Source organism: Aotus nancymaae, unplaced genomic scaffold (genome assembly GCF_030222135.1).
Source record: "Aotus nancymaae isolate 86718 unplaced genomic scaffold, 86718_ANA_hifiasm-v0.15.2.pri h1tg000002l, whole genome shotgun sequence".
NCBI classification, from domain to species: domain Eukaryota; kingdom Metazoa; phylum Chordata; class Mammalia; order Primates; family Aotidae; genus Aotus; species Aotus nancymaae.
The window spans coordinates 7700114-7838720 of record NW_026988413.1 but is presented as its reverse complement, the minus strand read 5'-3'; the positions used below and the strand labels follow the sequence as shown (position 1 = coordinate 7838720).

Genomic DNA, 138607 nt, shown 5'->3' with positions numbered 1-138607 from the left:
TGAACAGCCACAGTAAGGGCAGCTCTCATGAGGGACCCGACCCCATGACCCAAACTCCCTCCCACCAGGCCCCACCTCCAACACTGGGAATCACATTTCAACATGAGATTTGGAGGAGACACATATCCAAACCATATCAAAAATATTCTCATTTCAGCATGAAACCTATTAACATATAAATATCGATTAGTAAGATATTTTTGTGTTCTTCTGTTCATACCACGTCTTCACACTGCACTTGGTATTGACACCCAGGACCTCCGCTTGGGACGGGCTATGTTTGCAGTCTCCCTGGCCGCACCAGCCCAGTGGCTGTGGTGTTGAAGAATAGCTCTGTTTTATAGCCTGTAGGATAAAAATGGGGCCGAGCGCGGGGACTCACACCTGTAATCCCAGCACTTGGGGAGGTGAAGGCAGGCAGATCACTTGAGTTCAGGAGTTTGAGACCAGCCTGACCAAAATGACGAAACCCTGTTTCTACGAAAAGTATGTCAAGCAGCTGGGCGTGGTGGCGGCGCCTGCAGTCACAGCTACCCTGGAAGCTGAGGCAGGAGAATCACTTGAACCCAGAAGGCAGAGGTTGCAGTGAGCTGAGATTGCACCACTGTACTCCAGCCTGGGTGACAGAGGGAGACCCTGGCTCAAAAATAAAAAACAAGGCCGGGCGCGGTGGCTCAAGCCTGTAACCCCAGCACTTTGGGAGGCCAAGGCCGGTGGGTCACAAGGTCAAGAGATCGAGACCATCCTGGTCAACATGGTGAAACCCCGTCTCTACTAAAAATACAAAAAAAAAATTAGCTGGGCATAGTGGCCTGTAATCCTAGCTACTCGGGAGGCTGAGGCAGGAGAATTGCCTGAACCCAGGAGGCGGAGGTTGCGGTGAGCCGAGATCTCGCCATTGCACTCCAGCCTGGGTAACAAGAGTGAAACTCCGTCTCAAAAAGAAAAAAATAAAAAAATTAAAATGATAAAAAATAAAAAACAAAACAAAAAAGATAACACATGGGGCTGGGTGCCACTTTGGGAGGCCAAGGTAGGCAGATCACTTGAGACCAGCCTGGGTAATATAGTGAGACCCTGTCTCTACAAAAAAAATTTAAAATTAGCCAGGTGTGGTGGAGTGTGCCTCTAGTCCCAGCCACTCGGGAGGCTGAGGTGAGAGGACTGCTTGAGCCCAGAGGTCAAGGCTGCAATAACCGTGATCACAGCACTACACTCTAGCCTGGCGACAGAGCAAGACCAGTCTTTAAAATAATAATAATAATAACAAATGCCTGTTGGTTATAAAAATTGAATACTGAAGCATATCCTCTTTTATTCAACTTATCTTTTTTTTTTTTTTTTTTTTTGAGATGGATTCTCACTTTGTTGCCAAGGCTGGAGTGCAATAGCACGATCTCGGCTAACTGCAACCTCCACCTCCCTAGTTCAAGCAATTCCCCTGCCTCAGCCTCCCAAGTAGCTGGGATTACAGGTGCCCACCACTGTGTCCGGCCAATTTTTTTGTATTTGTAGTAGAGACGGGTTTCACCATGTTAGCCAGACTGGTCTCGAACTCCTGACCTCAGGCAGTCCGCCCACCTTGGCCTCCCAGAGTGCTGGGATTACAGGCATGAGCCTCTGTGCCGGCCTGGTTCGACTTTTCAAAAGCTTATATTAAAAATCCAGAGTAATGTGCCCTCTCAGTCATGTCACAAATACTTCTTTGTTGAGCACCCACCTAGGCTGTGGTGATTGACAGCAGGCAAATCCATTTAAAAGTCTTGTTGAATTCACAGTGGTTTGTTTGTCCCTGTGTGTTTTCTTAAAACCTAGAAGTACAACTATTGTTGTGTGTGGTGGGTGACAAAGTATGCTCATGTTAAGGGGTGCTCTGTTCCCGCCTTGAGTCCCACGCCAGGTGGAAGGTGGAGCCCAGGCCCTGCTCTGTGGGGATGAAGTGCATGTCGGCCGGGCCTGGGCTGCTGTCAGTCAGCATCTAGGCCACCTGCTCGGGGCCCCCATCAGGATCCTCGGTCAGAGACCTCCGTCAGCAAAGTCACGGTGTTTCCTCACCCCATCCTGGCATTTTAGGCAGGAGCCGTTTTTGTAAGTTTTTTTGTTTGTGTTTTGTTTGTGTTTGTCCCGTACTAAGTCTAATATATATGATAGCAGAAAGTCTGTAAACATGAACGTCCTCTTGGAAACTGTGTGGCACAGGAGGAAGTACCCTGTCTCCTGGCCACTTCCTGGCTGAGAAATAGGGAGACCCCCCACTTTGGAAATGAGGTGCTCATGGACTGTGCCGGAAGAGCGCACGGTGCCGGAGCAGTCAGTGACAGACCCCTTCCTGCCCGCCCTGGTGAACGTCGGGAGGACCCGGGGCTTTGCGGGAGCCCGAGGACAGGCTGCACGGGGCAGCCCCCGCCTGCAGTGCACCCTTGGTGGCATCTCAGATGGGGTGTTCCTAGCTCAACTCCAAGAGGATCTCGCGAGGATTTCATGCTCCTGCAGCGTCGTTGCTGTTTTGGAGGGTGGTGCCGTCCTCACCGTGTTACTCGATTCTCATCACATCCCGGGCTGGCTGTGGAGCATCGAGAACCCTCCTGGCTCCCATGCCTGGGAGACGCTTGATGTGAGGTGCCCCTTGAGCCTGCTCTGTGCCCTGCACTTCTCTGTGTGCAGGTCCTGAGCTGTACAGCAGCCCCCAAGGATGTGTTTCGCTCCCCTTCACATGGGAAGAGTGCTGTCTCTCCCAGCAACTACACCAGTGTCGGGTTTGCTTAGCAAGCTGGGGTGTAAACCTGACTCTTATTGAGTAATTGGCACCCTTATAAAAAAAAAAAAAAAAATTAAGGCCAGGCTGGGCACAGTGGCTCACGCCTGTAATCCCAAAATTTGGGGAGGCCAAGGCAGGTGGATCACCTGAAGTCAGGAGTTTGAGACCAGCGTGGCCAACATGGTGAAACCCCATCTCTACTAAAAACATAAAATTAGCTGGGCATAGTGGTGGGCACCTGTAGTCCCAGCTACTCAGGAGGCTGAGGCAGGAGAATACCTGAACTGGGGAGATAGAGCCGAGATCACACCTCGGCACTCCAGCATGGGCAGCAAAGCAAGACTCCATCTCAAAAAGAAAAAAAAATAATTAAGGCCGAGCACGGTGTCTCACGCCTGTAATCCCAGCACTTTGGGAGGCCAAGGCAGGAGGATCACTTGAGCCCAGGAGTTCAAGACCAGCCTAGGCAACACAGTGAGACCTCATCTCTACAAAAAATAAAAATAAATTCATAAATTAGCTGGGCATGGCGGTGCATACCTGTAGTCCTACCTACTTGGTTGGCTGAGGTGCGAGGATCGCCTGAGCCCAGGAGGTTGAGGCCTCAGTGAGCTGAGATTGCACCACTGCACTCCAGCCTGGATGACAGAGTGAGACACTGTCTCAAAGAAGAAGAAGAAAATAATAATAATAAATAGACCTGGCTCTGTCGAGACCCTTGCCCCACCACAGGACCCTGCCTGGATGACTCTGCTCTCCCTGCAGCCCTGGCTGGTGGGTGGGTGCCTGCCCCACCTGCAGCCCCCGTGGAGCTCGGCTTGTTCTAAGCACCGTCAGGTCCCCCGTGGCCTGGAGCAGCTGCTCCCTCCCCGGCTGGCATGTGTCAGTGCTGGTATCCGCATCACTCACTGGTTCCTTGATGGATGTTGAGCCCTGAGCCCACGTGAAACTTCCTGGCCACCCCCAGGTCCCTAGCCCAGCACCCGGCCTGGCCCCATGAGTGCTTGAGCCACCAGGGGGCCTCCTTGCCTCTGTAGTGATGGGACTGTAGTGAGTGATCACTCCTGGCCTGCTGGTGGGCTGGCTGTCAGGCAGGTGCTTGAGGAAGCAGCTTGCAGGGAAGTGCTCGCGTTCTCCTCATGGGCTGGAGGGGACAGGCCATTATGGTGGCCGGATGGTCTCCTTCTGAGGCGGGCATGTCCTCTGACTCATGCCCTCCCTGTTGGCATGGATATCAGGCTCAGATCTGTGTAGGAGCCTCTCACCTGGGTTCCTGAAGGTCTCAGGCTGCTGGCACTCACCACGGGTGCCCAGGTGGCTGGGAAGAGGCTGGCAGGGTATTGAGTGCCCTTGAGGGGTGGAAGCCAGGACTCAGGAGACTGTGGGAAACGCGGTGTCCTACCCCATAAGCAAAGTCTCAGAATGTGGGCACCCCCTCCCTGTGCCCACTGGAGCCAAGGGGCCCATAAGCCTGGCCAAGACACATGCCCTGGTAGGAGTGCAGAGGCTGGGAGGAAGTAAGCAGGGAACCTGGCCTTGGCCCCAGAGGAGGGGCCCAGGATAGACTGAGCCTCCCAGAGAGCCAGTTCAACAGGGTAGGAAGCCAGGGTCTCGGGAGGCCGGGAGAGAATCATTCCCCACACCCCACAGGCCTTGGGGTGAGAGAGAATCTGCCTCCCATCCCTTTGCTCCTGGAAGGCAAGGTGGGCCGGTGCACCTGGTGAGGGGAGCCATGCGGGGGTGAGGGCTGGCAGAGGTGAGCTCTGAACCTGGGGGCAGTGGTGCCGTGAGCCCTTCCTTCCTAGGTGACCCCAAAACTCGAGCAAGGGTGAAATAATCAGAGGTGCAGATGATAGCCCTCTTGGCTGGGCTGTGTGGGTGAGCCTCGAGGCACAGTCCCCTGTGGTCTGACTGGGAGTCGGGCCTGGCACCAAGGGAAAATCAGCTGACTCAAAAGCAGCGTGTCTTCGAGCATCTTCAGGGCATGTGCTGAGGGTGGTGAGCAGGTTTCTGTGCAGTGGCCTGGGGCACGAGGACCATGGCGCAGAGCTGCAGTGAGCCTGTGGCCCAGTAGGTACCGCTAGGCATGGCTTCACTGCAGTAGTGATTTTATGATTAAAATTGCTGGTGTTGTATGTTTTCAGACTACTCAAACGCACCACCCCACACTCCAGCACTTGGTGTTTGTACTGCAAATGTCACAAGATTGACAGCTCCTGCTGTGGGTGACAGGAGTTATAGGTTCTAAGCCAGGGGCGGTAGGACCAGATCTGCTATCTCAGAAACAATGGTAGTGCGGTGGCTCACACCTGTAATCTCAGCACTTTGGGAGGCCAAAGCAGGAGAATCACTTGAGCCCAGGAGTTCAAGACCAACCTAGGCAACATGGTAAGACCTCATCTCTACATAAAAAATTGTCTTGTTTTTTGAGACAGGGTCTTTCTGTGGCTTAGGCTGGAGTGCAGTGTTGTGGCTGGATCTCAGCTCACTGCAACCTCTGCATCCCGGGTTCAGGTGATCCTCCCACCTCAGCCTCCCAAGTAGCCGGGACTACAGACATACACCATCACACCCAGCTAATTTTTCTATTTTTGGTAGAGATGAGGTTTCTCCATGTTGCCCAGGCTGGTCCTGAACTCATGGGCTCAGGCAATTCCCCTCAGCCTCCCAAAGTGCTGGGATTATAGGCATGAACCACTGCACCCAGCCTCTACAAAAGCAATTTTTTAAATTAGCCAGGTGTGGTGGCATATAGCTGTAGTCCCAGCCACGTGGGAGGCTGCTGCAGTTAGATAACCTATGATTGTGCTACTGCGCTCCAGCCTGGGCTATAAAGCAAGACCCTGCCTCTGAAAAAACACACACAAGAAAGAATGCCTTTCTCTTAGTCCTCACACTGTGCCAGGCGCTGCCTGTGTGCTTACCTGCCTCCCTCGTATTCCTGCAAGTTTCGTAGCATCCCCACAGGGTACTATTAACCCCATTTTGCGGATGAGGAAACTGAGGCACAGAGATGTAAAGGAAATGGCCCTAGGCTGCTTACTCAAATGGTGGAGACAGGACCTGGACCCAGAAACTCTGGCTTTGGAAGCTGTGCTGCCACCTTATGCACAGGGAAAAAGATAAGACCTTTAAAAACAGAGCAGAAATGTAGAAGAATCTTGTATAATCTTGGGATGAGAGATCCTCTGAAGCGGACAGAAAATCCAGGATTTATAGAGGAACAGATTGACACATTTCCCCCCCACTCCCAGCTTTTTATTTTGAAAAATGACAGCATTTTAAAATGTGATCATTATTAACATTTTACCGCATTTGCTGGCTCTCTGTCAGTGTCTCACTCTCACATATGTTTTTTCAGCAGTTGTAGACACAGTGACACATCTTCCCGAGCTCTTTGGCAGGCATCTCCCAAGGATAGGCACATTCTTCTACACAACCATAACACCAGAATAGCACCAAGAAGGTCAGAATTCCCCAATATCACTTAATAGCTGATCCGTAATCACACTTCCCCAGCGACGCCCGAAATGTCTTGTGGAGCTTTTCTTGTTTCTAGAAAAGGACAGAACAGGGTCCAATGTGACCTTTTCCCTCATCATGTGGACTTACTGTAGGGCCAAGAGCTGTTTTCCTGTAGAAGGCTTGAGTCCTGGAACCGCGGGCTGGCTGGTGCTGGGTGTTTTCTTTCTTGTCTCTGACTCCCTCCTGGGGTCTGTGAACTGAACTGGGATCTGGAAGCTCAGCAGGACACCCCCATTCCTCCCCGGGACCATCCTCTTAGTGCCGTCGGGGGAGTGAGGACGGGGTCTCTCCAGTGTGAAGGTTCATTTCCGCCCTCTGTAATTAGGAAGTAGTCTGTAGGGGTGATCATTCCACACCCTGGAAATAAACCGCCCCCCACAACCTGATGGTTTTAGCGTCCATCAGTGATCCTCGCCTGAGTTGGTGATATCGGGGTTGTCCAAGGTGGCCGTGAACCCGACAATCTTTCTACAAGTATTAACCAGTGTTCTTCTGTTAAGAACAGCATCTCCCCACCTCTTATTTTTAGTGTCGCCCTGTGTCACGGATTGTGTTGTTCAAATGTTATAACCAGTGACCAAACGAGCAGATGTAATGACATTTCTGGGTCATAGAGCAGAAGCTGCTTGCAGTGCACAGGCACCGATACATGCTTTAACATGCCCGTTATACAAAGAGCTCCCGCAGATTAAGAAAAAGATTTTAAGGCCGGGCGCGGTGGCTCACGCCTATAATCCCAGCACTTTGGGAGGCCGAGACGGGTGGGTCACGAGGTCAAGAGAATGAGACCATCCTGGTCAACATGGTGAAACCCCGTCTCTACTAAAAATACAAAAAATTAGCTGGGCATGGTGGCGCACGCCTGTAGTCTCAGCTACTCAGGGGGCTGAGGCAGGAGAATTGCTTGAACCCAGGAGGCAGAGGTTGCGGTGAGCCGAGATCGCACCATTGCACTCCAGCCTGGGTAACAGGAGCGAAACTCCGTCTCAAAAAAAAAAAAAAAAAAAAAAAAGATTTTAAAACCCAAGAAAAAAACAGGCCAAAAAAAAAAAAAAGAAAGACAGGCAAAGAATAAGATCAAGACAAATGAGAGAGGAGGAAATGCTGCATGTTGATGAACATGAAAAGGTGCAGCCTCACTAGTAATCGGGGACGTGCCCATCAGAAGAGCCAGGGGCTGGTTCCCAGTTGGAAGAGCAGACCGCTGGCACGCAGGGGGCCCTGACATCCTCACGTGCTGCTGGTGGAGAGCAGGAGAAGAGATTGCTACGACCAACCTGGCAAAGTAACTGGGCGTTATCCGTTCACATGAAACATCCCCATGCCTCGGGAAGAAAGCACCATAGGTACACAGGTATTGATTACAGCCTTGCTTGTCGTAGTTAAAAAAGAAGGCGGTGGTATGAGTGCCCCTCCACAGGGGAAGGGTTGAGGAATGGATGGAAGATTCATACTGTCAGAGGCTACGAAGCCAAGCAATCAGAGCGAGCTGGAGCCAACCTAGTGACCTGGGGAGGGCCCCAGGTGCCCCTGACTGGGCAGTTTGGTGTGAGCTGGCTGCAGTGTGAGCAGGAGCTAGGGAGACAGTCACTCAGACGCATCTGTGTTAAGGAGAGGCAAGAGGGCATGCGGCCAGGACAGCGGTTTTCTGAGCGTGTTGCGAATGCTTTCATGCCCTAAAATAAAATGTAAAAAGACTGGCAAAGCGCATATTTATACTAGTCACAGCCTGTTTTCTTCCTTTGTATCCCCTCAGAGTCTGACTCAGAAAATCTCCTCTCCTCATTCCAAGGGGGAACAGTCTTCTGTTCCTTTTTACAAAGTAATGTATCGTCTATAAACATTTCAGAAAAATGGTGATGTACACTTATTGCAGAAAAACAGAAGCAAAAGCAGTCACCAGTAATCCTAACCAGACGCAGGCAGCCACTGTCATCATTTTGTCATTATTATGATATTTTCCCTTTTTTCTTGCATTTTTTTACACAGGTCCATACAATGTTGTTACATACAGATGTGTATCTGGCTTTAAAAAAATCAAGTATTATGCAGTCATCGTGGCTAACGCCTATAATCCCAGCACTTTGGGAGGCTGAGGTGGGAGGATCACTTGAGGCCAAGAGTTTGAGACCAGTCTGGGCAACACAGGGAGACCCTGTCTCTACAAAAAAAAAAAAAAATTAGCCAGCCATAGTTGACACACACCTGTGGTCCCAGCTACTTGTGGGGCTGAGGTGGGGGGATCTCTTGAACCTGGGAGGTGGGGGCTCCAGTGAGCTGTAATCTCCCTGTTGCACTCCAGCCCAGGCAACAGAGCCTACATTTCCCCCACACACCACACAACAGAGCCTACATTCCCCCACACGCCACACACCACACCCTACATTTCCCCCACACACCACACAACAGAGCCTACATTTCCCCCACACACCACACAACAGAGCCTACATTTCCCCCACACACCACACAACAGAGCCTACATTTCCTCACACACCACACACAGAGCCTACATTTCCCCACACGCCACACACCACACCCTACATTTCCCCGACACACCACACAACAGAGCCTACATTTCCCCCACACACCACACAACAGAGCCTACATTTCCCCCACACACCACACAACAGAGCCTACATTCCCCCACACGCCACACACCACACCCTACATTTCCCCGACACACCACACAACAGAGCCTACATTTCTCCCACACACCACACACCACACCCTACATTTCCCCGACACACCACACAACAGAGCCTACATTTCCCCCACACACCACACAACAGAGCCTACATTTCCCCCACACACCACACAACAGAGCCTACATTCCCCCACACGCCACACACCACACCCTACATTTCCCCACACACCACACAACAGAGCCTACATTTCCCCCACACACCACACAACAGAGCCTACATTTCCCCACACGCCACACAACAGAGCCTACATTTCCCTCACACGCCACACACCACACCCTACATTTCCCCGACACACCACACAACAGAGCCTACATTTCCCCACACGCCACACAACAGAGCCTACATTTCCCTCACACGCCACACACCACACCCTACATTTCCCCGACACACCACACAACAGAGCCTACATTTCCCCCACACACCACACAACAGAGCCTACATTTCCCCCACACACCACACCCTACATTTCCCCACACACCACACAACAGAGCCTACATTTCCCCCACACGCCACACACAGAGCCTACATTTCCCCACACGCCACACACCACACCCTACATTTCCCCACACACCACACAACAGAGCCTACATTTCCCCACACACCACACAACAGAGCCTACATTTCCCCACACGCCACACAACAGAGCCTACATTTCCCCACACACCACACAACAGAGCCTACATTTCCCCCACACGCCACACACACACAAAATCAAGCACTGCCACCCACCCATGCTAGGTAAGTCTTTTTTTTAAAAAACCAACTCATGTTTAATTGTGATATTTTTAAATTGTACAAGTATTTTGACATCTGCCCCCCACATTTAGTCTCTTGAAATGACAGGAAAACACCAACCAATCACAGGTTTAATGGGTTTCATGATTTACGTCTCAGTTCCTATTTGTAGCACCCAATATTCCTTTGAAATATGAAACGGACTTGTCAGTGGCCAGCAGTGAGTTTCTGCCCCGCCATCGGAGTGGACAAGTTCAGGTTCTCTGGGCATCGTGTTGCAGTGGCATGTGTCCAGGATTGGCACCTCCCCACAGTTGGGGGACTTTAAATGTACCAGTGAAAATAGCTTTTTCCCCTCTAAGGGGAAGAAAGAAAATCACTCTCGAAACATAGCAGATCTGGCTGGGAGGTCTTTCCCCTTGTCTCGTCTCTTCGGGTTGGTAAATGAGTCTTTGCAAAAATTTAAATTAAATGAAATTATTTATTTTTTTGAGACAGGGTCTCACTCTGTTGGCCAGGCTGGAGCACAGTGGCACCATCTCGGGTCACTGCAACCTCCACCTCCCAGGCTCAAGTAGTCCTCTCACCTCAGCCTCCTGAGTAGCTGGGACTACAGGCGTGCAATGCCAGCCTCAGGAGCTTTTTTTTTTTTTTTTTAGACGGAGTCTCATTCTGTCACCTAGGCTGGAGTAGAGTGGTACAGTCTTGACCCACTGCAGCCTCCTCTTCCGAGGTTCAAACAGTTCTCCTGCCTCAGCCTCCTGAGTAGCTGGGATGACAGGCACATGCCACCATGCCTGGCTAAGTTTTGTATTTTTAGTAGAGACAGAGTTTCACCACGTTGGTCAGGCTGATCTCGAACCCACCTCGGCCTCCCAAAGTGCTGAGGTTATAGGCATGAGCCACCACACCTGGCCTCTCAGGTGTTTTTAAACTTCTGTCCACTAGACTCTTGGCCTGTCTGAATCTTTTTTAAACTAGTTGCACTGTTACCTGCGGTTGCCTGCGCGCCCCTGGCACTGCAGCACGTTCACCCATCTGCACCTGCACTTCCAGCAGCTGCTTTCCACACCCTCCACATCCGTCCTGCAAAATCAGTGCAACCATTTGAACACGTTATTGCACTTTCTGTTTATAAAAATATTTTGTGGCCGGGCATGGTGTCTCATGCCTGTAGTCCCAGAACTTTGGGAGGCCAAGGGAGGCAGATCACCTGAGGTCAGGAGCTCGAGACGTCTGGCCAACGTGGTGAAACCCCATCTCTACTAAAAGTACAAAATTTAGCCAGGTGTGGTGGCAGGCATCTGTAATCTCAGCTACTTGGGAGGCTGAGGCAGGAGAATCGCTTGAGCCTGGGAGGTGGAAGTTGCAGTGAGCTGAGATGGTGCCACTGCACTCCAGCCTGAGTGGCAAGAGCAAAACTCCATCTTAAAAAAAATTTATTTTTTGTTTTGTGGACAGGTGTGATGGCTCATACCTATAATCCCAGTATTTTGGGAGGCTGAGGCAGGCAGATTGCTTGAGCTGAGGAGTTGGAGACCAGCCCGGGCAATATGGTGAAACCTGGTCTCTACAAAAAAAAAATACAAAGATCTAGCTGGGCGTGGTGGTGTACCTGTAGTCCCAGCTACTTAGGAGGCTGAGGTGAGAGGATCGATTGAGCCGACGAGGTCAAGGCTGCAGTGAGTCGTGATGGCGCCATTGCACTCCAGCCTGGGTGACAAAAGGAGACCTTGTCTCAAAAAAAAAATGTTTTTTTCCTTTACTTTTGTAAAAAATATAAAAGCAAATGGAAGTGCTGGTGCTGCTGACAGGGAATAAATCTCATATTTGGAATGCAATTTAGAGAGTCATCGGGCTGGAAGAGGCAGAGCTCTAGCTCGTGGGACTTCAGCTGGGCTGCCTGTTGAGTTGTAAAGAGAGAGAACAACATTTTTAAATGTCAGAAGTCTAAGAGATGGGTCAAAGTTGTGAGAAAAAGGGGCAGCGTGGTCAGGGGGGTGCGATGCTTCACATTCTGAGTCTAGAGCCCCCTCTGTCCCCCCTGTGGTGGTGGCCCAGCTCCTACCCCCACCCTTCAGGACATGGGAGAGCTGGAGATGCCAGGAACCCCTGGCACAGCACCGGCCGCCACAGGGGGCGCGTTCCTCTCCAGGGAGGAGCTGCTAGAACGCAGACCCAAGTCTACAGCTGCTGTTGCTGGTCAGAGCTGGAGTGACATCCAAGGAACACCCAGGGTCTTAGAACATGGCCAGATGGGACAAAGCCAGGAGGCTGGGTGGGGGACATGCTGAAGGACCGAGTCTTTGAGGGGAGGGCCTTTGTCCTGTCCGCCATTGCACCCAGCACAGAGCTCATGGACAGACAGGAAAACACACTATTCTCAAGTACCATCTGCAGCACTACAGTGCCGCCATGTCGCCAGCCTGGTGTCAAAAGGCCATTTCCGGCTGGAATGACAGCTACCCCCACCCCTACCCTGGGGTAGTCTCAGTTTCCCCGCTCCATGCACTGCCCTCGGTCCTGTGGCTCTCTGCCAACCACACCCCCACCGGCCCCTCTGCCACTTTCTCTCCCTCAGCTTTTCCCTAGGGAGGAGAGGACCAAAGCCACTGGGGAGCTCTCAGACTGACACCCTGACCTTGGGAGATGGGGCAGAGTCCCCCGGCCTCTGAGCAGCCCTCAGAGGGTTCCCGGGATATAGGCTGGGTCCTGTGCCTGTCCAGACTGCCAGCCATCTTACCTTGAGGCAGGGTGGAGCAGAGACTTCAGTCTGCTTGCCCTGAATGCACTGAGTAAGCACTCAAAAAATAATGTGAAATGATGACTTAGAGGCCTGAGCTCCAGCCTGGGATTCTGGAGTCCTGGGCCCTGCCCAGGCTTTGTCACTGCCAGGCTGTGTAACTGTGGGCAAGTCGCTTGCCCTCTCTGCGTATCAGTGCCCTCATCTCTAAAAGGAGAGAATGAACCAGATCATAAGTCTGGAACCCATGGCAGGGATTAAGGGAGCTCAGGCCTCCTCGGAAAAACCTGTGTGTTCTTCCCAGTATGCACTAGCTTTTCCAGAGAGCCCATAGCTTTTGTAGTTTCCTAGGGCTGTGGTAATAAAGCATTGTAAACAGGGTGGTTAAAAAAAAAAAAAGAAAAAATAGCTGGACATGGTGTTGCATGCCTAAAGTCCCAGCTACTTGGGAGGCCAAGGCAAGAGGACTGTTGAGCCTAGGAAGTCGAGGCTGCAGTGAGCTGTGATTGCCTGGGTAACAGAGGGAGACCCTGTCTCAAAAACCAAAAAGTATATTGTGTTACTTTAATTCTAGAGGCCAGATGTCTGAGATAAACGTGTGGGCAGGGCACGCCCCCTCTGAAGGCACTAGGGAGTGATCCGCCCCACGCCTATCTCCTTGGCTTGTTGATGGCCATCTTGTCCCTGCATCTCTTCACACTGACCTCCCTTTGTGTCCGTGTGCCCAAATTCCCTCCTTTTATAAGAACACGAGTCATATTGGATCCAGGGCCCACCCTCCTGCAGTATGAGCTCATCTGAATCTCATCTGCAACAACCCTATTTCCAAATACGGTCGCATTCTGAGGTCCTGGGGTGTAGGACTCAGGACTCTCCAGGGTCCTCCCCATCTCTGCGGTCTCTTAGAGGGGAGATGGAGGGACCAGCCCAGGAATCAAAGCTGAGCTGAGGGGGAGCTGCCAAGGTCATGGGCTGACTGCATCTGCCTGGATTTCCCATGTGAAGTCCCATGTGAAGAGAGCTAGTTTCATAACCCCAGCGTCCATTCCCGCTCTCCCTTGTGCAGTGGGAACAGCTCCTTCTGTTGCTCGCCCGCTGCACGCCAGGCACCACGCAGCCTTCCATGCTCACAGTGCTGGCCTGCACAGCACCTTTAGCTGGAAGCTGGATCATCCCTAATTTATAGACAGACCTGAGGTTAAGGAGACTGTGGCTGGTCACCCAGTAATCGGGGCCAGAGGCTGAACTTGAATCCAGCTTTCTCAACTCCAGGGCGCACCGTGCCTCTCAACTTGGGGCCTGTGCAGATAATTTTGCTTGTGACTTCTCTCAAAAGACTGGCCCAGCCAGGGCCCATCTCCCTTAGGCCTTTCCCCTCACTCCCTCACAAGGAGGACAAAAGTCCTGGGAGCACAGTTCATGCTCAGCAAAGGCCTTCACTCATTCATTCGGGGAATCGTGGCCACCTTCGTGTGCCCAGCAGAGTTCTTTTGGGGTGGGGGGCATTAAACACACAAGGAAACCCTCCAAGAATGGTGAGTGTTAGATGATGCTGAGAGTGGTCACTGAGCTGGTCAGCCTCCTGAGGAAGGGATACTTCAGCCACCGTCCAAATGACCTCAGGGACAAGCAGGGCAGAGGCCCGGGAGGCATCAAGGCTGGATGGGGATAGAAGTGGGTCCTCGGGAGGGTGGCAGGTGAGAGGGCAAGCAGGTAGTCAGGAGCACACAGGGCACTGGAACAGAATAAGAGGTTTGGGTGCCATTCTATGCCAAGTGAAGAGCCACTGCGGGGCTTTGCTGAGAGGCGACCAGGTTATGGTTTTGTTCTTTTTTTTTTTTTTTGAGACGAAGTCGGGCTCTGCCACCCAAGCTAGAGTGCAGTGGCGCAATCTCGGCTCACTGCAACCTCCACCTCCTGGGTTCAAATGATTTTCCTGCCTCAGCCTCCCAAGTAGCTGGGATTGCAGGCGCCTGCCATCGCACCCAGCTAATTTTTCTATTTTTAGTAGAGACGGGGTTTCACTGTGTTGGCCAGGCTGGTCTTGAACTCCTGACCTCATGATCCGCCCTCCCCGGCCCCCTAAAGTGCTGGGATTACAAGCGTGAGCCACCACACCTGGCCCAGGTTATGGTTTTAAGAGGTCCACCCCTGCTGTAAAGGAAATCAGTTGGCAGTGGTGGTAATGGAGGCCGGAGATGGGATGCCGTGACTTAGGCCTGGGAGGAGGGTGGCTTGCCTTCAAGTTGGAGAGAGGAGCTGGTGATGGATTTGGGCCACATTTAGGAGGGAGCACCACCAGGACTGACACGGATCGGACTGGGGGAGTGGTAAGGAAGGGAATGGAGGGTGAACCTAGCAGGTTTTTGGCTTGTGCCACTCCGGAGCTCGCAGTGCCGTTGAAGATGGGGGAATGCTGGAATGGAGCTATTGGGAGTGGAATTTGAGCCCATGGCTGCCACTGCAGCAGCTCGAGTTGTGTGGGGACAGCTGCTGGGACATGTAGGGAGGACTGCGGCCTCGCTGGGGAGGCATCCTGAGCGCTCTGCCCTCCCCTACATCTCCCCCCCAACCCCTGTCTTCTCCTCTGATTCCCTAAGCTCCGACCTGGAGAGCCTGCTGGACACCAACCAGTCCTAGGGGGCGGAGGGGGCTTGGTGTGGTACCCACTGCCTTCCCAGATCAGTGGCGGTGGTGAGGCCAGCCTTCCCCGCTGCAGCCCAAGCCCCAGCTGCAGGAAGATGTTTTGCTGCCACCTTGTGGGCAGAAAGGGCCTGACTGGGAGAGCCGCGATGGCTCTGGGACCACACCCGGCTGCTGGAGGAAGCCAGAGCCTTTCCCTGTGGAGCCAGCCACAAGCTCTGGCGTCCTGGAGAAGGCTCATCCTCCCTCATCTCCTCGAAGGACATCTGCCGTCTCCTCATGGCCACAGCAGACACAGCCAGGGCTCACCCATGGCTCAAGCCACACACCTGGTGACGACCAGGTGTAAGATCCCCTGGGACCCTGGGTGAGGCTGCCCTTTCCCACGTCCCCAGGACCAGCTTTCTCTTTCTGGCAGGGTCTCACACCTGCCCATCACGACTCCTGTGGCCCCTCGTCCGCCTGTGCATATGCGAGCAGGGCACCTGAGACCCAGACTAGCACAGGCATTGAGCAGAACCAGTGTCAGCTCTTCCTCCTGACGTCCAGATAGTCCATAGAAGGAGGTCTCAGTCCTGGCATCTGCGCTCTCTGGCTCCAGGGAAGGCTGTGTTCGTCGTGCCCCAGGATGCAGTGCAGGCATTCGTGAGCGATTTCCTCTCAGCCCCTAAGAGGCAAATTGTCTGGTGCTTCCGGTGGCCTTAAGAAACAGCGAGCTGACCAGAGGGCTTGTTCTGTGGATTGCAGTACTGTTTGTGTAGTCCCAGCCTGGAACTTTTTAGGGCTGTCCTAATTTCCCTCAGGCCTAGTAGGTAGTAGCTGTGTGTCTTTGGAGCAGAATCTTGTCAGACAGAACAGAGACCTTATCCCTGACCCTGGGCTGAGCCAATGAGGAAGAGAGGTGTGTGCCTGTTCTCCTTTGCGGAGTCTTTGACTGGCTTGATGTCCTGAGACGTTTATGTGGGAGCAGGTGCCCTTCCTGTCTAGTTTTCCCGGGTCAGGGAAGGTTTCTGGGGAAAAGGACTAGGAAGGAGGAGGCAGCCAGGCGAGGAGGAGGAAGCTGTTCCGGGTTTGGGAGCTGAGGTGGTGCTTTCTCCTTGGACTGATTCTGCAGGTACAGTGGGACTTAACGTGTCTTCTGAGGATGTAAGATGTTCTTTTGGGGACTGGGCATTGCTGCCTGTCTTCCCTGAGAGAGAGTGTGTGTGTGTGTGTGTGTGTGTGTGTGTGTGTGTGTCTGTGTCCAGCATGTGTGCAGCTGGGGCCTTAACCCCCTTCTTTCCCATCCTGCTGTTCTCCCACAAAAGAGCCAGCCAGGTTCAAAAGTGATCCATCCCCTGTTGGGTACCTTGCCCCCATCCCCTCTCAGTCCCCAGAGGTCGGCCCCCATAGCTGCTGTCCTATGCTTGCTTCTTCATATTTATTTATTTACTGATACAGGGTCTCACTCTGTGGCCAGGCTGGGATGCAGTGGCTCCCTCTTGGCTCACGGCAGCCTGAACCTTCTGGGCTCAAGCAATCCACCCACCTCAGCCTCTCAAGTAGCTGGGATCACAGGCACATGCCACCATGCCTGGCTAATTTTTCATGTTTTTTTCATAGAGATGAGTTTCGCCATGTTCCTCAGGCTGGTCTCCAACTCCTGGACTCAAGTGATCTGCCTGCCTCGGACTCCCAAAACGCTGAGATTACAGGCCCAATACACTGTGCCTAATTTTTTGGATTTTTAGTAGAGATGGCGTTTCACTATGTTGGCCAGGCTGGGCTTACAGGCCTGAGCCATGGCGCCCGGCCCTTTGCTTGCATTTTCACTGGCTTGCAGGATGGGCTTGTGAGTGGGCAGCCTTACTCTCCGGCAGAACAGCCATTTCCTGTTGTGCATGAGAGGGAGGACAGACAGATACACGCAGATAGGGAAGTCAAGGCAGAAAACGTTTCCTTTTGATCTGCAGCTCAATGACATTGGCCAGCGTCGCTGAGTTGTGTTCTTGTCTCTGTGCCTGCCTGAGGACCCTGGAAGGGTGCTTCTGCATGTGCTTCTATCATGGGGGAGCATGCGTCCTGTACAGGAGGAAGCGGTCCTCATCAGTGCTAATAACTAGTCCTATGGAAACACAAACTCACCACCAGGGCCTCTCCAGGCCTGGGAGATCCAGCCCAGGACTTGGGAATTTCCAGCACTTATTTCTGCAGGGAGCACCTAGGATGGAGAGGCCCTGCCTTCCTTAGGCATTCCCACCCAGCCCATCAGGAATGTGCCACTTTTATCTCCTACTTGGCTCTGACCAGGTCCATGGAATTCTAAAGCTGAAAGGGACAGTGGGAGTTGGGCTGGACTGGGGGGTGGAAGAAAGCGTGAGTATTATCGCTTTAAAGGAAATGCAAGCCCCTCATCCCTTGCCACTACTTAAACTTGTTTCTCCTGATGTGCCGGTGGTATTGAGGCAGCTGAGGGTTTCTGACTTTGTGGGTGACAGGAAACTGGCTGGTCTCCAGAGCCTGGGACAGGACTGATGTTTACACTGCAGTGTCAATCACAGCTGGGGAGCCCTTGGTGTCAGGGGCAGCCCAGTCATGAATTGGAAGCGCCTCGGAGCTTGGAGGAGTGTTTTCATTTACAGAACGTCAGGCATCATCCCGACAGGAGGTGAGACCCAGTGAGGAGCAGGGGCCTGGAGATGCCCGGGCCTCAGAAGTGAGTCACTCACCCAGAACTGCCGCCGAGGTTATCTTTGATTTCTCTGCTGCCCTTAGGCAGGACGCTTAACTCAGTCCAGACAGATGAGTATCTTCTGGATTTTATAATATCCAAAGAAGACAGCCTCAGTCATCAACAGAAGCCGACTGTAGCAGCCAGCAACTCTCGACCTTAGAATGTCAGAGCCAAAAGCTACGACAGGACCACCTCGTTGAAGCTGGTGTGCTGCAGATGAGGACTCGCGCACAGAGCCGGTGTGGCTGCCCCTGACCTCTCACTCAGGCTGGTGATACTTCGGGGCCTCATGCTGTTGGCTCTCCTGGCTCTTTGAAGAATGAGAAATGGCCCACTCTCCTCCAAAATGGGGCCCAGTGTATGATGGGCTGAGGTCTGTTATTTAGTTGGCCTGCTCGTAATGACAGCTCCTCACCTACCTGCTGGATCCCAGGAGGAGCCCTGGGCTGGAATTTCCTGTTTTCCGACGGCTCCCGGGGGCTGCCCTAGCAGGCCGGCTCCCACGCGCCGTGCCGCCGTTCCCGGGCGTTCCAGGCCAGACTTGCCGCCTCTCTCCGGGCTGGGCTGGCTCCCGGCCTCTCCAGGTCTGGGCTTGCCGGCCGCGAGGTGGAGGAGTTGAGGGACTCGGTCGGCCCACACCAAGTGCCCAGAGGCCGGAGGTCCGTGCGCCCCGGCCGCGGCCCCGGCCCGGGCCCAGCCCCGCGCCCCTCGCCATGGGCCTGGCCCGCGCCCGCCGGCCCTGAGCATGGAGCGGGGCTGGCCACCGGGGGACAGCCGTCCCGGGGAGCGGCCCGCCGCCTGCCGCCGCGCCCACAGCGTCTGCGACTCGCTGGACCTGCACGGCGCCCCGGCCGGCCGCGCTGCCGCCGCCCTGCAGGCCGCCCTGTGCGCCGCCCGTGAGCAGCCTGCGCGGCCGCGGAGCGTATGCTCGGGCGGCCCGGAGCCGCCGCCCACCGGCGCCCGCGGCCTGCTGCTCGGCCTCCTGCGCCCGCGCCTCGGCCGCAGGGGCCCGGCGCCCTCAGGACCGCCCGTCTCGCCCGCGCCCAGCCCCGCGCCCAGCCCCGCGCCCAGCCCCGCGCCGCCGCGGCGCAGCCGCACCCGGGGGGAGCCGACTCCGCGGCCGCGGCCGGCCAGCATGACGTTCCTGGAGGTGAACCGCCTGGAGCTGGCGGCGGCCGAGGCGCCGGGCGCGGGGCTAGGGCGCGCGGGCAGCGCGGGCTTCCTTCGCGGCGCGGCGCTGTGGAGCAGCCAGCGCTGGTCGGTGCTGCGCGGAGGGCGCGGGCCAGAGGGGCCCCGGCGCGGCCTGGCGGCGCTCAGAAAGAGCTTCAGCTTCCGCCTGCGCCGCGGCCAGGAGGTGCGGCGCTCCGAGTCGGGGCTGCTGGCCCGGCCGCCCCGCGCGCGCACCCGCAGCGACGGCGACACGGGCTCCCTGGGCGCCTTCCCCAGCCGCCGCGACCTGCTGGGGGCCGACGCCTCGCGCGCCGTCCCGGAGCCCGGCCGCCCCCGCACCGCCGCGGGCCTCTGGAGGCTGCTCACCAGCCGCTTCCGCCGGAGGGAGCCCGCGCCCGCCGCGCCGCTGTGGAGCCGCCGGGCGGCCGCGGCCCCGGAGCTCCTGCGCGCGCCCAGCGGTAAGGGAGCCGGCCCCGGGGGCCTGGGGGGCGTCTGGCAGAAAACAGCTCGCGGGAGAATGACCATGGCTGGGCCCGCCCGGGGCGGCTGCCTGGGGCTGGCGGGCTGGCCCGAGTGCCGTCAGCGCCCGGTGTCTGGGGTCTTCGGCGGTGGCGGAGGAGAACGGGCCAGGCCAGGGTTGTGGGGGGCCGAGGGGAGCCCAGGACGGGCGGCTTTCGGGTGCGGCCGGGAAAAGGAAGGAGAATCACCAGAGTCAGAGGGCCCGGGGCTGGGTCAGACACCTTTCCGAGTTCCCGGTCGGGGCAGCGCGCTCACCTCCGGCTGCCCCTGCTCCAGTGGCCCCTGCATATGAGGTTAGGGACTGCTGTGGACCTGATTCTTGAAACTACTTTTTGACACAACCGTGGGACAGTGCCTCTGGGAGCCAGGGAGGGAAGCAGTGCTGCCCAGCCAGAGAGGTTTCCCAGAGCTGGCCCGAGCATGCATGTGGAACCTGGAGGTGACGGTGATGGGGGCCTGGCTGTCACAAGGCTCTGGGATAAGGGACCTGCCAGAGTCAGGTTCTGAGTACGGAATGAAGGGAAGGGAGCCCAGGAGGTGGCCTCCCTGCTAAGGAGGAGCTTAGGGAGGAGGCGGGTGGGGTAGATGGCTCCCTATCCACCTGCCCCTGACAGAACAGGGCCAGGCCAGGCTCCTCCTCTTCTCCCGGCTCAGGAATGTGGTGGGTAGCCCCACCCTGCCAGGGTGCGCTGTTCTTACTTGCAGGAGTCTGCCCCCCAACCAGGAACCCAGCCCTTGGGTCTGGTCTGAGACCTGCTGGAGTGGCCTCTAACCTGGGCCTAGCATTTGGGCCCCAGAGGGGCACTAGGCCAGGTGTGGCTTGGTGGGGGGACACTTACCTGGTGGAGCAGGAAAAGGAGGAAGGACACAGGGCTGAACCCAGGGGGACGGAGCCTACAGACCTCAGAGTCCTAAGACTATCCTTACTCTGGTCTGCTCAAAAAGAACCTTCCCACTGCCTCCTAGGGAGCTAGGGGTGAGGGTTGGGGTCCCATGGAGGAAGCTGCTGTCCTCTGGCCTGGGCCTGGGGAGGGCGTCCTCGGGGATACAGGCAGCAGCGGTTGGGACAGGTGTGTGTGCCACCTTGGCCCTGACGGGGCGGCTCTGTCTTCCGCAGACTCGTTTGTGAACAGCCAGGAGTGGACGCTGAGCCGCTCCGTACCGGAGCTTAAAGTGGTGAGTGCCGCCCATGGGCAGTGCAGGCGGCCTGGAGCCGGGGGGCGAGGCTGGGTGCCTTGGGCCTGTGCCTTGCTTCTCCAGCTCCCGTCCCCTCCTCTGCTCAGCTTGGCCCTCTCTGCCCTCTCTCCTCCCCTTCAGCCCCAGCCTTTCTCCCTCCTGCCGCTTCTTTGCTTTTCCTGCTGGGTCTTTTCCCTCGTGGCCTCTGACCCGCTCGCCCCTTCCTCTCCTGCAGGGCATAGTGGGGAACCTCTCTAGTGGGAAATCAGCCCTGGTGCACCGCTATCTGACGGGGACCTATGTCCAGGAGGAGTCCCCTGAAGGTGAGTGTCACAGGCCCAACCCGGGCCCGGAGACCGGCCACTCCCCGCCTCCCCGCCACAGGGTCTGGGTGCAGGTCTCCAGCCCTCTTCACGTCCTCTTACCTCCTCCGTCGGAAGTTGTAGATTTCTTCTTGGTCCCCGGGCTCTTTCTCCGTGCTTTCGACCTGACCGCTCGCTCTGTCCTAGGGGGGCGGTTTAAAAAGGAGATTGTGGTGGATGGCCAGAGTTACCTGCTGCTGATCCGAGATGAAGGAGGCCCCCCTGAGCTCCAGGTGATCTCCTGCCTGGGGCTTAGGGCCCACCCCTGTGCCTGGAGCCCTTTCTTGAGCTTGCTGGTTGGGACTGGGAGAGTTGGTGTGCCCAGGGAGAAGGGTCCAGTTGGGTCCACCTGCCCCGCATGGGAGTTTGCCGGCTCCAGGTTCGGGTGTTAATTCTACTTGGTCTCCCCTAGTTTGCTGCCTGGGTAGATGCAGTGGTGTTTGTGTTCAGCCTGGAGGATGAAATCAGTTTCCAGACGGTGTACAACTACTTCCTGCGGCTCTGCAGCTTCCGCAACGCCAGCGAGGTGCCCATGGTGCTTGTGGGCACACAGGGTGAGGCGGGGCCCTGCAGGAGCTGGCAGAGAGCAGGAGGTCCCGGGCAAGGATGCATGGGGGGAGGGGTGGGCAGGTGTGAGAAAGCCTCCAAGGCCCCACTCTCTTCCCAGTGCTGACCAGCGCTCTCAGCACTCCCCATGCTGCTCTTGTCTGAGGGCTTTTGCCCTGCTGAAACCTGCATCCCTGTGACCAGCAGGTCCGTATTTTTTTAGATGAATAAACGTGCTCAGAGCTTAAGTGCATGCCGGTTTGCACTCAGTGAGGCCGTGGCAGGGTTGAAACAAGAGCCAGGCGCCCGCGTTCTTGGTGCTCCGTGTGTTCCACTTGCCAGGCTGTTTGCCCACCCACCCTTGGGCCAAATGCCCCTCATCACACTACCCCAGCTTCTCCGAAAACTGAGTGACTCCCCTCCTCCACCTCCAACAGACGCCATCAGCGCGGCAAACCCCCGAGTCATCGATGACAGCAGAGCCCGCAAGCTCTCCACAGATCTGAAGCGGTGCACCTACTATGAGACGTGCGCGACCTATGGGCTCAATGTGGAGCGCGTCTTCCAGGACGGTAACTCGGGTGCTGGGCGGAAGTCACTGCCAGCCGCGGCCCCAGAGCCGGCGGTAGGAAGGCTCCCAGTGAGCAAGGCTGTGTGTTTTGGGGGGAGGTGCTAAGCCAGGCTTTCCCCTTTTCTCCAGTGGGTATAATTGACTCTGCTGTCCTCTGCAGTGGCCCAGAAGGTGGTGGCTTTGCGGAAGAAGCAGCAACTGGCCATCGGGCCCTGCAAGTCACTGCCTAACTCGCCCAGCCACTCGGCAGTGTCCGCCGCCTCCATCCCCGCCGTGCACATCAACCAGGTTCGTCCTGCTGCCTGCCCCGCCCCGCCCCGCCCTGCCTGTTCTCGCTGTGCCTGTCTTGCCTCTGTTAGTCCTGCCACTTCTGCTAGCCTTCTGCTCACACCTGTCCTCCTTCCTCTGGCCTCCCAGCCTTGCATGTGGTTTGGAAACATTGGTTGGAATTCCATTCAGCCTGCACCATAGTCTTGGCGTCATCCCCGCCCCATGGTGCCTGCCCCTTCCCGCTACCATCCCCACTTCCCTCTGCTCTCCACCGGTCCACAGCCCGCACTCCCTACCCGATGCCCGCTATCGAAAGTCCTGGGCCAGCCACAGATGACATGGTCAAGCCAACGGCCAGTGACCATCACCCTTCCAAGGCCTGTCCTGGCTGTAGCCGGCGTTCCAGTGACAGCCTGGTTGCATTTCAGAGGCCCCTCCCTTTAGGGCTCTGAGAAGGTGGCAGCATTCTTGCGGGAAGAAGGAGGAGCAGGGCTAGGTCCTTCTTACTGTCTCTGAGCAGCCCCGCCCGACACGACCGAGTAGGGCTTGTGCAGCTCACTTCTGCAGCGGTGCCTGTCCCGAGGGGCAGGTTGTGGAGGGCAGTGGTTTCAGCACCACACTCCTCTTGTACAGGTTAGGTTCAGGAGAGGCAGCCGATCAGGCCACATGCTGTAGTGAGGGCAGTCAGCCGTGCGGGCCACCTGGTCGACGGTGCATGCTTCCCGAGTCCTGGAGATGCTGCCATGCTGTTTCTTCTCCATTCTGTGCTCTCTTTTTCTCTTTCCCTTCTCTGTTCCACATCTACAACTTACTCTGCCTGGAAGTCGTAGCTCTGTTCTCTCTGCCCCAGCTGTCCCAGAATCCCTTTCCCTTCCATGGGCATGCTGGAAGCCACCCTCAGCCTCCCCCTGTGCCCTGGGCCACCCCTGGCTCCTGCTTCCTGGCCTGCTGCACTCTATAAACATACATTCCTAAGTGAGAGTTTGTCCAGGGCCACCCTCTCCCTCCTTCAGACCACTTGCAAGTCAGGACTCCACAGTCGGTTTGCTGCCAGGCTCTGCAGCTGATTCCTGCCTGCCAGCCTGTGCCTCTGACTTAGCTCCCTGGCTGGTGCAGAAGCACTCCTGCTGGGGCCCCAGGACGAGGGTTTGCTGCCCCAGTGAAGCAGCCCTGGCAAGGTGACAGTAGATCCCGCTGGCCTCCAGGCCACGCAAATGTTCCCCCATACTGTCTAGGGGCCAGTGGCCCCTCTGCTGCCCATGAGCCCCGGCCAGGCCCTGTTAGCACAGGGATTCCCGGCACCCACCTGTACCCATTCCGCTCCCTGACCCAGAGCTGCCCTCAGCAGCCCTCTCTGTCTTTAGGCCACGAATGGCGGCAGCAGCGCCTTCAGCGACTACTCGTCCTCAGTCCCCTCCACCCCCAGCATCAGCCAGCGGGAGCTGCGCATCGAGACCATCGCTGCCTCCTCCACCCCCACACCCATCCGCAAGCAGTCCAAGCGGCGCTCCAACATCTTCACGGTACGTGACCGCCTCCTCCCTCGCCCAGCCGCCTTCGCTGCACAGGCAGGCCTGAGCGCCGAGCTCCTAGCCAGGAGGGGCGTGGGCAGCCCAAGTCAGGAAGATGGCACCTGCAGTCTCTCCCTCAGACACACACGGCTCCCGAGGGTCCTTGCTGGTGCCCCCAGAGTCTTCCAGACCATTCCTCTGCGTCCACAGTGGCTTCCAGTCATGGCCCTCACCCTGTCCCCACAGTCCTCCCGGCCCTCTGCCACCCACACTCACCCTCCCCGCCGCCTTCCTCTCTCTTAGGCCCCTTAGGGTGTCTTTGTCAGCTCGAAGGGATCCTCGGACTCACCTGGCCTAACTCCCCTGACCCCCTTTGATTCAACAGCTAATGCACCGGCGGCCGGAAGGCTGTTTGCCCAAGGCGACACAGAGGGTTAGCTGGCCCAGCTAGAGTCAGAGCCCAGGCCTCCCCGTTCGCCTTCCGGCTCTTTTTCCGTTACCCCACTGCCGAGGGGACATTCATGCTTTCCACCCACCGCTGTGATTGGTTTAACAAAGGCTTAGCCATCTTTTCCTGGGCTTCACCACGCTGCCTCGTTCCTCCCTCTCAGGTTTGTCCTGTCTCCTTGTGAGCTCCTCACTCACCCCTCACAAACCTCACACCCGGGGGCTGCCGTGCTGGCCCGGCTGAGGGTGACCCTGGCTCCCAGGCCCCAGGGCCTGCTGTCTCTCCACTCCCAATGTCTGACACACAGTGCCCATCCAAACCCTAACCTTCCAGCCGGGCTGGGCTGGATGTTCCAGGAGTCTTGGGCCAGACAAAGGTGGGTGAATCCCCGTGTGGGTTGTCACAAGAGCGCCCACCCCTCTGCGTCACTCCACGCGCCTCTTTCCAAGAGCAAGGCTTGGCTCTCAGTCTGGGCCCGAGTGTGGCCAGCCAGGCCTGATCTCCGGACCCTGCCTAGACAGAGCTGGCGCTTCCAAGCCCTGCTCACTCATCCTCGCCTCTGCCTGCCCAGCTCACTTCTCCCTCCCGGCTGCCTGCCTCCGTCCCCCAGCCCACCACCTGCCCTCGCGGCCATCCATGCTAACAGCCTCTGCGCTGACAGCTCCGCAGCGCGTTGCAGCTGCCCGGCCCCAACCCTGCCTAGACGTGCAGCTTTTCCTTTCTATCCATGGTCATTGAGATATGAGAGCGTGGGGGGCCGCCTGCTAGAGCCCACACCTGCCACTGCTGCTGCTGCTGCGGGGCCCTTGGATGCCTGCGTCCATGGTGACGGCCCTCAGGGCCTGGGCACCCTGCTCCCTAGCATCGCGCCTCAGTCATCCGCTGCCTCAGTTCCATTCTTAACCTCCCCTTCCCCTTGCTGGTGAGCTCTGTAGCAACCCCAGGGCACCCCCTGCCTTCCCCTGCCCTGCCACCCTCTCCTCCGCCCCTGCCAAGCCCCCGGCCTCCCCCCCTCCAGCGCCCGTGCTTCCTGCCATCCTGTGCTCTCTGCTGCCTGCCTCGACCGCTGCCTTCCATCCTGGCTGCTCACGGCACGGCCTTCCCTCCGGCCCTTCCATTCTCTCCATCCTCACAGTGGCAACCTTATATTTTCTTTCCATTGTTTCCGTGGTGACCTCACTTGCACCGTTGTCCCTGAGGTGGCCTCAAGGCGCGGCTGTCCCTGTGGGTGTTTCTTGGGCCCTCCCCTCTCATCAGTGCTGTTGGGGCCTCCTCTCTTCTCCTTCATCGTACCCCCCAGCAGCGACATGCTTGCTCGAGGGCGAGCCCCTCGTGTCCTGCCTGCTCTGTGGCTAGTGACCCCCCACTAGACATGGTTGTGCTGTCCCCAGTCTCTCCTGTGACTTCATGTGCTCATTTCGTTGCCACTCTTGCCCCAGTTCCTGTACGCATGGGGAGGTGGTCCTCTGGGCTCCCAGGGGTCCTCTGGTGGTTGGGGCCTCTTGGCTCACAGTCTGGCTGGGGTGGGCTGCACCTCACTCCCCCCGACCGGCTCTTCTGTCTGGGGACCCGGTGGCAGCAGTCCCATCCACCTTTCTCCTTCCTGGGCCGAAGGGGCAGAGGGCTGTGGCGGCCCGGGCCGTGGAGCCCAGGAGGGGACCGGGCGGTGGTGGAGGCGCTGGGCGGCGCTTTGCTCTCCAGCGGCTCTTTTGCCCTGTTCTCCTTGTTCCCTCTGGCCGTGCTTTCTCCCACGCTGCAGTTGTGGCCCTGTGTCCCCTTGCTGTGCCCTTGGCTCCTGGCAGCCTGGGAGAACAGGAGGGCTGGGCCTGGGCTGCCGAGTGGCGAACATACCATTCCCTGCTGAGGTGGACATTCAGCCTGCGTCTGCCCAGCAGGTGCCGCCGCCGCCTCCTCCTCCTCCTGGTCCTCCTCCTCCTCCTTTTCCTCCTCCTCCTCCTCCACCTCCTCCTCCTCCTCCTCCTCTTCCTCCTCTTCATCCCGCTGCCGCCGCTCCCCAGGCGCCTGGGTCTCTGCCCTCACTGGTGCTGACCAACTTGTGCGGGGCTTGAGTATAACTTGCCAAAATCTTTATTCTTTCGATATTTGCAGATATGTGCCACTGTTTCCAACTTTTCATCAACAAAAAGGCCTTTCCAACTCCTTCCAAATTAGAAGACCAGGTGGTGACACACAGCACCTCTGGACATGCCCCCTGTGCGGGGCCGGAGGCGGGCCGGGCCCTGGGACTGCTCTCAGATGAGAAGCGGCCGCCGAGCTCCCCACTCCAGAGACCCACGGGAACCTTTGTAACTAACCCCACCCCCAGGGAAGGCTAGGAGCGCCGGAGCCCGCGCTGGGGGCTGCCGGGGACCAGGCCCGGCTGGACGCTGCAGGCTCGCTGCATGGAGAAGAAGGCAGCTCGGCCCCACGCCCGGCGCTGGCCAGCGCGACGAGGCCCAGAGGGGCGGGGGAGTCCAAGCCCGCCTGGCCCGGCTGCTCCTGGGGGGCGCTTTCCTGCCCCTCCCCTCCTCTGCTCCTTCCTGCATGGACCTCTGCCGTTCCTGCTCCTGCTCCGGAAGCCGCCGCCACCGCCGCGCTTGCCTTGCCCCCTCTTTTTGGCCTCCCCCTATTTCCTAGGATCCGCATTCGGGTGGACTCTGCCCCAGGAGCTTGACAGGGTGCAGGGCCTCTTCTGGCCTCTCTCCTCTCTCTGTCCATCCACTGTGCCCCTTGGGCCACGCCGACGCGCTCGGCGCCACGTGCGTGCAGTGTGGTGTCTGTGCCGCAGACGGGCCGCCTACCCACTCACTTGTGGACTTTGCGCTCCGGGTTGTCGCGCCCTGTGCTCCCGACCAGCAGCCCTACGTCCACCTCCTCGCCCCCGCTTCTCTTACGCCCCCGCCCCGGGCGTGCTCCTCGCGCCCTCGGCCTTTCTGTCCTTGCTCTTTTGTAAGGGGCGGGCCGGCTCAGTGACCTGTGCTGCTCTGTATGGTGCCGTGTGTAAGAATAAACCCGTTGGAATACTCGTGGTCTCCGTTCCTTCCCGTCCCGCCGCCCCGGCCCGACCCACTGCTAGGGCTGCCCAGGAGGAGGGAGGCGAGAGGGAGGCTGGGAAGTCCAGGCGGGCAGTTCTCGGCAGACCCCGGGCCTCTCTAACACGCCTCTTGTTTTCTCTTCCAGTCTCGGAAAGGTGCTGACCTGGACCGGGAGAAGAAGGCTGCTGAGTGCAAGCTGGACAGCATCGGGAGCGGCCGCGCCATCCCCATCAAGCAGGTCAGCGCCTCCCTTCCCGGGTGCTCAGAATGAGGCCCAGGAATGTGGCTCTTCCCAGGCCACTGTGATGGGGGAGATGGCATCAGAGGCCAGCACCACCCTCCTAGGCCGAGTCCTTAACAAGAGACAGGCTCGCTCTCCGCCGAGAAGCGGCCTTCCCTGCGCCACCACCTTCTGGCCACCAGCCCTGCCTATACCTTCTGATAGCCACTGGAGGGCAGAAGAGAGCTACCTGCTGTGCTCAGCCAGGCGCTCAGCCTGGCCGGCTGGTTCTGGAGTTGGGTCTGGAGAGGGTTGAATCTCTCTCTAAGGAAAATGAGCCACCGGAGGAGCGTGCGCTGAAGGGTTACTGAGGGCTAGTCCGGTGCTACGTCTGTTGGCATGGTTTTGTTAATAAGAGCTTCTGTTTGTCTTTAAAGAAAAAAGTTGAGATGCTACCACCTCACCTCTCCCACCTTCTCACCTCTTCAACCTCCTTTCTGAGTCAGTCCTGGGGGCACTGGGCCTGCCTTCTTCCAGACCAGAGGTGTTGCGTTCCTGCCTTGGACACGGCATTGACCCACAGAGGGTGTCTCTCTGGTGTGTTGAGCCAGAGCTGCTGGGGTAGAGTGGGGAGGCGTGTCTTTGGTGTGTGGACGAGAGCGTGAGGCGCTGGGGTGCCCGTAAGAACGTGGGCAGTTGGCACATAATTTCTTGGGATCTGGTGGTTGAAGAGGCAGTGTACATAGGTAGCTGTGTTGCCACGTTTTGACCACAGGGGAGGCTGATGTGGCCGGAGCACTGGAGCCCGGCTTGGCAGGGCCTGCGGTCAGGTGTGGCTCTCCTGGGCTGGGACTCATAGGCAGTGTGACCACTTGTGGGGAGGGGGCCAGTCAGTGTGACCAGGATTCATTTGTTAAGGGTAGGGGTTTCTGATTCCCAGTGAAAGTTCATTTAGAATGAAGAGTCCCAAGCAGGGTAGTGTCCCAGAGGGCAGGGTCCCACAGGGTCCCATGCGGTGATCTGGATTATTGCCACTCACACCTCCCTTGAAATGTTCGTCGCATTTATGTCTGGCAGGGACCACTCTGGTTGGGCCAGCCTACTGGGAGGCCCCCTGAAAAGTCAAGGGCACGGTGACAGCAGCCAGAGGCCTCCCTGTCCGTCCATGGGGCGTATGTGTGTGTGTGTGTGTGTGTGTGTGTGTGTCTGCAGAATCAGACCCTGCACAAACCTGTTGCTCATTTGATCCCGTATTTTCGGGGCACCTCCTTTGTGAGGGCCTCTGCTGGATGATGTCCTGTGCTTTGGGCGGAGGCACCTAGCTCCCTGCTTGAAGGTGGGGGGGGCGTGTGAGGGAGGGCGTGGACGGTGAGTGGGTGTGTAGACACTTCATAGCATTCACTAGGAAAATGGGAGCACTTTCCTTGCGGTCCTACGTGCTCCCTTTCCTCACTGGGAGTTGTGGTTGTCAGGGGCTGACTTATTTGTTTCCTGAATCCCCCACACGGGAAAAATGGAGAGATATTAGGTTGGGGAGGAAGCCCTGTGAACTTGAACCTGGGGTTCTGGTCCAGTCTTGTGGAGTCAGTAGGTCACTTGGGTGTTTTTACCCCTAACTCTCAGGGACTGTCGGTAGTAAGGCCCCTAGCGGTTCAGCCCGGAGTGGTGCCGCCAGCTGGGAGCAGGTGTCAGAGGCCTGTGCCTGCTGCAGTGACACCCTTTAGGGGGTGCCTGCTCCTTCCCGTTCTGTAAGGATAGCTCGCTAGGGGCGGGGCGTCCGCTCTCTTCTCCCAGTCCGGTGCCATTCCTGGCGCTTCCCCGCTCCCAGACCTCCTCTCTGCCACCCAGTCCTGCCCCGCCAGTTCTGCAGCCCCTCCTGTGCTCCGCCCTCCTGTCCCGTTCTCCGTTTCTGTTCCTTCCCCTCCCCCGCCCCCAGCTCCTGCTGGGAGTGGAGATTGCATTTCAGTTGCCATTTGCATTCCCAATCAATCCGGACTCCGCAATTAAGTCGGCTGGCGGAGCTGGGAGGGAGGCGGCGGCGGGAACAGGTCCTCTGGGGGCTGTCGCCTCCGCGACTCCGCGCCGCTCCCATTCCGCCCCAGATTGCTTCCTGCTCCGCCGCGCGCAGCCGGCCGGCCGGGGAGGGAGCACGAACCCCTGTAGCTTCCTTGGAGAGGGAGTGGGGAGAGGCGCGGGCTACGCTGGTCTCCTCCCAGTAGCTTCCGGGAGCCTGCAAAGAGCAGGGCGGGAATGAGCAGTCGGGTCGTTCCACCCGCGCCCCGGGCTAACGAGCGTCATTACAGTGGCTCCTCCGCCTCTGCCCGGGGAGGGCGCTGCTGAGGAAGGGGGCGTTCAGGGTGGAGGGACCCCCGCCCCAAAACGCATTCTCCCCGAGGAGGGAGGAGCCACACGTGTCTGGGTCGGAAAGGTGCGGAGGAGACCCGGTCCCCACCCTGACTGTTGGAGGAGCCGCAGGCAGCGCAGGCCTTGAGTGGCTCCACGTTCCGCACCGCTGGGGGCAGGGAGCAGAGCAGGGCTGGGGCTGGCCATGGAGTCTCCTGCTGAAGGCTGGGAGGGTGGGAGAGGGGAGTCGGAACAGGGGCGGGAAGCTGGGTCCAACCCTCACACTTGGTTCTTTCTTGGGCCTGTGTGGTGGGCGGGGAGGATTGGGGATGACTCCAGGGCATCCCAGAGCCCGTGGGCCTTAAAGCCTTAGCGCAGGCTGGTGCTCCCAGAAGAGAGCAGAGCGAGCGCAGTACGGGGAACAGCTGACTGCTTGCTGAGCTCTCAGTGCACCTGGTCCCTGGCCAGTGACAGGAATGCCACACCCAGAAGCAGGTCACCAAGGCCCAGACTTGAAGGCTCCTCCACAGACCGCGAGGCAGGGCCCACTTGCCTCTGGAAGGTCCCCTTAATGCCGCTTGTCTTCAGAAACACCTGAGGATAGGATCTCCCAGGCCAAGGGGGACCAGGTAGCAGGATGTGTCTACACATGACCAAGTACTTCAGCTCCCATCCCTCATGGGCACGCCTTCCACAATGCCATTTGTCGGAAGAGGGGAGAGGCGTGGGCTAGGCTTCTCCTCACCCCTCCAGCCTGGGGTGGCTGGACAAGGACCAGCAAGGATGTGAAACGTGCTGGAAAGTTCGGCAACTGGTGTCACAGCTACCAGGGCCACTGGAAGTGGGTGTCCTCTCTGGCCTCCACCTCACCCCCTGTTAGGGAGGGAAGAGGTCCAGAAAACCAGAATCACTTTTATCCTAATCGCATCCATCTGGGGCCGAGCCTTACGTTAGGAAGAACTTAGAGGAGGAAGTTGCAGTGGAATCCAGTGTTTACCCCCCACCCTTGGGCATCAGGACCACAGGCTGCAGATGAGGGACCACCGTTTCCGTGTGCCTGAATCTCTTAATCCCCGTGATGTTGGCTGCATGGGCAGGGCCCTCTATTCCTAAAGGAGATGCCATCTCGGGGCCTGTTCCCTCTCTGGGTGCCGCCTCCTCTAAGTACAGGCAGAGTTTGCCCTTTTGAGTGTCCTTGCTGGGAGTGCTTCCCCTTCTGCTCTCCCAGCTGAGCCTGACCCCCACAACCCCACACTCATTTGTGGATCTACCTGTGCCCCTCTTCCCCCTATGGGATTTTTGCCTTGAAGTCTCCAGGGAGCGCTGCGTCTTCTCGGCCCTCTTGGGTTGGAGGCTTTGGAGGATGGGGGGCCATGAATGGTGATGCTGGTCCTGGATCTGCCCCTGGTCTCCATCGTGGCGCTCCCTGGTCCTGCCTGACCCCGTCCTCCATTCCCAGCCATTGCCTTGTGTGTTGTTTGAGGGAAACAGCCTGAGCCGGTGAGGGCATCTTTGGGGGTTCTCACTAGAGGAGCAGACTTCTCCTGGGAAGGAGGCCACAGTGTGGTTGGGCATCATCTCCTTCTATCTTCCTAGTGGGTCTACCTCCTGCCTTCATCGTCTGGCAGCCAGGGTTTTAGGGGACTTTTCACCAGTTCTTCCAACAGATGTTTACTGGGTGTCAGCTGTGGCCCAGGCCTTGTCCCGGGGCAGGCTCCTTGCTGTGGCACTTCCGCTCATCCTTCCAGCCATCCAGCCTCTGTGTTCAGCGTGTCTCACTGGCTTATGCAGGAAGTATGGTTGCTGAGAGGGAAGGCTGGGTCTTGTGGCTGCCTGGCTTGGTGGTCTAGGGCATGCTTGGGACAATTAGGAGATTGTTCTGCCCTGTTTTGGAGCTACCTCGAGGTGGAAGGCCAGGACCTTAACGAAATCTCTGCTGTTTTGACCCTTGGAGCCTCCTGGGGAGGAGCATGACTGATGGCCACTGTCCACACCCTTGACCATCTACACCCCTGACCATCTACACTCTTGACAGGCTTCTCCTGCCAAGGTGGCTCCACACACACACTGGGAGGCAAGATGCCTGCCTGCCAGAACAGTGGTCCAGCTGCTTCCTGGTGGATGATCAAGGAGAACCGAGTCCTGGGAAAGGACTAGTCTCAGGGGCCCTCCCAAGTTCAACAATAGGTCCTTGAAGCCTGCTTTGCTCAAAGTGTCCCCAGAGAAGTGGGAAGGGAGGAGGGTGTTGGCTAACGACACTATGACCTTCCCATGCCCTGTGACGTCGGGGGCTGGCTCCTGGTTTCTGATCAGACCTCTGTTCTCAGGGGATCCTGCTGAAGCGGAGTGGCAAGTCCCTGAACAAGGAGTGGAAGAAAAAGTATGTGACGCTCTGTGACAACGGACTGCTCACCTATCACCCCAGCCTGCATGTGAGTCTGGGAGGAGGAGCCTCCTGGGGGAGAGTATGGGAGGGGTAGAGGGAGGATAGCAGCAGACGGGCTTCAGGACGGACGGGAAGCAGACCGTAGTGATTTCGAATGGCTCATCCCTGGAGAAAGAACCTCACACTGGCAGCTTGGGACATGCACATCACATGCCCTCTGGGCAGTCAGGCTCTACGTCAGACTTTCCGGTTGTTTAAGGAGCGGGATTTGGCCACTTCCATGGAAATTCTAGTGAGGAAGCTGATGTTGCCATGCCGTTGTGTTAAGCTGGGCTGTGCCAGTAGGGAGCTGCGGACTCCTAGGCCTGGGGTGGTGGAGGACAGGGCTGTTGAGAATGGGCTGGAGCTTCAGACAGCTCCTCCTGGGAGGAGAGCAAGGGTGGCCTTGTCTGTGGTTAAGAGGGTCTGGTGCCCACATGGCCTGTGTCCAAGCTGGGGGGTGTTTTGGTGACTAGAGTGGCCCCTGTGCTGCTCCCCCACCCTTCCTTCCTCCCCTCCCCTCACCGCGTGGCTCCAGCACACAGCTGTCACCGGAATCCATCTCTGTCACCACCCCACTGTGGGGCTAATGAGTTCTCCTGTGAAGCCCCTCGAGCACAGCACGTGGGCCGGCCCCACTCCCCGGCCCAGAGGCCCTGGGCCTGCCTATGAATCTGCCCAAGATATCAGGAAGGCCTGACCCAAGAGGTGCTGGGTCCCTGTGTCCTGGCCATCACCCAGGCCCAAGAGCACCACCCATACCGCCCTGCAGAGAAAACACACGGAGAAGGCCTGGCTCTCCTGGGCTTCTCGGCATCTGACCATTCCTCAGGCGATGTTCCTCCCCCTCAGCTCAGGGGACAGTGGAGTAACACGCCTTACTCCACAGGGCAGGGCCTGGTACCTGGGAGACTGGAGGAAGGACCACACGTATTCAGTGCACCCGGCTTCTGAGCTCCCGCCCAACCCCAGCCTCCCCACCGTGAGCACAGACCTTGTCCCGCTCTTGAGTCCTTGCGAGGTGCCGAGAGAGGCGGCCAGGCCTGCTGGGAAGAGCACTGATGGCACAGGCAGAAAGTATCACAGGGGGCCAAAGGGCGCTCTGTGGGTGCCAGGCTTTGTTACTGTGTACAGAGCCCTACACTAAAGGAAGGGCCAGAAGATGAGGAGAGTCCCAGCGTTTCCCTGTCGAAAGGTTTTGAGGGTGTCAGGGCCACTCACGGATAGCAAGTCACAGGTAGAATGCTGGGGCCTGGAGACTGCGCCAGCGCCTTCCCTGCCTGAGGCGCTTCACAGCTGACACCAGGCCGCTTGGCGGTGCCCTCTGCTCGTGTCCAGCTGTCCATCTCAATGGGGGAGCTTGGGAGTGGGCCTGTTTGAAATGTCTGTTTCCCCACCTGTGTGGAGCTGACCGTTCTTACCTGCTCCTTTCTGTTTTGTGTGGCCCTAGCTTGGTGCACCGTCTGTGCCCTCTGCCAACAGTGGAGGCAGTGAGGATGAAGAGGGGTGGCAGAGGGTGTCTTGGGTTGTGGAAGAAGGTGGGTTGTGGGGTTGGGCTAGGTTTTGGTTTCGGAAGAGGAAACACAGCCAGCTGGAGAGCAGAGCTCAGGGGGGTTGGTGGCTTTTCAGAGTCACCCGGCTGGTGGCTGAGCTAAGGCTGGGACCCATTACTTTGGCTCTCAGCATTGCTCAGATTTTTCTGCACTTGTCAAGAGCACCTCCCTCTGGGGCTGGCTGAGAGAGTCACAGAAGAGTTCATAGCAGGGTGAGTGCTATCAAGTAAGGAGGGAGTCGGGCCTGCCTGCCTGGGCTGGGGTGGGCATCTGAGCCCCACAGGAGTGCCGTCCCAAGCCGCACTTGTTGCACTGTGTGACTTCTTAGAACTCAGCTGCAAGGACAGGCCGGGAAGTCCTGGCACCCAGATCCTGTCCCAGGCCCCAAAGCACACATGGCTACAGTGGAGGCAGGGCCAGTTGTGGCGCTGTGCGCTCCCTCCCAGCTGTCTGTGGGTCTCTGGCAGAGGCCCCTTTGTGCCACCCCCGCGCTTTCCCTCCCTCCGCTGCTGCCTTGCCCCCGCCATCCCCTGGCCACCTTCTTCCAACCTGAGTGTGCTCCTTGGTTGCCAGCAGTGAGCAGGCCACCTCTCTAGCAGCCACTTCTCTCTGGGCTGTTCAAACCTTAAACCCTGGCAGGAAGCATGTCGAGAAGGAGCTCTGGCACCTCCAGAGACTCCGACAGAACTCGGGGCTGAGTCTGGCTCTCCTCTCCAGCAAGGGTCTCTCCTGAGCATCGGGGCTGGTGACTCACCTATGGATGGGGGCCGGACTGGATGGGACACACAGAGGCCAATTTGGTGGGCCAGACTGAGCCCCGCGCCCGCTTCTTGCCTGGCCCGAGAGAGCCCGCCACAGCCTCCCCCATTTTGCAGCCAGCGGAGCCATTCACACAATCACCTTCTGTTAATTCTATCTGCAACATCAATTAAATTGTTTGTAGAAACTAATTGAATGTGGCTTAATCACACATCTTAATAGCTTTCCACGCTCTGAACTCGTTGTTAATTCCAGTAATAAAACGAGATGAGAACGCTGGCTGGGTAATTAGCGAGGAGGCTGGGGAAGAAATTGCTGTTTGATGGTGGGTAATAAAGGCAGCCGTGGTGACCGCTCTCCTGAGCAGCCACCGCCACTGCCACCATGCTCCCCGTTCTGCTGACGGAGGGAAACGCTGCTGCCTGTCTGAGGTTCCCATCCCTGCTGCTGCTCCTCAAGCTTCTCTCCACTCTCCTCCAGGCCCAGGCTCCAGAGTTGCCCGGGCAGGAGGGCACAGAGTCCGGGGCTGTGGGTACCAGCCTGCTCGGGGAATTCGGAGCGTCTGGCTGGTGCCATCAGAGGTGCTAAAGTTGGGCCATCCTTTCCCCTGAGGCCGGTTTCTGGCTCCTTAGCCCCAAATGGAGTCCCCCTATGCAGCTCTTATTCCTGGCATAGGGTCAGCTTTTCCTGCCATGCCCCAGCCCGGGCATCCCAAGGCTGTCATGGGGCCTAAAAACTGTTGCAGCTGCTGTGACCTCCTTGTGAACTAGAGCAGCCCAAGCCCCTCCCCTAAGGAGGGATTGCAGCTGTGCCTTTGGCCCAGCCAGCTGTTGACTGTTGTCTGGAGTAGCCGATCTAAGACGTGCTTGTGTACAGGGACTGCTGACAAGAACCAGGGACAGGAAGCTGAGTGTGGGATGCGCAGAGAAGGGGTGAGGCAGTGAAGTCACTTGGTGGACACAGGGCTGAAAGCAAGACCCGAGGGCCAGTGGGGCCAGTGAAGTGCAGCCTGGTGTGCTGGAGAAGGATGGATGGAGGTATGCTGGGAAGGCAGGAGGGGCTCCTGGGTCCGTTTCCTTCTCAGCCACCTTGGCAAGGCCCCAAGCTGTGGGCAGAGTCCTGCTCCACGAGGTGTGGGCTGAGAGGTTGTCAAAGAGGCCCTGCCCGGGCGGGAGGCTGCTCACTGGTCCCTCGGTTGTGTCGCTCTGTGGTTGTGGGACAGTGAACGGAACTTCAGCACATGCTCGGAGCCAAGCGCTTGGTACCGTCCCTCACAGAGGACTGGGGTGGCAGGAGGGCACAGGTACAGCCCAAGGCTGCAGGGAGCAGCAGTGGCAGGGAGTGGCTCCTCTCCGAACACAGCTTCCAGGCGCAGCTCCTCTTCTCTGGTTGGTTACTCCCCTGGTCCTCTTCCTGAAGGGCTGCCTGCCTGGGAAGATGCCATAGGTACCTCGAGAATTCAGGCAACCTCAGGCTCAGCTAGAGCCCACAGGGCTGGACCTGGGCAGGGAGGCGGTATGCTAACGCCAGGTCTTTCCACCATTCCCCTGATGACACAGAGCTGTGAGTGGTGTCCAGCTCAGCCACAGAAGTGCAAGTGGAGGCTGGTGTTTGGCACTTTTTCCTCCATCTAGGTGGTAACTTCCTCACCTTTTCTTAGTGACCTGGGACCAGGGGACCCCTTGTCTACTTATGTCCTCATGATTCCTCCCAGAGAGAGCCCTGGTGAGATTTCCTGCCCTTCCACTGCTTCCCAAGAGGCAGCAGGCCCCCCGGGCTCTTTTCAGCAGAGGACAGTGTCGGTTTTCCCTGGAGCTAAATGGGTGAGAAGAGAGAGCAAGCCTGGGGGGAAAGCAGTCTGCCAGCCAGAGCAGTGAAGGTGAGGGCTGGGCTCCTCAGGGCAGGAGGACGCATCTGGGACAGCCCCTCGCACGGCCGCCCTCAGGATGCAGACATTCCGAGGTGCTCATGGAGGGGAAAGAAGGAGCAGATTTATGTCCAATCAGTGTAAGTTGGTCAGAAGTTAAGTCTGGCACCCCCACCCAGGTTCTTCTCTCAGGAAGGGTCAGAGACCCTTGGGGAGGAATTTGTGCCATGTTACCAAGGGCATTAGCTAGGCATTGCCTCGGAGCTCAGGGGCAGTGGCAGGGACAAGGAAGCAGGAGGCAACAGGCTATGGGGAGAGGCTGGAAGGAGGAGGCACGGGGGGCTCCAGGCCAGGACACTGCCAGCCCCCATCCTCCCTCCCTGCACTCAGCCACACTGCTACCTAAATGGTGGGTGAGTTGAAGCACAAAGTGTCCCCTATTCCTGGGGCCCTGACTTGAAGGCAGGGCGAGTCCCAGCCTCAGGACGGGCTGGAGGAAGCCTGCGCATGGGGCACAGGCCTGGGAATCTGAAAAACCTCGGCATGAATCTGACTCTGCTACTGTTTAAATGTGTGTTCTTGGGCAGATTAGCCCTTCTAAGCCTCAGTTCCTTCATCTACAAAACAGGCACTGCCTCCCTCAGGTGGTGAGGATCCCGCGAGGTCATACGTGAAGTGTATAAATACACTGCTGTAGGACAGTAAACACCCTGCACGTGACAGGCAGATGACATGACGGCGATGACGATGACTGTCGCCAGGGAATCGGTGGCACCTGTGAGACCAGGCACCTGTTGCTGTATTCCAGAGTCCAGCAAAAAGAGGCGTCTCTTTAAACTGTTCAACAAGTGTTTGTTGTCAGACACTGTTCTAAGGGTCGGGATGATTCTGGGCTTTAGAAGGTTCCTAATGCCCAGGTGGGGTCTGCAGTGCTTGGTGGCCACCCTGTCACCCGTGGCCCCGAGTCTCTCAGCTCCCCTCTGCAGCACTTGGCCTGCTCTGTGCTGTTGCCTCCTAAGCCGTCATTCCTGAGGGCCTGAGCCACCCCCAACTCTGCCTCTCTCCTGGCCAAGTCCCCCAGCGCTGCTTTGGGCACTGTGGAGATCCAGGTGTAATCCAGACTCGGAGACATTCTGTGGCTTAGAGTCCTGCTTTTCAAGATTGGAGTGTTCTCTCTCTTCCCACAGCAGGGAGAGACCTGGGAGCTGTGAGGCTCAGTGCTGGATGGCTGCTGCTAACCAGTCTTCGTTTGTCTCACCCACCTGGCCTTTAGGATTACATGCAGAACATCCACGGCAAGGAGATTGACCTGCTGCGGACGACAGTGAAAGTGCCTGGGAAGCGCCTGCCCCGAGCCACACCTACCACAGCTCCGGGCACCAGCCCCCGTGCTAACGGGCTGTCTGTGGAGCGGAGTAACACACAGCTGGGTGGGGCCACAGGTGAGGAGGCTGCTGAGGTGGGGGCATGGGGGTGGCTGCTGTGGAGCCGAGGCAGGCAGACATTCTGGGCTTGGCTTCTTCTTGGCCTGGGCACGGGGTGCTGGCCAGCATCACATTTCAAGGTCATCTCAGCCAAAGACACGTGCCCTAATGCAGCTCTCATGGAGTTAGTTGAGGTAGCAGCAAATGTCTAGACCAGCAGTTGACCTGGATGTCAGACGGGGCCAGGTAGTGTCATGTCCGGGTAGCGGTGCTGGTGGTCCTAGGCCCATCTCTGCATCTGGATCTGAAGCTGGCGATGGGTGGGGGCAGGGCCTCTGGGTGCATGGCCAGCATCTCAGCCAAGATTGCCATGTGGAGACAGAGGAGGTAGAAGGGCACGGAGCTATCTGGCATCAACCTGGTGCATCTTCTCAGGACTGAGAGGTGGGGTCTCTGCTCAGAGGACTGAATTTAGACAGGAGCTGGAGGCAGGAAACTCCATGAAGCATGTGGTGTTCTTACCTTTTCAACTGAGAGTGCTGGCTCAGGTGGAAGGCCCCCTGTCCCCAGGGACTCCCTTCCTATGCTGCTTCATTCCTCCTCCTTTGGGCCCCCAGGCCTGGTGCTCTTCCAGGGCCATCCTTCTACACTCAGTTCCCTTGCTTCCAGAGCCCCTGGCTCCTGACTGCTTTCCTCTGAGACTTCTGTATTCCTGACGCTATCCTAGGTCATTGGGTCTCATGTTCCCTGGGCCCAGGAACAGCTGCCCAAAACCCTGCCCTGCTGGTGCCATGCCTGTGCCCTGCCCCAGGAGTCAGCACCTGGCAGCAGTGGTCTGCAGCTGGGTGAGTCACCTCCCTACAGGGCCTGTGCTTGTCACCATGATGGGAGGATGTGACAGACTTTTAATGGACAGGTGGTTGGGGGTACTAAGTCCCCTGGAATGGATGGGAGAGACCCCAAACAGTAAAGAATTGCCCCACTCAAAATGCTGATGGAACACCGCTGAGAAGGCCCAGGTTAGAGGGAAGGAAGGTGCGATGATGCCTCCAGGTGTGGTCCTTGTGGGAGGTGCAGCACCTGAAACAGGTGTGCTGGGCTCGCTCTCGCAGAACTACTGCCCACCAGGCTGAAGGCAGGGGAGCCACCGGGTAGGTGCCTGATGCTGCCAACTGAGATGTGCAAGGTGCAGCGGGTGTCTGTGGTGCAGTGGGTGTCTATGGTGCAGTGGGTGTCTGTGGTGCAGCGGGTGTCTGTCTGTGGTGCAGCGGGTGTCTGTGGTGCAGTGTCTGTCTGTGGTGCAGTGTCTGTCTGTGGTGCAGTGGATATCTGTGGTGCAGTGGGTGTCTGTGGTGCAGTGGGTGTCTGTGGTGCAGTGGCTGTCTGTGGTGCCGTGGCTGTCTGTGGTGCCGTGGCTGTCTGTGGTGCCGTGTCTGTCTATGGTGCAGTGGCTCTGTGGTGCAGTGGCTGTCTGTGGTGCAGTGGCTGTCTGTGGTGCAGTGGGTGTCTGTGGTGCAGTGGGTGTCTGTCTGTGGTGCAGCGGGTGTCTGTGGTGCAGTGTCTGTCTGTGGTGCAGTGTCTGTCTGTGGTGCAGTGGGTGTCTGTGGTGCAGTGGGTGTCTGTGGTGCAGTGGGTGTCTGTGGTGCAGTGGCTGTCTGTGGTGCCGTGGCTGTCTGTGGTGCCGTGGCTGTCTGTGGTGTCGTGGCTGTCTATGGTGCAGTGGCTCTGTGGTGCAGTGGCTGTCTGTGGTGCAGTGGCTGTCTGTGGTGCAGTGGGTGTCTGTGGTGCAGTGGGTGTCTGTGGTGCAGTGGCTGTCTGTGGTGGAGTGGCTGTCTGTGGTGGAGTGGCTGTCTGTCTATGGTGCAGTGGCTATCTATGGTGCAGTAAGTGTCTTTGATGCAGTGGATGCCTCTGCATCAGGCCCCAGGTCCGTAGCAGCTCTAAGTAGAGGTCATTGTCCCCATTTTAATGAGGAAACAGAAGCTTGGAGTGGCTAACAAACTTGTCTGAAAAGTCCCACAGTTAAGTGGGAGAGCTGGGTGAGGCTCAACCTAGGTGTGTCTGTTGAGGAGCCATGTTCTTTCCTCTAAGCCACTCTGAACTCAGAAAGGAAGCCTGTGAGGTGGATGGAGGGAAGGAAGGAAGCTGAGGAGGAAGAAGCTGGCCACCACCCATCACAAGGCTGTGCTGGGTGTTGGGGGCGGCTTGAGCCTGCTGTGGGGTGGCACCGGCCTGAGGGCAGGTCACATGCAGTCTTCAGGGCTCTGCCTGGACAACGGATCAGAGCTGCAGGGAGCCCTCTGGCACCAGCCCCCAGGAGCCCCTTTGGTCAGCTTGGGGTCTCTCCTGTCATTCCAAAAAGGGAGGAACAGGCCTGAGTGAGTCCCTTTCCCCTTGAGGGCAGGGAGCCAGAGGACAGCTGGGCTGTTTCTCTAGAGCAAGAGAAATGAGAAGACACTGTCCTGTCCCATGTCTGTCCCTGGCATCCCTCACCTGGGAGCAGCAGTAGCATGGAGAAGGCAGCCGCATGCCCTTCCTCCTGTAATGACAGCGCCCACACGCAGGAGCTCGAGGACAGTGCTCACCCAGCCCGCGTCCCGCTGCCGCGTGCCGACACCGACACCGACCCTCATGCACACTCACACATGTCTCTCGCTCACCGGGCGATGTTAACATCTCATTATCTTTGTTACTGTAATTACATTATCCGCTGCTTTATGCAGAATTATCCTCCGAGGACTAATTGATGGCTCCATGTTTAATTCATTAATCATTAGCATCAAATTCGACAATTACAGTGCACACTGATTGTGGGATTGCAGGCGTAATGAGGGGAGAATTAACAAAGAAAAGGGAAAGCACTTTCCCTCCCTCAGGGTTTTGGGTTGGGGGGCTTGGGGTGGAAGTTGGGCCTGTGATGGCTTTGGATGGGGCTAGGGATGAGGCGGAGTACAATTTGGAACCTGGAAGGGAATGAAAGTAGGGGGAGGAGAAGCAAGGTGTCTGAGGGATCAAGTGTACACCCCGGAAGGTTTCCTGAGGCAGGACCTGTGAGGGCAGAGGAGGGGAGGTGGCATCTGCCTGTTCCTTTGGGGCCTGGAGATGGAGACTGGCCTGTAGCCTCCGTGCTGCATGAATGTGACTAAGCACTCTCTGTGTGTCTGGTTCTGTTTTGGGTGTTGTGACAAACACAAGAGAAACATCAAACTTGCTCCCCGCCTTTAGGCGTCATCCCAGCCACAGAGAGTGGCACATTTGGGCATTCCTTTACCTTCTAGCCGCTGCAGCACCCTGCTTCCTACCCAGGGCTTCTACTCAGTCCCGTCACTTGCAGGGCTGGTGTGAGGCCTGGCGCCTGCCTTTCCCCTGGCTGGGCCTCTGCCTCCAGCTTTGGCTGGCTCTGGGCCCCTTCTCTGCTTTCCTACTGGCCTCCAGCACCTGGCTGGCTCCTCGGCTGCAAGGTTCAAGCTTTCTTAGACCACCTAGGGCCATGTCACTCTGGTCTCAGTCTTGGGTGGACTGAAGAAGGGGAAGGAAGCTTAGGTTCTCAGTGTTCCAACTGAGGCCTTCTAAGTGTCACAGGCCTCTGGGGCCCCACGCTGTTCCCCGAATCTCTCCCACAGGGACTCAGTATGGGAGTGAGGTGGGAGGATTCTGCGGCGCTCTGTCCTCCCTCCACTGCTGGCGGCGCCTGCCCCAGCCTTGGCTTTCCTAGAGCCTTTGGTTCCCCCTGGCTCTGCCATTCTTCCCTGATGGGAAACGAAAGATTAATTTTCTCCAGCCCAACAGGATAATTACTAATACTAATTAGACATAATTACTTGAATTTGATACACTTATTTCTCGTCAGTATGGCAGTAAAGCTGAGGCAAAGCAAATGGCATATGTGGACTGGAATGGAGGGTGCAGGGGCCCGAGCCAGGAGGGACCCCACCAGGAACACTGCGGAGATGGGCGTCAGCACTGCCCCAGCTCGCTCTGCAAGTTGGGAGCTCTCTGATTCATTGACCCCTCCCTACTCCCAGATCACAATGAGGGGACAGTGTTGTGGACCTTTCTGCTCCTGGAGAGAGGAGGGCGTGAAGGTCTTGGGACAGGCTGCTTTCTAAGGCGCACCGGGCCCCTGCACAGCCCCTGGCTCTCAGAAGCCTGGCCTGCCACCTGATGAACCCAGTGCCCTGCTGGAATTTCTCAGGCTCTGCCCTGCAGCCCTATTTTTAGGATAGTATCTCTGAGCATCCTCCCCCATCCGGCCTCCCCTCCCAGTCTGACCCTTCCCGCCCCCAGGTGCCCCCCACTCGGCCAGCAGCGCATCCCTGCACTCTGAGCGCCCCCTCAGCAGCTCAGCCTGGGCTGGCCCGCGCCCCGAGGGGCTGCACCAGCGCTCCTGCTCCGTTTCCAGCGCCGACCAGTGGAGTGAGGCCACTGCCCTGCCCCCAGGCGTGCAGCACCCTGGTGAGTGGTGGCTCTGCTGCTTCCCACCTTTTCTGGGGCCCCAGTGACAGAGAGGAGGGAAACTGGGCAGCATTTTTGGCCTGGGAGGCTGCCCTGGGACAGTGCCCAGGCCAAGGGGTGGAGCCCAGCTGGGCCCTCCAGGGCTTGTCACAGAGACCTTGCTTCAGGGCTAGTACTGATGTTGCCTTGGAAACAGAGTAGGGGCACTGTCCCTTCCTCAGCCTCCAAGTGCAGCCATTTTCCCCAGAGCCCCCACCCGCCTGCAGCCCTGCCTAGGGCCAGTGCTAGAGGCCCGCCCTCTGCAGCTCCTCCTCCCCTTCGTCCCCAGGCGGCGCTGGTGGCGGCTCCCGCATCCCCATCAGCCCCCTGTGCAGTTAGCTCATCAGCCTCTCGGCAGGGGGGGACAGGGAAGCGGCTGAGGAGGGAGGTCGGAGGCTGGGCGCTCTAAGCTGTGTGAGCCACGTTCTGAAGGCAGCAGAATCTCGCCCGCTACTGTGGAGCAGGTGGTGGGGAGGTCCCCGTGGAGTTGCCCTGAAAGGTCATTTTCCACCTGTGCTGCCCCCTTCAGATAGGCCTCCACCCATCCTAGGTGGGTCGGTGACTCCACCGTCTCTCCTGTCTGCCCCCTCCACTTGTTTCCAGGGCTCTTCCATTTGCCCCTTTGTCTGTTCTTTCTCTCTGCTTTTCTTTTGACCCTACTTCTTTCACCATTGACCACAGATCCCATCAGCAGTTCTGAAGGCTCAAAAGGGCATGGGGCCAGCTCTCCTTTCCTGTCCCTTGCTCTTTCCATGCCTTTGTCATGAGTGACGGTGTAATGACAGGAAGGCCCAGGGTACCCCACTGTCACCCCAGCCAAGGGTGTTCTCTCTGATTGGCTTCCCAAAGGCCCTTCCTGAGCTCTCCCAGTAGAAGCACTAGGGCCCAGTCTCTGAGTAGCCCTGGCCTCAGGAGCATGGGCTTGAGAGAGGAGCTGGGCAGTGCCAGCACAGGGAACTGCCCCACCTCCCAATCCACACCCAGCGCACCCCTGGGGGAAGTGAGCTAGGAATGCAGAAAGGGAGCCAGGGGCCCTTTCCTTGGGTCACTGGTCCAGTGGCCTGTGCTCCCTGTGTGAGGGCCCTCTGTTGAGTCTGGAAGGAGGAAGGCAGGGAGGGAGGGAGTGTGTCTGCCTCTAATGAAGTTTGACATTTAGTAGTGAGCGCCGGGCGGGGTGTGGGAGACGGAGCTTGATTAGCGCGCTCTAATTGACAGTAATTAGGCAGCTCCCTGATTGTTTCTAATTCTGCTATTAATTGTGAGGAGCGGGGAGTGTGATTGAGGATAAATTTGGTGCGGAGCTGCTGGGGCTTCAGCTCCCCATGAGTTCCCTGGGCTGCCTTCCACCCCTCCAGGCTGCAGAGGCAGTTTCCTCCCTTTGCCTCCATCCTGCTCTGCCTAAGTTTCCTACTCTTTCTCCACATTTTCCTCCTCCAAGGCTGGGGAGCTTTGGGACTGGGAAAACCAGGCAGACCCCTCACCTGGAGAGAGGTGTCTGGCTGGCTCTCCCAAGTGTGGCCTAGCTACAGTTGGCAGGACTGGTCCTTTCCTCCTCCCAGTGCCCTGTGCCCCTCCCCTCCTCTGCCTCCCTTCTTCCCACACTTCTCCAACTCTCCCCTCACCAGCCAGTGGCCCAGCTGAGGTGCTTGGTTCCAGCCCCAAGCTGGAGCCTCCCCCATCTCCCCACTCCAACCGGAAGAAGCACCGGAGGAAAAAGAGCACCGGGACCCCCCGACCAGACGGCCCCAGCAGTGCTGCTGAAGGTTAGGGGGACCCAGAGGGAAACTGGGCACAGGAGGTGGGCAGTGGGACTTGGGGATAGTACCCTAAAAGTAACACCTATTTCTTTTAAAATTCAGTGGATTAAACACTTTCTAGTAATTGCTCATCAAAGTAGTTCTACAACTTCTTTTGGTAATCTAGACCTGGTATCTTAGAAAAGTTCTTCTGCTAACTGAAACCCTTTCTGTTGAAATGTGGGCTTCATATATTCTTAAAGAAGGTAAAAGACAGCAGACTGCTACTGCGATAGCTCCTGTAAGATGTGCGGGTGGGACCTGTGCATTTTGTGTCTTTTGTGTCATCCCAAGTTTAATAAGTGCTAGGTACTTACTAGGTGCTTAATACATGTGTACAGATTGGCTGAGTCTCTCAGTTTTCCTTAGGCTAAGGAATTCCAGCTCCTGAAGCCTTCTTCCCTAGGACCTTTCTCTTCCTCTATTATACTGCTGCGCCTCGGATTTTCCCCAAAGTATCTTCAAAACTTCCCTCTTCTTAAGTGATTGGAGTTTCTTTGCTCCCAAATAAGTTTAACTTCTATAGATTCATAATTTCTCATTTCTGCTCTAATCGTCAGGGTTAGAGGTATGGGTCAGGTGAGCAGAGACACCTAGCCAACCTGTGACACAGTAATGCTTAGTACTTACAGCATGGGGTGTCCCTTCTGGTCTGGCAGACTGAGCCCCACAAATGATCATAGAGATCATATAGTTCAAAGTCTGTGATTGAAAGCAAGGTAAGGCACAGTGATGGTGCCTGGGGAAGGAGGCACCGGTTCTATTTCTGTGGGAAGGTACCCTGAGAGCAAGGGCCCAGCAGAGTAGGAATTCCAGAGGATGTCAGTGTCACTGAGGTGAGGCTGCCTGGGGCCAAGATGCAGTGAGAACTTACAAGCAGGGATGGCCTTGGCAGAACTGGGGTTCACCCTGGGGCCTTACCACAGGTACCTATGCTGTCTTTCCAGCCCCCAGGACACAGTCACACTGCTTGTTAGGAATTGTTCACCCATGGGGCGGTGGCCATTGGGAATGGGATTCATGTGGCTGTCTTCCGGGGCCTGGGGGAGGAAAGCTTGGAAGAGCTTCACCACATTACTTGGGGTCACAGTCCAGCCTTCAGTGCTTGTCACTACAGATGCCCTCAGGCCTTTATTTGCTCACATGCTCCAGGTCCTGGAGAAAACCTCTCCTCCTCTCCCCCATCCACATGCCCTTCCTTCCTGTCTATACTATGGTAGTGGGGGAGGGGGCCCCGCTCCCAGGAGCCCCACGCTGACGCCGTCAGGAATATTGGGTTTAATGAGCTGCAAAATGAGGCGGCTGTAGCTGACATGTACGGATGGTGCCCACACCCGCCTTCCCCCACCCTCTCCCAGCATTTGCCTCCTAGCACCCTGTCGCATCCTTCTCCAGATACTCGGCTCTTCTTTCTCCAGGAAGCACCCCTCTCTGGTTTCATACCCATTCCCAGCAGTGCTAGGGGTGCCAAGACCCTGTGTCCCCCATCCGTTTTCACCTGAGCTCCACAGGTGGTTAAGAATGAGGATTGGGAGCTCAAGCTAATCTTGCAAGTTTACTGTGCCTCCTTCTTGCAACTTGTCCTGGAGCATGTGGCCTTGCACCTGGGGAGGAGGACCTGTGCCAGTGGAGCTGGGTAGTGAGTGGAGCTGCGGCGATGGCACGCCCCGGGTGTGCCTGCGGGCCAGGAGCCCTGATGGCATAAACATCCCCCACACAGAGGCAGAAGAGTCGTTTGAATTTGTGGTGGTGTCCCTCACCGGGCAGACGTGGCACTTCGAGGCTTCAACGGCAGAGGAGCGGGAGCTGTGGGTTCAGAGCGTGCAGGCCCAGATCCTTGCCAGCCTGCAAGGCTGCCGCAGTGCCAAGGACAAGGTGGGTACAGAGTGACTGGGCCCACACAGAGCACCTGGCTGGGATGGGACTGAAAGGAGCCTCATGACTGACCAGCCACCCCTTCTCTCTCCTGCTGTGTGACAGACGCGACTGGGGAACCAGAACGCAGCTCTGGCTGTACAGGCTGTCCGCACTGTTCGCGGCAACAGCTTTTGTATTGACTGCGATGCCCCCAGTAAGTGCAAGGCTGGTGGGGCTGGGAGTTGGGGACGGCCCGGGGAAAGCTTTGCAAGCATCAGAAGAACAGGGAAGAGGACAGGGAAGACTTTCCTAATTGTCCCACCCTCTGGTGGCCTGCCTGCTGTTGCTATATCATTCTTCTCTCCTTGTCTAGATCCAGACTGGGCCAGCCTGAACCTGGGTGCCCTGATGTGCATCGAGTGCTCGGGCATCCACCGACACCTGGGGGCTCACCTGTCCCGGGTACGCTCCCTTGACCTTGACGACTGGCCACCTGAGCTGCTGGCTGTCATGACTGCCATGGGCAATGCCCTCGCCAACAGCGTCTGGGAGGGGGCCCTGGATGGCTACTCCAAGCCAGGGCCTGACGCCTGCAGGTGAGCGGATGGTGCCCTGGAGCTGGCCAGGAGTAGGGGGGCCGTTGGGGGCTCCAAGCACGGGGAAGACTGGAGTGGTTGTGATGGTGTTAGAAGGGTTAAAACTGTCCGTTGCTCTGCTTGGCAGTTGGCCCCTTGGGGTTGCCCCTCCTGCTCTGGTGCCTGTCACTCAGGCGCCTCACAATAACGGGCCCTTTCTGAGCCCTTTCTGAGCTGAGCGTTATCAGCAGGTCAGGGGCCAGCAGGAGGCGCATGCGCCGGGCCCCTATCACGATGTGGTGCAGAGTGCCCACTCCGGAGCTCTGAGATGGGGAGAATGGGTGGGAGATAGGGGAATGCACGGCCCCCCAGTGCAGGCCCCCACCCGCTTTGTTCCAGCACTGCCAATCCAAGAGAGTTCAGACGGCCAGATAAGCTGCAACACGGGCCTGCCTGGAATCTTCCTGCCCTCGCGGCCCCCACATCCCCACTGTACCCAGGGGGCCTCCCTTCAGTCTCCCTGCTTTTCAGCTTCTCCCACCCCCTTTCCATGACCCACTGGCCCTCTGTGTGCCTGGAGTTTCTAAGGCTTCTCTCCTCCCTTTCTGCTCTCACTTTCACCGTTTCTCCCTTGTCCCCCCGGTGTTGCTTCCTTTCTGCCCACCTTTCTGGCCCCACCCATTGCTCGGTGTCCTTCCTTGGCTCATGCCCTGATGGGCCTGTGGTTGCAGAGAGGAGAAGGAGCACTGGATACGGGCCAAGTATGAGCAGAAGCTCTTCCTGGCCCCACTGCCAAGCTCAGACGTGCCGCTGGGGCAGCAGCTGCTCCGGGCTGTGGTGGAAGATGACCTGCGTCTGTTGGTGATGCTCCTGGCACATGGTTCCAAGGAGGAGGTGAACGAAACCTATGGGGACGGGGACGGGCGGACGGCCCTACATCTCTCCAGTGCCATGGCCAACGTTGTCTTCACGCAGCTGCTCATCTGGGTGAGTCACGTGCCTCAGGCCTGCCCTGACTTTGCTCTTCTTGGCCCCGTCCTTTGAAAGCCTCTCTTCTTTCCTCCCCTACAACCAATTTCTCTCCTCCCATGTCATGCCAACTGTAGACATGTTTTCTCCTACAGTACGGGGTAGACGTGAGGAGCCGGGACGCCCGGGGCCTGACTCCACTGGCCTATGCTCGCCGGGCTGGCAGCCAGGAGTGTGCAGACATCTTGATACAGCATGGCTGCCCTGGGGAGGGCTGTGGCTTAGTGCCTACCCCCAACAGAGAGCCTGCCAATGGCACCAACCCTTCTGCTGAGCTGCACCGCAGTCCTAGCCTCCTATAAGGCCCAGGAAGAGGGCAGAGGGGCCAGAAGGATTCCATGGCCTGAAGACCCTCCTCTCTCCAGGCACTGCGGGGACAGACACAGAAATGGAGAAGCAGGGACATGCAGAAAGGATGAAGCAGAGGAAATGAGGGAGGAGAGTCAAAGGGGACCAAGGAGAGTTTGGGGATTTGAGCTGCAGCAGAGAGGGAATGAGGGATTTAGCCCTCTGCCCTAAGGTGCCATTGAAAAGGGACAGGACCCTTCGGAGGTGCCTGTGAGGAGAGGGGAGCAGGACCTCTCCCTCCTCCAGATCCCTGCCTCCTAGTGCCAGCCCCTCACACGCCTTCATCCTGAAACAGAAGGAGGACGGCACAGGGTGGGGTTGCTGGATAAAAGAGATGAGGGGTGATCTGTGAGTCCCATGTAAACTTTGTACATTGGAATATTTATGTTTGTGTACATATTTGGTGTGTGTGTATGATGAGCCAATAAACCAGACTGTGTGTGTGGCCTTGTTTCCCTCTTTTACATCGCTGCCCTCCGTAGCGCACCCCTCAGCTCTGCTCCCTCGTCCCTTCTCGTTCTTTGCCGTGTTCTGAGATTTTTCTTCCCTTTGTTCGCCTGGGTCCCAGGTGGTTGTTCCTCAATCTCCTACGTGCATTGCTTTCTTTTTTCGGCCTTCCATTGGCAGGGTGTTGTTGAGTTTTCAGCAGCATGGCACAGTGCCCCGATGAAAGGACATAGAGCTCTTTGCTTCCTACTGGGTGCTGCCTCCCCCACCTTCAGGCAGTTTTTTTTTGAGACGGAGGAGTCTCGCTCTGTCACCAGGCTGGAGTGCAGTGGCTCACTGCAGCCTCTACCTCCTGAGTTCAAGCGATTCTCCTTCCTCAGCCTCCCAAGTAGCTGTGATTACAGGTGCCCACCACCATGCTCAGCTAATTTTTGTATTTTTAGTAGAGACGAGGTTTTGCCATGTTAGCCAGGCTGGTCTCAAACTCCTGACCTCAGATGATCCACCTGCCTTGGCCTCCCAAAGTGCTGGGAATACAGACATGAGCCACCATGCCTGGCCATCAGATAGCTTTTCCAGCTGTTCTCTTCATTTGTCATCAGTATTCTATGGAGTAAGCTCATTTCCATGCCCTGTACTGGCCAAAATGCACCGAGAGAGAGGGCATAAGCATTGCCTGTTTCCTACAAGGCTAGGAATGGCCATGCAGCAGGATGTACAGGGAGAGACTCAAATCAGTACCTGCGAGAAAAACTGAGGGGGCCACAGGATAAGTGGAGCGCTTCGTTCCAGACAGCTGTGTTACAGCATAGACTGAATTGTGCTTGCGCTTTGCTTGTGAGGAAAGGGGAGGAGGTAGGTGGCTGACACCAGAACAGCCGCTGTAGCTCCCACCATCTTGCCAAGCCCAGCTGGGGGCAGAATACAGAGCTCCTGCTTTTCTTTCTCTCTGAATCCCTTAGTTATTCCAGAAGGAAGACCTGGGGGAAACGCATCTCCCTGCTGGTTCTGAAATGATGACAACTTGCTAATTGAGAGTCCTGACTCTGAGGAGTCTTGCCTCATTACTGGACCCACTTTGCTGGTGGCCCTTGTCTTCTTTTTTATAAAAATTTCCCACAGGCCTGACATAGGCCCTTTCTAAAACACCATGAGCATATGTTGGGTGTGGTGGGCTGTGCAGGTAAATAGGTAAGTAACACTCTTGAGAGAGGAAGCCAGGCTTTCTCAGCCCACAGCCCCTTTGCAAGGCTGATACGAGCCTTACACGTAGTTAGGGCAAAATAGAAGAGACAAGGCCACGGGTATATGGAGGAGTAGAGTTCCTGGGCTCCAAATTCTAGCAATAATCACCTCCAGATTCCCTATGGAAAACAAGCTGCTTGGGCTGGCTGAATATGGCTTTGAACAGAGGGTTAGGAGGCTACATAGGTAGAGCCAGAAAAACCCTGTAGGTCGGGTCCTTGGTTTGAGCTCTTCTCCACTGTGGCCTTCCTGCCCAGGTGCTTCCTAGCCTGCCACTCAGGGGACACAGGGACACAGAAACTCTGCTCCAGCCCTGCCAGAATGACAGCAGCTCTTGTGATCCTCAACCTCTGTCTGGCTTATCTCCTAAAAAGATCTAACCCCGTAGGTTCCCTGTGAAGGCTGAGTCTAAGGTATCAGAGAGACTTAGCCTTGATCTAGACCAGGCTGGGAATGGGGCTGATCTAGACTATATATTTTTAGCCTAACAACTCAAGCTCTTCTGAAATTTACCCCAAAAATAGAGAAGATCCACCCTAGATCTGTGTGTTTTCACTGGAGAACTGTGGTACCTTTTTTTTTTTTTTTTTTTGAGACAGAGTTTCGCTCTTGTTACCCAGGCTGGAGTACAATGGCGCAATCTCGGCTCACTGCAACCTCTGCCTCCTGGGTTCAGGCAATTCTCCTGCCTCAGCCTCCTGATTAGCTGGGATTACAGGCACGTGCCACCATGCCCAGCTAATTTTTTGTATTTTTAGTAGAGACGGGGTTTCACCATGTTGACCAGGATGGTCTCAATCTCTTGACCTCATGATCCACCCGCCTCGGCCTCCCAAAGTGCTGGGATTACAAGCGTGAGCCACCGTGCCCGGCTTTTTTTTTTTTTTTTTTTTTTTTTTTGAGACGGAGTTTTGCTCTTGTTACCCAGGCCAGAGTGCAATGGCGCAATCTTGGCTCACCACAACCTCCGCCTCCTGGGTTCAAGCAATTCTCCTGCCTCAGCCTCCCGAGTAGCTGGGATTACAGGCGCATGCCACCCTGCCCAGCTAATTATTTTGTATTTTTAGTAGAGACAGGGTTTCACCTTGTTGACCAGGATGGTCTCGATCTCTTGACCTCATGATCCACCCGCCTCGGCCTCCCAAAGTGCTGGGATTATAGGCGTGAGCCACTGCGCCCGGCCTGGTACCATTCGCCTCGGCCTCCCAAAGTGCTGGGATTATAGGCGTGAGCCACCGCGCCCGGCCTGGTACCATTGTTAATGACCAGTCACGGCTCCAGGTTGCTTTGGTTGGTTGCCCAAACCAAATGGGAGAAATGAGCTGCCAAGGAGAGCTGTCTTGGTCTCTCCATAAGAAGTGTCCAGCACGTGTCAGGGTGATGAGATGTTGATAAGTCTTCCCTAGCCAGAAGAATTTATGGGAATAGCCAGAAGCTTTCCCTCTAAGGAAGGTAAGGAGGCTGGCCAGGTATTTGAGCTGCATTTCCCTCTCCTCCCTGACAGTAATACCTTCATTTCCTTGCCTCATTCAACAGGCTATTTTTCTTCTCAGTGGCTCTGCTCTCTACTGTAGCTCCCCTCCCAAATCAATACAGGTCATATTTCTTCCCAGGAAGCCCAGTTCCCATAATCCCACTTCCACTGGTTTCTGTGCCCTTTCCCCTCTGTCTGCAGATGGCTCTGCAGATGGTTCACTTTGTCCGCAAATGCTGTTCCTTCCCCAAGCCTCTGCTATGTCTATCACACAGATTTGTGCCTGTCCCATCCACTTGCAGTGGCCCCCCTCAACTGATCTTATTCTGTAACAGAAGAGGTAGGGGTATCCCAAGCTTCAAAACTGGTACAACGGGGAGAAGAGATGACAATGCTGTAAGAACAGGAAACTGGAAGTGGGTCTCTCCCCCTAGGCCTTTGCCTCTGGAGTATCAAAGGGTGGCAGAGACAGACTAAGCTGCCATGTCTTCTACATAGAAAACAATTTATTCATGAGCTCACAGGTGATATGAATGCCCCAGTCATTAGTGACCTCCACCTAGTTAGATGACTTGGACATACCCCAGCTAAATTAAGGTAAAGTACTTCATGTCCCTTCATAAAACAACAGGAAGTGAATCTCTCCCAAAGTCTCCCAACTCATTCAAGGAGGAGAAAACAGAGCTGGAGAAGCCTGCCTGTTTAAGGGGAAGCAGAAGAGATAGATAGTACATTAGGAGCACAAGGTGTAGAGGCAAGAGCAGTGGGCAGTCCCCAGTGGAAAAGCGCAGGGGTAGAGGTAGTTTACATAGGGCGGGGGAGATGGGGAAGTGCTGAAGAATTTCTACAGAGGCCAGTGACCGTTCCATTTTGTTTCTTTGCAAGGAGAGGCAAGATGCGGCCCATCCCAAAGCAGCAGGACGGACGAACTCTGGCTGAGGACTGAGGAAACAACTTTCCCAATCCCTCTCAGGGGTGCAGACAGACAGACAGAGACAGATAGCTCCATATATACACATTTACACAAATAAGGAGCTGCGATCCACTTGGCTAGGTATTGCCTGATTCTTCCACCCATCAGAAGCTGTTCCGGGGCATTTGCCACAGAACCTTCAGGCCCTAAGCATCTTAGAACCCACCCCCTCCCCAGGAGTCCACCTCAGTCCCAACAGCTCCTCAGCAATTAGAACCCCAGCCCTTTTAACCCTGAAGCCCCTAGTCCTGAAAGTCTCTTGAACAGGCTCAGAGCCAAGTGCTCACACATCTCAGGTTCTGGGAGGAGCACATCCAGGACTAGGTTAATTGCCAACTAGCCCCTCTCCAGGCAGAATCACAGTTGCAGCCCCTCTGGTCCACAGAACCCTGACAGTCTCAGAACAGGCTCAGGTGCAGACCCCTCGCCTTCCTAAGTCCTTGGGCACCCATTCAGGGTCGGGCCCCCTGCTCCATTTGTTGGTGCTGGCTCCGCACAGCAAACCTGTTGACATGCACAGGTATGGGCACAACAATTTTGGGGTTTCTTACAGGCTCCCCAGAACGGCTGCTCACATTGCCGGCTTTGATGCGCTTCCACTTGGCCCGACGATTCTGAAACCAGATCTTGACCTGCACCTCACTGAGCTTGAGGGCATGGGCAATCTGGGAGCGCTCTGTCAAGCTCAGGTATTTCTTGCAATGAAATTCCTTCTCCAATTCCAAAAGCTGCTCACTGGTAAATGCTGTACGACGCCGTCGGCTTTTCCCCCCAGGAGCTGTGACCCCTGCTGCCACCGGTGCCCCCTCCTCTGCTCCAGTCCCCAAGCTTCCCTTTAGCTTCGGTTTAGGTCCCAGAAGAGCCCCTGGGCCTCCTGCAGAACTGTCCAGGAAGCTGTCGTCCTCGCTGTCACCGCCTGAGCCCTCTTCCTCCTGTTCGCTGCCTGCTGGGTCTCCTGCTGGTGCTTCCAGCTTCTCCTCATCTGAGCTGTACACCTTCCCCTCTGCTGTGAGGAGCGAGAAGCCAATGGATGGGGAGGGAGAGGCAAGGAAAAGACAGTTTGGAGGAGGCACACGGAACCATGGCCAGAAATGGGAGGTTGGGAGACAAGGGCAGGAAAAGAGAGCCATGTAGAGGAGATGGGGAGGGAGCAAAGACAGAAGGATGGTGCATCCAGGATGAGGAATGGAAAAGAGGTTTAGGGAAGACAAAGAAATGGGAAGAAAGGTATTAACCAGCACAGATTTCACTACAGAAAAGTAAGGGAGGCAATAAGTGTGTGGACAATGACCCTTCAACGTCCCCACCACCCCCATCTCATTCTCACCCACCACCTCCCCAGCCTTCTCAGAACCTAGAGACCAAAGGCCCAGTATCGCAGTCATATACCAGCCCTCCAGAGCCAGGGCTCACAGCCTCAGGTCCCAGAATGAAGCAGTATGGGATATGGCTTGGGACCCTTCTGGAGCCACTGTGGGGAGAAGTGAAGCAATGCAGGAGAACTGACCTTGGCAGGACAGATGGGGAGATGAGGGCTCAGCCTTTGCTCTTCTCCTAAGAGTCTCCTATCTGGCCCAGCTAACGAGAGCCATCTTGTGGCCTCTGTTCTGTCTCCTCCTCTCCCTCTTCCCTAGATCTACAGGCCCCAAACCTCATTTCCATGGCCCCCAGCCATGCAGCACCTTGAGCGTGGCCAGATTTTTTCTCCCAGTTACTTAGGCCTCCTGATCCCCTTTCAGTCCTTAACCCTTGACCTTAAAATGACATAATCTCCTTCCCATCTTCCCCTTTCTTCCAGCCAAGGATGCCTAAGCAGCACAAATAACTGTTTTCTGCTCAAGTTCAGAATCCTGAGGCCCCTAAGCTTGATGTCAGCTGGGAGGACTGGAAGGAATATGGAAGAAAGAGGAGGAAGAGGGGAAAGTCCAACAGGGATAAACGAAGAGAAGGAAAGGGTGAAAAAGAAATTTTGATTCAGTAGAATACTGATTATTTGTAATCACAAGCATATAAACATTTTAATCCACACAATTCTAAAATTTAATTCAACCATTGGTTTTAATCTTTGTATCCAATGATGTTTATATCAGAACTGCAAATAAAGTATTACATATGTTTTCAGTGAGTTTCACAAACTCCGTTTTCTGCCCAAAGGACCAAAAAGCAGTGAAACAAGTCAAAGACAATTAACCAATAGGCAAGAGAACAAGAGGAAATGGAAAATCGGTAAGCTGAATAGTCAGCTCCTTTCCAGAAGTGTTCCCTGTCCAAAGGCAGGAGGCCTGCAAACCTATATGTAGGAATGCATCTCTTGGTACCAGCCACATATTAGATATGCCTAAGATAAGCACACTCAGGTTGAGAATACAACTCTAAGTAAACTAAATTCAGGGTACAGGGAAATGCTTTATTAGAGAAAGGGTGTGTGTGTGTTCACAGATAGAACATCTCCTGGCAGTTAGAGCTTCCTGGTGTTCTCCTTCAGTGCACCCGCCCCGCCCCGTGCCATGGTCCCTTCCCCCTCACTGTAGTCTACATCTGGTCTTTTTCCTCAAGAGCCACACTGACATTTTCTTTTCCTATCTTCTTCCTTTGAGACAGACTCTTACTCTGTCAGCAAGGCTGGAGTACGGTGCACAATCTTGGCCCACTGCAGCCTTGACCTCACAGGCTCAAGTGATCCTCCAGCCTCAGCCTCCCAAGTACCTGGGACACACCACCATGCCTGGTTAATTTTGTTTATTTTTTTTTGTAGAGACAGGATCTCACTGTGTTGCCCAGGCTGGTCTTCAACCTACAGGCTCAAGCAATCCTCCAGCCTTGGCCTCCTAAAGTGCTAGGATTACAGGTGTGAGCTGTTGTGCCCAACTGACATTTTCCTTAGTGGCCAAAACTCTCAACATTTTCCTACATCACCCATATACATCCCAATCAACTTCCTATCTCAGGGTGTTTTCATCCTTCTTCTTTTCTTCCTGGAATCCTTCCTGTTTCTTCTAACCTTCTCAAAGCCATGCAACATGCCCCAGTTTGGGCTCACTGTGTCTTCCCATGCTACTCCTGTATGTTGCTTTTCACTAGCCAATGGCTTTTGTTCTTCTTTACTAGCTTGCCCAGGCTTCACTGGCACCCAGTGTCAAGTCCCATCTGGATAAGTATTGTATCCTGTCTATAGTTAATTCACTCCTAATATCTCCCATCAGCCTGTTCTTTCTCCCCTATCTCATCCCTAGCCCAAATCCATGTTGTTTTCTCTAAGATTCACACCCTTGATTTCCACCTTCATTTCATTAAGGGCTCTTCCCCCACTATTTTCTACTTCCACAGAACTCAAACTTAACATGCCCCAAACTGAACTCCAGATCATTCCCACGTCACCCTCATCTCACAGAGGAGCAACTGCATCCTCCATGTGTTCAAGCCTAACCTCCATGCCATCTTTCACTCCTTTCTCTCACAACTCAAGCAACCCACATCCAGTCCACCTGCAAGCCCTGCTAGTGCTGCTGCCTTTAAAATACACCCAGAACCCAGTCCTTTCTCCCCATCTCCTGCTTCCAACTAGTCCATGTCACAGTTATCTCTGACCTGGTTCACTGTCATCTTCTAACTGGTTTCTCAGCTTCTGTCCTCTGTACTCCACTCGGCCCATTTCTCTTTCTGTCTGGAATACACTAATTTTCACCTAGATCTTTGCATTAGCTTATTCCCTACCTCCTTCAGGTCTTTATCAATGACACCTTCCCCCAGCATCCTTTTAAAATTTAAACCCTCTAACACCCCCGTCTCCTTTCTCTGATTTATTTGTTACTTTGGTCCATGCCACCAATTTTATTCATTTATTTTACTGGCTCTCTCTTCCTATTAGACTACAGCTTCATGAAGGTAAGTAGTTTGAATATTTCTCATTCACCGTGATTTCTTCAGTGTCTTAAAAATGACCTGCACCGAGTAGGCACTCAGTAAGCATCTGTCAACTAAATAAATGATTTCCAAATGCTCGTGCATGTGCTCCCCATCACCTTTCTCTTTCCAACCCTGTCCCTTCCTTTCCCAAGCCTCTCCCAAGATATTCCCCACAACCCCACCCAGCCCAGCTCCAGTGCCCATAAGACATCTCCCTATAAATATTATCCTTCCCACTTTTCAGAATGCCCTCAGATCTCACATTAGCTGGAGAGGAATGCATATGCAGTAGAAATCTATAGGATCTTAAAAATCTACAAGATGTTTAAAGACATCTTGTAGATTTAAGAACAATCCCAATACCATTACTAAATCCTCAATTTCAGTTTTTTAAAACATAGTTTGTAGTAAATAATAACAGAAAGAATAACAAAAGCTTGTAAAAACTCAGCCCAATATTACAATATTTTAAACAGTGCTAAAAAGGCAGTAACTAGATTTCAAGGCTTGAAGGATGAAATCATTTAGTATAACTCCAAGCACCCAGGAGGTGTCCAATAAATCTAAATTGATGATGATTGAGATGAGGCTCCCAGGTTCCTCGATCTGTCAGGGCCCTCCTGAGATCATATCATCCATCCCTCTGTCTTCAGACAGATCCATAAAATCAAGCCCACATGAGCTGGCCACCCTCAGTGCTGCTTTTAAAGCCATACAAGGAGCACAGGTTCACAACCTCTCTTGGTTACTTGATCCCAGTGGGATGCTGAACGGCAGGGGCAAGAGTTTCTCTCTAAGCCTTTATAATTATGACATTGAGGACTCTGATAAGCAACTCTTGGAATGAAATAGGGGTGAGACAATAGAAAAAAGCAACGAAAGTGCAGCCACATGCCTCAGAGGAGAGTCTGGGACAATGAGTGGGGCCGACAAGGAGTGGGAGAGACAAGGAAAGGCCAAAGCAGGCGGAAAGAGGACTAGGGAAAGAGAAGTGGGGTAGAGAAGCAGCAGAAAAATTAAATGACAAAATGATGAGTTAGATAAAATGAAAGGACTGAAAATCTAGAGAAGGGAGAGAGAAAATAGGGGAAAAATCAGGGAAGGGAAAGCAAAAGGTGCCTTTTAAGAAACGCCCCATCTACCTTTCCCCCCAGAATACTGATACATTTGAAGCAAAGCAAAACATTTTGGCCCTGCCATTTGCTCTCTGCTGCCCCAAGAGAAGGCGCACTGAAGAATGCAGTAGCCAAAGTATGGAGACACAGGCAGAGAAAGAGGATGAGCAAACCAGTACTGCGATCATTTACAATGTAGAAAGCCCAAAACAGCTATTTTCTTAGGAATTAGCTAAGAAATAAAACTATATTTCCTTTTATCCAATTTATAATGAATATTAATAGTAAAAACAATAAAAAAATTTCACATAAAAATTTGCTATTGACTAAAAATTGAAAGAGGCAATTTTTTTTTTTTTTTGAAACAGGCTCTCACTCTGTCACCCAGGCTGGAATGCAGTGGTGCAATCATAGCTCACCACAGCCTTGAACTCCTGGTCTGAAGTGATCCTCCTGCCTCAGCCTCCCAAGTAGCTGGGGCCACAGGTGCACACCACCATGGGTGGCTAATTTTTTTCTTTTTTGCAGAGCTGGGATCTTACTATGTTGCCTAGGCTGGTCTCAAAACTCCTGGACTCAGGCAAACCTCCCACCTCGGCTTCCCAAAGTACTGGGAGATGCACAACCAAATGGTTTACAATCGTAAAATTTTCATTTTGCTGAAATATTCATCAGAATCATTATTTCATTATTTTCCATATGAAATTTTTTTCATGCAAACCAACAACTTGCAATTTTCCAAGTAAAATTTTTAATTATTTTATTGATTGTTTTTTCTTCATACCAACCAATTATACTGTCTACAATTGGAAATTTCCTTTTTTTTTTTTTTTTAATTTTTTTGAGATGGAGTCTCGCTCTGTCACCCAGGCTGGAGTGCTTCCCAAAGTGCTGGGAGATGCACAACCAAATAGTTCACAATTTTAAAATTTTCATTTTGCTGAAATATTCTCATCAGAATCATTTTCTGCTAAAAAGAGAGAAAGCTTCTGTCATTTATGTATGAAAATGGTATTATTGGTAATAAGAAGAGTGTATTATAGAGTTTCCAGCTTGTTCCCTATGGTTGATTCTAAAGTCTGTGAAAAAAAGTTTGGCCTCTGGCCAGGGAAAGTGATGGTAGTTCAGACTCGTCATTCCTAAGAACCAGAAATCATAAGGTTTGAACCTTGATTACTTGTAGAGTTAATGCCAAGGGCATTAATCCCATTCCAGAGAACAGCACTTATCACTCCAGGAGACATGCTTGCATGATGAGGTCTTCCTTCCAAGAGGAAGGGGAGCAGCTCCAGAGTCAGAAAGAAGGTCCCCATCTCGGTAATGGGTCAGTTCAGGCTAGGGAAGAAATCAAGGGCCAAAGAATCCATGGTAGGCGTTCTCCAGCAGAAAGAACACAATGTCCCAGACTCTCCATCTAGGCAGGGAGGCCTGCACTAGGGGCACCAAGGAGGAGGAAAAGCCACAGAGGGAGTGGAGGACAACTTTAGGCGCCCAGCTACAGGAACTCATCTAGCCCCCGTGCTGTCCCTCAGTCACCCCGTTACTGCAGCTCCTAATGTTGTTGCTGTAGGAAATCAAATTGTCTTTAGTATTCATAGAAGAGAAGCCTCTCAGTTCTGACTTCTCTCTACTTCAAAATAACTATCCTAACACTTGCCCCAACCACTCTCAGGAGAGGTTCTCTCCTGCCCTGCCCATCTTAGGACGATGAAACTCTTCCTGATTTTTCCAGGCCAACTACTCATCTCCCTGAATCCAGTTCCAGTTTGGGTGGGGTCGAAAGGTGGGAAGAAACACAGGTCATTCCTCAAAAAAGAGACATATTTGTCATCAGTCCCATTCTAAATCCTCATTTCATCATGCCCAGTACAAAATTATTTCTCTGTTATTTTCAGAAACAGTACTTTATCCCATTGTTTAAAACAACCAGCTCACTTTCAGTTTATTTTTCAGTCATTCTCATGAATTTCATGCTTCCGTTATGCTCCTACTCCTGCCTATAATTTTAAGTTTAATTAGGAACATTCATTTTCATTTTCTCTCTCTCTGCACCGTTCCTAAATCTCTTTAGCATTCTTTACCCCAAATCAACAAAATTCTCTTTACATCACTGCCATCCAGAACCCCTCCCAGCTTCATGACAAGTTCAGGGCAATTTCCCACCATTTTAAACTCAAACCTCCTCTCAGGGCATACTAACATTGCCATTGCCAAGAGCACCCTTGTATGATCTTTAACTTTTCAAAACATTTTTCACATTTATTATCTTATTTTATCTTCAAGCAACTCACTGAAGTACAGCAGATCTATTAGTAGTAATAGGAGAGTTAGTAACCTTATTTTCTGGTGAAAAAAATGGAGTTTCAGAAAGATTAAATGATTTTCCTAAGTCAGGCAGGGAGGGACAGAGTGCCATGTCTAGAATCTTAGTCTCCTAAAGCTGCAATTAATGCTCTTTCCAGTAAAATATTTTCTCCTCCTCTCCCACTTATAAAAGCCCTCTCCCCAGATGTCTCATTAGATAAATAACCTTCTTATAAAATCCAAGTTTAGATTTCACCCCTTTCAGCCAGACTCAGTGGCTCATAACTGTAATCCTAGCACTGGGGGAGCCAAGGTGGGTGGATCACTTGAGGCCAGGAGTTCGAGACCAGCCTGGTCAACATGGTGAAACCCTGTCTCTATTAAAAATACAAAAAACTTAGCTGAGCATGGTGGCTTATGCCTGTAATCCCAGCTACTCAGGAGGCTGAGGTGGGAGAATCACTTAAACCTGGGAGGCGGAAGTTGCAGTAAGCTGAGATCAGGCCACTGCACTCCAGCCTGGGTGACAGAGCGAGACCCTGTCTAAAAAAAGAAAAGAAAAAGATCTCACCTCTTTCACTTACTACTACAGAGTCTTAGCCTAATCATTAATATCTTCCCTTAACATTCTCAGAAAAGATTCTTAAAATTGTCATTGGAGAGGCTTCACTCAGCAAACTTACCTGTCCTTTAACAGGCTACTTTTCCTATCATTCCTAAGACAAAATTCCCACCAAATCTTTCTCCCATTTTTTTTTTTTTGTCCTTATTGGTTTGTATGATATAATCCTACCAGTCAGTGCTTCTTTCATTTAAAAGTATATTTTTGGGTGGGCACAGTGGCTCATGCCTGTAATCCCAGCACTTTGGGAGGCCGAGGCAGGTAGATCACTTGAGGTCGGAATTTCAAGACCAGTCTGGCCAACCTGGTGAAACCCCGTTTCTACTAAAATATAAAAATTAGCTGCATGTGGTGGTGTATGCCTGTAATCCCAGCTACTCGGGAGGCTGAGGTGGAAGAACTCTTGAACCTGGGAGGCAGAGGTTGCAGTGAGCTGAGATCATGCCATTGCACTCCAGCCTGGGAGACAGCAAGACTCTGTCTCAAGAAAAACAAACAAACAAACAAAAACCCCAAAAAGTGTATTTTCTAACTTTGAAAATAATATGGCCGAAGTAAAGAAAGTTTTGTTTTAATACCAATGTTCTAGGCCAGGCATGGTGGCTCACACCTGTAATCCCAGTGCTTTGGGAGGCCAAAGCAGGTGAATCACAAGGTCAGGAGTTCGAGACCAGCCTGACCAACATAGTAAACTCCTTCTCTACTAAAAGTACAAAAATTAGCCAGACATGGTGTTGCACGCTTGTAGTCCCAACTACTTGGGAGGCTGAGCAGGAGAATTGCGTGAACCCGGGAGGCGGAGGTTGTGGTGAGTTGACATCGCACCACTGCACTCCAGCCTCAGCAACAGAGTGAGACTCCATCTCAAACAAACAAACAAAAACAACAATAACAAAAAACAACCAATGTTCTCTAGCTTCTAGTTTACAACTTTCTCCCTCATTCCTCATAGAGCTCTTTCTCATATAGGTATCAGAGCAAAGAGAAAGCCTCATTGAGGGATGGAAATTTTCTACTATCTTCATCTCTCTCTGCCTTCCTCATTGCAGAACTCTCTTCAGAGCTTCACTGCCAGGATCTCTTTATCACTATTTAGCTAGCCAGCGGGGAAGCAAAGGATTTCCTTTCAGTATTTCTTCCTAATAGTGAAAGGGAGCTAAAGGCCCATTCTTCTTCTTTCTGGTTGAGGCAGACATCTGTTTGGGGTTGTTTTTGTCTGCCCAGCAGACCCTCCCCCTTTTGCTCAGTAACAGCACCTGCTTCCTTCAGGTAATGCTTTTCCCCAACACTACCCACTACTTGGTGGGACTGTCAACAGCATTTCTCTACCTTCCTGACTAAAGGTGGGCATGTGACTTGGTTCTGACCAATTGCAACATGCTATCTCCCTGGAGTCATGACTCAAGCTAGTGGATCAGTCATCTCAGGGTTTTATATATACTAGAATCCAATCAGGTCCTAACCTGGGATTATAAAAATTTAGAGCTGCATGTGTTTGTGCCCTCTCCTACCTCTAGCTAAATGAAGGAAGCCGTCTTAAGGAGAGAATGAGATAACGACAGAGAGAGGAGCCAGGTTGGAAGTGAAAAAGAAAAACCTCACACAACACTACTTGCATTTCTGAATCCACTCAAGTATTTTGCAGTTACAGGAAGCAATAAATCCCTGTTTTAGCTGAGAGCTGAGCCACTATCACTAACAACCTGAAGAGTTCTGACTAAATGAAAGGCTGTAACTAGAAGAGCCAGTGGTTACATGACTCCAGGGAAAGTAAGCCTCTCCAACTCACTCCCACAACTCTCCCATCCAAACTAATGTTTCCATATTACCTAAAATTATTCATAGTAAAACCACATAAGATTCCACCAGTTTGAAATTCATTTGGACTTTTAAAAATCTCAGTCTACCCGAGTGTGAATTAGTTTAATCCAATGGCTTTGATTTTAACATCAATTTGGGATCAAACATATGAAGGAATAGAAATTTTTTGATAAAGAAAAGAGAGTTGTTGTTGTTGTTTTTTTAATGGAGAGAAAAGGAGAACAAGCCCCAATGGGGCCTAGTAAAGGGGTTTTGAGCAGCCTTGGGATTTACAGAGGATACCAAAATGTGAGACAGGGAAACCAAAAAGAGGGAGAAAGAACCAAAGACACACGTGAAATCTACCCCTATTAGATTCAGTACAATGTTCTTTTCTGGCAGTCCCCAAATAATCAGTTCTTAGAACACAGAACTACTCTATCATCACCCCCAGAAATATTTGTCCTTTTCAGTACATGGAGTGTCACACCGTTCCCAGTAAAGAGATCTTTCCCAACTTAATTCCCAGGAAAGCTCCCCACCTATTTCCAGGGCAAGGACAATAAGGATAATCTCTTGAGCACCTATTACTTTCAGAATGCTGCACAAATATCTGTGCCTTTAATCCTTAACCCTGTGAGGTAAATATTACTGTCCTTATTTCACTGGTGAGGAAACTGAGACTGTAGGGGTGAGTACTTCCTATAGATCACAAAGAAAGAGCACCACCAACATCTGTACCCAGCTTTGCTGACCAAAGCCCATGCATGTTCCTTTGCACTACACCTCATCTCTTTATTAACATTTAATATAAAAATGAGTCTGAATTTTTTTTTTTTTTTTTTTGAGACAGGGTCTCACTCTGTTACTCAGGCTGGAGTGCAGTGTCATGATCTCGGTTCAATGCAGCCTCCACCTCCCAGGCTCAAGGGATCCTCTTACCTCAGCCTCCCGTGTAGCTGGGACTATAGGTGTACGCCACCACTGCTGGCTAATTTTTTGTATTTTTTGTAGAAACAGGATTTTGCCATGTTGCCCAGGCTGGTCTCAAGCTCCTAGACTCAAGCGATTTGCCCACCTCAGCCTCCCAAAGTGCTGGGACTACAGGTGTGAGCCACTGCACCCAGGCAGAGACTGAATTTTTGTTGTTTTTTGCTTTTTGAGTCAAGGTCTTGCTCTCTTGTTCAGGCTGGTGTGCAGTGGCGCAATCACATCTCACTGAAGCCTCAATCCTCAACTTCGCAGGCTCCAGCAATCCTCCTACCTCAGCCTCCTGAGTAGCTGAGACTACAGATACACACTATCATACCTGGCAAATTTCTTTTGGTAGAGACAGGGTCTCATTATGTTGCCCAGGCTGATTTCAAACTCTTGGGCTCAAGTGATCCACCTCGGCCTCCAAAAGAGCTGAGATTACAGGTATGACCCACCACACTGGGACAAGACTGAATTCTAATGTCAGCCTATCATAAATATTGTACCAGATACAGAAACAATATAGAAGGCCAGGAACCAATTTCACAACACAACTTCTCTTTTTTTCCACTGCTTCCTTCCTCACCAGTTAAAGTTGGTCCCAACTGATCTCCAATCTATTTGGCCTATACAAAATCTACCCTGTCTTTATCAAATGTTTCTCTCTCTCATTTAATATGGGAGTTACACACAGTATAGCTCAGGTACGCCCTCCCCCATCCCAGATAACAATGCCTTTCCACCCTAAAGACTAGCCCTGATCTAACCTCAAGATCCATGTATCTTACCTTGCCACCTCCTCCTTCCTCCATGACTACAACTTAGCACTGAAAAGCATAGAATTTCCCCAGGTCCTTTGCTCAGGATACCTTTTTTTTTTTTAAAGAAACATTTCATTAATAAAGATATCCTTATAGATAAAAACAGAATTGTAGAGCTGAAAGGAATCTTAGAGATCACCCTAATTTTACTGATGGGGAAGCTAAGACACTTCCTTTGCTTAGGTTAATCAGTTTATGTGCTTGTAGCGTCCACACATAATTCATGGAATAGTTATCCATTGCAGCACAAAGCACTTCTTACCTTCACACTCAGGGTAATTACATCTCCTTCCCTCAATGGAGACACCTCTGCATTACTTCTCTTCACACTGTCGCCACTACAGAGTTCTGTTTTCTCCATCACTTCTATTATAATACCATCTTCTCCATAATTCAGTGAAGACATCTGCCTCCCATTAACCCCAGTCAGAAACATTTTCCTGTTCCTCCCAGTCCTCTTATTTTAAATAGTGCCTTTTGTTTATAACCCTGGTGTGAGTTCCTATAGCCCCTCTGCTTCTAATACAGATTCTTCACATCACATAAGGATCATTGCTTTTCCCTCTGTGATGGACAGTAAAGACACTGCTTGCAGCACAGTGCTGTCTCTTTCTACTACACCTTAATTCAACTTGTGTGGGCCACTCCTCTATTGAACCAAATCCAAGCATCTCTTCTCCCTTTCTCACATTTAGTCCTAGCACATCAATATTTTCGTCCACATTACTCTAAGCTGATAACTTTCTCCCAACAAGATCAGACTTCCAATAAAAATTTCCCGCTTCTTCTTTACAACTCCGTATCCAGGCCTTCTGTCAGCTATGAGCGTCACCTTGCATAGAGAGCTCTGTCCTTTCCACCACAAAGTTTCTTCTTTCCTACCCCATTGCAGGGCATTTCCCCATTTCCTCTAAATAAATGTTCCTTCCCACCAAATTCTTTCCTTCTCATCATTCCTGTTTAAATCTTTCTCTTTTTGTACATCTATTCATTACTTCTCTCTCTCTATTTCCTAATTCCAAATTAGTTTCTTTTCCCATTACTTTTCTTTTCCTATTACTTCCCAGGCAGAATTCTTGTTTCCTACTATACAGCTTTCTATTCTAACATTTCTCTCAATGCAAAGTACTTTACTCACAATGTTATGTTCTTCCTTCTTTCCAATTAAAATATTTCCCCCATTATTCTAAATATTGCCTCTCTGCATTATTCCCAGTACAGACTACTCATGCCCACCACTCCAAGTGTAAGAATCTTCCTCCTTCTTCCTAATCATCTATTATATATACATATCTCCATATTTACATGTGCCACCTTAGAGACTCTTTCTCTCTGCCAACCCCCTGAAGGGTTACTTTCACTATGGCATAGGGCATCTCAGCATCCAATTCCACTCCTTCTAATAAAATTTTCCTGTTGTCACTCCTGAGGTCTATCTCTGATCCAGGGGGTTCTTCACCCTTTTCTGCCCGTAAGTACCTTGGCAGTCTGGTAAAGCCTATGAACACATTCTAGAATAATGCTTTTAGATGTACTACATAAAATACATAGAATTACATTTGAAGCCAAGTATATTAAAATATAGTTTAAAACAGAATTTGTGATATAATCATGTTTCTTTATTAATTCATTAAACAAGGTCCCTCCAAAGACTGTAAATTTATATCAAACTATCTGTGATTTCTTTCAGTGACAAAAACCTCCTATACTGCTAAAACAACCATGATTTTTGGCCTATATTCATAATTGAAGTGGTAAAAAATAAAGGTATAAATTTTCTCCCACCCATAGCTAACAGATCCCCTGATGAAAGGTCTGTGGAGTCCAGATTGAGAGACCTACTTTAAACACTGAGGTCTAGAGAATTGAAAGGAACATTAAAAATCGCCTGAACCGGCCGGGCGCGGTGGCTCAAGCCTGTAATCCCAGCACTTTGGGAGGCCGAGACGGGTGGATCACGAGGTCAAGAGATCGAGACCGTCCTGGTCAACATGGTGAAACCCCGTCTCTACTAATACAAAAAATTAGCTGGGCATGGTGGCGCGTGCCTGTAATCCCAGCTACTCAGGAGGCTGAGGCAGGAGAATTGCCTGAACCCAGGAGGCGGAGGTTGCGGTGAGCTGAGATCGCGCCATTGCACTCCAGCCTGGGTAACAAGAGCGAAACTCCGCCTCAAAAAAAAAAAAAAAAAAAAAAAAAAATCGCCTGAACCAAAACTTTTGGCCCCTCTGAGGAAACCAAAGCCTAGAGAAGTTACATGAATTTGACTCTCCCGCTGTGTCTCAAACATACTACGTCTTTAATAGACACACAATAAATGTTCCCTGAATTGAACTAAGTGACTTGTCAGAATTATACAATTAATGAGTGACAAAGGTGAGAATTGAACCCATGTGTCCTAACTCCTAAACAAATGTTCCATCAATCACATTAAGTTAATGCAGTATTTCCCTTTCTACAAATGTCAATGGAGCAATCACTCTCACTGTATGCTCAAAAGTTCTATGAAAACATACTCTGGATCTCCATCACTTCCCCCAGAAATCTCCCTCTTGTTTCTAACAACATAAGTCTCTAATTCCACGTTGCATTATCATGTTCTGTTTTCCTCTCATAAGTAAATATCATATCTTGACAATCATAATGGATACCTATTCAGAAATTAATTAATGGTCATCCAAATGTTCTCTAGCTACAATCAGGTGCTTAGCTCACAGTAATCAGCACTTGAATACTATGCTCCTAGGAAGTCTCTCTGGTTTCCTTGCATGATTTCCATTGTTATTGCCAATCTCTATTCAGAAATTAGCAAATCTTTTTCTGCTTAGTTTAAAAAAAATAATGTTTACTACACCAACGTGTCTCAGGTTTGTCCCATTGTATTCCCATATCTTCTATATAACCTTGAACTACAAATGTTTTCTTTACCATGCCCAATACTGGCATTATTTTTCATGTCAATCTGTCACTACATTTTTGTCATCCATGTAACAAATATATATAGAGTATCTACCGTTCCTCATTTCCTAAGCATTTGCATTCAGGCAATCCAATCTTTTTTTTCCCCTGAGTGAATAATTGCTCTAGACACCCCCAACTCAAAGTTTTCTTCTGCTTTTTTCGGGGGCGTGGGGAGAATGGAGTTTTGCTCTTGTTGCCCAGGCTGAAGTGCAGTGACGCGATCTCGGCTCACCGCAACCTCTGCCTCCTGGATTCAAGCAATTCTCCTGCCTCAGCCTCCCAACTAGCTGGGATGACAGGCATGCACCACCACGCCTGGCTAATTTTGTATTTTTAGTAGAGACGGGGTTTCTCCATGTTGGTCAGGCTGGTCCGAGTCTCAACCTCTGGTGATCCACCCGCCTTGGGCCTCCCATAGTGCTGGGATTACAGGTGTGAGCCACTGTGCCCGGCCTTCTCATTTCTCCACATTCACAGCTCTTTTCATCATTCCCCAACTACATAGCATCCTTTTCACCCATTGTTGCTGTGATGCATATCTGCACCACATCTTGCACACAGCAAGTTAGCTTCAATTATTCTCAGCCAGAGCTCACACAAACCTTCAGACATGAGAAATCATCTCAGTCCATCCCACCTAAGACAGAATTCTGTTCTCTCCTGTCATTTAGAGCTTTCTGCTCTCTTCTCTCCATTATTCCTAATACATTGAGGACCCAGTATCCAATTTGAAGCTCCTTTTCCTCCATCACTTTCAGATGACTGTGTTCTTAAAACTCTCTAGATTGGTTATGTTAAATATGGTCAACACTGCTCACATGTGGCTGTTGACCAAGTGAAACATGGCTAATCCAAATGGACATGTGCTGGAAGTGTAAAATAACACTGGGTTTTGAAGACTTAATATGAAAAAAGAATATAAAATTATCTCATTAAAATGTTAATATTAATTAATGTTGAAATAATATTTTGGACATCTTAAATTTAAAAATGTATTATTAATTTTGCCTATTTTTATCTTTTTAATGTGGCCAATAAAAAGTTTTAAATGATATATGTGGCTTGCATATATCTCTACTAGCCAGCACTACTTTGGGCTCTTCTATTGAGTCATACTTTAATCTTCCCTAGTAGTTCAGAATTCTCTCCTCTTTTATCACTTTTACTAAAAGACATTCTCTCCATTTTCCCCACTGCTCCTCACATGCCAAACCTGAGATTCTTTTCAATCTACCATTTCCAATAACTTTCTACTCAATTACTTCTATATATCATATTTCTTTTCATCTGCTAACATAGCTTCTGCTCCTACAATCAAATCATAACAAAGTTCCTTTTATCCTTCGTCAATTCTAGTAGAGAATGGTAACTGTCTTAACTCTCAACAAATCTTTTTAAAAAGTCCCTGTAATTCCCCAAAAAATAACCTCACTAATCATTCTCCAAATTGGCCTACCTATACTATGATTTCATTTAAACGGGCTAGCAGTTCTAAAACACTAAACAAATGTAAATTAATAATCAATTCAGATCAATGCCACTCATTCACACCAAGAAAACAATTTCTCCTCTGTCATTTAAAGATTGCATTATTTCTCCAAACTCTTCTAATGTTGAGGTTTCAATCCCATTATTCACAGCAGAGAACTCTGTCATTTCACTCCAAATACTTAAATACAATTCCCAAAACAGAGTATTCATTTTTGAACCATTTTTAGCCTGGGTCATGTGTCATCAGTCCCCAAATTGATTTTATGTCTCTCATTTCTGGAATTGCATTTTCTTTTCTCAATGATTTCAGGAAAAACTCAAGATTGGGAAGGTGGATGTGAATGGCTTGGCTAGGAAGAGTTGGAAGCATGTTTGCTAAGAGTGACAGAAGCAGTGGTCACACAGATAGGCGCTCTCATTCCTCGTGCTCTTTGGATGTTTCTTCTGAAGTCTTTCCTCCTTACTACTCTATCGCAGCCCCCCACAATAAACCTTTTATATGTATCTCCTCCCAGCATGAGTGATTATCTTTATTCCAGCACTTTCTCAAAATTCTTCCTCTGTAAGTTCTCCTTCCCATCATTCTTGACAAAAAAAATTCCTTGCCTTTACTCCAAGAACAACACAAATCTCTCTCTCTCTCTCTCTTTTTGCTTCCAACATTTTCCTCAGATGGTGACGCTCTTTTCTTTATCATTTCATATAAGTTCCAGTTTCCCATCACTCTCAATATTACTCCTAGTGTTGAACCTTTTCCTTGTTCCCTGAACATTTTATTTAGTTCCCCCCAAATCCTCACATGACAGAACTCTTATACACACACACAGACACACACACTCACTCACACTTGTAGTCCAGTAATACAGTTCACTTTTCATTTAGTCCAGTCAAGAGTCCTTTTTCCAGCAGAGAACCCTCTCCTTCTTCATGTTCTTTGGATATTCCCAGTATACAGCTCATCCCCTGGTCCTTTCGTCTATTCTTGTTTCATCAATATTTCTCTTCTGTTCTTCTTCTCTGCTTATTCCTCTTTTCTCAATGTCTGTTTTTATACCCAATATACTATATGATCCAGAAAGGAGCCCCCATTATACATATGGGTCAAAATAAGAACTGGGAGGACCTGAAAAGGTGGGACAAATTGCTTGTTGTCCCATGGTTTGGGTATTTGCCCCTCTGTCCCCCTACCAAGGGATCCCCCTCTATCCTCTCTCTTCAGCTCATCTCTTTCTAGATGTGTCTGGTTACACCTCCAGGTCCTATTGCCTCCAAAGCCATCTCTTTGATGGCCTGCCTTCCCTTTTTTCTACCTTAGGACCATCCAATTATGACAATCATACTAATCCTTTCTTCTTAAGATCATCCTACTGGCTTCTAGACTCCCACCCTGGGCCCTTTTATCTTGTGTACATTTTCTCCCACCTTCCAGTTGCTGCTCTATCTTTTCCTTATGATCCCGCTTAGAAGATGCTATTCTGACTTCAGTTACTGGATCCTCCTGATCCAGCTAGGTACAAAAAAGAAAACAACAGCTGAATCCCCAAAACCAAAATGCCAGGGCTAAAGGAGAAAAGAATAGGAAGACAGGCCCTATGGCAGCCTTTGGGGTCTATAAGAGTGATTAACCCTTTGGACAATGTCAGAAAGAGCCCAGAAACGGATAATCAAGAATTGCCTCTCCTGGCAAAGGACAAAAGCAGTCTTGCATTCCCTTCTTGTCTCTGTTAAAGTCAGCCCCCAGGCCTACTAGGGTCATTTCCACCTCTAAGCTGGATGCAATGAATGGTTGAGCAGAGGCAGTTCCATCTTCATGCTAAAGATGTTGAAGCATCAAAGTCCCCACACTTGCAAGTGGTCCCTGTTTTTCTTAAATAGGCCCCACCAAATAGTATAAGCTTTGGATCTCAGAACACCTGAATCTCTAGCCAGAAGAAAGCTTTTCCGGCTTCTAGGAGTTAAGGACCAATAGAGAGGTCAGGAGGGCTCTAACTGAATTGACTCTAAACAAGGTTCAGTTTAATACACCCTGCTTCTATGGAGAGGGCACCATTCATGGTGGGTCCAGGGCTGTTGAATTATCTGTCAGTTGAATCTTGGCTGGGTTCTGCACTCCAGTCTTTGGACCACACCCAACTCAGCCCAGCCTGTAGCCTCTCTCTTGGCATCCTAGTCAGCACTTGTTCAGTGTGTGCTATGCATCCTGTAGGCTCATGTTCTCTTTGGCCCCCTACTCAGTTCTTCAAGGCTTAGCTCTGAATCTACCAATTCAGAAGTCACAGCTTTAAGACCCTCCCTTTGCCCCTGCATCCACAGAGCCTATCCCCACCCTTTGAGCCTTTCGGGTCAGTATGATCTCTTTAGAAGCCAGAATGTGCCCTCCAATGCTGAACTGAGAGCTGCCCCAACATACCCCCATCTTGATGCCCCCAGAAATCCCCTCCTTATAGCTTGTCTAACCCCGGTAGAGGAGAGGGAAAAAAAATGAAGGAATTCTGAAAAGGAACCGGGGCCAAGGCTTGATAGCTAGGATGCTGAGGGAAAGGCGCTACTGTGAAGCGGGCACTGGAAAGTCTTCTGTTAGCCTCCAGGGCTACGGGGACAGAGCAGGGCAGGGGTTCTGGGACCTAAAGAAGCTGTATTTGGAACTGAATTGGAGCCAGAACCTGAGCGCGATCTAAAGGTCTGGGACTTCAAGGTCCAGGCAGGTGCCGAGGTTCTGAGCATGTTCCTGTCCAGAATTTCCAGGTGAACGGGCCAGCCCGCCCTGGTCGGCCCCAGCACTTACCGGGCAGACTTGGAAAAGTCTCTGAGAAGTGCGAAGACGGAGGTGGTGGGTGCTCTGCCACTTTCTCCCGGGCCGGCAGCAGCTCATCGGCTTCCAGCCCGCCCTCTGGGCGTCGGCCGCCTGGCTCGGGGTTGTTTCGGGTGGCAGTGGCGGCGGCGGCGGCAGCGGCAGCGGCGAGCTCCGGGGGTCCGTAGAAGGTGTCGGGAGGTTCCGCGAAGCTGGGCAGCGCGGTGGTCAGCGCCACCATCGAGGGCACAGCCTGACCCAGCCCCGCGCAGAAGGTGTTGGTAAGACGGCCGGCGAAGGAGGCTAGCGGGGTGAGGGGCGGGAGACCTGCGGGCAGCGGCGCGGGGGCCAGCGCCTGCGGCAGCACGAGCGGCCGGTAGGGCATGAACATGGGGTAGCCGGTGTAGAGCAAGTGGCCGGAGCGCGGCGGCGGCGGCCCGATCAGGGAGTCGATGGAGAAGGCAGTGCCTGGGCCCCCGCCGCTGCCCCCGCTGTTCCCCCCGGGGGCGCCACCGCCTCCGGCCCGCTGCATCTTGTTTGGAGCTGCGGCCGCCCCGGGGCGCTCCCCTCCAGGTGCCTCCGTGCGCCCTGCGCTGAGACGCAGGGCTCGCTCCCTGGCTCCCGGGCCGAGGTGGCGGCGGGGCGCGGGCTCGGCGCAGTGTGGCTCCGGCGCCGCGCTCCCTCTCTCTCATAAGGAGGGAGGGGGCGGGCGAGCGGGCGGGCTGGGGGTGTCGCCCTCCGGACTCATCCATCTTCCTCAAATTACGCTTCACTTCCTCCCTCCGCCCGCCGCCGCCGCGCCCGGCTCCCGCTCCCTCCGCAGAGCCAGTTCCCAGCGGCCCGGCCGGCTGACCCGGGACCCCCGCCCACCCCCCACGGTCCAACCAACTATTATTAATGGAGATTGATGAGGCCGGACATGCCGCTTTGTGAAAGTTTGCGGCCGATGAGAAGGCGGCTGCAGCTGCTGGGCCGGTCCCCTTCCCTCCACCCAGTCCCCTTCCCTCCACCCAGTCCCCTTCCCTCCACTCATTCCACCCCCAACTCAACCCACCCGGCCCGGGTTCGGTCTGGCTCGGAGGGCGAGCGGGTGGTGGCCCAGGCTCCGATGGGACGGCGGAGCCAAGCGCGGACGGGACGCCGGGCGGCAGGCGGGGAGGGCGCACCAGGAGGGACTGGCAGCGTGGCCGGACCACAGCACCCCTCTGACCTGGGCCGCCGCCCTCCGTCGGACCCCGAGTCATTCCCCGGCGTACCTCCCGGCTCCGACACCCCTCCCCCGCCCGTGGAGCGGACGTCCTGGCGGTCCCCAGAGCAAGCTCCAGCGCGACGGGCGGGACAGCACCGCTGCCGCCCCTTCCAGCGAGAGCGCGGGGCTGAGGGAGGCGAGGCGGGGCCGGCAGGGGGCGCGCTGCACCCGCCCGGTACTGCGGCTTAGGGCCACTCTTAGGGGCCCCTTTCCTCCTGTCTGCCCCATTCGCACTCCGGCCTCTGGTCTCTATTCTCTTGGCATTGGCTCTTCACCTTCTTCCTTTTTCCCTCCTCCATCGCCAACTTCCCCTAGTCCCTTTCTCTCGTCTCTGTGGGTAATTTCCTCGAGTGCCCACACTATGCCAAGTACTTACCATTCCTCTCACCTTTCCCTTCCATCTTTCTCCCATCCTTTACATTCTTTTTCTTCCTCCCACTCCTCTTCCCTTTCCCGTCCTCGTTTCTATTCCTATTTCTGTTTGATATTTCTTTCCCATTTCTCATTCCTTATCCCAGTCCCTCTTACTTGGTTTTTCTCATTTCTCTCCTTTAACTGGAAATATCTCTTGTCTGTCTGTCTATCTCCTGTCTCCCTCCCTTGCACTCTCTCCCTCTCTTCTGCTATTAATTTCCCTGATTGGCTCCCCAGCTCCAGCGCCGCTGATGAGCCCTATTCATTCCTGGGCCTGACACTCACGACCTGCCCTGGCTGATTGCTGGGGGCTGGCCCCAGGAGCGCTGATGAGCCCCAAGGGTCAGCAGCGCTAATTATCCGCTAATTGCAGATGACTCTCACCTCCTCCCTTCTGAGACACAGAAATGGTGGCACCTTTTACTGTTCTCCTCCTACTCCCAATCCCCAGCAGTAGAGTTGTCAATCTAGAGGCAAAAGTCACAGACACTTTGGCTTGATAGCCACCTCAGGTCAGTGGGCAAGAAAGAGACTTAAGACAGGCAAGTCAACAGAAGAGTGACCCAAGCTTCAGGACACAGAGCCAGCCTGGCTAGCTACAGTGAGTGTCATCTGGTCACAAGAAAATTGTTATACAGGCGAGGCTAGGGAGAGTCAAGCTAGTTAAAATTAATAACAGCAAAACCAGGCAAGTTTAGGAAGATGCAGTCTAGGTAGGGGAAGTGATTTTGGTCCAGCGAGGAGGAAAATCTACACGAGTCCCAGGGTTGCCTCACCCAGACAGAGCAGAGCAGGAGGGAACTCTGAATTTCAGTGACATTTGTTCCATCAGGAATGTTGTGTTAGCCTAGTGAACATTGTTAATGTCAGGCTGATGTATTTAAATCAGTACTTTGAAACACACTGTCACCAGGGTGGACTGACGAAGGGAGCAGGACTCAAGAATTGAGAGTTTTTTGGTTATGCCTTAACTGACCATCAGAGAGGTGAACAGAGAAGAGTGTCATTTCCATGCAGTCTTGATCTACCTTGGGCAACACATTAAGCTCAGTGAAATTTCTAAGAAACTAGTCTGGTGTAAGATGTCATGATGGAGAAAGAAGAGGTGCCTTAGCTTAGGTCTGGGAACTCCAACTCACTACTAAAGGACTTGTCTAAAGATATTCTTCAGAATGCCCCTTTGTTAAATTAACCAAGCACTTTACCACACCAACATGAAAACCAAGCTTCAAAAGTATATTGTATTTTTAAAGTGAGAGGGCTTAACATTGTTGGATACATAAGAGGCTTATTGACTTGATAAATTATTGAGGCAACTTTGAGATACAATAACTGAAATTAAACCTGTATGAGCAGTTACAGGACCAATTAAATAAGGCATGAAGGAAGAGCCATTTTAAAAAGTAATTGCATTCATTTATTGTATAGGTAATGAAATCACAAAGTACAAAATTCCAAAAGCTCGAAAGGATATATATTGAAACATCTCTCTTCTACCAATACCTTCAATAAAAGGCCACTTTAAGAAGTCTGTCACTTTCTGGTGTGTCAAGGACTCAAGGTTAAAAGACCCTCTGATTGTATTAGCCAAGCACTGTGGCACACACTTGTAGCCCTAGCTACTTGGGAGCAGAGGCAGAAGGATTGCTTGAGTCCAGGAGTTGGAGGTTAGAGTGAGTTATAATCACACCACTGTACTCCAGATTGGGTGACAGAGGGAGATGCTGTCTCTAAAAAATGTTTTAAAGACCCTCTGGGCCAGGCACAGTGGTTCATGCCTGTAATCCCAGCACTTTGGGAGGCCAAGGTGGGTGAATCACCTGAGGTCAGGAGTTCAAAACCAGCCTGACCAACATGGTGAAACTCCGTCTCTACTAAAAATACAAAATTAGCTGGGCATGGTGGCACGTGCCTGTAATCCCAGCTACTTGGGAGGCTGAGGCAGGAGACTCGCTTGAACCTGGGAGGTGGAGGTTATGGTGAGTCAAGATTGTACCACCGCACTCCAGTCTAGGCAACAAGAGTGAAACTCCATCTCAAAAAATAAATAAAAGACGCTCTGATCTTGAAGATGTATGTCACCTAGTTTAAGCCAAGAGCTTATTGCTTAGAACTATACTCAGTAAAGTGGATTCTCTACTCAAGCTGGCACAGGAAGTACATACTTAAAGCTTAGTGCCAATAAATCCCAGTGGCCCACCAATTCTGAACAGAGGCAAGTAAGACCTCAAGTACTTCTGTTGACCTGGTGTGGTGTTTGTTGGATACTGTATTTCATAACCCATTTATATCTTCTATCTGTTCCCTTGCCATGCTAGAGACATGAAGTGTGACTTCTGTGAAGTCCTTGACATACAGTAACATTGGCATACATAGTGGCAACTGCAGCAACCCACTTCCTTTCCCTGCCCTTTCATAGAACATAGAACTGAGGCCACGTGGTAAATGGAAAGAAGCCTTGGCTAAAGTAAAAAGACCTGGAGTCAAATTCCTGTTCTGACCCGTCACTGGGCTCTGTGACCTTAATCCCTCTTTGACATCTCTATCTGTCAGGGAGAGTGATAAACATCTACTCTGACTGGATACAGTAATTTACGTCTGTAATCCTGACAATTTGGAAGCCCGAGGTGAGAGAACCACTTGAGACCAGGAGTTTAAGGCCAGCCTGGACAATATGGTGAGACCCCGTCTCTACAAAAAAATGTGAAAATTGGCCACGCATGGTGGCACATGCCTGTAGTCCTAGCTACTCCGGAGACTGAGGTAGGAGGATCACTTGAGCTGGGGAGGTTGAGGCTTCAGTGTGCAGAGATTGTGCCATTGCACTCTAGCCTGGGTGATAGAGCAGGACCCTGTCTTAGAAATAACAATAGGCCGGTGTGGTAGCTCACGCCTGTAATCCCAGCACTTTGGGAGGCCGAGGCAGGCAGATCACCTGAGGTCAGGAGTTCGAGACCAGTCTGGCTAATGTGATGAAACCCTGTCTCTATTAAAAATACAAACAATTAGCCAGGTGTGGTGGCATGTGCCTGTAATCCCAGCTACTCCAGAGGCTGAGGCAGGAGAATTGCTTAAACCCAGGAGGTGGAGGTTGCAGTGTGCCGAGATCGCGCCATTGCACTCCAGCTTTGGTGACAAAAGGGAAACTCTGTCTTAAAAATGAAAAGAAAAAGAAATAACAACAATAACAACAACAAAAACCTTGCCTAGTCAAAAAGCAAGGGCAAGGGTCAAGTGAATATGAAAAAACACCCTCCAAAATGAGCTCTTCCTGCACTAAATAAACAAAAAGTGCCCAAGAAGGGAAGAGACTCATTTTCCCTGAAATCCAGAGCACTCCAAAAACTACTTCTTACTCTCTTATCAGTACCTAGTACTTGCCTCTGTCAAATCTGAACAGAGCTAGCTCCTTTCTTTATCAGTGAAAAACTATGGTTCTCATACTGAATTCCTGAACAGACCCATTATGAGCAAGTACCTGGTCTCATGGTCCAAAACAGAATTCTAAAAGTGCTGCTTTGTTTGTCCATGTTCTCTGACATTTGGGAAATGCTCCAACAAAGGAATTTTATCTTTAATCTACCCTCTGTACGCCCACCACGGCCTCATCATCTAGCCTGACCTGGGCTTCATGTGTTGCCAACCAGCACCAAGGATGCTAAGAAAGAACAAAGTATTCAAGTCAGAGCCCACAAATCTACACCTCCAACCCACTCACTGGCCGGAGAAAGTCCTCTCACGGTGGGCAGCGTCGGGCCTGGCCGCTGGTACCCTCTGGTGGCAGCAGCGCACAACTGCGGGCACCGAAAAGGAGGTGTAGGTGCTGCAGCGCCCCCTGGCGATAGTCCAGGAGACGCGCCAAGGGCAAAGAAACCACCAACTGAGCATCCAAGGGCGAGCGCGAGACGCCTCTGGGTGCTAAACTTTGAATGCATTAGTTGGAGAGAGGGGGTTGTACATGAGTGTCTTAACGTCTAGCGTGCGTGAGTGTAGGGTTAAGTATGTTTAGTGTGCCCTGGTATCCGAACCCTGTATGTCTGTTGTGTTAAATGTGTGCCGTATGTGTGAGCCCACGAGTTCACAAGCGGGTAGGTTGATAGTGGGGAGATCTGTGCCTCCAGTGCAGGGCGGAGTCCTCACGGAGGCGTGAAATTGGTTTGGAGCAAACACATTACGAAAAGCAATTACCAGGGAGAGGTTCTGGGCCCGCGGGACCAACAGCCAGGAGGCTGGGGAGGAAGTGCCCTGGCTCACAAGAGTCTGAATGTCTAACCCCAGGAAGGACCCTCCTGACATTGCCCCGCTAAGGGGACAACATGTGAAGCTGCACACAGCCCCTTCACAGCCACCACTCCACATCGCCTTTCTTCCCTTCCCCATCCTTAAAAAGGCATCCCATGATCCATGGCTCTCCAGATGTGGCCAGGAATCCTCCCCACTCTTCCTATCACTTTAGAGGAGGATCCTCCTTCTGGGATGCCCTCCCAGATCCCAACCCCATTCCTCACCCTTCTCTTCACGCCTCCATCTCCTGCTCCCACGTTTATCTTGCATTCATCCTATTGCCCCTGTATTCTAAAAGGTTATTCACACGCTCGTTTCCCAGACTAGACTGAAGATTCACTGAGGGCAGGAGCGTGTCTCGTTCCCAGCAGTGCATGGAGCACCTGAAACCTGGGGCCGCGAAAGGACGCAATGAACCAAGTAGATGCGATCGAATAGAATTTCCATCAAAATCCACCAACAGGACTCTCTCGGCCAAGTCATCCCCGGGAGTCGGGATTCCCTGGGAGCGGAGCTCCGAACTTTTTCCGGCGCCGGCGAGCCGGCACTTGCAAGATGCCCAGACTCACGCTCGGCCCGGCCCCAGATTCCCAGATCCCCACGCCTGGGGCCACAGCCACTGAAATGCTTCCTAGGCGGCTCCATTGCCATCTCCTTAACAACGGTCTTTTGCTTCCGGGTCCTTCCTCGTCTTCCCCACCTTAGCATCTGGCACCACCGTCCAACCAGAGGTCCAAGCCAAAAACCAGGCAGTTGCCCTAGACAGCGCTCTTCTGCAGCCCCCCACATCCACCTCAGCGCCCCCCGCCCAGTTCTCCCCAGGATCCCGAATCTCACCCTCTACGACCGCCTCTGGCCTGGACCACCGCCGCAGGTGCCCCCCCACCAACGCCCGCAGCCAGGGCGGTCCGTGCTGCCACCCCTGCTGATCCGCTCTACTCAGGTCTCAGGCTAAATGTCACCTCCTCAGAGAGCAGGTTTCCCTGTCACCGGATCTAAAATAGTTCGCACTGCCAAACCCCGGCCGGCCCCGTACGTCTCTCCCCGAGATCGGCAGCAGCTGCTGCTTCCTCCTCTGCGCCGCGACTCTAGCTCCCCCGCGCAAGCGGACCCTGAGGGGGCCTGGAGGGCTGGCCTTGCCCCCGCGCGGCGGCGCCTGAACGCAGCAGGCCCCCCGGAACGGCTGTGGAACAAACCATCGAGCACTAGGACGTCCCCCGGACCCCCACCCGAACCGCGGTCTCCATGGGGCGCCCCGCAGGCCCTCCACAAGAGTGGGCCTCGGGCACCAGCTTCCCGCGCACGCGCCTCGACTCGGGGCAGCCGCTTCCTGCCCCCGACCTTCACCCGCGAGGTGGGGCCGGTGGGGTCGGGGCCCGCCTGGGGTTTCCACAGCGAGGGGCCTCCACCGCCTGCCCACCGGCACCCGTGTCCCCAAGCCGCGCCCCAGCACCTGAAGCCAGACAGGCCTGTCAGCCCAAGGTCGGTGAGGCCAGGGTGGGAATCCGGGCCATCTCACTTCCTCTCCGCTTCTCCTCAACCACCTTCTCGATGCCAAATCTGGCTTCGCGCCCTCCAGGCCCCGCCCCCTGCACCTCGCACCCTCCCGGCCCCGCCCTTCATCGCGTTGCTTGCGCCGGTTGGCGGGAAAGTCGGGAGCTCCTGCGCAGGCGCACCCCGGCTCCTGGGGGAATTCTGGTCAGCGACCCTTGACCTCAGGGATCACTGTGTGCTTGATTGGCTGCTCTGTCCCGAACAGCTGCCCTCCGCCTGCGGTTGCAGGCAGCTCCTGGCTGCTGGGGCCTCTGTCAAGGTTCTGAAAATCCTGATACTGCAATAACCCTCAGGGACTCCACCTCTCTTTTTACAGATGCAGAAACGTGAGCCCAGAGAGGGAAGAGACTTACATTCCACGAGTTAATGGCAGTTAAGACCAGAACCTGGATCGTGTAACTTTCAGCACAGCGCTTTTGCGGCCACAGAGCTAAATTTAAGGAAGGAGCAGATAAAAGAGGCCAGAACCAGGCGTGCTTCTGATGCTCCCTGACCTATCGTGCCAGGCAATAGGCAGAATTGATTGTGTTTTTCTAAACCTGGGCCTTTCGCTGTCACCTGAGCCATGGCTACCCTCCGCGATGGGCCACTCCACGTGCCCCTCCTTCTGGGTGGTTCTCCTGCCTCCTCACCTCCCTACCCCAAGGCTTCCTGTGCCTTCCTGCCTAACTGCGCTGCCTCCAAGTGCACCCCGCACCTCCTTTAGGCCCTTCCTAACGCATTCTCACCTGCTGTCCATTCTGTCATTTCATGAAGCTAGCAAGCCTGGGACCCCTTAACAGCTGGCTGATGCCAAAGGGGAAGATGATGCAGCTGGCACCATGGGGCAGTCAGGGAGCCCCTGTCAGTCTGCCCATCCTGACTCCCCTGCAAAGGAGCCGGTTCAGAGGAAGGTCTGTTGGAGACAGCACTAAACACAGACCTGGAGATTTTTAATGCACATACAGGGTTTGCACAGGCTAGAAGGGGGCCTGGGAGAGCCCCAACAGGAGTGTGTCTTCATCAGGCATCACCTGGCTGCTGCGATGGGTCCGCCTCTGTGCATGGAGAATTACAGCATCCACATCTGCCTGTGGAGCTGGGCCTCCTGCTGCCAGGGCTATCTGGCCTGAGTTGGTGCAGAGGAGCGCCCTCTGCAGGCTGGGGCATCTGCTTTTGGGCCCTCTCAAAAGGCCGTGGACATCTGGAAGGAGAGGTTTGGATTCAGAGGTTCTGGTGCCGGTTCTGGCCAGGGCCCTCCCCAGTGCTTCTCCTTCCTTCCACCCATCTCTGGACCCCCCAAGCAGCTGTGACCGCTCACAGATCCCAGGGCTCACCTAGTAGAGCACGTCCTCAAAATCCAGCTGCAGGTAGCGGAGCAGGCACGGTGGCAGGGGGAGGCGGAGCAGTGCATGGGGCAGGCTGCCTTCCAGGTGGGAGCGGAGTGCACAGCGGCTCAGATGCTGCAGCGACCTGGGTTGCCTCACCAAGGCAAAGAGGGAGGAGTAGAAACGCTGATGTTTCTGGGGACAGAACAAGGGGCTCAGTGATGGGCCGCCTTGGATAGGTGGCACCGGCTCCTCCTTACAGGGTAGGCTGGTGAGGGATGGGACATCTACCAGAACCTCTTAGAAACAATGAATGTTTGGGGGTTCACTCCGAAAGTTCTCTTTCTGGGACGTAAGTTCGTCTTTGGGTACTTTCTGTGGGGGGGCTGCAGTTTAGGGGCCAGGCTGAGAGGCTCTATGTTCAGCGTCCTGGAATCTGACCTGCAGAGTTTCAGGAGACACCAGGCCCACAGCCTCCTCCGGAAGCTGCACGGTGCTGTAGGTGTTCATCAGAACCTCGATGGCCCGAGGGCACGTGCTCCAGCGCTCCAGCACCTGCAGGAGGCAGAGACGGGTAGAGTATCCAGTCAGTCCACACGGAGCGACCAGACAGCTACAGAATAGTTGTTGTGGGTTGAACTTTGTTCCCCAAAAGATACATTGAAGACCTCACCCCCTGCACCTATGAATGGGACCTTATTTGGAAATAGGGCCTTTACAAATGTAATCATGTTAAAATGAGGTCATTAGGGTGGGCCTCATTCAATATGACTGGTGTTCTTATACAGAGGCACAGACACCTGCAGAGACTAGACGGCCATGTGACAACAAAGACAGACAGTGGAGTGACCCGTGTACAAGCCAAAGGACACTGAGGCTTGTGGGGAACCACTGGAAGCTACAAGAGCGCCACGGAACAGATTCTCCCTCAGAGGCTCCAGAAGAAGCCAGCATTGCCAACCTCTGCATTTCAAACTTCCAGCCTCCATTGCTGTGAGGGATTCCATTTCTTTTGCTTTAAGATACCGAGTGTGTGGTGCTTTGTTTGATCCAGGAAGCACGTACGGCAGCTAACCTTTGTATTGCATAACTCAGGCCAGATACTTTCCCTGTCACTTTACATGTGTGAACTCTTCACTGTCCTCCCTTCAAGGGATGGACTGTTATACTTTTGATTTATTTATTTATTTTGAGACCAAGTCTCGCTCTGTTGCCCAGGCTGGATGGAGTACAGTGGCATGACCTCAGCTCACTGCAGCCTCTGCCTCCCGTGTTCAAATGATTCTCCTGCCTCAGCCTCCTGAGTAACTGGGACTACAGGTGTGCCATCACACCCGACTAATCTTTTGTATCTTTAGTAGAGATGGGGTTTCACTGTGTTAACCAGGATGGTCTTGATCTCCTGCCCTCATGATCTACCCACTTAGCCTCCCAAAATGCTGAGATTACAGGCATGAGCCACCGCGCCCGGCCAGGGTGGACAGTTAATATCCCCGTGTTATTATCCAATTTCTTTCATTACAGCCAAGGGAAACTGAGGCACAGAGAAGTTAATTAACTTGCCCAAGTTGTGGTTCCCACAGTCCAGGCCTGGCAGTGCAGCCCCTTGTCCTTAACCACAGCCCCATCCTACTCTTCTCTCTGCCTCTACAAGGTCCTGGGCTGGGTTTTCTGCTGGCTGGAAGGGAGTCCCCGACCTGTGGCTGGGACTCCTGATCAGATAAAAAGACCACAGAATCCATCCAATGTCACGTGAGGGTAGAGACAGCTACAAGAAGGGGTCAGGGAGTGAGGTGGCTCTGGGTGGTCAAAGAGGGGCTCACAGAGGGAGGACTGGGTTCTGGAGGCAAGGGAACCCTGGAGCCAGGAGTGCACTCAGGCAGAAGGGACAAGGCAGCCAGAGGCTGTTGGACTGCCCGTAGCAGCAGGAGAGGATGTGGTAGGAGCAGGGGTGGGATCTAGCTGGAGCCAGATTTATGCTTTTATTGCTTCATTCAGCAATATTTATTGAAGGCCTACTATGTGCCAAGGACTAGTGGGGAAAATAGTCTTCGTCATCCAAGAGCTTCTATTTCAGAAGGAAACATAGAAAACATGGAAGTCATCACTCTCAGCTCTGCTGCTGCAATGAAAAATAAGCAGGGGCCAGGAGCAGTGGCTCACGCCTGTAATCCCAGCACTTTGGGAGGCTGAGGTGGGCAGATCACTTGAGGTCAAGAGTTTGAAACCAGCCTGGCCAACATGGTGAAACACCATCTCTACTAAAAATACAAAAATTAGCTGGGTGGTAGTGGCATGCACCTGTAATCCCCGCTACTCAGGAGGCTAAGGCAGGAGAATTGCTTGAGCCCGGGAGGCAGAAGTTGCAGTGAGCTGAGATTGCGCCACTGTACTCCAGCCTGGGTGACAGAGTGAAACGCTGATGTGGCGAGCAGGCAAGCCATGCGGCGGAGCAGCCTGTGGACAGTCAGAAAGGTGGCCTGACAGACACCGGCACCATGACGCCTGCCCATGCCTGAACTCGGTGCCTGAAGCAGATTCATGCCTCCTCCGCTGCACTCCACTCTCGCTGCATATCTAGAGGCTGTGGCCACAGAACCTTTGTAAGATCTGAAAACAGCTAAGTTCCATCTTTCAAGCAGTATCTCAACACAACCCACACAGGCCCAGACATACAATTGCATCTAACAGTGGGGGCTTGGCAGCTTCTGCCTGCAAAGAGAGGAGACCCTTCCACTCGTCAGATGAGAGTATCGATGATCAGTGGGAGCAGAAGGCCTGGTCTTCCGGGGTCCCTGGAGGAAGCATTTTACACATCCAGGCCCTCTGCTTCTAGCCCTATATCTGAGCAGTGCTCACCAGCCTGTCCCAGGAGGCCTCTTTTCCTCACTCCTCCTCAGAGCTAGGGAAAAGCAGGCTGGTTCCCTCCGACTCTCCTGCCACTTGCCCCTCAGACCCATCTCTGTCCTTCCAGGCCCATGTTGTTCCCCACCTCTGCACTGGGCTCAAGCAGCCCACCCTTCCTGGAATGCCTGCCTCTTTCTCCTCCCTGCCTCCAAAACTGCCCATCCCACTCCTGCCTCCAGGAAGCCCATGCAGCTACACCAACCTGCTTTGCACTGTCCCACGTCCAGTGATACCCTCATTGGGATGATGCCAATCAGCTTACCAAGTGCTTTCTCATCCATTACATAACGAGAACAACACTAGCTACCAAGTGTTAAGCACCAGGCTTGATGTGTACTAACTCTTCTCACACGAACCCTATGAAGAAGGCATCATGTCATATCCCTATGTTACAGATGAGGAAGCTGAGGCCTAGGGAGATTCAGCAACTTGCCGAAGGTCACACAGGGAGTGTGTCTGGCTCCAGAGCCTGCACGACTGGTCACCACTGACCTCAGAGGTTACTGGGAGGACTGAGGAATTCCTGTAACAGGAAATACAGCCTAGAGCAGTGCCTGGTGTGTAGTCGGGGCTGCGTTTGCTCCGACTGTTCCCCAGTGCTCTCCCACAGCTTTCCACCCTGTTCGGGAGAGGCTGCATCACATGCAGTGAGTTGCCTACAGCCACAAGAAAAAGCATCAAAGTCACATCCAGGATCCAGGTCCCCTGAGTACAAAGTCCAAAGTGGTGGCTCCTAGAGAACCAATGGGGGCTGGCATTTCATCACAGATGGGCAGTGGAGGCTTCTGTGCAGGGAGGACAGAAACCCCTCAGCCAAGGCTGGCAGGGCTGCAGATCATGGAAAGGGACAAATGGGGGTACTTTGCTCTGCCAGCCCCTTTGGTCCCAGAGACAGGCTGAGGGGTGGAGCAGGGCTGTGGGGTCCCAGGAAATCCTTTTGCTGGGCTGGGCCCTCCTCCCGCCCCTGCCTGCTGGGGAAATCATTAGCTGTCAGAGCCGCCATCAGATTACAGGGAATTGCTTGTCTCCTAATTATCTAGTGTTAATAGGAGATTAATTAGTGTTAATTGTTGATTTTCTCGTATTTTCCCAAAGGGGAGACCAATCTGCTGAACTCTCGGGCTGTTTAATTATTTGGTCTTGCTTAGGAATCCAGACAGATGCTTCTAGGTTTGTGAGCAAAGGGGAGAGGCTGGGATAGCAGGGGTGGCCCCAGGACAGGCACGGCTGGGTGGGACAAGACCCTGGGCAGGGCCAGAGGGGACCTGCCTACTCAGAGGGTGGTTTCAGTCTGACCCATCTCCTTTGAGAACGGAGGTCCCCATCCCAGGCCCAGTGCCCTCCGTGACATTATCCACCCACTCCAGACACGACACAGCATGGGGCAAGGCCCCTCCCAGGGCATCAGTAGCACAGGTCTTCAAGTCGAACCCACTTAGGGGAACTTAAGATAAAGTAGAATATAAACTGAAATTGACAGTGAAAGGCTTTTTCACAGGTGCCAGGATAGTGGCACCTGTGAGTCCTGCTAGATTCTCAGAAAGTGGGACCGTGTCCATATGCTGATGTTCAGGGGACTGTGAGCCTCCTGAAACTGGTTCACCCTCTTCCCTTGGGGCGTCTCTCCTGCGTCTGTCACTGAACTGACCCCACTGCTAGTGGGAGCTTCCTCAAATGCTATTTTCACCGGTTTGCTGTGTTGATGGAGACCCCTAAGCAATGCCTGCCACCCACATGAGCCCTGACTCCTTCCGTCTTTTTGGATCCTTTATCATCTGGCCCCACTACTCTCAGTCCACCTTTCTCACCCATGCACAGTATATACTTGCATATATGTGCATGAACACATATGCACACAATGTGTACACACGCACACCATGTGTACACATGCACACACACGCACACCATGTGTACACATGCACACACACATGCACACACACGCACACCATGTGTACACATGCACACACACACACATTTCCCACTGATCTGTCTTCACCTTTACCCCTATTTGGGCTTTGCTTACATGCTGAATGAAAGACAGAAGGAACTATGTGCACAGGTGTTCCAGGCCACATTCCAAAGCAAGCTGGAGCACAGGCCTAGGTCTCCCTGTCCCCTCACCATTGGTGGCCCTCCTGCTGCCTGCAGTCCCCCATACCTTGGGGAGGGCCCCTGGCCAGAAGCGGACGGCGCCGTGGTTGAGCAGAGCCCGAACCACATGCTCAGGGCTCTGGGCCAGGGCTGCAGCTGGGCCCTGCAGAGCACAGTGCAGGGGCGTGTGTCCCCCATAGTCCATGGCATTGGCACTGACGCCGCAGGACAGAAGCAGCTCCACGACAGCTGCATGGCCACGGCGACAGGCCAGGTGCAGGGGTCGCTGCTTGTCCTGGTCAGCAGCATCGGCATCTGCTCCAGCTGAAAGCAGCAGGCTGCACAGCTGCAGGCAGCGGGTGGTGGTGGCCTCTGCATCAGCAGTGGACTGGCAGCGGGCATCACAGGCAGCCAGCAGGGGGGTCCAGCCTTGGGCATCACGGGCATCAGGACATGCCCCCCGTCTTAGAAGCAGGTCTGCCAGCTCCACATGGCCAAGCCGGGCGGCCACATGCAAAGGGGTCTCCTCTTCCTCCTCGGACCGACCATCCACTCTCGCTCCGAACCTGAGGAGCAGCTCCGCACACCTATCGGGGGGAGATGGTGGTGGAGAGGAAAGCTGGCACAGACCCCCGGCAGGAACACTTGGATGGCTCTTGGTTCTGTCTCCCCCTACCCACCCTCCATCCTGCCCATCACTGGTCATCCCGGCACCATTCTGCAAGATCAACAGTGCCCTTTTTTTTTTTTTTGAGACTGAGTCTTGTCCTGTCACCCAGGCTGAAGTGCAGTGTCATGATCTCGGCTTACTGCAACCTCCGCCTCCCAGGTTCAAGCGATTCTCCTGCCTCAGCCTCCTGAGTAGCTGGGATTACAGGCACCTACCACCATGCCTGGCTAATTTTTTGTGTATTTAGTAGAGATGGGTTTTCACCATGTTGGCCAGGCTGGTTTTGAACTCCTGACCTCAAGCGATCCACCCTCCTCGGCCTCCAAAAGTGCTGGGATTTCAGGTATGAGCTACTGCACCCAGCCAACGGTGTCCTTCTTTAAAATCCAAATACTTTTTGTTGGGATAATCCACTAAATCGTCAGTGCAAATAAAAGTCACCAACAGTTATCATATGAGCAATAAGAACAAGTGCCTGCTAAGGGCTTTACGTGTATTCGCTAATTTAATCCTCACTACCTTCCCTTGGTAGGCTCTTACGACTCTCATGTCATAGAGAGGAAACTGAGGTTTAAGGATCTCATGCAAGTTGACACGGCTAGTAGGGGGAGGGTTGCTGTTTGGGTCCAGGGCAGCAGGACTGTTGGGGGCTCTGCATGCTGGGACTGGAGGAGGAAGGCGGCTTGGGGCCCGGCTGTGGGCACACATGGAAATCGGGCAGTGGGACAAAGAACAAGACTGATCGGCCGGGCGAGGTGGCTCATGCCTGTAATCCCAGCACTTTGGGAGGCCGAGGCAGGCGGATCACCTGAGGTCAGGAGTTTGAGACCAGCTTGGCCAAAATGGTGAAACCCCATCTCTACTAAAGATAGAAAAATTAGCCTGGTGTAGTGGTGGATGCCTGTAATCCCAGCCACTTGGGAGGCTGAGGCAGGAGAATCGCTTGAACCTGGGAGGCAGAGGCTTCAGTGAGCCAAGATCATTCCACTACACTCCTCCAGCATGGGCGACAGTGAGACTCCAACTCAAAAAAAAAAAAAAGACCATAATTGGCCAACTGGATTTGCTCCAAGATAGTAAGAAGCGCAGGGAGTCACAGCAATGTGTGTGCCTCACTTCAGGACTAAGGGGACTTGGCCTCTCTGAGCTCCAGTTCCCTCTTGTGTAGAATGGGGATAATTAATAACACCTGGACCTTCTGAGGTGGTTGTGAGCAGCACGTGAGACAATGCCCGGAAACCTGTCATCGTAAGAGCTCAAAATTACGATACTTGGCGGGGGGAGCAGGTGGTATAGAGGGTGATGGATTTGGGGGCTCACTTTATTATCCTGTCTGCCTTTCTATATGCTTCAAAGTCTCCATAATAATTTCAAAATACATTTGTTTACTCAAAAAGGGAGGAAGGATTCTCACTGGGTGTGATCTCAGGGAGGCTGGTGGGATTATGTGGAGTCTCACTATCCAGTGGTAGCCACCAGCCACCTGTGGCTATTGAGTTCTTAAAATGTGGCTAATCCTAACTAAGATGTGCTGTGTTCTATGCATGCCTTTTTTTCCCTTCAGAAACAGAGCCAGCTAGATGCAGTGGAGAATCACTTTAGCCCAGAAGTTTAAGACTTGCCTGGGCAACAAATTGAGACCCGTCTCCACAAAAAATTAGCTGGGCATGATGGTGTGGGCCTGTAGAAGTCTCGACTACTCTGTAGGCTGAAGTGAGAGGATTGCTTGAGCCCAGGAGTTTGAAGCTACAGTGAGCTATGATCGCTCCACTGCACATCCAGACTGGGTGACTGAGAGAGAGACCCTATCTCACTCACTTTTTTTTTTTTTTTTGAAATAGGGTCTCTCTCTGTCATCCAGGCTACAGTACAGTGGTACAATCTCCACTCACTGCAATCTCACAGGCTCAAGTGGTCCTCCCACCTCAGCCTCCTGAGTAGCTAAGATTACAGGCAAGCACCACCATGCCTGAATAATTTTTGTGGGGTTTTTGTTTTTGTTTGTTTGTTCTGAGACAGGATTTCCCTTTTTTGCCCAAGCTGGAGTGCAGTGGCACAATCTCAGCTCACTGCAACCTCAGCCTCCCAGGTTCAAGATATTCTCCTGCCTCAGCCTCCCGAGTAGCTGGGATTACAGGCGCCCGCCACCACATCTGGCTAATTTTTGTATTTTTAGTGGAGACGGGGGTTTTACCACGTTGGCCAGGCTGGTCTTGAACTCCTGACCTCAGGTGATCCACCTGGCTCAGCCTCCCCAAGTGCTGGGATTACAGGTGTGAGCCACTGTGCCCAGTCATTTGCCATTTTTTGATAGGGCTGCTAGAACATTCTAAATTGCATATGTGGCCCAGATTAGGTTTCCAATGGGCCACACTGTAAAGAACACATCTGCAACCATGGTATGATTACGTCTATGGAACCCTCTAGAGGCTGATGAGGTTAACAAGAAGGAGAGGGTCCATGAAAGGAGAACCCCAAGGTCAATCATTCGGCACCTTTCAGAGGCAAGAGGCAAGACCCACAGGTGTGCAGTCAGTAGAGAGAGGGCCTCTGTAGTATGGAGAGTTAGTTCACACAATTGTAATTGGGATCCCATCCTCCCAGGTCCCTTACACATGCATTGCAATTATTTATGTGACTGCAAAGAACTATTCTCTACAATAAATGATACATTGGTACATTTGGGTGTATTAGTTTCTTGGGAGTTTTTAGTTAGTGAGAGTCCCTTTAGCCCATGATCTGAGAGTGCTCTATCAATATGGAGATTCTAGACCTGTCATGGAGAACCAGACTCGGCTCAGAGGAACCCCAGCAGGTCCTCACTGGGCCACCATCCTCTACTCCCTGTCTGGATCAATGGACAGTAAGCTCCCTGAAGGCAGGGCCATGACTTAGTTGCTGTTGTACTTAGTACAGTGCCTGGAACATAGAATAAGCTCAGAAAGTGTTTTAAAAAAACTTTAAGCACCACCACCTCCCATAATGGAGCCAGGCAATTTCCCAATGCAGGCCACGCAACTGCACCCCTGCCACAGCCTCCCTCCACCCCTGGAAGACCAGAAAACTGTCCAAAGTCCAGGCCACTACAAAGTTCATGGGGTTAATGGGTGGATGGCTTGGGAAGTAATTGCACCCTGACCTGAGCCCCAAGCCTGGACTGCTCTACCCCAGATCCCCGACATTTTCCCCCATCCTCCCTGAGAGGACCTCATTGCCTCCCCTCAGAGTGGAACTGGGGTTGGGGTGAGGGGTCACTCACTCAAGGGTGCCAGGTCCCCGGCAGAGATGCAGGGGGTGTTTCCCATCCTGGTCAGCGATGTTGGGGTCAGCTCCTGCCACCAGCAACACATGGACACAGGCAGTGTGGCCTGCAGCACAGGCCTCGTGCAGGGCAGTGCGGCCCCCGGGGGCACTGTCCGGCCTTGCCCGCCGCCTCAGCAGCAGCCGCAGGACTTCAGTGTGGCCACGGCTGGCTGCCACATGCAGTGGGGTGGTCAGCTCCTCTTCATACGTCAGAGACCAGAGTCCTAGGGAGCGGGGGGGTATGGGCCTTAGATCCCCAGGGAAGGCAAAGACCTGCCAGCCAATGGGGTGAGGTGGCCAGAGGCAGGAAGAGGGAGCCCAGAGCTCCATCTGCAGCCTCCCTTCTCTCCCACTGAGACCTCCCAGTGCCCCGGCCCGTACTCAGAGCACGGATGTTGAAGCGGAAATCCCTCCATCGTTCTGGGTCGCTGGTATCAAAGACGGAATCAGGAGCCAGGCCAGTACTGGAGTCTGCAAGGATGTGGGAGACACAGCCCACATCCCCAGCCAGCACTGCCTGCCAGAAGGCAAGGGCAGGTCCCGAGGCCGTGCGGGTGACGATGGGTCCCTGGCCAGACTTGGGGTGCTCCTCAGACCCTCTGCTGGGCTTCTCCACCAGCCTGGCGCAGAGGGGGTGTCTGTCATCAGGGGGCTCTCCCTGCCCCTTGCACTCTTCTGGAGACCAACTCATGAGCATGCAGGCAGGGAGAGGGGAGTAGGAAGGAGAGGTAGATGCCAAAGGTAGAGAGAAGGAGAGCAGGAGGGAAATACAGACAGACGGAGGCAGACGGCCCCTGTGTCCCTCGCTCCAAGCCTGACCTGGCCACGCAGCCAGCAGGAGCTATTCTGGGCTCCGCATGACTGTGTTCCTGGGCCAAGGTTTAGGCTATTGGGCAAGTTTTGAGATTGGGGAGAAACAGCCGGGGCTTCTCCTTTTCCTCAAGCCCTTAAGACCTCTGTGGCAGAGGCGGTCAGCCCAGCCCCCTCGTGCTCAGCACCCCCAGCTGCTCCTCACCCCTCTGGTGGCTGCTCCAGCGAGGCTCTGCACCCCGGCTCTCCAGCAGCAGGTCAGCTGTGCTGTGCGGGGGGAACAGCTCCTGCAATCTTGCCAGGTCTCCGGTGTAGATGGCATTCTGCAGGGCCATGTCTCGGCAGAGCAGTGGTGATGGCTGACGGGTCTCCCAGGCTGGGCGGGAGTGGGGCCCCCAGACCCGGCAGGCAGAGGCAGAGGGGAGGCATCCCAGATGGTGTCCCCAGTGGGGAGAGGAGTTCTTTCCCCAGGGCATGGCTTGTTCTGTGAGAGCCAAAGCAGGGGGACTCCTGGCGATGTGGCTGGTGGACTGGGCAGGTGGGTGCTGGGCCCAAGCTGGGTGGGACCCAGCGTGGGAGGCACAGGGGAACACATCAGGCCAAGCTATAAATAGCCCTGACTGGCCCAGCTGTCAGGCCTGCTGGGGGAATTAGGGAGGGGCAGGAGAACAAGTGAGGGCTGAGCCCTCTGACCCTGACCTTCGCCCCAGGGCTGTATGAACTCCGGGTGGAAAGGGACCACCCGGACCATGTGGTCCATTCCATCATCTCAGCATTAAAGGACAGTGAATTTCCCAAGATCACACAGAGAACTTGTTGCAGAGCCAGAACTGGAACCTGGGACCTCAAGCTTCTCTGTTTCACCAAATCAGCCTCCAGCCGTTTGGGCTCTGATGCCCCGGGAAGGCCTAGGGATGCCAGATAATATTTCCTGCCCTTCCAAATGTCATCTCTTAGCCCTGCACCTTCCCACTCCCAAACCAAAGGAGGAGTTCACAGTAGTGACAGAAATTGCCCCTACTGTGTGAGGCACCCCTCAGGGGGCTCCCGAAGACAGATATGTGCCTGGGAAACAGGGTGCAACCCACGGGCAGCCACAGAAACTCCCCATGCCTGCCCTTGATGCTGACCCCCAATCTCCCTGGATGACGTCTACCTCGGGTGACATCTCTCCTTTGCTGTGGTAACATGGGGTCTCCACTAGAGAGTTAGAAAGGAGAAGTGTTGCTGTCTACTCAGGCACTGACTTTTGTTTGGGGTATGGGTGGATCAAAAGGAAAGAAAGGGAGAAAGACAATGTGAAACCAAGCGCCCAGGCTCAGCCCTGACCCACCACTGCCCACTGTGGGCTTGGGGTGCTCCACGCCCAGTGGTCTTGCCCCTTTGGCTCATGCTGGCTTAAAAATTTTTTTTTCTCTATTATTTATATTTTACTCTGAATACCTTCTGCACAAAAAATTTTTTATAATCAATTGCTTTTTTTTTTTTTTTTTTTTTTTTTTTTTGAGACGGAGTCTCGCTCTTGTTACCCAGGCTGGAGTGCAATGGCGCGATCTCGGCTCACTGCAACCTCCGCCTCCTGGGTTCAGGCAATTCTCCTGCCTCAGCCTCCTGAGTAGCTGGGATTACAGGCACGCGCCACCGTGCCCAGCTAATTTTTTTGTATTAGTAGAGACGGGGTTTCACAATGTTGACCAGGATGGTCTCGATCTCTTGACCTCGTGATCCACCCGCCTCGGCCTCCCAAAGTGCTGGGATTACAGGCTTGAGCCACCGCGCCCGGCCTATAATCAATTGCTTTTTTAAGTTTCACTTTTTTCAATGTGAACAAAAAATTTTTAATACTGATTTTTCCATGTTTTAAACTTTCAGTCTTTTCAACACAAGAAAATAGCACGCACATTTAAGTGTTTTTTTTTTAATAAAACACAATCTTAAAAAAGTTAACGATGACTGGTCTTGGTGGTTCCTAGTAATAAGTCCTGTCTTATTTTTTCACACAGTATAAATTATATTCTTATGCAGAATTGCATTAAAATCCAGTAGTTCTTAATGTTACCAAATAACCATATAACTCCCAAATGCAACAAAGGTGAACAATCTTCAAAGTGCACTTTCACCTCAATGAAGCTGAAGCTGCTTTCCACTTCGATGTGAAGTGGATTGTTGGAGTTTCATTAGTGGTTTCATTATGTGGCTTTTTAAAAGAAAAAACACTTTTGATTTCTTCCACAGTTCAGTTCTCAGACGAGACTTTTTTGTTGTAAATCATATAGTTCAGGGATCTTTTGAAAAACCAAATGCTCTTTAGTAGATGAAATCTCTCAATGTAACTGCAATACATAAGCATCGACATCCTTAGCTATATTACCAGTATATCCTGGAACCAAAGTAAGATGGTTTTCCTGTTCCCATAATCCACTTAATTGTTGTTTTAAAATCTGAATATTTCCATCATTTATAATTTCTGTTTTGGATGATAGGTCTGACCACCACCTTTTAATGACTGCTTGAAGCCAGTTTAAACCAACTATAACACATTCTTCAAATTTGCTTTTAAGTAGCGACTTATTAGAGGCAACAAGTCTACACAGCAGCCAAGTGAGATATATTGTTTTTTTTTCCTGTAAACTATTGGTGAGCACAGGAAGGCAATCTACCACAACGCCAAGATCTTCTATCCTGAGAGTATAAAAAGAACAGCGTTGCCTCAGAGAGATGATTTCCTTATTTACTTTCATGTTATGATTATTCACACTGCTTTTGAGAAATTCACTCATTTAAAAATTTCAGTATCTACAATGAGTCAGGTCTCAATAAATAAGCTACAAGTTCACTTATACTTCTCTTTCTCCAGAAAGTTAAAGCTACATTCAATCTCAAATTCCTGCTGAACAAAACTTGGGCCATTGTTTCATGGTCCTGAGAAACCTCAGAAAAAACCCATTATATTTTGATGATGGGCTCTCTGTCTGTGAAGAACCAGAATCACCGGAGTTAATCAAATATGTTCGACTATCACGGTGTAATTTTTCAGGCAGGTGGCCTGCACAAGCCAGTTCATTTTCTTTATTTGCCATGTCACAGCCCCCACTTCCAGGGGACTGTTTTTTTCTGTAACAAGGACTTGGAAAGGGATGATGAACTTTCTTTCTGCGATAGATCACTTTATGAAGTTTATCTGGGCTTTTAACTGTTTGTCCAACTGTTCTATTTACGTAAGCAGCCAACTGTTTTGGAGATTTCTTAACCTCCTTCATGTTCTTATTAGTGAAATTAGAGATCTTTTTTCTAGGAAGATCAATGAAATGATCCTCAATCTTATTACAAAAGTTCCGTTTTTTAACATTGTGAGTTTCCGATGCCATAATCTCTTAAGTACCTCACTCCTGTTCAGGCTCTTAAACTTCCCAACCTTTCCTGCTGTGAAATTCTCACCATCATCCCATAGTTTCGGCACCTCATGGTACCACGGTGCCTCAGACCACCCCGGGCACTGAACATCCGCGCTCGGCAGCCTAGAGTGTCCCTCGGCTTCTGGGCCGAGTCCCACTCAGGGCCATTCAAACGCGGCCACGTGCGTGGCCCTTAAGTTTCATTTTTAATTGACCAATAATTGTATATATTTATGGGATATATTTTGATATGTGTATATAATGTATAATCATATCAGGGTAATTAGCACACTTATCGAATGATATTTACTATTTCTTTGTGGTGAAAACATTTAAAATCCTCTCTTAAAGCCTGGGCATGGTGGCTCACACCTGTAATCCCAGCACTTTGGGTGGCCAAGGAGGGTGGATCACGAGGCCAGGAGTTCAAGACCAGCCTGACCAACATGGTGAAACCCCATCTCTACTAAAAATATAAAAATTAGCCAGGCACAGTGGTGGGCACCTGTAATCCCAGCTACTCGGGAGGCTGAGGGAAGAGAATCACTTGAACCTGGGAGGCAGAGGTTGCAGTAAGCCAAGATCGCTCCACTGCATTCCAGCCTGGGCAACAGAGCAAGACTCTGTCTCAATCAATCAATCAATCAATAAAATCCTTTTTTAGCTACTTTGAAATATACATCATTATTCACTATAGTCACCTTGCTGTGCAATAGAACAGCTGAACTTATCCTATCTACCTGTAACATTGTACCCACCGACCAATGTCTCTCCTTTCCCTGTCCCCTGCCCCTGAGCCCCCAGCCTCTGGGAATCACCATTCTACTCTTTACTTCTAGGAGTTTGACATTTTTGGATTCCACAATAAGAAAGATCATGCGGTATGTGTCTTTCTGCACCTGGCTTATTTCACTTAGCATAATGCCCTCCAGATACACCGCATTTAAAAATCCATTCATCCACTGACAGACACAAGTTGTTCCCAAGTCTCGGCGATTGTGAGTAGTGCCGCAGTGGACACGGGTACAGACGTCGCTTCTGCACTCTGATTTCAATTCCTTTGGGTATATACCCAGTACTGGGATTGCTGGATCATAAGGTAATTCCATTTTTAGTTTTTTGAGGAAACTTCATTCTATTTTTCGAAATGGTACTAATTTACACCACCACCAACAGCACACAGAGTTCCCTTCTCAATAATGGTCAGTCTAACAGACGTGAGATAATATCTCATTGTGGTTTTTGATTCACATTTCTCTGATGATTAATGATGTTGAACATATTTCCAGATACCTGTTGGCCATTTGTATGTCTTCTTTTGAGAAATGTCTATTCAAGTCATTTGTCCATTTTTTAATAGAGTTGTTTTCTTGTTATTGAGGTAGTGTGAGTTCCTTGTATATTTTGGATATTCACCCGTTATCTGATGTTTGATTTGCAAATATTTTTTCCCAATCTGTGGATTGTCTCTTCACTCTGTCATTTCCTTTGCTGTGCAGAAACCTTTTAGTTTGGTGCAATCCCATTTGTCTATTTTTGCTTTCATTGCCTGTGCTTTTGGGTCATATCCAAGAAATCTCTACGCAGACCAATATCATGGAGCTTACCCCTATGTTTTCTTCTAGCGGTTTTTATGGTTTCAGATCTCCCATTGTCTCTTACTACCTGTGAACACACCCTGGCCTTCATCCACACGCTCTGTACATGGTCCATGGATCTGCCTCTTCCAAGAGAACAACCTGGGGCTCCCCAGCCCTTGGTATGGTTGCCCCTGCTCCCTAAGTTCTCTGACCCCGCTCACCGCTGAGCTGTTCCCTCCCCAGCAAGGGGAAACCCACATATGGACCCCTACCCCAGGGGCAGGAGGTTCTATCCCATTGAGCACCGAAGGTTAGGGTGTGGTCAGAGAACACGGTACAGAGCTGGGGCAGGCAGGGTGCCAGGGGAGGGGTCTTTAGAGAAAAGAAATGAAGGCCACCCAGAGAAATTGGGTCTAGCTAATGCTGCACTGCCATGGCCACCGAAGCATTGGGTCTACCAGCAGCCCTTGCCCTGGTCACAAAGCCCCACCACTTCCCCACACCGTTGCTGAGCCCTGCTCCCCATCCCACCGCCCCCTGCTGCCCGAGCACCCTCACCACCCAGACTTCCCAGACACTTGCTAAAATAGTCAAACCCTAGAGTAGAAGGGACCTTAGAAATTCCTGATCCAATCTCTCTTCACTTTATAAGTAAGGAAACTGAGCCCCAGAGACAGGAAAGGACTCTCCGGGTCACACAGGAAGTTAGTGCCAAGTGGGGTCAGAACCAGGGACAGTTAACTTCTAGACTTGTGTGTTTTCTTTTTCTATACTGACTGCAGACCTTCCTTCTCCCCTCTCTCCTCTTCGTATTTTTTCTCCCTTAAATACTTTGAGGAGGAAGAGAGTGAGGGAGCCAGGACAGGACAATGACAAGGAATTGAAGACCTGGAAGTGAGGCTGAGGACAGGGATCGAGGAGCCAGAGCAGGGAGGTGGCAGTGAGCCGGGGAGAGCCAGGGCCCAGGAGAGAGGTGGGTGCCAGATGGTGGCAGGCACATGTGGGGACACAGAAGGAAGGGTGGGAAGACATGGACATGGATGGACAAGGAGAGTCTGTCCCCAAGTCATCTGGGCTTTTATGCCTCTGCCCCATCCCTTTACCCCTGGGCCACTACCCTGTCCCACCCCACTAATCTCAGGTGCCCGCAGGCCTCAGCCATCACTTCCTTTTCTTCTTCTCTTTGGCCAGCTTGGCCTCCTCAGCCTCCAACTGGTCCATCCTGTGTTTCATGTTCTTCTTGCCCAATGGGGTCTTGAAGTACCAGTCCTGGGTTGATGGGCGCAGGAGTGGTAAGGCCCTCGGACCCATCCTGACCTCACCCCTCCCCTTTTCTCAGATTCTGTTTCCTCAGCAGCCTCTTCTCTTGCCCAGGAGTTTGGAGGTCCTATTAGAGCTGAGGTTTCCCTTGCTCCCCACCAAGTGCTTTAGGCACGATGTCAGCCATTCCCAGGGGACAAGCTCTCCTCCCTCCACACCCGCAGCCCTCTCTCCTGTGTTCCCAAGGCCATCCTTGGGTGGGCACTGACTCAGGGGTGGGAAAGGTGGGTGACAGCTGCTGTCAGAATCCACCAAGAGCTCCTGATACCTCGGTGGTCCTTCCGAGCTCCCATCCTCAGGGAAACCAGGTGGGACAGCCCCAAAGCCTTGGCATTTCCTGGTGATTTCCTGCTCCCTTCCCGGCTGAGCTCCACACGCATTTCCACCAATTGTCTTCTGGTAATTTGTGGGAGTTACAAATTACTAGAGGGAGGGGAGGGGTACGAGGTGTGCTTTGGAGGGCCTGACTCCCCAAAGGCGCTGCTCACCCACAGCCCTGCCCCTGCTGCCTCACCTTCAGGGACTCCTCCTCCTCCCTGTACACTGGATCCAGCTTTGACAGTTGTCCCAGGAACTCGGAGGCCACCAGGGGCCTCTTGGACAGTTGCAGGAAATGCTGCTCACTCAGCACCGACTGGTTGGCTTGGAGAATGTGACCCAGTGTCTAACCATCGGAGACCTTGGCCAGAGCACTGATGTCCAGGTGCTGGGTTGGCTGGATGCCCTGGGCCTCTATCATACGCTTCCAGAGCACTGCAGGCATGTAGAAGACATGGGGCTTGGAGGGGCAGTAGGCACCAGGGAGAGGCAACAAGGCCTGAGCAGCCCCCGCCTGGATCTGGAAGGAGCTTTGTGCTCTGGGGGGCAGCTCCACGTCATCAGCTCCCCTTCCCCTGAGGAGGTACCGGATCTCAAGTGAGGCAAGGGTCATCCTCCCAACTCAACCTGAGGATGTGGAGACTCGGAGGACATAAGCCACCTGCTTGTGTCCACAGAGTCGAAGCCAGGACCCAGGCCACAGGACTGCTTGTCTAGCAGCCCTTCCAGAAGACCTGGCTGTGGGGTGAGGGCTTGCAGCAGCAGTGGGGGATGGGGAGAGAAGTGAGCAGGCTTTGGGAGGAGCAGCCAGCCCTGAGTCCCCAGGTCTCACCATAGCGGGACGCGTAGGCAGGCCTGGGCATGAAGAAGATCCGCTCATAGACCCGGCACAGCCCCCGTATCTCAGCCAGCTGCAGCCGGGAGGTTGTCCCGATCAGCATCACACAGTCTCCAGGAGTCAGCAGCCGCAAGGCCTTGGTGAGGTCCTTCTTTATCCGCTTTGGGTCTATCTGCTCCAGGGGAGGAGGTGGGAGGGGTGGGGCTGGGGCACGGTGGCCCAGCGTACGGGGCTCCCAAGTTCTCAGAGCACATGCCCTGCCCTCAGCCTCACCTCAGCCCTAGTGGTGTGAGAAGGCTGCCCATCTTGCTCTGAGACATGGAAACTAGGTGTGAGGAGTAGAGGGGACATGTGCCAGGCCCTCGTTGGTGGGGTTTGGAGTGACTTGAACAAGCCCAGGCCTTCCAGCCCGGCCCCAGCTCATGCCACACAGCCTTCCCGCGCACGCTCCCTCACCTCCCTGTCTTCTTTGGGGATCTTCTTATAGAAATTCTTCTCAGCATTTCCAATCCAAATTACAGAGGGCTGTAGGAGCCAGGCTACCTGGATGGGTCAGAGAATAAAAATCAGACGTTAGATGTCCCTGGAGAAGGGTCATGTCCCTGCTGGTCAGAAGCCAGGATGAGGGCCAGCCTTGGGCAGGGGCTGACCTTAGAGACCAGTCTCCACTCCCTACACCTGCCAGCCCCACCCCCCAGCCTGCTGCTGCACACACCTCATATCTCAGGGTAAACTGAGTCACTGCCCCCCCATGGGGGACGCATATTAAGCCTCATCCTACTGCATTTTAAGCCCATGAAAAGGAACTGCTCCGTTTCCTCCCTTTTTTCTTCATTCCCCCACCATAGGGACTGCAGGGGGAAACCAAGCTCCTAGCCCGGGTTGGTAGGGAGATCTCACCAGTTCAGCACCTGAAATCACACCCAGTAGGCTGCTGGGTGACCTCTTAGGCATAGAGCCCACCCTCCTCTGTTGCCACAGGTCTGAGAACCAGAAAGGCCAAAAGCTGGGGGCTCCAGACCTTAAAGACTATATGCACCATCATCTGTGCCCCGTTCCTGCCAGGATATTTGCCCAGCAGGTTGTCAGGGGACAGGTCGAACAGGTTGGCACCAGTTTCTGTGCACACCGCCTTGACCAGCATCTTCTTCCCCATGCCAGAGGGGCCCACCAGGAGGATGGAGCGGATGAACGGGGCCATGGTGTGGATATCCGGGGAGCCTGAGAGCAAGGAAATGGGCCAGAGACAGATGACGGATCAGCAGCAGGAGTCAGGGCTGGAGATGACAACTTGACTCTGCGTAAGGTCAGGCCAAGGGTCTGGGGCTGGGGCTGGGGGAGGAGGTGCAGATCACGGCGTTCTACCTTCCCCAACACCAGCAGGTCCCCTAGTCCCCCAGGCCTGGGAGCCAGGAACTGCAGCAGGAGATTTTGAATGGCTTAGCAGTCTCCAGCATGAAGAGGTGCACATGGGGCTGGAGGGAGCCTGCTACCCCAGCCAATGCCCTGTTTTCCACTCCATGTGCTTCCACTCCTGGATTATGACATGGTGAAATTGAAAGGCACGAGACACGGGAGGCAGAAGTTGCAGTGAGCTGAGATTGCCCCACTGCACTCCAGCCTGGGCAACAGAATAAGATTCTGTGGCGACAAAAAAAAGAAACAAAGAAAAAAAGAAGAAGGCATGGAATAAACCACTCCGGAAAGCTTTTCAGCTCGGCTCAGCGGGTGTAGGGCTGGTCTTCTGGGAGCAGGGCAGACCCTGGGTTGTCCCTCAGGATTAAGTAAGGGCTGGCAGTGTGGACTCCTCAGCAGGTCAAGGGCCTACATGATTTCTGGGGTGGCCCAATCTGGGTGTGAGCTCCAGCAGGGCCTGGGCAGGGCATGAGGACCTGGGACTTGGAGGCCCAGGCTGGACATGCCCACCTCAGCCACCCTACCCTGACCCCAGCCCTTACCCCGAGGGCTGCTTGCCCAGAGCTGGCTCCTCATGCCCCCAGGGCCTCTCACCAAGCCGAAGGACAGCATACAAGGCCACATTCTGTCGTATGTCAAACAGAGAGGGCATGGGCAACTTCTTTGCCAAACTCAGAGTGGATCCAAGATAGAGGCAGTCACCTGTGGCAACAGGTAGCCACTGAGTGACAGGCACCCTCTCCGAGTGGCAATCAGGTAATCAGCCACAGGAGAGGCGTGGCTGGGGGGCAGGGCATAGGGGAGCCTTGGCACCCGGCTACAGACTGGGAACAGGCATTGTGGGAGGGGTCTCACCTATGTAGTCTTTCAATGCTACTGACTCACTCTTCCTTACAAGGCCAGCAATAACAAGCTCTTCATACAGAGACTCCACAGACCTGGCAGAGGATGGCACAGGAAGATGCCCCCCCAGGGACGTCAGCAAGTGACAACACAGGGAAAATGGAGACAGAGATGGGGAACTGTTGTCATGAAGACAGGGGATCAGTGGTTCTCATGACAAACATTCTGGTCAAAAGTATCTCTAGTGCCTGTAGACAGGCGGAACCAGGTGTGGCACGAAGTCACTGTCCCAGGAGGCAAGCCTCCCGCAGTGGGTGCTCTGTGAGAGGAGTGTGAAGAGGACAGGAGCCTCTGTGACACCCATCAGTCTGCCCCCTGCCCAAAGGTCCACCATTAGAAATCCAGTCATTTGAGTGAAACATTGCCCTCTTCTTAGAAACCACATTTAAGATGTGAGTGCTCCTGGGACAGACAGTCATTAAATTAAAGCAGCTGACATCAAGGCACTTGTGAGCTCTCTTTACCAGACAAGTCAGCAGGAAGGGACCACTGATGAGTCCCTTAATGTCCCAGAGTGGGAAGTCCAGGGGGAAATGGCTTTGGCAGAGATATCTTGTTAAGGCAGGCAAAGGCTGGAGGGAGGATCTGGAAGTGCAGAGCAATGACCTGATCAGAAACTCCATTGACATCTCACTCTGCGTCTCACGTGCCTTTACTTGATCCCCACGGCTATCATATGAGTTTGGCAGGACAGGTACTTGGTGAACAAGGCCAGGGAGTCAGAGAGGGAAAGCGACTTTCCCACGGTCTCACAGCGGCAGAGCCAGGACCTGCTGCTGCTGGGTGGGTGGGTGCATGGGCAGGTGGACTGGGACTTGCTCCACCACCACCACATGCCAAGTAGGCACCACAGGGCCTGCTGCCTGTTTGGGGTCAGATCTTTTTCCTTCTTCTTTATCCCAGGTTTCTTCCCAGGTGTCTTCTGGTTGGAAACAAGCACACAGGTCACTGTGCCCTGTTCCTTGCCTCCCCTGTGTGCCCTCCCCTGTCCAGCCCCAACCCCTGATCTTGCCTTTGGAGCCCTCAAGGGTCTTTCCTCCTCCTTGTCCACAGCCAGACGGAGGTTCCTCAGCTCCTGACGCATCAGTTCATCCACCTAGGGGAGATAGCAGAGGTGTGGCAGGGTGGCCTGGGGCTGGGAGGACAGGTGGGAGAGGAGCAGGCAGGCAGGGATGGGGAGGAGGGGAGGAGCCTTACAGAAGAGCCCAGTGAGCCTTATGAAAGTAGTGGGGACAGCCCTGGTGCCTTCCCACATGGTTCTCCGTGCTCCTCCCTCCCTTCTGGCACCTGTTCACATTCAGTCATAATCCTCTTCCTGCTCTCCCAAGAGCCCTGCTCTTAACAGCCTTCAATGTGGGGAGAAGCCTCCAGATGGAGTTCAAGCCCAAGACCCACCCCTGAGGTCTCTGTGACCTGAACGGTTGCATAACTCTTAGCCTCACTTTCCCATGTGTACCATCAGGAAAACCATGAGTTGTGTGGAAGATCACATGATTGAACACTCCTGAAGCCCATGGCATGGGTGGGACGCATCATCAGAGGGTTCCTGAGGATGGTGGAGGGGTGTGGATACCCTGGCTTTGAGCCCCTCCCATGCCCCACACCCCTGCTGCTTCAGCCCTGGGAGAAAGCAGGACCAGGGGGAGGCAGAGGAAGGTGGGAACTGACATGGGCAGCAGGTGGAGCTAGGACCACACATCAAGGCAGTGAAGTCTACAGAGGGTGAGCTGGGGACCGGAGTTGGAGGTTCAGGACAAGAGAGAGGCAGAGAAATGGGAGGGGAGGAGCCCGAATCTGGCTGGAAGTGCGGGGCACGGGAGAAGGTGCAGGGTAGTGGCCTGCAGGGAAGCCCTGACCCCACGCTCTCACCTATATCTGGATCTCCACCTCCACCTCCTTCCTCTTCTCCTCCCGGAGGGTCTCAGAGTCATAATTCTGACTGAGATGTATGCCCTCACACCGGTTCTTCCATATGTCTGATCACAGAGAATGGATGGATGTGTGAAGGTCAGAGTCCCGGGTGTACACACACATGCCTGCATGTGTGCACAAGCACATGCACACATACATGCACACATACAGAGACACATGTGCACACAGGTCAGGAGCTGGGCCCTGGCCAGTTGCCCTGTCCCCACCCACCAGCCTGGCACTGCTTCTACACAGACAGCAGACAGAGTTGACACCAAGGCCTGTGACCACAGGATTCAGACCCAAACCCATAACACCCCCACCCAAAAAATCACACCATACCCCTCCCTCTCCCCATTTGGTGTTGTCCCCTTTGCCCACACACCCACACTGCCACCTCATGGTCTATGTGGCAGACGCCCACTTTCTCCAGGACCCAGGGCCCCAGGGCCCATGAGGCGCAGACACTCCTCCGCAGCCGTCTCCCCTCTTACTTAAGTATTCCTCATGCCCGGCACGGATCATAGGGATACATCTGGATGGCAATACTTGCAGCACCGCATCCACCTCCTAGAACAGAAACATCCTTTGACCTTGACTTCATTACCTCTGCCTAGCACAGACTCCCGTCTTCCTGCCATGAGTCCCCCAAGCCATGCATCCGGAAGGTGTCTTACCCCCTTCTTGGCCTTTTCTTCCTTTCCTTTCTTCTTCTTCTCTTTTTCATCCTTTTCTTTTTCCTTGCTCTTCTCCTTTTTCCATTTTTTTGTTCTCTTGGACCTGCATCTCCAGTTCCATGCTCACCTGTGACCAATGACAAGACATTTCAGAGAAGATCAGGGGGATTTTACAGAAGAGAACCCAGGGCCTGAGACTGGGGTGGACCAAGGATTCCCTAGGCCTGGAGTAACTGATGGGGTTGGGACAGCTGAGCATGCAGACACTCCATCAGGGTCCAGTGAGAAAGGGTGCCCAAGAAGGAGCATTCTGGTCAGAGCCACTCTTCTCTTCTGGGTCATGGGAATCTGGAGCCACCACAGTCTCCCCAGATAGCCTTCCTTTCCCAGCCACAATGCCTGCTCTGGCCACAGCTGCTCCTTGCTCCTCTTCCACATGCCGTCTTTCTAGCTGCATTTCCCCTAGCCACCTCTGTCCTTCCTCCAGCCAGGTACCTGTTCTGGAGTTTTGTCTGCAAAGATCAGGTAGGATCCACCTAAAGATTCATCTGGATAATCAGGGAACCGGCCAGTAAGGTCACTAAGTGAACATAAAATGATTGGACAGAAAAATGAATGAATGGATGGACAGATGGATGGATAGGTAGACAGAGAAGTAGGCAGAAGGGTGGATGGGTGGATGGACAGATGGATAGACAGATGAAGAGGTGAGCAGAAAGGTGGGTGGGTAGATGGGTGGATGCATGGATGGATAGATGGAGAGGTGGGTAGAAGAATGGGTGGGCAGGTGGGCAGATGGAGAGGTGGGTAGAAGGGTGGGTGGATAGGTGGACAGATGGATGGATGAATGGGGAGATGGAGAGGTAGATGGAAGGATGGGTAGGTGGTTGGACAGATAGATGGAGAGATGGGTAGAAGGGTGGGTGGGTGGATGGACAGATGGATGGATAGATGGAGAGAGGGACAGAAGGGTGGGTGGGTGGACAGATGGATGGATAGGTGGAGAGGTGGGTAGAGGGGTGGGTGGGTAGATGGATGGATAGATGGAGAGATGGATAAAAGGGTGGGTGGATGGATGGACAGATGAATGGATAGGTGGAGAGGTGGGTAGAAGGGTGGGTGGGTGGACAGATCGATGGATAGGTGGAGAGGTGGGTAGAAGGGTGAGTAGGTGGACAGATGGATGGATAGGTGGAAAGAGGGGTAGAAGGATGGGTGGGTGGACAGATGGATGGAGAGGTGGGTAGAAGGGTGGGTAGGTGGACAGATGGATGGAGAGGTGGGTAGAAGGGTGGGTGGGTGGACAGATGGATGGATAGGTGGAGAGGTGGGTAGAGGGGTGGGTGGGTGGATGGATGGATAGATGGAGAGATGGATAAAAGGGTGGGTATATGGATGGACAGATGGATGGATAGATGGAGAGAGGGGCAGAAGGGTGGGTGGGTAGACAGATGGATGGATAGGTGGAGAGGTGGGTAGAGGGGTGGGTGGGTGGATGGATGGATAGATGGATAAAAGGGTGGGTGGATGGATGAAGAACTCCAGAGAAAAAAAAAAGGACCAGGGAGATGGAGGGAGAGAAGGGAGGGATGGATTGCTCCAAACAGGAGGACAGATCGCTCAAGGGGCATCCATGGGTGCTTTCCCCACCCTATCCTGGCACTTTCTCTCCCTTGTGGAAACAGGAATTCAGCTGTGGAGATGGTCCTGTAAGTTGGGGCCCCAAGGTTGAAACCAAGAGGGTCAGCAGTGTGTTGGGGACCTAAGGGTAGAGGAGAAAAGGGCCAATCTGGACTAGAAGGCAGAACTCATGTGGGAGATGGGGCACGAGAAGCCCTGAGGGACGCTAAGAGAAGGGAATGAAGGACTGAGGGTAGGGTCAGCTGAGGACACTGACTGGCACTAGATAAACCACTGTCGGATTTGCTCCTTCATTTTCTCCTTCATGTCAGGCCCCTCTGTCTCTGCGAGAGAATCATGGGTCTTCGCTATGGCCACCTGGAACTCCTCCTCCTTCTCCATCTGGCGGAGCCTCCGGCCATCCTCCCCTTGGCAGGCCTGGGAGATGATGCTCAGGTGCTCTACCTGGTTGGGTGAGGGGAGCTGGGGGAGTGGAAGAGAGGCCGAGGGGCTCAGGAGTGGGAGTGGGAGGAGCCAGAATCCAGTCTGGATGCAGCCCCCAGCCTCGGGCACAGACGTCTGTACCCACTCCTTCCGCAACAGGACGCTCATGCAAGGCCTCGCGCACACACCCACACAGAACAACGGGCATGCCTGCATCGGGAGAAACTGTTTGAAGCCGAATTCGTCTGTGTAAATTACTCTAATAATGAGTTTGCTAGATGCATCCGGGCTGGCCCCTGCCCAATTTCCCCAGCACACCCTCCCCTGGAGCCTCCGGCCCCAGCCCCCGCCCGCACCCCCCGCCCCGCGGCCGAGTTGGCAGCCGCTCTCGCAGCCACTTTCCCGCCTCATTGGCTCCCAAATGTATTTTAAATATCACTCTGCGCAGAGACAATTACTGAAAACGCTGAGCTCACACTGTTGATAGGCCCGGGCGGCCAGGCTCATTCCTCACCCACTGCTGCGCGCAGACCCCTCCCTGCTGAAGCCAACCCCTGCCTCTTTCAGCCTGCTCTCATCTCCTGGGGGTCCAGCCCTCTGGCCCCACAACAAGTCTCTGACCCCCACTCCCATGTAGCAGCCCCTGGCCCCCTCCTCCTCCCAAGGACCCAAGTCTCCAGTGGTAGCCTCTCAGCCTGCAGGATGTCACCAGCCCTGGGAAGGCTCCCTTCCCTCCAGTCCCTCCAATCCCCAGCCCAGCCCCCTCTGCAGCCCCCTCTGGCAGCCAGGCCTCCACAGGATCTGCCCAGGGCAAAGCCCCTCCCCCAGGGAGCAGGCCCCCAACACCCCTCCAATCTTGGCCTGCCTTTCCTAAGTCAGTGGAGACCAGCTGGGCAAGAAGACAGAGAACAGGTGACAGACAGACTCAAGGAGCCAGGCCTACTGACTGCAGACACACGTGTCTACACACAGGCACGTCGCCTGGGAAGCCCTGCTTTGGGGAGTGTGTCCCCACCCCCTTGCAGGGGGCAGTGTGGGTGCTCCTGCTGGCTTTGTGGCCTCCTCTCTCTGGGGGCCCACCCCTGCAGCCCCTCCTTCCAGCTGGGGGTGGGAATGTGGGGTCCAGGATGCTCTGCACAGTACCCCTCACCGTCCCCACAGGTGAGCTGCTGCCAGGGGCTGATCTCTACAAGATGAAGGGTGTGAAGGCATATGGCCTAGGGGCTTTCCTATCCTTCTGCCTCCTTCCCTCCCAGCCTCGCAGCCTGGCCTGAGTGGAGAGCACCACGGGCAATGTGGGGCCGGAAGAAGACTGTGCTCTGGGGTGGGGGCCCTACCCTGGCCAGCCCTCTGTTCCGGGCCCCACCATGGTGGCCAGGTTGGGCTCACCATGCCAATGAACTCCATCTCCGTCCACCGGTTCTGCTGAGTGCGTCTCCTCTGTAGGTAACCTTTCCACACCTGGCAGAGGGAGGAAGGGGACACATGGGACACACACTCTCCACCCTGCAGAAGCCTGTCTCTGAGAGGGTCAGAGAGGGTCATGCCAGAGGAGATTTCGGATAGGGTGGGAGGAGCCCTGGGGAAGTTGCTCAGGGGCACACTGAGCAGGAGCAGCCTGGAAGAGTGGTTCCAGGTGGGCACTCAAGCCAACATCCCAGGGCCCCCCAGGGATTCCCTCCTTCCCCTCTCCACCCTAATCTGCTGTCTCTTTTGAGGGACAGATCAGAGTTCAAGCACCCTACACCACTCCCCAGAATCCCCAGAGCAATTGAAATCAATATTTGACTCCACCCAGGCACATAGATATTGGCGGTGTAGGGACTGTGGAGCTCCTCAAGTTGATCCTACATTTTTGACCCAAGGCAACTGAGGCCGGAGACTGGACATGACCTCTCCCAGGCCCAAGACCCCATCTGTGCAGAGGTGGACCTGCGCTCTTTCTCCCAGCCCAGCCACTTGCAGACTCCAGGATCACCGAGTGGGGCCAAAGGGTGGGGACATTGGGCAGAGGAAGGCAGAGCCAGGGCCCAGGCCAGACAGTGCTCGCCATCTGCCTCATGGCCCCTCTAGGAGCAGGGACTGGTTCCTGCACTTCTCATCTGGCCTTCGTCCTCCCACTCCCATGACCAGCACAGGCCAGGCCCGCCATGACTGGGTCCTTTAAACATTCTTTCCTTTTGTCAGTGCTCTGGGTGACTCTAAGACCAGTACACAATATTTCTGTACTCTTGATGTCTGGCAGCAGACACAAAATGACCTGTTTTGGCCTCCAGGGGAAATGGGACCCCATCTTTGGGGTCCAGCCTCCTTCTTCAGTTTTTGATTTAGTGAGCCCTCCTGTCAAATGTCCTTCTCAGACGGACACTGGTAAAGTCATCCTAGCTCAGACAGGCATGCTCAGCGTACTGATTAGTAATGCGCAAACCTACCCCATTTGCAGAGGATCCATCTTCATAGAATCACTATTGTTTGTTAGTTGGCTGCCTGCTTTTGTCTTTTGGTGGGAAGGAGTTCTAAGTTTTCTCTAGTAGGCCAGGAGGCAGAAATTTTTGAGGTATTGGGACATGAGAGAGAGAGGATGGGAGGGGAGATTGATTTGAGAGAGAAAGAGGGCCCACCCCAGGTCAGCAGTTCCTGGAAAGAAATGGTGGCAAGAGGCTCCCGTGACAGGGTGGCCTTAGGGGCAGCGACACCACAGACCACTTTGTGTTCCTGCACTGGAATTTTCCCAGGGCTCCTCCAGTCTCTGGTCAAGCTGTTAACCACTACTACCAGGAGTCCACCTGTGTTAGCAGCATTTTAAGGAATGGTGGGAGAGGCCATGATCGCACACCAAGGCAGACGGCAGAGGCTGACCCAGAGAGGTGCAGAGTGGCTGCCCAGAGCAAAGGAGAGGCGTGACAACCAGGATGGTAAGAATGCTCGGTGAACCTTAGGGCAGAGAAGGGCTTTCTGCAGTGAAGTGAGACAGGGGCAAAATTATGGAAATTACATTATTTCCATGTTAAACTGTGACCCAGAAGGCAAAGAGCTTAGGGATGCTCAGATCACATCAGTTATCAAATTAATTCATCACAATCAAGTTTTCCTCCATCTTAGTTTCTGGGAGGCTCAGGATCCTTTTTTGTTTTAAAAGATGGGGTCTTGCTATGCTGCTCAGGGGTCAAGCAATACTCCAGCCTCAGCAGGATACATTTTAGTGGCTCATTTTCAACAGTCTTAAGAGTTTCTGGAGTGATCATCTATTCTGTTCTGCTACTCTCTCTTTTTTTTTTTTTTCTTTGAGACAGAGTCATGCTCTGTCACCCAGGCTGGAGTACAGTGGCATGATCTGGGCTCACTGCAACCTCTGCCTCCCGGGTTCAAACAGTTCTTCTGCCTCAGCCTCCTGAGTAGCTGGGATTACAGGCGCATGCCACCACACCCAGCTTATTTTTGTATTTCTAATAGAGATGGGGTTTTACCCTGTTTGTCAGGTTGGTCTCAAACTCCTGACATTGTGCCCACCTCAGCCCCCCAAAATGCTGGGATTACAGACATGAGCCACGGTGCCTGACCTGTTCTGCTACTCTATTATGGACTTTTCTTCCCTAATTTTAATGATCCTTCTGTTTCTGGGACTTTTAAGGTATCCTACTCCAAACCCTTTTGAGAATAGAGATGTGTATTAAATAATAAACAAGAAGGCCAGGCGCGGTGGCTCATGCCTGTAATCCCAGCACTTTGGGAGGCCGAGGCGGGTGGATCACGAGGTCAAGAGATCGAGACCATCCTGGTCAACGTGGTGAAACCCCGTCTCTACTAAAAATACAAAAAATTAGCTGGGCATGGTGGTGCGTGCCTGTAATCCCAGCTACTCAGGAGGCTGAGGCAGGAGAATTACCTGAACCCAGGAGGCGGAGATTATGGTGAGCCGAGATCGCGCCATTGCACTCCAGCTTGGGTAACAAGAGCAAAACTCTGTCTCAAAATAATAATAATAATAATAATAATAATAATAATAATAAACAAGAAAGATTCATGCTTACTGACTGATTAAAGTACCAACTGATTTAGAATCTAGTTGTGGAGACTGGGCATTGCGGCTCATGCCTGTAATCCCAGCACTTTGGGAGGCCAAGGTGGGTAGATCACTTGAGGTCAGGAGTTTGAGACCAGCCTGGCCAACATGGTGAAACCCATCTATACTAAAAATGCAAAAATTAGCTGGGTGTGGTGGCAAAGGACTGTAGTTCCATCTACTCTGGAGGCTAAAGCATGAGAATCACTTGAAGCCAGGAGGCAGAGGTTGCTGAGATCATGCCACTGCACTTCAGCCTGGGCGACAGAGCAAGACTCCATCTCCAAAAATAAATAAATAAATAAATAAATAAAATTTTAAAAAATAAAAGAAAAAAATCTAGTTGTGGGTCTACAGTATCCAAGCACCTGCACTCCTGTGATCAATTGCTGAGCCCAGCAGGCTTCCTGAATGAGGTGACTCTGCCCTGGCCCTCCTCCTGGGCACCTAGGGTTACCTGCTGTATGGTGACAGCTGCTTGGCCCTGACTGAACTTGTGCCGTCCATCCTCCCGAATCCTCCGGTCCCGCTCCTCATCTCTCCGAATCTCTTGCATGATGGTGGCTCGAAGCTGGCCTTGCCTGGCCCGCTCTGCCCTTTGTACCAGAATTATGGCCTCAGTCCGGTGCATTCCTGTAAAACTCTGGCCAGAACAGGGGCAAAAGAGCAAGAGTACATGAGGGAGAGCTTGCATCCAGGGTGGGCCACTGGGAGACCAGCCGCCAAAGGATGCACCAGGGCACCATCCTCCCAGAGTATTTGGGAGCCCAAGTCTTGTCTTGGCGTTAGAAGGTTACCATGAGCACAAGAACAGCCTTGAAGAAGGCCAGGGATTACCTAAAGGGCACTCTGGTATAGGGCAGGGAGGGGCCTCTGCATTCTGGAGGCTTTCAGGAGAAAGGGAATGGAAGTATCTGGGAGGGTGTCACCCCTGTTTACCTTTTGGTAGGACACTGGCTCCAGTCTGGACAGGATCTCAGCCAGCATCAGCCTTTGGTCTCGCATAGCAGTGGACTGCTCCAGCAGGAAGTATTTGGGGATTGGAACCTCTAGGTCAGCCTTTCGGGGCAACGTTGGGGGGGGAGGGTCAGAAATCAAAAGTCTGGGCCATCTGATCAATCTATTAGCATTTTCAGCTGCTGACACACCCCCGGTACTGTTTTCCTCCAGTTTAGAGTCCTGGGGTAGGAAACTGAAAGGGTAATGGGCAGATGCCCCCAAGAGTCATTCCTCTCTTTTGCCTCCATCATCTGGCTGGAGTTGAATTCTGGAGGACTGTGGTAGGTGGTAGTGGTCTCAAACCTGGTTGTGCATCAGAATCAACTGGGAAACTCTTAAATGCAGATTCCTAGGTTCTCCCCAGACTACTACATCAGAATGGCAGGGCCTACAGAACCTTTCCCCCCCCCCCCCCAAGTGCACTGCTGTGGCTGGTTGGGGAAACTTTGAGATAGTCTTGGATATGAAGCAGTTACTGTACCCCGAGCTTAGGGACAGACTAGAGGCCCCACCGAAGCTCTGTGCTCTAGAACAGCCTTCTAGAACTTGCTTGTGCACACAGATCACCGGAGGGTCTTGATAAAACGCCGGTGAAGATTTAGTGGGTTAGGGATGCGGTTTCTCATTTGAGATGTCAATGCTACTGGTCCAGGGTCCACACTTTGAGGAGCTTCTAGAGGACTCTCACAATCTCCTGCAGTTCATGGGTCTTCCCAGCCATTCAGGGGACCTCACCCTGATTCCATCCAACTCCCAAGTACCTCATGCACCCACCCCCTTCCCGAATCCCTCCCCGCAAGGTCAAAGCCCATCCTCTGATCTTCTTTGCCCTCCTTCCTTCCCTAGCAGGTGTCCCAACACCAGGAATATCCGTGGGGTGGGGGTAGGCAGGGGGTGGTCGGCCCCACCCGACCCCAAGCTGTTGGGGGCGTGGCTCTGTGTCCCAGGTGATCAAGGCCGGTCTGCCCCGCCTCTCCCCTCCCACTACCTGGCTGTGGGCGTGGCTTCGCAGCCGCACACACGTACCGGGGTGAGCTTGAGATCCTGCAGCACGAGGTCCAGGCAGTGGTTCTCACATAGTTCCGCGCGCACCAGCTCGTCCTTGAGCTCCAGCACGCGCCCCGCCACGCTGTCCAGCAGGCGCCGCACCAGTCGCCGCTTCTGCGGCTGCACCAGCTGGTCGTAGACGGTGTCGAAGCGGCGCAGCAGCCCCAGGTAGTGCAGGTAGAGCGACGCGAGCCTGTACTGGAAGGTCTGCCGCTCCCGGTCGGGCACGGGTTCGAGGAGGGGCTGCTCTCGGTCCAGCAGCTCCTGCAGGGTCGCGTGGGAGGACTCTGGAGAGTGGCGGGCGCCACGTGCTCTGAGCCAAGGAGGAGTGGGGAGGCGGAGCCGCCCGGCCTTTTGAGGAGTGTGGGCTCGAGGTACCACAAGGTGTGATGTCACTCATGGCTCTGAAATGGACTTCAATGAGGTGAGGAGCCCGCAGGGCAATGAGTGGACGCCGATCTGGTCTTAGGGAGAGTGTGGGATTGGGCTGTGCCTTAGGATTAGCAGACAGAATGGGCATGACCTTTGGGGATTTGGGGGGAAGCCAGCCCAGACTGGGGGCTCCAGTAAGCATGGGTCTTTGGGAGTCAGGGGCGGTGGCCCTCCAGGTGTGGAGGCAGCCCATGGGTGCTGCAGTGATCTGGACTGGTGGGTGAGAAGTGGGAGTGAGGGATGAACGTGGAGGAGGGTCCCTTCCCCAGAGCAGAGCCCTGGTTCTGGAATTAACCACCGGAGGGAAGTTTGCACAGTGAAAGCTGCCAGGGTAGCAGCGCGGCCAAACTCCCACTCTGCCCCAGCTTTTCAGGACAAGGAGGTGCTCTGCCATTTGTCCTCTCTGCCCTGGGGGCCCCACTCCAGCCCCTCACTCACCCCTCAGACATAGTGCCCACTTCACGCTGCACTTTGTTTGCTGGTGGTGGAATTCACAGAACCTCTGTGGCTCCCTGACTCCACCCCCAGGGCTGCAGGGCAGAACAGCCTGGTTTTAAGAGTTTTGACCCATTGTACCAGTGTTCTAGGGCTGAGGAGAGGGGGCTAGTGGGTGCAGAATCGGGACACTTATCTCGGAGGCCGTCCTGGAAGCAGCACGCTGAAGGGACCATGGGGCAGGCGGCTGCAGCCTCCCACAGAGCGAGCTTTGGAGCTTAGGGAAGAACATGTCTAACTTCGGTCATTTTTCTTGTAAAGAACAAGTGAAATAAGTCTCTCTTTGAAGCCCCCTAAAAGCTTTGGCGCTCTGGATACATCTGTCCTGAAGGCATTCCCCTTAACAAGGCATCACTGCAGCTTTTCACCCTGAGTGGTCTCTGTTCCCTCTCTCAGTCCCCACCTCCTGAGCCCCGCAGCCCTCCTTCGCTCTCTGGATGACAGCACAGAGGCCCGTGTGGTGGAGGGAAAGGCACTGGTTTGGAGTCAGAAGGCCCTGAAGGCCCAGGTGCCACTTTGGGTGAAAGTGAGCATAACCACACTTGCCTTCCTGGGGCCTGCCTAGAGTTCACACCATTCCCATGAGCCAGACCTCTGTGAAGGATCATGCTAGAAAGTGTAGCAGACGCTGTTCTGCTTGCTTGGGGCTCACTTGGTCACCTGTGGGTTGCCCCCCCATCACTGCTACAGGCTCAGAAGACCATTTTTCCAAAAAGACAAAATATACCACTAGCAGCCTGAGGCTGGTCAGCAGGGGTAAGCTTTTTGGCTCAGTGTCACATTGAGGCTTATGACTGAGTAAATCTATGAGGAACAGGGCCTGGGAAAGGGGCAGAAGGGAAACAGCAGTGAGGAGGAGCAAAGACAAGGACTGCTAACTCCAAGGTGCCTATGAGCTACCTGAGAGTCACGTTAAAATGCAGATTCCGGGCTGGGCATGGTGGCTCAAGCCTGTAATTCCAGCACTTTGGGAGGCCAAGGTGGGTGGATCTCCTGAGGTTGGAAGTTCAAGACCAGACTGGCCAATTTGGTGAGACCCCCGTCCCTACTAAAAATACAAAAATTAGCCAGGCGTAGTGGTACGTGCCTGTAATCCCAGCTACTCAGGAGGCTGAGGCAGGAGAATTGCTTGAACCCAGGAGGCGGAGGTTGCAGTGAGCCCAGATCATGCCACTGCACTCCAGCCTGGGCAACAGAGCGAAACTGTCTCAAAAATAAATAAATAAATAAAATACAGATTCCGCTCCAGATCTGAGGGGTATCAATAGCCTGCCTTTCTAACAAGCTCCCAGGTGCTGTGGCTCCTACTGGCCTGGGTCATGCCTGGCAGAACAAGGTGTGAACACAGGGCAGAGTGGGCAGGAGTGAGGCTTCGGGGGCAGATATCCTGAGCCTGCCCCTTGCTAGCTGTGGACATAAATGTGGATCACTAGTCCTCAGCTCACAGAACCTCGTGGTGAGGCTCAAGGTATGAGAAGAGACACGTGACGTAGGTAGCACTGCCACCGAACGTCAGCCATTACTACAAGGTGATGTGTTTTCAAGACATGGAGATGAAGGTGACCACAAGCCGGGTCTGTCCAATTACAAAGGGAACATGAAGAATCTTAAGGTTTGTCTAAATCCCACCCCTTCACCCTCTCCAAGCTTGGAAGAGGATTTGTGGGTCATGTGCCCACAGGATAGCAGAGGCTGCATGAGAGAGAAAAAGCAAGTGGTCTAGTGGTGAGTGGCCAGTTTAGGTAAGGACACAGGAACGGCCGTGGTGCTTTCTTGCAGTTTTTCTGTGGGTTTCAAATTTTTCCAAATAAAACTGGAAAAGAAAAGTTAGGAGTTTCTGCAGATGAACACTTTGGGTTAAAAAAGAAGACTAAAAAAGGGGAAAAAAAAGGAAAGAAGAAAAGTTAGGAGTTTCAAAAACATCTCCACTGATTTGAAAATAGGGGGAAAGTGAAAAATCATACTGATCTCAGTAGGTTATTTAGAAGCTGGTCTGGGTCTTCAGTTTTTGTATCTTGACTAAATCTGTGTGGCCCCTTCACACAACAGCACCTGTCATATCGGATGCAATGACAGTTCATGGGAAATTATGTCGCAAAGTCACAGCCTGAAAGAGCACCACACAGGAGAAATTTCAGGCCCAGAGAGGGAATCAGCTGGTAGAAATCCAGATGATAGCCCAGGCCCAGGTCCTACTCCAGCTCACTACCAAATAGAACATTTTCATGTGTACGAAGCTATCACACCTTGCTCACGGGATGTACCCAGAAAGCAGTTTCTAAGAAGTAACGGAGAAGTGCTATTCCACCTGTAGTAGCCTCAAAGTGAGGACACGCTTGCTCCACACCACTCCCTGGCCTCAAACATCCTTGCAAATCACCACAGTGCACAGAAACAGTTCACCCTTTATTTTTATCAGGCCCTGGGTCACTTGGAGCTGGTGTACTTGGTGACAGCCTTGGTGCCCTCAGACACAGCGTGCTTGGCCAGCTCCCCAGGCAGCAGCAGACGCACGGCCGTCTGGACTTCCCGGGAAGTCAGGGTGGTCCGGCCTGAGTACTGGGCCAGCCGGGCAGCCTCACCCGCCAGCCGTTCAAACACATCATTCACAAAGGAGTTCATGATGCTCATGGCCTTGGCAGAGATGCCGATGTCGGGGTGCACCTGGAGAGAGGGCAGCACCACTTGGTTAGTGGAAGGGGCTGGCGGCAGCAGTTGAGGGGGCGGGTCCTACCTATGCTGCAAGCCTCAGCTCCGAGCCGGGGGCTCTAGGAAGCCAGAGGCAGAAGTCAAGGAGGCTCCTCACCAGACCCTTCCCAGAGGCCAACAGACAAGGAAATAGGGATTTGTGTTTTCTTTGTGCTACTATGGTATATCCAAGTTGTTTAAAAGAAGTTTTCAACTGCAAGAGGTAACACGATTAAGTTCGTTGTATGAGCACACACAAGCCGCTGTATTTAACAAGTGGGACCGGTTCCACATGCAGCTTGCTGTTTTCACTGCTGCACTTGCATAATGTTCCATGGTATGATGTATATACTTCCTATCACCACTCCTCTCTTAATGAACATTCAAGGTTTGGGTTTGGGTGTTTTTGTTGCTTTGCTATCAGTGCTATGGTAAATGTCCATCTTTGAACCTTGCGTGAGCACAGGGAAGGTTATTTCCAGAGGCGGGACTGGAGGGTAGAAAGGTTTGTGCATGTAACTTGGTGGAGCACATAACCAGCGAGCATGTCCCCGTGACAGTCGCAGCCCTGGACCAGGAAGTAAGAGTCCTGTTCTGTGGCTGCCCTGTGAATTACGACCTCGAATACGGGCCTTTTCTCTGGGAAATGGATTTCCTTTTCTGTCACATAAGCTTTTGAACTAAGTGACATTTAGTAAAGCAAATGGTACCTGAGGACAGTCCTAAAATGTGAGTGGGTAGACCATGTCAGATGTAAGGTGGGAGAGAAGTCACTGTCCCACAACCTACATGGAGCCAGAGGTGGAGACAGCACTAGAACCAGGAGGCTGTCCCAGCCGCCCTCCCTGCCACCTCTGGTCTCCACTGCTGGCAGCAAATCTGCACCTGGCACGAGGCTGGTCCCGCCCCAACCCTCTCTGCTGTCAGTACCCTCCGTTCTCTTTAGGGCTCTCACCCGCAGCAGGAGGTTGAGGGGTTGGCCCTCAGCAGCACTCTCCTCTGCAGGTCCAGGCCTGGACCTACCCATCAGTTGCAATTTTTGCCCCTCTAAGTTGGGCTAAGACACAGAGCTCAGTGATACCCACTCCTACCCCACTTTCTTCAGGGCACCAGGGTCTGTCCTCTGGTGCATCTCTTCAGCCAACCCATATCAGCGCTGGACTCACCCACCCCTGACCCTGCAAGAGCATTCCCAGGCACCCAAGTTGTCAATTCACTAAAACTGCTAATGGGATTCAGACTGGAGTCAGGCATTACCTCTGGGACCTGCTCTAACAGAGGAGGAAGAGTTTCAGGCAGGTTGGAGACCCATGGCAGGCAACACATGGCTACCCCTCCCTCCTCCTGGCCCTGGCCCTGCTGAGCAGCGGCTCTGGATCCTCCAGACGAACTGATTGTCAGTGTTCCAATTCCTGAGAGTAGCCGCTTTTTGTGCATGAATCTAGGGCACCTGCAGCCCCGCGGTGTTGGGGAGAGGAACACACAGGAAGGATGCTAGGGGCTTGCCCAGAGCCAGGGGAGCTGGGACACTGCCACCGTCAGGCCATGTGATGCAGGATCCCCATGGAGCCTTTAGGGGCCTCAGGCTCTTTGTCTATAAGGTGGGCAAACCCTAAGCCCCTCAAAGAGCTGAGTGCCACTTGTCCAGAAAACCTTCCCCAAGACTCCAGTTGACCCCGATCACCCCTCTTCTCGGTCACCAAACACACCTTGTTGAGTCATAATGTTTGGCACCTGATCACCTTCAGCCTGGCACAGAAAGTGTGGTCCTCTTGTCCTTTAATTATGTCCCACCTAATCATGCTGTCCCATCATCCCTGTAAACTACTGGAGGGTGGCAAAAAGCACGCTTTGTCTCCTGCCTATCACTGGTGCCCAAGATCCTGAGAGAGGTGGAGACCTCGAAAATCAGGTCCTGCCACCTCAAGAGGGACCTGGCTTGCCTTAGCCACTTGCCCCACTGCCAACACTAACCTCAGAGCCCCGGCTTCCAGCCAGTGCCCTTTCAAGGCGCTTTGCCAGGGCATCCCACACACACAGCCCTGCTCTGCACTCACCTGCTTCAGCACCTTGTAGATATACATGGAGTAGGTTTCCTTGCGCCGGCAGCACTTTTTGGATCTTCTGTTCCCAGTACTGCGGCCCCCACGGCCCCCGAGCTGCTGCTGCTGCTGTCCATACTCAGCGCTCATCTTCCTGCTCCTCTAGCCCCTACCCATCCCTTAGAGCTACTTTTATGAAGTCAGCTGCCCTGCCAGGTGTGGCTGGGGGCATACACCTGGGAGAGGGGGGTGGGAGTAAGGGGTGTGACTCAATCCCAATCTAGAACATGCTCTGGGCTAACCTTGAAAAGAGACGATTGCTCCTTCCTCTCCCAAAAATAATTTTCTGTCTCTGAATTAAGAAACCCTTCACCGGGTCCCCTCCTTCACCCAACTATCTACCAATGAATGTATTTACGCACTTGTTAAAAGTTGAGGCAACTCCAGCCCGCCAGCCTGTAATCACGGGGCACACAGGTGCCAGCATCACTCAGAGTGCTGGGGGCTCCAGAAGGAATGCAGGCTCCCTCCCCTACTGGGTCCCAGTGGAGCTGAAGAGACAAGACTGATTCACATCAAAACACCAGAGAAGGGCAAAGGGGCCAAAGGGGATGGTACCTATCACGAGGAGGGCTCGAGCAGCTAGGGGTCGCTTCTTGGCACAAATGGGTATATGAAGCAGGTCTTGTAGGATGTCTCCTTTAATTGGGAAGAATGGGAGAAACGGTGTGAAAGGTAGAGTGGAATCAGCGTGAGCTGAGTTTAATGAGGCTTGGACTGAAGGCAGACAATGAGCAAAACGCCTGCGCCTGGACTAGACGCAGATAGCAGGAAGCCCCCCAGGTAGTGAAGAGGCTGACAGGGAGGAAGACCAGTGCAGGCAAGAAGCAGCAAAACAAGAGGTGCTCTCCAGAAAAGCAGACGTGGGCGTCTCGGGAGTTGGCAGTAAATGGAAGAAAAAGGTCATCGCAAAATGGAGTCGATTGTCTCACTTAGCACCTATGGGGGAACAAATATCTCAGGCCCTTGAATGCTGTGATTAAAGAAACCTGGAGCAATATGAAAGGTACAGAGGCTTGGGAGAAAAGAGGATGTTCCGAATGGAAAGGCGGGGGAGTTTCCAAAGACAGCATCACCTGCTGGCTGTTAAACCAAGCAACCCCTCAATCAGCTTACTTACTTCCCCACCCAGCTCTGAGGCTGGTCACATCCTACGTGCTAAGGTTTAAGAGAACAGGGCATTTCTCAATCCAAAACAAGGCACTGCTAGTTTTAGAAATATGTATTTTGTGTACTTTTAAAACATTCTTTAAATTACCAAGGTTGACCTTTTTCTCGACAAGTAAGCTGACTCGACTATTTCCATTCCTCCAGGTTCTGAAGGCCTCGTGTCCCAGGATGGAGACTCTGGAGATCCCAAGACTACCTGGATTCTCAGTAATGTCCAGCACTTCCTTGGCTGAAGTAGCAGGGGCCCTATCCCTCACTGTCCCCATGACCCCTGCAGCCCACTCTCCAGATGCCATTCTCCCCTAAACAAGGCTCTAGACACTCAGGACAGACTAATGTGGGCCATTTGCTCCTGGCCCCACTTAAGGCATAAAGCAGTCAAGTCAGTCCCCTCTGGGGTCAGTGAGAAGAAAGGACTCCTGTGTCTCGGCTGCAGTGTCTCAAGGGAGGCTCTTGTCCCCATTGCCCAGGGGAGCTTCTGGACTTCTTGGCCATCTGAGAAGGCCCTACTCGTTTTTAAAGGGAGAGCACACCAATCTCACCTTTCCGGGTAGCTACTCACAAGAAACTTCCCTCCCTTTTCAATACTGCTGTCTCCTATCTAAATCACAATTTAGCATCTAACTTATGTCCTGTATGGCTCTGTCTTACTGGCTTTCCCACTACATCATGAGCTCCTTAGGGGTTTAAACACCATCTCGGACAGCTGTTCCTTCCCCTCAACCAGTCCTGGCTGTACTATAATGAGTACTGAAAAATCATGGCTGTCTTCCCATAGGGATGGCTGCTGATTTCAGAGGCACAGTGATGAATCCACACCAGGAAGGATAGCCACCGGTGAAGTGCTGACTCAGACAAGGTATGCAGAGGCCTGGGCTGGGAGTTAATTCATTAGTGATGAAAACTATGACCGTGGACAGGCCATCATTAGGACAGGCCTAATTTCCTGTATCCCAATAGGAAGAGAGGTTCACAAACACTGGTGCAAACTCCTGGCTATCTCTGCACCTCTCTCATTCTACCAAATGCAATCAATAGGTCTGATGTTCAGCAAGGTGCATTTTTTAATTTGAGACAGTATCTCGGTCTGTCCTCAGGCTGGAGTGCAGTGACACGTTCTCTGCTCACTGCAGCCTCAACCTCCTGGGCTCAAGCAAGCCTCCTCCTTCCAGCACAGCTGGGACCACAGGCACATGCTACCATGCCTGGTTTTTTTATTATTTGTGGAGATGGGGTCTCCCTATTTTGCCCAGGCTGGTCTTGAACTTCTGGGCTCAATCGATCCTCCTACATTGGCCTCCCAAGGTGATGAGCTTACAGGCAGGTGTGAGCCATTGTGCCTGGCCAGTCTGCATTTCTTATTTTTTTTGAGACAAGGTTTTGCTGTGTCACCCAGGTTGGAGTGCAGTGGTGCGATCTCAGCTCACTGCAACCTCTGCCTCCCGGGCTCAAGCAATCCATCCACCCCAGCCACCTGAGCAGGTGGGACTCCAGGCATGTAGAGACGGGTTTCACCATGTTTCCCTGGTCTTGAACTCCTGAGCTCAAGTGATCCACCTGCCTCTGCCTCCCAAAGCGCTGGGATTATAGGTGTGAGCCAACACACCTGGCCTGCATTTTTAACAAGCAGCCCAACTGCTATGCAGATGGAGCAGAACTTCAGATCACAATCGGAAAACCATGCCCTGACAGTGGTTCTCAAAATACAGCCCCTAGACCAGCAACACCAGCATCCCCTGGAAACATCTTAGAAATGTTAATGTTCTTGGTTTCCCCCAAGACCTACTGAACCACAAACCCTGAGGCAAGATCTGGCAATCTGATCAGATGAGCCCTCCAGGTGATTCTGATTCATGTTAAAGTCTGTGAATCACAGGCCTGAGAAAAGGTAATTTCAAATCAGCAGTAAAGGGAGAAAGTTCTTCCAGCTCCCATGGACTAGTCTGCAGTTCCCATCCACACAACTGACGCCGGATCCGCTCCTGCTGAGAACAGTGCATGTGGGCACCGCAGGGAGAGGAAGGCCCCAGAGACCCGAGAAGGAAGGTAGGGACCATGGCTTCCTCTTTCTTTATTGGGCGCTTTGTAGATGCCACGCAGGTCTAAAAGTTACACTGTTAAATAATTATTTAAAAACTGACCAGGACGAAGGTCCTGATCCAGAGCTCCAAACCAGAAGCAAAAAGGAATGGGGGCGGTGGGCATTCCTCCATCACCAAAACCAGAAAACGAGGATCCTAAGCTCCTTTGAGGGCCAAATCCAGGCTTGGGCCCTTGGGCTAACCCGCAGGTGCCTCTGACTGCATCACACTCAGAGTAAGGTAACCAGCAAGGGGCTGGAGGGAACGGCCAGCCAAGTCCAGACATGGACAGAAGTAACTGGAAGGAGGACGGGAAACGGACAGGTACTGTCCAGCTGTAGATAAGAGAGTGCAGCTAAGGCAGGTCGAGGGGCAGGGGAGAGGCTGGGGGAGCAGTATTGCAGCAATGCAGGAGTGCAGCCCCAGGGTCCTGTCCTGAGCAGTTGGTCAGGGTAGCAGCTGTTAGTTCCCAGATGGAGCTCCTGACCTGAGCCCAGGTAGAGGGCTCACACGTTGTGGGTCCTCTTGGTGAGCTGGGGCTCCTCATCCACCAGCTTGGACTTGAGGTGCTCTTTGTAAGCCAGGATGTCTCCAGGCCACTTGGTGATTGTCTGCTTCTCACAGACCCAAATTTCCTGTGCAACCTAGAAAGCAAAGCCTAGACTTAATCCTGGGCCAGTCACTGTCCCCACCTCTGCCCAGCAGACTTTCTAGGAAGAAAACTCCACCCCGCAAACCCACATCCAGCTCACTGTCTCACTACTTCTAAGTTATTTGGGATGTTCTAACCCAAGGGTACCATAACCAGGTTTGGAGCCTTCCCAGCCAGGAGCTGCTGTGTCACTCCTAGTGTCAGTTCCCTGGCAGGGTCTAGATCTATTTAGAGGCTTCACTCTCAGCTTTCTTTTCTCCAACTCCCACCTTCTCCAGAGCTTCAGAGGAATGAGCAGCAGCTTTTTCTCCAATGACTGTGGTAGCTCTCTGTCTAATCAAAATTCTTCTTAGTAGAAAACTATTTTCGGACTGAAGAATCTTGGGACAGTAGTAAAATCACCCTGTTTCCTACCCAACTCTCTTTCCCATTTGAGCCAAAAATGCCAAGTTGGTTAACATCTCCAGATAGAAGAAATGAAGCGTTTCAGTTAAGGCTTTCTAAGTTAAGGCTCTCTTCCCCAAAAGAGGCGTAAGTACTGGTCCTCACCACCTGTGTCTACACTCTGAGCCCCTTCTCTTAATTCAGTAAGCGGGTGTTATGTGCCCTCCACATGCCACGACTACCCTACCCAACCCTCTAGAAGGTCTCTGCTGTGCCTCACCCCCTGGCCAGGGCCTCACCTGCTGAATGAGTCTGAAGTCATGGCTGACCAGCATCATACCACCCTCAAACTCATTGATGGCATCTGCCAGGGCGTCGATGGTCTCAATATCCAGGTGATTGGTGGGCTCGTCCAGGAAGAGCATGTGGGGGTTCTGCCAGGCCAGCCAGGCCAGACACACTCGGCACTTCTGCCCGTCTGACAAGTTCCGGATTGGGCTCACCTGAGTGGAACCATGACATACATGTAACTTGGCATTATCCCCGCCAAACAGCACAGCTCATCTCTCCTCCATTTCTCCCTGACTCCTCTCTCAGTATTGCCATTTTACAAAAAGTGAGGCTCAGAGAGACCCACTAGTCTCTTGAGGCCTGAAAGAGACTCATCTGGAAACCGGAAGCTCTTGTCATTACTAAGCCCATACCTCTTGCTCTCTTGGCAATTAAATCTTAATGAACTGGATCGTTCCAGATCTGCACCCAGAAATTTGTTTTCTAGATTGCGAGTTCCTTTGCCCTCAAGTACTATGGCACAAGGGCATGTTGAGACTGGCATGCTATCCTTGGCCCCTCAAAATGCTCCATTACATAACAATCTAGAGTAAAGAAAAGGTAGTAGGTTCTTAGGGGAATCAAATGGAGGAGACTCTGGTTTGGACAGCTTCCAAACCTAGGCTGCCAAGACAGTGTCCCCTGACCCATGCAGCCACAGAATCCCAGCTATCTGGCGTTCTCACCACACCCTCCTTTACTGACCTGCTGTTTCCCAGTGAGACCGTATCGCCCAATGATCTTCCTCATTTCTTCCTTCTCCTTGATCTCTGGGTAGCACTTCATCATGTACTCCAAAGGTGAGAGATCTAAGTCCAGCTGCTCTTGTAAATGCTACAGGAAAAATGGAAGCCACCCAGGTGTGACTGGCATCCCGCTTCAAAAGGAACCCTCCTAGGTAACTTCCTGTTTCTATCCCAGCCACCTGTTCTGGGTTCAAGAAGCAGGTAGGAACCACCTAGGCTGGAATTCCTGCCAGTGGGTAGGGGTGGCTGGCTGGAACTCGGCCAGATGTAGCACCTTCCCATACCCTGGGCAATTCCCTGGATCCCAACTCCAGGTCTGTACCTGATGGTAACGCCCTATCTTGACATGAGAGTGTTTTCGGATCATGCCATCTGTGGGTAGTAGCTAGGAAAAAAAAAGTGGAAACATAAGCATGAAACAAAGGAACCCTAGTTAGAAACAGACATAGGCAGAGCAGGCAAACAGACACATGTTCACACTGAACAAGACTTAACTTCCTAAAGAGAATACATCACCAACTCACACACTGCTATTCTGGCCACTCTAAAAATACTTAGGAAGATGTACTGAAGCAGATGTTCTCAAGAGGCAAAGATACAATTTAAGTAGTTATGAAATGTCTACTGCAGAATGCACTATACTGTGTAGCAGAGGATTTGGATGTAGGTGCAACATACATTTTCTAAAATTAAAAACAGGTCCTCAAAGTTGTCACTGTCATCAATGGGTTCTTAGAAACAACCTATTTTAAAGGTCTGGAAGCAGACTTTAAGTGAAACAACATAAACAAAACCAATTTTGCCACAGGCTAACTGATACAGCAATAGTTAGGTTCCTGCAGCATTTTTTGGTCACAAAAAAAGATGATCAAACTTCTAAATAAAGATCCAAACACTTTTTTTTTTTTTTTAAGAGGGAGTCTCGCTCTGTCACCCAGGCTGGAGTGGAATGGCTCACTGGAACCTCTCCATCCCAGTTTCAAGCGATTCTCTAGCCTCAGCCTCTGGAGTAGCTGGGATTACAGGTACCCGCCACCATGCCTGGCTGATTTTTTGCATTTCTAGTAGAGATGGGGTTTCACCATGTTGGCAAGGCTGGTCTCCAACTCCTGACCTCAAGTGATCCGCTAGCCTTGGCCTCCCAAAGTGCTGGGATTACAGGTGTGAGCCACTGCGCCCTGCCAAAAAGACCCAATCACTTCTAATATTCAACATTTAAATACACGTGAGCTGTACATACATTTAAGAAAGATTAACGAAAACAAGGTAAGTTATTTACCCAATTTTTGGTGAATCAGTGGGTGATGGTAGTTGCAATAGTGGTGGGTTAAGCCAAGGAAGAAATGTTTGCAAAGGGAAAATTGTAAGGAGCACTTCCTACCACACAGTTCAAAAATAATCACACATGTGGCTTACTTGCTGAGTGCATTTGTATGATTATCAGAAATTTTATCAATTTTTCTTTTATAACAATTTATATTCATTCATTCTTTCATTTTCCAACCTGCTTACTCAAGTTCAGGATCATGGGCAGCCAGAGCCCATCCCACCAACCCAGGGAACAAGGCAAGAACCAGTCCTGACGAGGACACCATTCTATTACAGGGTGTGCTCACACACACCCACACTCAGACTGGAACCACTGAGACACGTCAATTAACCTGACAGGCGTAGCTTTGGGATGCGGGAAGAAACTGAAGTACCCAAGAAAACCCATGCAGACATTAAGGGGGAAGTGCAAACTCCACACAGACAGTGGCCCCAGCTGGGAATCATTTTTTTTTCCCATCAATATTAATGAAATGACATTATTTGAGAAGCTGCAACATCCCTAAATGCACAGATGTTCCTATATTCTAAATGCTCTGATTGAAAACAGAAACATGCTCAAACACATACATGTATTCACACACACACAAATACACACACACACACTGACAGACTCCTCCCTACCCTATCCCTGTCCCAGGAAAACAGCCCCCAACTTCAGCACTGTCCAACCAGACCTTTCCTGTCTCCTGTCTGCTGCCCCGCCCCTCCAGAGGGCTCACTCACCACCAGAGTGCTCAGGCCCTCCCAAAGTAGCAGCCCCTGAATCACTCTCCTCTTCCTTAGCCATTACAAGGCCTAATCTTAGAAGGATCCACGCCCACCTTGGCACCATACCTCTCCAGTTAGCAGCTTCAGAAGAGTTGACTTTCCTGCTCCATTGGGCCCTACCAGAGCCACTCGTGTGTCAAGGTCAATTCCAAATTCTAGATTATTGTAGATGCAAGGCTGAGGTGGGGATGAGAGAGAGATGGACACAAGGCTAGAGTGCAGATCAGCTCTGACCAGCAGACCAAGCCTGCTGAGTCCCCAGTCACCAACAGAGAAGCAAGGAAGTAGAGGGAGGCAGCACTCATGGCAGACCTCACCTAGCCCACTGCCTCCACCCACCAACCCAGCTGAGTCGTCTTCCTTCCATATACATGAAGAAAGGCCAACACGCAGCCTTGGGTGAGGCACCCCAACTGCCACACCTGAAAATCCCCCAGAGCATGTGGGCTAGCAGGTGTGGTCAGCATAGAACAGAAGCGGCTCCCATGAGCTGACACTCACCCTATAAGATACACCCAGCCACCCAGCCATAATGCCCTGGCCTGAACTTACCCCATCTTTTGTATACTTGAAGCTCACGTTTTGCACCATAATGACGGGTGGCGGGATCTTGCCACATGGTGGGAAGTAAAATGACAGTGTCTAGGAAGAAAAGAGGGCATTTATCAAGTTGGCTCCTTTCTTACCCATCTCACCTTAGGCCACCCAGCCCCAACCAATCACACCCCACCTTGTCGCTCACGACCCTCTCTGTCAGTCCTGATGCCATCATTTTCTGTAGCGTCTTTTCCTTGCTCTGGGCCTGCCGTGCCAGCTTGGCACTGCCATGACCAAACCTTGCAATGTAGTTCTAAAAGAGACCAAAGGGAGCTTGAAGTATGTGTAGCTGCTCAACAATTCATCTTCAATCCAGGGTAAAAGCGGTGATCGTAACTTCTTCCCCACCTCCATCAGCACCCCAACTTCTCCCCCTCAGCACCCCAACTTCTCCAAATGCAATCATCCAACTCCCCTGCTTATTTCATGCAGGAGGCCATGAGCCTGACTCTGCAGTCTCCCTACCTTCATGTGTGCAATCTGATCTTGCTCCCAATGAAACCTCTTCATCTGGTTCTCCTCCAGCTCTAGTCGCGTCTTCACATACTGATCATAATTACCCTGCATGGAAATGTGCCAGGCAAGGCGGGCAGCTTTAACCTGGGATGCAATCCTGGATTCTCACTCAGAGTTTAGGGGGATGAGGGATGGCACTGACTTGGCCCTGGCTCTAAGGCTGCGCAGTAAGAAGAGAGGAAGTGCATTACAGAAGCATATCCTAACCTCAAATCGGAGTCTTATCAATTCTATGCCCCTCGCTCAGCCCAGTCAGGGCCAGGCTCCACAGCAAATCCTTAGATTAGTCAAAAAGACACCTGTGGCACTGGGAGTACCCTGAAAATCATGGTCATACAGACATCATGAGGCTCAGAGCCTTCCAAAACCACCTCCTAGTCCTCCCCACGCCCCTAGAGGCTGAAGCCCCCCGGACTACAAGAGCTGTCTCCAGATGGGAAAACAGACCAGTCAGATTTAGAAGCTGACAAACCTTGCATAAGTGGATTGCCATGGTTTCTATCTGCAAACAAAAACGGGACTCAAGCTAAATATCCAACAGAAAAGGCCTAACAAGTCACAGAATAAACACATAATGAAATACTATGCAGTCACTGAAAAGACTGTGGTTGATTTATACATACTCACGTGGAAAGCAGTCCAAATATACTAAATTTAAAAAGCAACCTACAGAATGTTTACTGAAACTAACTGTGGCCAAGTGCAGTGGCTCACACCTGTAATCCCAGCACTTTGGGAGGCCAAGACGGGTGGATCACTGGAGGCCAGGAGTTTCACAGCAGCCTGGCCAACATGGCGAAACCCCGTCTCTACTTAAAATATAAAAATTAGCCAGGCATGGTGGCATGCGCCTGTAGTCTCAGCTACTTGGGAGGCTGAAGTGGGAGGATCACTTGAACCTGGGAGGCAGAGGTTGCAGTGTGTCAATATCATGCCACTGGACTCCAGCCTGGGTGACAGAGTGAGACCCCATCTCAAGGAAAAAAAAAAAAAAAGAAAAAAGAAGACTGCAATTGTGTAAAAAGAAAAAGATATGTATATATGAAATTTTCTATAAATGCTTACAAATATACAGGAAGTTTCTGGAAAGCTATATTAAAAACTAATAATCCTATGACTGTGAGTGAAGAGGATATCAACTGTCCCTTTCTTATGTGCTTTTTGAAATATAAAATGAAAAGGCAAGGCACAACAGTGGGCTGCTGAGATCCTCACCCCCATTCTCCTGTGGTCATGGGAGGTGGGGTAAATGTGTTGACTCTAGTGAAGCAGAGTTAAGAAGGCATTCAAGAAGGGAGAGGGAGGCCCGGTGCAGTGGCTCACGCCTGTTATCCCAGCACTTTGGGAGGCCGAGGTGGGCAGATCACTTGAGGCCAGGAGTTCAAGACCAGCCTGGCCAACATGGTCAAACTCCGTTTCTACTGAAAACACAAAAACTACCCAGGCGTGGTGGTGCATGCCTATAGTCCAGCTACTTGGAAGGCTGAGGTACAAGAATCACTTGAACCCCAGGAGGTAGAGGTTGCAGTGAGCTGAGATCGTAGAGGTTGCAGTGAGCTGAGATCGTGCCAGCCTGGGTGACGTAATGAGATTATGTCTCCAAAAAAAAGAGGCAAGGCAGAAGGGAGCAGGGTCTGCCTGGGCACCAGGAAAAGCCAACTTCTTTGCCAAAAGGCAAACATACACCATGTGCACAGGCTGCCAACCCATGGCCTATGGCCTGAAAGCAATGACTTTGGGATCAAAATAAAACAGGCTGCAGGACTCCTTGTCTGTATCTTTTTACAGCAATAGGTAGAAAATAGCTGCTAGGTAAGTCTGCTTTTTTTTTTTTTAAAATGGAGTCTTGCTCTCTCACCCAGGCTGGAGTGCAGTGGCATGATCTCGGCTCACTGCAACCTCTGCCTCCAGGGTTCAAGCAATTCTCCTGCCTCAGCTTCCCAAGTAGCTGGGATTACAGGCACCCGCCACTGCACCTGGCTAATTAGTAGAGACAGGGTTTCACCATGTTGGCCAGGCTGATGTCGAACTCCTCACCTCAAGTAATCCACCCACCTTGGCCTCCCAAGTGCTGGGATTACAGGCATGAGCCACCATGCCTGGCCCCCTTTTTTTTTTTCAAGAGAACTTCAGAGAATTGATAAGCACAGAGATTTCTATGAGAGAAGCTGAGGCCCACTCACCGTATAATACTTCAGTTTCTTGTTGTGCATGTGAATGATGTTGGTACAGACACCATTCAGAAAATCCTGGGAATGGGAGACGAGGACCAAGATGCGCTTAAAACTGCAAAACCAAACAACTAATCAGTGAAGAGCTCAACAATGGGAGCTAGCTGACAACCGCTGAACTGAGAGTCAGGCCCATCCTCATACCTAAGCACCTTTTAGATGCGTTGTCCAATTCCTGGCTGTCAGTAAGCACCTAAGCCACCACTGCACAATCTATCTGTAAGAGTATCTGGATGCCTTTCAGTGTGGTGAGACAGATTGAGTTTCCTCAATCTTCTGTTCTAATTTTCAACAGAATGGAGTGGAGAGAGTAGCAACAGTGATAGTAAGCGGAAATGTGTATATACACAAATACACTCATGAATGTGTCCAAAACTGTGGGTGGGAAGAACTGGCAAAGACAGAGTAAAAAACAAAATGCTTTACTTTTTGAAAGAAGGTACTAAATCACTGTACCACTAAAAACTTTCTTTTAAAATTGGTACAATATTCCAACTTATTCAGTTCTTTAGCCATAGAAGGACCATGACCATATTGGCTATATTTTCCTTTGTCACGGCATCATGATCTTAGATGGATGACCGTCTTTTCTTCTTCATACAATTAAGAAAAGAAAAATGTCTTTAGCTAAGATCTTGCATTTGAAATATGGAAAAAAACCAAGAGAAAAAAAAACAAGGCTTTTAAAAAAAATGCTCATACATTTCAAATTAAAGAAAAACAATGAAACGAAAAGGCCAGCCCTAAACAGCCCTAAAGGTGCTCACTGCTTGTCTAAGCAAGTGAACTCTGGTCTTCCTTCAGTTCCTTTCTCATTGGTATAATATCAGTACAGTTTCTGGGCATCCATTTTCTAGAATCCCCCTTTGGGACCCTGCCCACTCACATCCCCATTCCACCCTCTTACGTTTTTAGTTCTTCTTCCAACCACACACAAGCATCTAGGTCCAGGTGGTTGGTGGGCTCATCCAGGAGCAGCATGAAGGGCCGAATAAAGAGGGCTCTGAAGGACGGTAAAGGAGACAGAGGCACCTCAGAATTACAATGGATGTTACACAGGAGGGGACCAACTTGCCTGCTACACGCAATTCTGGGTAGGCTCCTGGCATGAGTCTTGAAATCAATTCTAGGCTCTGTACCTCAGAGGGAAAAGGAGAAGTAGGACAGAAACAAGAGCTGAAGAACAGAGATTGAAGAAGAAGTACAGTCTGAGGCAAGGCTGTAGAAGTCTTTATGAGTCTATGAGTCTTATAGACTGAAGTTGGAGACCACGAGGAAGACAAAAAGATACAGAGGACATAAACTGCTAAAGCAAATTAGACCTATCTGAAAGCCTAAAGATAGTTAGACCTATCTGGTAGGGTGGCCAAGGCTAGTGAGGGATAGACTCTAAAGCTCTGGTTTCCAAACCAGAAATCTGTGTTTTTAAAAGCTCCTTAGGTGAACTGGAGGCAGCTAATCCTTGCTAGCATGTGAAACCACTGTGCTCATGTTCTAAAGCACACACAGGCAACTTTCTAGAGCAGGATATCAAGTCTTATAAATTCCCTTTACAAAGAATGATGGGACAAGGAATTACCTGTTTAACTAGTGACGCTGGGGGGATTATTGGCGGAATGCTGGTCTACAGAAACTCACTTTGAGTCCAGGCCACAAGAGAATAAGAACAACAGCATCATAATAGCTGTCTCACATTTTATCTTTAGAGCTGGAATTAGCAGGACTAGAGCACAAAAAAGGTGGAAAAGGAATCCTGGTGGGAGGACAGAGACAGACCTACTCCACCATTTTCCCTTCAACCACCCCTAGGATCTCTAAACCCAACCTTCTGTTGGGTGCTGGGAATCCAACAGAAGACTGAGTCACTCTTGACCACTTGAGCCAGGAAGCTCTCACTCTGGCCCATACACAGCACCCCCTCCCTCTCCACACTTACTACTCCTGTTCCAAACAGTTCCACTGAAGTCAACATTAAACTCTGGAATGATGGGGCAGCTATGGTGTTAGGGAATGAGGGAGGGACTCACCTGGCAAGGGCAACCCTCATCCTCCAGCCCCCACTGAAGTCTTTCAGCTTCTTGCGCTGCATGGCAGGTGTGAAACCCAGTCCGTGCAAGATCCGCGAGGCCCTCATCTCTGCCTTGTCGGCATCCAGCTCCTCCAGGCGTTCATAGAGCTCCATGAGCTTCTCACACTCCGCTGTGGATAGTGCATGGCCATGAGGCTCCTGGGGGCCTTCCTAGAAGAAGCCTACCCCCACGCCCAGGTCTGGAGCCCTACCATCCTCATGAGCCAGCCGCTCTGCCTCCCTCTCCAGCATGGCCCGCTCTGTGTCGACTTCCATCACACACTGCAAAGGTGTCTTGTCACTAGGGGGCATCTCTCGAGTCAGATGGTAGATGTCGATATGCTCAGGGATGGGCACTTCACGTTTCCCAATAGCAGAGAGCAACATGGACTTTCCTGAGAGGGGAGATGAGCAGACACTTGGTACGGTGAAATTCCCTATTCTTCTTCACCACTGGATCTTCCACCCCAGCCAAACTGGGACCTCATCTATTTTTCTTGAGGACCTTCCTTCCCTTCATTCGCTCAAATCTTGCCAGCCCCCATTCTTGAGATTCCTTTCTGACTTTCCTTCAATTCTTGCCCCACCCCTTCTCTGAAGCCTTTTTCATTTACCACAGCTTCACACACCCCGAACGACTTCTCCAGCACCTGCTGTCTGTAACTACTGATGTGGTACAGGGTGGATGCACCCCTACCTGAAAATCCAAAATGCTCCAAAATCCAAAACCTTTTAAGCGCTGACCTGAAGCTTAAAGGAAATGCTGATTGGAGGATTTCAGGTTTTTGAATTAGGGATGTACAGCCAGTAAGTATAACGCAAATATTCCAAGATCCAAAACACTGTGGTTCTAAGCATTCCAGATAAGGGATACTCAACCTGTACATACCACATACTGCTCTGCATTGCTAGTTCCTTTTCCCTGGACACATCTGGTCTCCCACCCATATTCTAAATGCCTTGCTCTGAACACAGCTGGTGCTAAATAAATACTTATGAGTGACAGATGAGCCAAGGAAAGATACCTCCCACCTCCCCTTCCAAGGGCCTCACCAATTCCATTTAAGCCAATGAGGCCATAACGACGGCCTGAGTTTAATTCCAGTTTGGTGTCACTGAGCAGCTCTTGACCGTGAAAGGTGAGTGACAGGTTGATAATGTGAACATCAGTACTGTTGGGGTGAGAGGCCAGGACGCCAGTGACAGCTCGAGCAGCAGCTTTCTTCATCTCAAAGTCCTCGAGCTCCTTGGTCAGCAAATCCACTTCTGGGGATAGAAAAGCAGTGTTTGGGAAGATGGCTATGAGACAGACTCGGCTCTCCACAAAGAGGAACATCCTGAAGGACTGGGCTCCAATCCTGCTGAGCAGACTCAGATGTTTCTGAGCAGGTGTCCAACAGCCTGCTCGCTTGGACACCCGTCCTTTTAATTATAACCTCTCTTGTCCTCTCATGTCTGTTTACCTATGTCCATCATTCATAACTTCCTGTCCTGCACTACTGTGGCCAGGAATAAAACTTCCCCACAGCCTGGCTTTTTAACTCCCCGCTTTCTGAGTGCCTATCTGTTACAATTTGCAAGGCTAATTCTACTTTCCTCTTCAAACATTTACTTAGTGTCTATCTGAGAAGCAGGTCATAAAAAAAATTACACCAGACAAGGTCCTTGCACTCAAAGATCAAATAATTTAGATAAACAGGAGATACAACATAAAAAGGTAAGTAACATGAAAAGACAGCAAAGGGGTACAGAGAATGGAAATACTGAGGTCAGGTTTGACTGAGAGAGGCTTTGCTATCTTGAGCTAGGCCTTGACAGAAATGTCAAATGTAGCTAGCAGAAACATGATGGTAGTAGATAGAACTCAGTGTGTGACAGGACAGAGGTGGTGACTACTGAAGAGGCAATCAACAGTCTGGGTAGACAGAGGGCTGTTTAGGAAGTTTTCAGGGGGCAGGGAAGGGGGCTGGGATTGGACTGCCAAGGGCCTGGAACATTCTCTACCGCATATTGCCATGTTTCCCCTTCTAGATGTTAAGTTTTTGGAGGGAACACTGTTGTGCTTCCGTGTGTAGCACCATGTCGAGCACTTGAGAAATAATAACTATTTCCCAAAATATAAATAACAGAATGGCAGCTCTCTCCCAGGAAAAACCCCATAAAACAACTCATAAGTTACTGAAGTAGTCTGGTAGGTGGAGTCACTATCCCTGTGAGGACAAGTGCATGATGTAGCCAAGAACCTGGCACATTGGCCGCCATGCGTAGAAATGGAAACTGAGAAAGGGTCAGGGAATTGGCCCCTCCTCACAGTCTAACAGAGCATCAAGGCAGCTTGGCAACTCCCACATCCACTTGCCACGGAGTATGTGAGAACTTTGTTTTCGGCTTCCTTGCTCAATGACAGGGTGGCACAAACTCAGCTCTACTGACTTGATTCATCATGAAAAGTTTAGTTGCATGACACCAGATATATTCTCCACTGCCCTCAGCATCAAGATTCCCACTCTAGCCGGGGCATGCATTAAATCTTAGCAACCATCCCCAACTCATCCCTCCCTCAATTCACCTGTGGTCTCTCTGCCATTGGCCTCATTTTTCTCCTCTGCCACCTGTGGTTCTGTGACAGCATCTCCATTTTCTTCATGTCCTTTTCTGGGCCGCTGTCGAGCTTTGGCAGCCTCCTTCTTTTTGGCTGCCTTCTTCTTGGCCAGGTCGGAGGGCATGATGATGACCCACAGGGGTAGGATACTGTTCTTTCAGGGAGCCTGAAGGAAGGCAAACAGATACCCCCAAACTCTAAACCTACTGGTAAGAATGCCTGGGTCCTGCTCCATCTCTCTCAGGAATTCGCCTATCAATATCAAACCTCTAATGCCCTGGTCTGTCCCTGCCTCTTCCCTCCCAACTTGTTCAGGGTCTCTCAAACCAATGCCGATTCTCAGCCGCTCGTCCAATCTTAACATCTCTTCCCACAGGCACCAGTCCCCACGGACTGCCTCACTCTGGAAATGCTCCTTTTTTCAGGGCCTCTAGCTGGGAACCAGGTTCTGACCCTCAGCAGAGGTTCCCATCTCCGGTTTCCCTACAACTTGGCTCCTTGCACTCAGCCGGCCGCCTCACTTTCCGGGCTTCCTTCTCCCATCCGTCTCGGGCCTCTTCTCGGTCGTCCCTCTCCACATCATCCGGTCGTTGAGCCCAGCCTCTTGCCGGGACGCACTCGTCCTCACCCGCGTGAGTCCCATCCGAGTCTCCACGCTCGTCACCCCTAGGTCCTCCCCCACCCCGCCCGTCAGCTTCTCTCCCTTAGCCCTATCTTCTCCCTCGCAGAGCCCTCCATCCAGGCCCCGTCCCTCCTTCCTCTTCTAATACTCTTTCCCCCTCACCGGCGGGCACCCTCTCCCTACAGCGCCCCTTCCCCTAACTCACTGGGCCTCGCCGCTCGGCCTCTGTCGCAACAGAGCTGCTCCTTGGGCTTCTCCGCGTGCGGCCGGCTCACCAGCCAATCACGGCCTCGGGTAGCTTTCGGCGCGCCGTCGCGCGGCCTCCTGGGAAATGTAGTCCTCAGGCCGCAGCGGCCAAGAGTGAGACCCACCTTGAGGACTACCATGTATCCCAGGGACCTCGCGGGGCCGCGTGACGCCATCAGGATGCGCGAGGCTCGGAGAGGGGTGGGATTAGAGTCCAAGAGCTCTCTGCTAGCGGGCCCACTTCGGGCGCTGGAAACTGCAAATACCAGATTGCTCATCGCATAAGCTGGCTGAGCCTTCCAGGCTTTGCCTCACCTCTCGAAAATCGATTGAGCTGTTGTGGAGTTACCGAGTTCTTAGAAACCCCTAACCGACTCAGGCAACAGGGCGTGCGACTACACTTCCCAGCTTGCCTCAGCGGGAGTAGGTCGAAACAATGGGAGAGGAGAGGTGGGAGGTGAGGGGAGAAGGAGGAATAAAAGGAAGGGGGCGATGGGCAGGGGTCCCAGAAAGCGGGGCATCACTGCGAACAGAATTCTGCCAACAGAATTCCTTCACGAAAGAAAGCGCCTTCGTTTCATGAAACCGTAATTTTAGAGGCTGGTTCATTATAAAACTTTTAGACGGTGCCAGTCGTTGTTTTGGAACCTCGGCCGCTTAGCCTACCCACTCCAGAATTGTTGGGTTCCCACTAAAGCCATGCAAGTTTGGTGGAAAGAGCCCTGAGACAAGGCCCCTTGACCAAGATTTCGTTTTATTATCAGTTAGCCATGCTACTGTGCCCATTACTTTCCCTTTGAGTCTCACTCTTTAAAATCTCTCACTTGACAAAAAGTTTGGGCTGGATGGTTTAACAATAAATACAATTTCTCACAGACTTCACATTACCTACATTGTAAATTCCAAATGTGCATCCTCAAGTACAAGGCAGGCCTTTTGTGATCTTTGTTACTTCTCCAGGCTCCTGTGTAGCGGGAGCCTCACCATCAGTGACACGTGGGGAAGCAAAGGGAGCTGTTGCTCCCTGTAAGCATATTCTCCAAATGTGGCACCTTTTCGCCCACGATCCATGACTCAAAAAATGAGAACTAGTTTTTCTTCTCAAACTTAATCATTCAGTAGAACTTAACTACTTACATAGTTCAGAGATTAACCATGCTATTTTACACCTGCTTTCCTTTGAACATACATTTTTCTAGAATATCCTCCACAATGAAGTGCCTACTATCTGTTAGGCTCAGATATATGTGCTGGAGTTGCAATGGTGAAAAGTCATTCCCTGACCACAAGGAGTTCATAATGAAGAAGGAACATGTGTAAACAGGCTGGGTGTGGTGGCTCACACCTGTAATCCAAGCACTTTGGGAGGCCATGGTGGGAGGATCATTTGAGCCCAAGAGTTCAAGGCTGCAGTGATCTATAATCAAACCACTGTACTTCAGACTGGGTGACAGAGCTAGACCCTGTCTCAAAAACAAACAAAACAAAACAAACCAGACATTGACACTATGACATTAAGTGCCCTAAAAGAAGTGACTTATGTGTACTGCTGTAACCACACATTTTTGTTGGTTCTCCGTAACCAACATTTACAGTATGGAATACAGTCATGAGCTGGGCGTGGTGGCTCGCGACTGTATTCCCAGTGTGCTGCTGGCGTACCTAGGTGGAGACCTCACTTGGCATAGCATAATTAAGAGCATAACCCCAGTTCTACCCTTCATTGTGTGGCCTTGGGCAAAGTACATGTTCTCTGTAAAATGGGAATGATAGTTTTAAAAAGAATACAGTTAAATGATTGTAAATCCCTTCTGTATGAAGCAAAGGAGTTATTTATGATTGTGAATCATATAAAAAGCACTCATTTGGGCCGGGCGTGGTGGCTTACGTCTGTAATTCCAGCACTTTGGGAGGCCCAGACGGGTGGATCCCTTGAGCTCAGGAGTTCAAGACCAGCCTTGGCAACATGGCAAAGCCCCATCTCTACAGAAAATACAAAAATTAATCGGGTGTGGTAGCGCACACCTGTGGTCCCAGCTACCCAGAAGGTCAAGCCTGCAACAAGCCCAGATCAAACCACTGCACTCCAACCTGGGCAACAGAGCAAATTCTGTCTGAAAAAACAAAACACAAGAACAAAAAAAAAAACCACACAGAGTCAAGCGCCTGTGCTTCCTAGGAATGATAAAGCCTCTCCTTCCCCAGCCTCATTTAAAAATGAGAACAATTACAGAGAACAATGTTTATTATGATCTTTCATTTACACCATCACATTAAATCCCCCCAACAACCTCTGAAGTGAGTATTACCATTTTATAGATTAGGAAACTAAGGTGACAAGCAGCTCTGTTGCCCAGGCTGTAGTGCAGTGGCGCAATCATGGCTCACTGCAACCTCAACCTCCTGGGCTCAAGCAATCCTCCCACCTTGGCCTCTCAAGTAGCTGAGACTACAGGCAAGCACCACTATGCCCGGCTAATTTTTGTGTCTTTTGAATGAGGTTTTTCCACGTTGCCCAGGCTAGTCTGGAACTCCTGAGTTCAAATGATCTCCCAAAGTGCTAGGATTACAGTCCCAGGCATGAGCCACTGCACCCAACTACAATTTTTAAATTTTGTGTAGAGATGGCATCTTCCTATGCTGCCCAGGCTGGTCTCAAACTCCTGGGCACAAGAAATCCTCCTGCCTTGACCTCCTGAAGTACTGGTATTACAGGTGTAAGCCACTGTCCCTCCCCCTACTAACTCCACCCTGGGATTAGATAGAAAAAAGAACTCAAGATGAGGGGAGAAGAAATAGGGAAAGAGAAATGGGGAAATGGGGGAGAAAAGGAGGTGAGTAAAGAGAGAGGAGAAAAGGACTGGCTAAATTTGAGAAAATCACAGGAGGTCAGTGCTGGAAGCAAGAACATTTGGCTTAGACTCTGTTTAAATTATGAAGAAACTGAGCCCGAAGGAAGGAATTATCTCTTGGAGAATTACCTAGGAACTTAATAACTGAAAAGACTCTGGATCTGCACTGTTCAATACAGTAGCCTGCAGCCATGTGTGACTATGGAGCATTTGAAATGTGGCTAGTCTGAATTGAGATTTGCTGTTAAGTGTAAAATACACACCAGAATTCAAAGATTACATATGAAAAAAAGAATGTAAAGTATCTCATCAATAATTTTTCATATCAATTACATGTTGAAATGATTTGGATATATGTAATAATACAATAAAATATTAAAATTAATTTCATCTTTTTTTTTTTTAGTCTAAAAAATGCGGTTACTAGCTGGATGCAGTGGCTCATGCCAGTAATCTCAGCACTTTGGGAGGCCAAAGCATGTGGATCACCTGACATCAGGAGTTCGAGACCAGCCTGGCTAACATGGTGAAACCCCGTTTCTAGTAAAAATACAAAAAATTAGCTGGGCATGGTATCACGCACCTGTAATCCCAGCTACTCAGGAGGCTGAGGCAGGAGAATCGCCTGAACCTGGGAGGTGGAGGTTGCAGTGAGCCGAGATCGCACCATTACACTCCAGCTTGGGCAACAAGAGTGAAACTCTTTCTCAAAAAAAAAAAAAATTGGTTACTAAAAAATTTTAAACTACATATGGCTCACATTTGTTTCTTACACTAGATTTCTACTGGACAGCGTTAGTCTAGAAATCTTCTGACCTTGAGCTAGGTGTCTCTGCTGTTTCCCAGAGTCTCTTCCAACAAGTCATTTACAACCTATCATGTGCCAGTTGATGAGGAAAGATTCAGTTGCAGTCTAAGGATGAGACTAAAACAGTGACAACAGGTGCTGCTGGGTAATGTATCAGTGAGTTCTATCTTAATACTCCTAGAATGGTGTATGTAAGACATACATACAAGATATTCTTGAGTGGTTCTTAACTTTACCAGCTCCAGCGTTCCCTTTTAATAACATTTTTTTTTTTTTGAGACAGACTTTTGCTCTTGTTGCCCAGGCTGGAGTGCAATGGCTCAATCTTGGCTCACCGATTCAAGCAATTCTTCTACCTCAGCCTCCCAAGTAGCTGGGATTACAGGTATGTGCCACCATGCCCGGCTAATTTTTTGTATTTTTTTGTAGAGACCGGGTTTCTCCATGTTGGTCAGGCTAGTCTCAAACTCCTGACCTCAGGTGATCTGCCCGCCTGGGCCTCCCAAAGTGCTGGGATTACAGGCATGAGCCATTGTGCCTGACCTTAATAACATTTTTATAACTCCCCGTTTACTATTTTGAAATGAAGTTCATAGATGATATAGCCTAACTACATACATAATTTCAAAACAATGATAGTGTCTGAACCATAACAGAAGGAAGAAATAAAAGGAAACCCTTTATAATAAGATAATTTTATTTCAGTATGCTAGAAAGCATAATTAGTCAGATGCTTGTATTAATGCATAGGAGCACCTTGAATGTGACAGTGCAAATGCAGACTGAACGCCATGAATAACAGTTATCAGTGACACTGTTCTCCAAAATGGTAACTCCTAGGACATTCCTGAATACATCAAAGTATAATCTTCCTTCTGTTAACATGGTGGTTACATTCCTTAAAAATTCAGCACGTTTCACACCCCTAAAAGATTACTTTGTTTTTTGTATATAAGACACAGGGGGCCGGGCTTGGTGGCTCATGCCTGTAATCCCAGCACTTTGGGAGGCCGAGGTGGGTGGATCACAAGGTCAAAAGTTCAAGACCAGCCTGGCCAACATGGTAAAACACCATCTCTGCTAAAAATACAAAAATTAGGCGGGCGTGGTGGCGGGTGCCTGTAATCCCAGCTACTAGGGATACTGAGGCAGAGAATTGCTTGAACCTGGGAGGCGGAGGTTGCAGTGAGCCAAGATTGCACCACTGCACTCTAACCTGGGCGACAGAGCGATACTCCGTCTAAAAAAAAAAAAAAGGCACAGGCACATCAGATGATTATAACCAGTTTTGTTTTGTTTTGTTTTTAATCTATATAAATGTTCAGTAGGACATGAGAAAGCTGTGTGGAATCAGCACAGTGTTCTTTTCTTTCAGTAGAGACCGGGTTTCACCATGTTGGCCAGGCTGGGCGTGAACCCCTGACCTCAGGTGATCCACCCGCCTCGGCCTCCCAAAGTGCTGGGATTACAGGTGTGAGCCACTGCGCCGGCCTAGGACAGTTTTCTTGTGTGATACCATCTTGCAATGTGCAAGACATGGAGCCTCCTTGGCCCCTCTCTCCCAATCATTTGATAACAAAATTGCCCCGTACATTTGCAAATTGCTCCTTAGGGAGGGTGCCATTCTGGTTGGGGAACCACTGTCGTGGTCCGAAGGCCCTTCCTGTTCCCTGTCCCCCAGACTTACCTTGGGCTGTTCTCCCTGCACCAGGCTCTAAGATGCCCCCGGCCTTCCCAGTTCTTCTCTAAGCCAATGTTTGCTCTCTTAGGACATTCTAGTGCTCTTTGCCTGGAAAACTGTCCACTTCATGTCTGGATGACTCTTCCTGAACCTTTGGATCTCAGTATTGCCAAATTCCTAATCTAACTTAATACTGTTTAGTTTTTCCACAGGACTCTGTGCTTTTCTGCAATGGACTGGGATTTCTACCCGTTTTATTCTTGCTATGTCAGTGTGTTTATTGCCTGTCTCCCTCAACTCTCAGTTTCCTGAGAGCAGGGACCATGCCCATCTCGTCCACCACTTATTTCCCCAGCACTCAAGAAGATGCCCGGATCTTAGCTTCCTTAGATGAACGTACGTGCCTGGAAAACAACAAATACTTCTTAGGTAACTGAAAGGCTGATGGGATTCCCCAGCTAATTGGGAGAAGCACACTCCCGAGGGTGGGGGCATGTTTTTTTCCAGGGCAGATGGGGTTCAGCCGAAGCTACGGGCTCCTTTGGTCCAGTCGGGATTTGCCTGGTTTCGCGTCTGTGGGGACGCACGCGTCTTTCTGGTGGGCGGCCAGTTGGGGGACCGGCCGCCGGGAATCCAGCCGAGGCTGAGCGCGGTCCGGAGAGGCTGTGGGAGCAACCATAGAGAGCGCGCGCGCGGGCGGAGCGAGCGGCCGGATGCGGTCACCATAGAGACAGGTGACTGACAGGCAGCGGAAGAGGAAGCTGCGGTCCGGGGCTGTGAGGTGGCAGCTGCTGCAGCGGCGGAGCCGGCGCCTCAGCGGGCACTGGGGTCTGTTCCCCCTTCCCCGTCCCTGCTCCCTGCCAGGCGCGTGCGGGACGCCGCTCTTGGTCCCCACGCCCACGCCCCGTCCCGTTCTGGGACGCCGAGAGTCCCCGGCCGCCCTTTATCCGGCGTCTGCTGGTCCCGGGCCCTGAAACCCTGGCCTCCTCCCCGTGGGGCTTGGGCGTCCCTCTTGGTCCTGCGCTCGCTGCCTCGGTGC

At 52.6% G+C, this 138607-nt stretch overlaps 7 protein-coding genes and 1 pseudogene across 16 annotated transcripts in view; 2 read left to right on the top strand and 6 right to left on the bottom strand.

Annotated features, from left to right (window-relative positions):
- AGAP3 (ArfGAP with GTPase domain, ankyrin repeat and PH domain 3) overlaps positions 1 to 48565 on the top strand; it is a 59952-nt gene extending 11387 nt beyond the window's left edge. Inside the window, exons 2-18 of one of the 8 annotated variants that reach the window (XM_012443045.3) lie at positions 20629 to 20687; positions 20923 to 21010; positions 21197 to 21282; positions 21462 to 21603; positions 22033 to 22167; positions 22327 to 22454; positions 23801 to 23959; positions 27576 to 27668; positions 32321 to 32425; positions 37871 to 38039; positions 42309 to 42476; positions 44141 to 44278; positions 46032 to 46186; positions 46292 to 46382; positions 46542 to 46764; positions 47475 to 47730; positions 47868 to 48565. In XM_012443045.3, the coding sequence (XP_012298468.3) occupies positions 20629 to 20687; positions 20923 to 21010; positions 21197 to 21282; positions 21462 to 21603; positions 22033 to 22167; positions 22327 to 22454; positions 23801 to 23959; positions 27576 to 27668; positions 32321 to 32425; positions 37871 to 38039; positions 42309 to 42476; positions 44141 to 44278; positions 46032 to 46186; positions 46292 to 46382; positions 46542 to 46764; positions 47475 to 47730; positions 47868 to 48074 (2402 nt within the window). In that variant the 3' untranslated portion in view covers positions 48075 to 48565. Of the gene's footprint in view, positions 1 to 18434; positions 19451 to 20628; positions 20688 to 20922; positions 21011 to 21196; positions 21283 to 21461; positions 21604 to 22032; positions 22236 to 22326; positions 22455 to 23800; positions 23960 to 24369; positions 24559 to 26504; positions 27551 to 27575; positions 27669 to 32320; positions 32426 to 37870; positions 38040 to 42308; positions 42477 to 44140; positions 44279 to 46031; positions 46187 to 46291; positions 46383 to 46541; positions 46765 to 47474; positions 47731 to 47867 lie in introns of those variants that run through there. The other 7 variants (XM_064370611.1, XM_064370630.1, XM_064370765.1 and 4 more) reach the window with 7 other exon arrangements.
- A 2532-nt stretch (positions 48566 to 51097) lies between these two features.
- GBX1 (gastrulation brain homeobox 1) lies at positions 51098 to 71707 on the bottom strand. The gene is made up of 2 exons (XM_012443030.2): positions 71040 to 71707; positions 51098 to 53265 (listed from the first exon to the last, which is right to left on the bottom strand). The coding sequence occupies exons 1-2, from the start codon at positions 71575 to 71577 to the stop codon at positions 52712 to 52714; spliced, it is 1092 nt and encodes a 363-aa protein (XP_012298453.1). The 5' UTR covers positions 71578 to 71707; the 3' UTR covers positions 51098 to 52711.
- Positions 71708 to 79461: 7754 nt separating this feature from the next.
- On the bottom strand, positions 79462 to 90180 carry ASB10 (ankyrin repeat and SOCS box containing 10). 2 transcript variants are annotated; one of them, XM_021665262.2, is made up of 6 exons: positions 89840 to 90180; positions 88781 to 89048; positions 84919 to 85438; positions 80295 to 80408; positions 79863 to 80048; positions 79462 to 79729 (listed from the first exon to the last, which is right to left on the bottom strand). In XM_021665262.2, the coding sequence occupies exons 1-5, from the start codon at positions 90108 to 90110 to the stop codon at positions 79863 to 79865; spliced, it is 1359 nt and encodes a 452-aa protein (XP_021520937.2). In that variant the 5' UTR covers positions 90111 to 90180; the 3' UTR covers positions 79462 to 79729. The 2 variants fall into 2 exon arrangements, with proteins under 2 accessions (XP_021520937.2, XP_021520936.2); XM_021665261.2 differs by lacking the exon at positions 89840 to 90180 and adding an exon at positions 89206 to 89640.
- A 1385-nt stretch (positions 90181 to 91565) lies between these two features.
- LOC105711327 (KATNB1-like protein 1) lies at positions 91566 to 93012 on the bottom strand (annotated as a pseudogene).
- Positions 93013 to 95770: 2758 nt separating this feature from the next.
- On the bottom strand, positions 95771 to 110790 carry IQCA1L (IQ motif containing with AAA domain 1 like). Its single transcript, XM_012443857.2, is given in 20 exon segments — positions 95771 to 95878; positions 96444 to 96682; positions 97080 to 97257; positions 97542 to 97628; positions 98107 to 98306; positions 99096 to 99203; positions 99357 to 99439; positions 100268 to 100326; positions 100417 to 100500; positions 101274 to 101380; positions 101810 to 101885; positions 101993 to 102070; positions 102072 to 102119; positions 102488 to 102572; positions 103890 to 104095; positions 105446 to 105517; positions 108577 to 108762; positions 109059 to 109178; positions 110145 to 110452; positions 110544 to 110790. Coding segments are annotated over 20 exon segments (2679 nt in total).
- Positions 110791 to 113519: 2729 nt separating this feature from the next.
- On the bottom strand, positions 113520 to 116139 carry LOC105710628 (histone H2B type 2-K1). The gene is made up of 2 exons (XM_064370520.1): positions 115838 to 116139; positions 113520 to 113756 (listed from the first exon to the last, which is right to left on the bottom strand). Exons 1-2 carry the CDS (start codon positions 115970 to 115972, stop codon positions 113520 to 113522), a joined length of 372 nt encoding a protein of 123 aa, XP_064226590.1. The 5' UTR covers positions 115973 to 116139.
- Positions 116140 to 119551: 3412 nt separating this feature from the next.
- On the bottom strand, positions 119552 to 132252 carry ABCF2 (ATP binding cassette subfamily F member 2). 2 transcript variants are annotated; one of them, XM_012443002.3, is made up of 15 exons: positions 132187 to 132252; positions 131327 to 131525; positions 129811 to 130023; positions 128970 to 129152; positions 128717 to 128888; positions 127597 to 127692; positions 126642 to 126744; positions 124408 to 124503; positions 124076 to 124195; positions 123898 to 123987; positions 123412 to 123522; positions 121568 to 121630; positions 121205 to 121333; positions 120469 to 120672; positions 119552 to 119777 (listed from the first exon to the last, which is right to left on the bottom strand). In XM_012443002.3, exons 2-15 carry the CDS (start codon positions 131481 to 131483, stop codon positions 119640 to 119642), a joined length of 1875 nt encoding a protein of 624 aa, XP_012298425.1. In that variant the 5' UTR covers positions 131484 to 131525; positions 132187 to 132252; the 3' UTR covers positions 119552 to 119639. The 2 variants fall into 2 exon arrangements, with proteins under 2 accessions (XP_012298425.1, XP_012298431.1); XM_012443008.3 differs by lacking the exon at positions 132187 to 132252 and adding an exon at positions 131813 to 132033.
- A 6270-nt stretch (positions 132253 to 138522) lies between these two features.
- CHPF2 (chondroitin polymerizing factor 2) overlaps positions 138523 to 138607 on the top strand; it is a 7896-nt gene continuing 7811 nt past the window's right edge. Inside the window, exon 1 of the mRNA XM_012442972.2 lies at positions 138523 to 138607. This exon is cut by the window's right edge and continues 1487 nt beyond it. The gene's annotated coding sequence lies outside the window, so the exon portion shown is untranslated.

Coding starts and splice junctions, on each gene's coding strand:
- GBX1 (XM_012443030.2), bottom strand. CDS start 71,577: ATGCAGCGGGCCGGAGGCGGTGGCGCCCCCGGGGGGAACAGCGGGGGC. Junction 53,266..71,039: donor GACTTTTCCAAGTCTGCCCG/GTAAGTGCTGGG, acceptor CGCTCCTCACAG/CAGAGGGGAAGGTGTACAGC.
- ASB10 (XM_021665261.2), bottom strand. CDS start 89,521: ATGCTCATGAGTTGGTCTCCAGAAGAGTGCAAGGGGCAGGGAGAGCCC. Junction 85,439..88,780: donor CGGGGACCTGGCACCCTTGA/GTGAGTGACCCC, acceptor TCCCCCCGATAG/GTGTGCGGAGCTGCTCCTCA. Junction 80,409..84,918: donor GGCCAGGGGCCCTCCCCAAG/GTATGGGGGACT, acceptor TGCCTCCTGCAG/GTGCTGGAGCGCTGGAGCAC.
- LOC105710628 (XM_064370520.1), bottom strand. CDS start 115,972: ATGAGCGCTGAGTATGGACAGCAGCAGCAGCAGCTCGGGGGCCGTGGG. Junction 113,757..115,837: donor TCTACAAGGTGCTGAAGCAG/GTGAGTGCAGAG, acceptor CCCTCTCTCCAG/GTGCACCCCGACATCGGCAT.
- ABCF2 (XM_012443002.3), bottom strand. CDS start 131,483: ATGCCCTCCGACCTGGCCAAGAAGAAGGCAGCCAAAAAGAAGGAGGCT. Junction 124,504..126,641: donor AGAAACTGAAGTATTATACG/GTGAGTGGGCCT, acceptor ATTTCCATGCAG/GGTAATTATGATCAGTATGT. Junction 120,673..121,204: donor GTCTCACTGGGAAACAGCAG/GTCAGTAAAGGA, acceptor GGTTCCACTCAG/GTGAGCCCAATCCGGAACTT.